Raw genomic sequence first — 144179 nt, forward strand, 5'->3', positions numbered from 1 at the left:
TAGACAGCTGGTTGTTTAGAATTAGGCTGAGACTGTAGGTTCTACTTTACATCCCTAATTACTTCTCTCCCCTGAGATTGGCAAACTCATTTAGTCTAAAATGTCGCCTTGGCAGTGAATGAGGTGGGAGGGTTTGAAAAGCTCCGTGGTCACAGCCAAAATGCTGGCTCCAAGAGTTTGTACTTTTTCAATCACTCGGGAGTTTTACACTGTGCATTTAAGGGCAGGACATTTTAAAAACAAAACCAGGTTGTTTTATTTTCTCAGGATTACATGAGGGGTATTATAAATACTTAACCGTGGTAACTGTGGGTTCTCAACCAATGTGCCAAGGATTCATCTTAGGCTGAAATGATTTTGTGAAGTATATCACAGGACAATGATGAACATTAACCACCTTTACTTAAAATAAAGAATGCCATGAAATTAACTGTGATATTTAAGCTTCAGTTCTTTAAAAACTTCTCTAGACATTCACTGGAACTCATCAGAATTAATCAAATAAATTCAACAAGATTGGTGTGATGGTTAATTTCTGGGTCAACTTGACCAGCCATGGGGCACACAGATATTTGGTTAAACATTATTTCTGGGTCTGTTTGTGAGTGTGTTTCTAGATGAGATTAGCATTTGAGTCGGTGAGTACAGCAGACTGCTCTCCCTAATGCTGGTGGGAATGAATAGAACAAAAAGACCGAGAAAGACACAATTTGTTTTCACTACCTGACTGTTTGAGCTGGGACATCAGTCTTTTCCTGCCCTTGGACTGGGTTTATACCATCAGCACTCCTGGTTCCCAGGTCTTCACATTTGGACACGGTTTACACCATCAGCACTCCTGGTTCCTGGGCCTTCGGATTTGGACACGGTTTACACCATCAGCACTCCTGGTTCCTAGGCCTTCGGATTTGGACACAGTTTACACCATCAGCACTCCTGGTTCCCGGGCCTTCGGATTTGGACACGGTTTACACCATCAGCACTCCTGGTTCCCAGGCCTTCAGATTTGGACAGCGTTTATACCCTCGGCACTCCTGGTTCCCAGGCCTTCAGATTTGGACAGAGCTTATACCATCAGCACTCCTGGTTCTCAGACCTTTGGATTTGCAGAGGGTTTACACCATCAGCACTCCTGGTTCCCAGGTTTTCCTGGGTCCACATCTTGCAGACAGCAGATTTTGGGACTTTTCAGTCTCCATAGTTATGTGAGCCAGTTTCTTATAATAAGGGCTACTTACTGTCTTATTGTTCTAACTTTTAACTTCATAGTTAACTAATAAGTAGTTGATTTTCATTTTAATTAATGCATTCATTTTTCCTAATACAAAAAAAGTACTTTTTTTTCTTAGCACAAAAAGCAGAAAATAAAAACCCACAATCCCAGTGTCTGGAGGTGACATTTATTAACATGTTGTTTTTATATTAACACCGATACATATACATCTTTAATGGAAACAGAATCTTACATAGATGCTGGTTTTAGAGGTTTATCAATGCCTTTTTTGTGAACTTTTTATTGAATATTGACATACATACAAAAAAAGTGTACAATTTTCGAAGTAAACATACCCACGTATATTTCAAGAAACAGAACACTGCCAGTATCCATGAAGCCCTGGCAGGCCTACTCTCCATTACTACCCTCCCCCAAGAGTAGTCCTCAACCAAATATGTAACATCATGAATTTCCGTTGTGTGTTTCAGACTTTTGTGCACTTGGAATCATGCACTGTGTATTCTTACATACCTCACTTTTTTTTTTTGCTCGATATTTTGTTTGTGAGTTTATCTAGCTGCTGTGTGAGGTTGCAGTTGATTTCTTTCTATTATGGTATAGAATTCCATTGTTGTACCTACTATTTTTAACTGATGGTTTATCTAATGACAGTATTTCTATGGAAATACATATTCAACAAACATTTTTCAGGTACCTATTACATTCCTCATTCTGTACTACATACTCTAAATGGATATTACTCATTCACTCTAAATATCTAGTACACAATATTATCTTAAATCTCTGTAATATTTTTTCACTACAAGAATGAACCATTCACTTTGTTTTTAATGATCCTTAAATGTGGTAAAGAAAAAAATAATGTTCTGCTTCCATATTTAGAATTGTAGAAAGGAATTTGTGATTCAGTGAAAAACTACATTGTCTAGACCCTAAAGGATACGCGATAGGGCTATCTGATCGAGATTCCATGGACATGATTTTACAACTCTATAAATTGTAAGAAACCTAGAGCAAAAAAAAAAAAAAAAATCTAATCGATAGACATGCAAATTCTGTCGTACTGGAGATAAATGACTTCCCTCTCCATCTCTCTCTCTCTCTATATAAATATATATTACTTATATATTTATATATATTTATACATATAATTATATATATTTATATATATATAAGTGTATATATATACATAAAAATATATAAATATATAAGTATTTCTAAATATATAAGTATACATAAATAAGTATATATAAGTATATATATAAATATATATAAAGTTTCTCTGTTGAGTTAATTATAATATTTGCCTCAATTAATTGACATGTTTATTTTTGTATCTGTATGACAGTCATGATTTTCTTTTTCTGAAAATCCTCTTTTCACAGAATTGTACAGTTTCCTTCAGTAGCAAATTGCCTAAGCAATGCTACAAAATGTACCAAGATTTTTCTTAATTCTAAAAATAAAGTACCTGCCTGAAGGTAGGGCACAGGGGATCTGTTTAACCTTGTTGGCTTAAATATTTTTTCCTATTTCATGGTCTATCATGGTTGGTTGAAATCAATTAGAATATCTTCCACCTATTACCTACAGAATTCAAACAAGTCACACATTGAATTTTTTATTTGAGACACTTCACCCATTCTTTCTTACTTGATGCACATTCCACTTCACATCATTGTATATTGATTACTCCCTGTGTCAGGAATTCAATCTCAGATTCTATCAGCCATCCCCATTACTATGAATGGAATTTCCTTGTTCTCCTTGGTTTCTCCCTGATGAGACTCATTCCAGTCATTGTTGGTTTATTATATGCTTCACTTGCTAAATTCTCCAGATCTGTCCCAGCACAGAGCTTGGCACACAGGAACCATTTAACACTATTTTAGGACTGAATGAATAAAAGTTAATATTGTGCTAGAGTCTGAATGTGTCCCTTCCAGAATTCATGTTGAAATTTAATCCCCATTGTGGTAGTAGAAAGAGGTGGGCCCTTTGAGGAAGGGATTGAGTCATAAGGGTTCCACCCTCATGAATGGATTACTGCCTTAAAAGGGCTAGTTTAGGGCCTCTCTTGCCCTTCCATGTTCCACCATGTGAGGACACAGCCTTTCTCTCCTCTAGAAAATGCAGCAATGAAGCGCCAACTTGTTGGATGAAGCAGAGAGACAGGGCCCTCACCAGACACTGAAACTGCTAGCACCTTGATCCTGGGCTTCCCTGCCTTCAAATCCATGAGAATATTAATTTCTGTTGTTTATAAATTGCCCAGCTTAGCATATTTTGTTACAGAAGCACCAATGAAGTAAGACACATTACTACCAATTTGTTTTTATGCCAACACCAGTTATTAGATATGGAAGATTGTATAATGATTTCTAGAATATGGCAAGTGAGTTCGTGAAAAGTTTCCAAAATTTGTGAATGTTCAGTTAATGTAGCAAATACATATAAAAATAAATCAAAATATTATTAACAGTGAAAGAAAAGCCTAGCCATAATCACTTTTAATTCAATATTTAAAAACTATCAAATCCACCAAATACTTTATATTCTGAAACTTTAATATGAACATAGGGTTGCTTATTTCTTCTGATAAGTTTATTGGTGAAAATGCAGCAAATATATTAAAAATGTTACTTAATATATCAGAGTAATGTGCAGGGGGAGGATGGTCTATATATCACAAGCTCAGAGGAAGGAACCTTCCATAGGTATACTCTTTGACCAACAACTGGTGGCCTCCTGAAGAGGATCAAAGCAGTTCTGCCTTCAGTTTCAACTCCAACTTCAAGAGTTTGGATCCTTTCTGTCCCCGCTTTGTCACTGACCAGCAAAAACTGTCTTAACTTTTTCTGAACCTTCACAAAGCAAAGCCAAGAGTGTCTTTAGAGGCCTGACTTGAAAACTAAATCAAAATAGAGTCAAAAGAATGAGAGAGACCCATGACAGTTCTCAGTTTCAAAGGCGTGAGACCTTTATTTTCTTCATTCTCATCTGTATGTCTGGGTAAACAGACATCTACTTAAGGACCCTGCCTCTACCTTCCATTCCCATTGGGCAAGTCTTTAACACATGATCATGCCATCTCCGTTAATCACTTCCTAATGTGTTGAGAACTTTTGTTCTGGATAAAATTGGCAAGAATTTTTTCTTAATTGCATTTAAATATTCATCCAGAAGGGTGAGAAACCTTGATAGGCTACAACAGGGATCAAAAAACTTTTTCTGCAAAGGGCCAGACAATAAGTATATTTTTATCTTTGCAGGCCATACAGTTCTGTCTGTAGCATGAAAGCAGCCACAGACAATATGTCAGTAAAGAGACATGACTTTGTTCCAATAAAATTTCATTTACAAAATTAGTGTTCCAGATTTGGCCTATGGGTCATGGTTTGCCAACTCCTGAGCAAGAAGACTTTAGAAACCAAAAACCTTGGTTCAACAGATAGGTAGGTAGACATATAATTATGTAAATATACAAGATGTATTTATTACACCTTGTGACCTGAGCCACCCTGATGGATGTGAGTAGCTGCATATGGTTATTGGGTGGGGGGCATGCGGTGACGTTTACCCCACTGCTCTCAATTAAGACTATAACAAAAGCAAATCTCTTACTAAATTCTGGCACAGTTAGATTTATTAGCTAGTAGGCACATGCAACCTTGATAAAATCCAACGTCTATGTCATTTTGGCACTCAATAAAAAGAGAAATATTCTGAAGACTTCACCTGAAGGAAATGTGATAATTTTACAGCTGCAGGATACAAATGATCATCTATTAGAGTTAGGAGACCAAAAACCCTCCAAATCACTGGTGGGACACAGGATTATTTGAAAATCAAGGTGACCAATTGATTTGCATGACAAAATTATGCCTGGGGCAAGGGTGGGCGTAATGAGGATAAGTGTTTCTACATTATCTTGAATACTGCTAAATTCACCAATGAGAAATCATTTCAGATACCTAGTTTGCTACTTATTAGGTTGGTGCAAAAATAATTGCAGTTTTTGCCATTAAAAGTAATGGCAAATCTTTAATTACTTTTGCCGCAACCTAGTAACAATCCACTAATTTTTATCATTGATAACCAATTTCTAACTTTCATTATGCTAATTAGCTAAGTTCCTGGTGTACATTGGTTCTGAGAAGAGTGAAAGCACTTACAACTCTTTAGTGATTTATAGACATCATAACTCCCATTTTTTAAACTGGCTTTTTCCATTTAGGACACACTATAGCTAGATGGCTTCTATTTGAGCTCACTCACTGGCAGAATGTTAAATTACCCCTAAGGGCAGGCTGGGAATGAAAAAGGACCAAACCCAGGGAGGAGAAAGTGGTGTCATAAGTGTGGCAAAACCCGCCGAGGACCAGGCCTGTTTGGGAGGATAAAAGGGGGGTTCCAATCTAGAGGAGCAAAACTAGATTGTGGTTTCAGATACACAGAGTGGAGATGGGGAGGTGCATGGTTATTCCAGGTAATCTATTCCAATAGAAAAAGAACATCCAGGGCAGGGTGTGACCAGAACAAAGTGGGCTGCTAGTGCCAGGAAATCAGGTGGCTACTGGAGAGATCCAGTGAGACAGAGCATGTAAGGAATAGAAATGAGAGAAACCGGCATCTAGAAGAGGCAGGAGGCAGCCTCTGTCAAGTGCAGAGGGGCAGAAGAACAACTGAAGAAAAAGCGCTCTGGGTATAGGGTCAACTGCCTTCTCCCTGGTCTAGGTGTGGAGCAAAGAAACTCGCTAAGCCCTTAAATTTGATTTCTATGAGCTAGACTTGGATCAGATAGGGTCTGCCAAAGCACAGGAAAAAAAAAAAAGATGACTACAGACTTTGAAGACGATTTCTTGAGTTAAGAAGATTAGAAACGAGGTCATGCCAGGTAGAATTGCGGGCTCGACAGCTTTTACAAAGACATCTTCAAAACTTCATCTCTCCCCCAGTTTCTTTATATCTGTCCATTGTGTTAACTATTCCGCTTAGGTCACATCTGAGGTAACTCAATGTTTGCAGTACTCCAAGACTGCTCTCAAAGTGTGTTGACAGCTTTAAGGGTTTGCCACTCTCAGAAAGGACCCAGTTGGTCATTTATGGATGGCAATTCTAGAAAGTAGTTTTCCTTGCATAAGCCATAATCAAAACTTGGCAAATCCCAGTACTACACAAATACTACAGTTATAAAAAGAATCCCAAAAGCACTCACTTCAAACAATATTTCATGCAGTAAAACTCAAGTGCAATGAAAAATTTTGGACATTTTGTTGAAAGTATTTGTAACTCTATTTGAACTGGGTATAATACATACCACCAAACAAACAGGAAGTGAACAGATCATCAAATAATGCATTCTTTAGGTGACTTTTTAAAATAAACATCTATTAAAAATTTCAAAAATACACATATAGAAATAATAATACAACAAACCTCCATGGTCCCAGCACCCAGATCCAACAATTATTCAAGATTTTGCTGCACTTATTGTATCTATCCTTTTTTCTTTTTGTAGAAGTTGGTGACATGTTTTTGAGACTAAAAGTAGAGTCAATATGTGTCAATATTTAGAATTAGTTGTTTTTCTGAATGTGTCTTTTAAGAAAGCACTTTAGTGTTTTTTATTTGTTCACCTACTTTGAACCACTTGCAACAAACGTTGAATGCCTCCTTTGTGAAAAGCTCGATGTGCTTGAAATTCTTCTGCCTTCGGTTCTTAAAAGTGTCAAACTCGTTCTGGGAATGTCAAACATCTTTCTGGATTCCTTTATCTCCTTGTACATGGCTTACTTGTGGCAGGAAAACAAAGTAATCTAGCCATGTTGTGTAGATAATATGCCAGCATATTGGGACTTAATTTCTGTTTAAGAGCATTTGCCTTCTACCACTTTCTTCCAAAGCAGTATTGTGTTGTTTTAATAATGTTAAATTAGGGCAATAAAAGATATTGCCAATTATTTTGTATTTTGTTTGTATGTAACTGTGCCTTGTGCCTACAGAAAAGGAGCTAATAGTTAGAAGCCACAAATGTAACCACAGTTTGGAATAAAATAATCCCCAGCTCTTCCTAACTCCTTAGGACCTGGTCCAGGACCCATGTTGCCGCCTCCTGTGGTTTGCTCCACTTTGAGAGTTGCGCCTGCTGGTACTGCTGGAGTTGAGAGCCTGTCAGCATCCCCAGTCTGACCTCTTTATTCATGGGTTTATAACTCAGCTGCTTAAATTTGCCCTGAGCGAGAATCTGACACAGAGTTTTAACCTGAGAAACAGCATGACTTTACATGTCTGTGACCATCATACTTATATATTTTTTCCTCTTTACAATAAGTTCACCAACAATATATATGTGCATGACAACTTCATTGTTTCAGAGCAATGTCAAAAAATTTTGGAGAATCTGCTGTGAAGTTGTTTGACATTTAAAACTACATTAATAATATAATTTAAGAAAGCCTTTCCTTTAAAGAGGAAACTAACTCATAAGACCAGGAAATTGGAGACTTTAAAAAATAAATTTTAAAAATAGAAAATGAAGTAGTGACTTCTGAGAATCGGAAAATGAGCTCTTATTCATCTGGTATTTCACTATGCCTGTTTATCATAAAAGCTCTTTGAAATTGGGTATAATGACATTAAATAACCAAAATCGAGACAAACATTCTATAAGGGATTGTTATGGGTTCCCTCTAATGTGGTAATAGATGTCATTTTAAAAATGCAACTGTACCGTCTAGATGAAAGACGGTGACTCCTAACACATTGGTTACAGACAATTGAATATTACAGCTGTCTTTCCTCCTGACTTGCTCCTATCATTTTATGGAATGCAACCAGTGTTCGATTGGCATGGAATTCTTCCAGGATCAAGGAAAGCTCTCATTCAGAAAACTGTTGCGTTCACTCTGAAATAGGTAATAAATCTACACGATTAAAGATATACTTGCCCCTACTGTGAGAAAAAAAGTAAAAAGAACCCTTATAAACACTTCTGAAATCTGGTGGGTCTCTCTGAGTTTAAAAGTGTACTCAACTTCTTTTTTTCTTTTGTTTTTGAGACAGGGTCTGCCTCTGTTGCCCAGGCTGGAGTGCAGTGGTACAATAACAACTGCAACCTCCGCCTCCTGGGTTCAAGCGGTTATTGTGCCTCAGCCTCCTGAGTAGCTGGAATTACAGGCATGCACCACCAAGCCCGGCTAATTTTTGTATTTTTAGTAGAGATGGAGTATCACCATGTTGGCCAGGCTGGTCTCAAACTCCTGACCTCAAGTGATATGCCCGCCTTGGCCTCCCGAAGTGCTGGAATTACAGGTGTGAGCCACACATACCCAACCGGCTGTACTCAACTTCTCTAGACCACAGTCTCCTTTTCTGCCAAATGGGGATTCTAATATCTCACAGAGTTCTTATTAAAGGCATATGTGCTAATATGAAGAAAGGGCCTAACCAGGACCCAGTATACAGAAAGTGCCCAGTAAATGTCAGTCACTGCTGTTTTGAATGGATGACACATTAACTTTAGGATTCCATTTCACTGTAACAAGTGGTCTCTTTTCTGTTTAATGGCTTTACTCCTTCCTAGATTATTATCATTGTCTCCTGAATAAATGGAAGTTTTCTAATGTCTTCCCTGCTGGAAGCTCATGCCTTGTAGTACTCAGAAGATCAAATTTGAATGTTAAATTGCCTACAAGTTTTTCATCTTCTGCAACAAAAGTAAAGAATCTTACTTTCCATATGTACTGTCAGATGGAGAGAAAATAATACCCTCCTGAAGAAAAAATTATTTAACCCATATAATATACTTGCCACATCAAAGTCTGATTTATCCAGAAAATTTTGAATGTTTTTTTCAGTCCTCTCAATATTAGCCGACATTTGAAAGAGATTAATCTATTGGCTATGAGTGCTTCTTAACACATATTTTATGCCAGCCTTTATTTTCAATAGATTTTTAAAACCATTTGATGATCAATTCTGTTTTTGCTTTGGTTATATTTGAAGAGAGTTTTTCATATTTAAAGCTAATGATTGTCCACCTACAAATGATGTATAACACTGCTCTTTCCAATGATAGTTTAATAATCAGCAGCTATGTATTTAATATTTACACTCATCCATGTGCCCACATCCAGATTGGTGTCTTGCCATAGTTAATTCAAATCGCTTTTCTCCCTCCCCATTTGTAAACACTATCCTGAAGCTGGTTATACCATCATCATGCATGCTTTAATAGCTTTAATATTTCTTATATACTACATGATGCTTTTACAAATACCATGATAATAAGTAATACAAGACAGGGCACCCAATTTTTAGAGGTATCAAAAGTATGGTACTCACAGTACCACTTAGTTCAGTACCATTGTACTAAGAAGCTCCAAAGTGTTATAGGCTTAGTAGTTCAAGGAATATGTGTTGTGCTGGGCCTTTAGTGGAAGCGAGTTTGAGATGGCCAAGGTGGATGGTGGATGACATTCCAAATGGAGGAAAAATGGGAGCAGAGGCACAAGTGTAGAAATATAGACTATGCATTAACTTCATTGTCTATTTCCTGCCTCATGAAAATATAATTAATTTGTGTTGAATTAAGTTATTATACTGCATCCTGCACTGTTCTGGGTGCTATAGAAATAACAAAAGGTTTCTACTGCAATCTCTTGAATATAATGCATTAAACCTATACATTAATGTGAGATAAACTAACGAATCTGAATCATTTAGCAACTCTGCTTCCCCTAATCCTGAACTACTGTTTGGCTTTCTATCTATTCAGTTATTTCTATCTATTCAGTATTACTTAGAATCGTTTCTTTTTTTAATGACTTTCTGGATAGAAGTTTCACATATTTCTTAGAAATGCAATTCCCAGATTTGTGGTTTTCATTTTATTATCAATGAAATTTCTTTTTTCTCACTATATTTTCTAACTGCATAATATTTGTGTAATAGAATTCTCTAGGTATTTAGATATTTACCTTGTATTTAGGCACTTAGCTGAGCCTTACAAATCACAAAGGTGTTTCAGTTAATTATTTTTGACATTTCTAGGTAATAATCCTCTTTTGTATTAGTTACACTTTTTATCTTTGTTTCATGTCTTATTGTGTAGGTCAAAACTTCTAGAATTGTAACAAGGAATACTGACAAAAATGAACAGCCTTATTTTACTCCAGTTTGAGGAAATGCCTCAAGTGTTTAATATTTAGATATCATAATGACTATTGGTTAGAAATAGATTCTCATGTAAAAGAAAAATTCTACCATTCTATCACCTACATTTGTGCTTGGACATCACCACCATGTAAAACAAGGTATCCTTGAACCTCACAATGCAGGCCCCTGATACGTGCTGCCCCGGAAGAAAAGTGGTTCTTCCTACCTCTCCAGAAAAGGCCCTCCCATTTCCTGACCAAGGTAAGAATTTTCAGTTTTCAGAGGGAAAACTCATCCCTACTTATATCAAAAGGATGAGATAGGTCTCCACAGTACCACATTCCCAAGCTCTAGAATCGTCCATGCTGAATTTCACCAGGCCTGGTGCCCCATCCAGACAGGACTCTCTATCAAGTCCACCTTGGATCCTTCTCACAATCTTGTCTATAAATGAAATAATACAGGTTACATTTCCTGCTGGAGTGCTGAGGCCTCACACACATCTCCCCAAAACAAATAAGTTTAAGGTGAGTCCAGTCTAAATACATATTTTAAAAGAAAATGGTCTCTAAATTTAAAGAAACATCCACTTTGCAATACTACAAATAACATTTCGAGGTAACTAGCTGCTTTCGGGTGGTGATGACTTTAAAGATTTTGTTCAACAGAAAGAGGGGACAACAGACACTGGGGTCTACTTGAGGGTAGAGGTTGGGAGGAGGGAGAGAAGCAGAAAATATAACTATTGGGTACTGGGCTTAATACCTGGGTGATGAAATAATCTGTACAACAAATCCCCAAGAAACAAGTTTACCTATAACAAACCTTCTCATGTACCCCCAAACCTAAAATAAGAATACATATTTTGTTCAAGAACAGTGTGGGCATATATGCTATGTATTCACATCTACCGTACACCCTGGCCCCTCCCTTACCTGAACATCCTTCCCTGGGCACATATCACTGTCTAAGACATCACATAACTTATTTATTACAGCATTGTCTCTCTCCCCCATCTAAATGTGACCTCCACAAGGGCAGAGATCTTGTCTGTTTCGTTCACTAATAAATCCCAAGGATCTAAAACAATGCTCAAGAGAGTAGTTGCTCAATAAATATTTTTTTTTTAATCAATGAATGAAAAAAAATCAGATTCTGGAATACTTTTGCTAAAAAAAAAAAGACAACCTATTATAAAAGGAAGTACATGTTTTCATCTTTAGAAGCAGAGAACTAGTAGCAATTTTCAAATGATTTCTCTCCAACTTTTAAAGGTAAAATTTCATCTCTTCAGGTATATTATATTAATATGTTTAATATTATAGATTGTTGACCAGGAATACACAATGAAGAAAGTAGTTTTTTTTTAAAGCCATATATGGTGATGAGATAGTGAGGCCCAGAGGTGGAAACCATTCCTTATATTCCCAGAATGATGCCAGAAATGTAATGAATGCTTCATAAATATTTACTGAATAAATGAGTGGGCAAATGAATAAACAAACGAATACACAAGTGAATAGCATTCTAATGATGTAAAAAAGTCATGTATGAGAATATTCATAAAATTCCTGAAGAGCTAATGCCTTTCCCCAAAGAAATAAAGCTTTCAAAGGCAGTTTAGGATTGGAGGTCAGGAGAGGACACTGGTTAACAAAATCATTCTAGGAAATTCAAATTACTCTGGAGATGTACTAATCATACACTGAGCCTGCATCCCAATGATGAAAGAAGCAAAACCGAATCCAGAGTTTCACACTCATCAAACATCCTGGTCATTCCTATATTGCCAATTTTCCTTCCCCATCTTCCATCTCAGCAATCTTGGATTTAAATTTGAGTATGGGGGTGTGTGAGTACAGGAAAAGAAAATCTGCAGCACTTACCCATTTACTTGCAAGAGCCTCAATTCCTGCAGGCAGAGAATCTCATCTCTTTCCCTCAGTGACCATCACTGCCCCCATACATTAGGGTGCCAAATGCAAGCTACCTTGTGATTGTGATTCAGAATTTCTGGCATTTACTACCTAGCTAATTGGAGCTTTCAATTAGTCTCTCCTGATAAGGAGTCGCGGGGCTTCTTCACTCATGTGATCTCCTGCTATACACAAATGGGTGTTCGGAAACAGATTATCTCTTTGTGCAGAGGCAGCATTTTATTAAACTGAATCTGAAATCAGAAGGGAGTTTTCAGCCCTGGGTTTTTTCAGTAATGCTTCAACCTTAATTTTGCAACTTACCACACATCAGTGCTTATAGGGAAGAAGTATGAATCTTCAACGTTGTGCCTTCTCCGTTAATTTCACTGGCACTACCCAGCAAACGGCTTTGATATTTCACAGCACTATGCATTTGATCAGGTGGAGTCATTGTGTTCTACATATACATATATTCAACCAGAAATTTACAACTCTTTTAAAAGCCAATTTCAAGGGCATTTTGGAGGCGTCTTTGTTTAAAAAACATGAGCTTCACAAGAGGTTTCCTATTGTGGTCTGACACCAATACAGTGGTTCCCAAAGCATGATTCCCAGGTGAGCGGCATAAACATCACTTGGGAACTTGTTAAAAATGCAAATTCTCAGACCTCCTGAATCAGAAGGTTGAAAAGTAAGCCCAGCAATCAGTGCTTTAACAAACCCTCCCAGTGATTCTGATACGAGGTCGAGTATAAAAATCAAAGGTTCGAAGACATCATTGAGGGGATGCTGCCATAGACGATTCTCAAACTTCAATGCATCAGAATCACCTGGAGGACTTATTAAGCTGCCGATTGCTGGGCCCCATCTTCCCATTTCTAAGTCAGGAGATCTGGGATATGACCCAAGAATTTGCATCACTAAGCTCCCAAGTGATACTGCTGCTGCTGGTCTCAGCACCACACCTTGAGAAACACTGCAGGCAAGTTTCACCATTTACTTCCTTGCCATCTGTCGTAGCACTACCCTAGGTCACCTGTTAGGTTTTGTTGGGTTTGAAAAATTTCACGGTCTCAGAAATTTTTAAAAATTACTGAACTCAGCAGAAAACATAAAAAATGTCAAGGGGGTAAGAAAGGAGACTTGCTTCTGATGCTCTAACTTTGAAAGAGATCCTGGGCAAAACTGTGTAATCTGGAAATACACAGTAAGCTTATGTTTGACAGAACATGGATGCCCGCTTCAACTTTTTGCCAGGCTGTTCATATTGGAGAAATACGCTTCTCCCCAAAGAAGAGGAACCACAGCAGTATATGATTACGGAGAACGGAATACCGGACCGTTATTGACAAGTTGACCCTCGTTGCTGTGCTACCACTAAGTTACTTGATGAACAAGTTTTTACCTCCTAAGGAATCAGTTTCTCCTTTTTTAGATATGCATTGCCTCACTCATGTGTAAAACACTAAACTTCATGTGGTTAAAGAGACAAAGATGAATTAGACATCATTCTTAAAGAAAGTCATGCATGTAAACAGCTATAGTACAGTGATGGGGAATGCCACTGAGAAAAGCACCATAAATACTATGAAATGATTGCTCTTATCACTACATTGTAATGACTCCTCCACTTCCTGGAGCCTGGGCTTGACAATTTAGAGTCATTTTCTCTTGTCTCCTCTATTTCCCCCTAGCTCTTTAAATGCCTCCTGATGCTCCCTTTGAAATTTCTCTCAACAGTATCATTTCTTCTCTTTCCCCACAGCCTCATGCCCCTCTCAGTTTGTCACTTTATTGCACACTTTCTGCAGTATCCTCCACACCACTCTAGTGAGCTGCTGTCTTCCTTCCTTCTAAGACATCCTGCAACTTGTTACCAGATTCAGCTTCCTAATATATGTGAAATCTACTGTCACAATTTTGCCTCTCTTTACTGGTTCCTGCCTGCACTGCTCCATCTGCCACTCAGGCACCTCATGAACTGCTCCCTTCTCTCATCCACCATGACCTGCCTTTCCTCCCCAGCACAACATATCCAGGCTACTAGACTAGCTCTCTTCTGCTTCACCAACACACTCCATCCATCAAAGCCATGAGTCTTTGCAAACATTCCACCAACTTCTTGGAGGACCCTGCCCTCTCCTCCATCCATTTACATTTGGTCATCAACCAAGACCCCTGCTTGAAGCACTTTCTCTTAGTTCTCCAATCATAGTGTTTCCTCCTGCTCTGGATTTTGACCACCTATATCAATAAGTTCATCACAGAGTCCTTTTTGCTGATTGTTTTTAGAGTCTATAGATGTCTCTCCATTGAGGAGAGAAATGAGGTCTTTTACTTTTGGATCTCTCCCATCCTGCTGTGCCTGTTCCCCCCTCCCAGTCACACACAACCTCTCTTGCTCATCCACAGTCAGCACAGGGAATGCAGCAGAGACTCAGGAAATGTTTGGGGGATGCGTGAAGTAAGACTGGGGACATCTGTTGTTTTCTTTTTGCCAGGCTGGCATGCATCCGCCTTCTGATTCCCATGCTCTCTCTCCTTATGGTTCTGGTGCTGCTGGGAAATGTGGCCCAGGCCTGGCTAACTGGAATTCTGGCTGCCCTGGTCATCCATGATCACTCAGCACTCATGGATGATTAAGTGGTATAAACCGGTCCAAGTAGTACTAATGAGACTCACATTTGAAGCCCTTACCAGAACTATAAGAAAAAATAAACTCTCTACCTACTGTTCTTGAAGATCATTGGATATTTACCTGGAAGCACTGGCAGACATCTTAGCAGAGAAAGCCTGCCTCAGAAACATGTCAGCCCAGAGGAAAGAAGGGTAGAGACATGGAAAAAGACAGACTGCCATTATTGACTACCTGAATTTGGCTGTGCCTGAAGCCAGTGCCCACAACTTTTCATAAGCCAATAAAAGCCTTGTAATCCTTAAGCGAGTTTGATTTCATGTCATTTACTGTCAATAGAGACCAACTGACTTAAATAAAAATAGTAAAAACTGACACAAATAGAGAATGTACTAAGTACAAGGCGCTATGCTAAGTACTTAAGGAAATATGCATTTAATCTTTTGATAAAAGACCACCCTCTAAGTAATTGTGATGAGTCAGTAATAGTGGATGAATTTTTCTGGTTGAAATAAGATACTGATGGCAAATTTTATATACCAGACAGTATTACTGATCTCTCTTGACAGATTGCCTAATATTTAAATGTGGAAAAGTATTGGAGAAAATGTAATAAACTACATTTGTAGCAACTGAACTATACATGTATTATAGCACTTATATATATAGCATTTACTGAGCTATACACATATTAGACTATATATGTATCTGTCAATCACAATATGTTTACTCCATAAATATGACCATTTAATTCTGTAAAAGAGTTATGAATATGTCTTATGAAATATATGAATATCTTCACCGCTAATTTTTTCTGGATATAATTACTTCATTAAGCAAATGCAGGTAAATATATTTTTATTTTTTTAATAGCATAGAAATATTTTACAAAAATGTATAGAAGTTGATATATAATTATTTTTTCAGAATATAATAGGAAGTCAAATAAGGTTTAGTTGTGAATATAATTTGAGATCTTCAGGTACAAAAGCCAGAAGCAAACAACTGTATAAGAGATTGCCAGCAGGAACTGGTACACATACAGAAACACAAATTTGAGATTATAAGAATTATTTTGGTGAACAGGGAGTCTTGAATTCCTGCTATGTTTATTGCTGTAATTACTTTTAGACCTGAGTTCTATTTGTAATCTTTTAAAATGTGGTGACTCTACACACATGGACATGTAGCATAAGTGGGCATTCATCTAAAAATGGAAACAAGGTATATGACTTGGATTTTAATTACACAAAACAAGGTATTTTTCCCAGGAAAAAGAAAAAGTTTGGATACAACGTCTTTAACCCATGTTTGGTGAATTACCAGAGTTTGGGGGTTTAGTTCTTTTTAATAAAACAGTTTGCTAACTAAAAAAGCCCCTATTTGTCTTATGAAAACCACATTGTGTGTCTAAAAAAAGTTTGTTGTCACATACCATTTTAACTTTGAAACTCAGGATCAATCCACCTGTCCTAATTCAAGGAAAATTATATCTTCTTGTGAGGATGCCATTTCTAATTCTTGTGGAGACCTCAACCTGGGTGACCGCAACTCAGTCTCGTGAGAGGAGCCCTCTTTCATCAGAGGAAGATGTCCATACCCAGATTTGTGAAAAGAAAAAAAAATCAAAAGAAAAATAAACTTTGAGGAAAGGAGGGAAGAAAAGGGGGAGAAAAGACAGATAAAGGACAGAGAGTACCTTGTTGTGAGAAGACAGGGAAAGAGCCCATGTCTCCTGAACATTTCTTCATGGGCTAATAATTCCCTCCTATCCCCTTGCCCATCTGCACTTCTCCCAGTTTCCACTGGTGTCCAGTGGTGCAAGAATTTCATGCAGAACAATCACAAAGACCTCTGAAAGATCATGCTGTATCTACTTTATGTTAACAAGCCTAGGGCCAGCATAAATTCTTTCACCTTCAGAAGAGAAAAGGAACCTGATGACTATGGGAAATCTAAAAAACATTTCATTGCCAAAGGCATTCAAAAAGGCCAGATTTCTTCAACGAAGCCAGGCTGGGAAGAGACAATGGAAACTTTTCTGAATCATGATCATCCACTGGCTGTGAAATGTAATTTTAGAGCAAGCCACAAAGAAATAATTAGAGACATGTTTGCAGAAGAGATCAGTGACTTTGAAATTTCCCAAAGACTCCAAATGCAAAATGACATTAGCCTGCACGCAGTTCCGGACACGGCATATCAGGCAGCGGTGTTGAAGCAGCAGAATTTGGACACGGTGGTTGAGCATGTGGAGGATCCAAAAGAGTGGTTGTCATTTTGTCAGAGCCAGGAAAATGATGACAGAAGAGAAGCACAGCCACAGATCAGAAAATAGCGGCTGAGGGAAACAGGCACATGGAAGCCAGTCTGCATCTGCCATGAACAAGGTTCACCTCTGGAACACGAACGCATGAAACCAGTCATATATTTGAACTGCAAAGTTCCACCATGAGGAATCTTTTGTTTAATGATACTCTGACTGAAGAGTCAGCTGCAAAACCTGGTCCTGATCATAAGAATGCAAACAAAGTGATTGCCCTTGAACTTGACTCAGGAGAAAATACTTCTCAATCTTTGAACTCACGTAGAACTTACAAATATTTATTCATATTGGGTCATGTCTCTTGAATTGTCATTGTACTAGAATAAATGGTAGAGCACTGGGCATCACCAGCCCATAAAATGTGCACAGAGAGTTTATATTAGCAGCAAATATGCAAGACCTGTCTAAAGCAATGATAATGATTTTTTATATACTTATTTTTCAGATAAAAAAGATCAGAATCAAAAATCTCAAAGGATATAATGGCAGTAATAGAACTCACTAAATAAATTCCTTCAAATTTTTCTGTGTTTTTCACATGCTGGAAACTTTAGAGCTTGATTTTTCTGGGGATACAAGATATACATAGAAAGTTAACCATTAATGGTCGGGCATGGTGGCTCATGCCTGTAATCCCAGCACTTTGGGAGACCAGGCAGACGAATCACCTGAGGTCAGGAGTTCAAGATCAGCCTGGTCAACATGGTGAAACCCCCGTCTCTACTAAAAATACAAAAATTAGCCAGGTGTGGTAGCAGGTGCCTGTAATCCAAGCTACTCAGGAGGCTGAGGCAGGAGAATCACTTGAACCCAGGAGGTGGGGGTTGCAGTGAGCCGAGATTACACCATTCCAGCCCTGGTGACAGAGTGAGACTCCCACAATCTCCAAAAACAAAAAAAACAACAACAACAGTTAAGCAATCATTCAAAACCACAACTCAAGTAATGGCACAAAGATGAATTGATGCCAAATTGCAGTAAGTCAGGTCAACCAGTGTCCTGAGTTTTACAAACAAGAAGTACAATATATAGAATCTGTAAAGTTTGCTAGCTTTTTAACCTTAGAATCTTTATAATCCAGTAAGTAGTTAATAATTAAATTTGAAGGCTGAATAAAGAAATATAATTCTTGATAAAACAAAACAGATAACATAGAAATTGTTTTGAATATAAAAATATATCATGAAAAAAAGAAAATTTTATTGTTTACCATGGTATCTGCTGCTAGAGCCCTCAGATTTTTAAACTGTACAAATGATGAGTGTCAATGGCAACTTATGTAGGTCTCAAACAATACTCTGTCATTCAAGAACAAAAATGGAAGCACTGTTATTCAATAGTTTTAATTCTGTTAAGCAAATCTTTTGGCTTTTATTTCAGGACTGGCTCTATGGCATTTTAAATGTAGCTAGTTCCTTCAATTCATTACATTGACTCCACTGAAATAATGTCTTTCTTTCTTGCACTGATTCCTTCCTTTTTTTCCACTGTAATTAACTAATAGATTTGATAAAGTTGAAGTGTCTATTTTCTTTTTTCTTACTCCCACTTTAAATAATAGTAATAAGATTGTATGCATAATGCTACATGAGGAGATACTCATATTTTTTGTATTGCACTATTTCTCTTGAATAGTCATTGTGCTAGACTACAGTATGTGATAGAATGCTGTGCATACCTGGTCAATGAAATATGTACAAAGAGTTTTTTAATCAGTACCACATAAAAGAGCAAACTGAGGTACAGAAACTTAAGGACACTTAACAAAGTGACTCAGTGTATCTTATTTAGGAACATGCTAAAACTTTGGGATGACATAGCAAACCACCAGAATCTAGTACCATGCTTTAACTTTCTAAACACCAACAACTTGGCAAGTAATTTACAGAACAGGCACATGACTTTAAGACGTAACTCTCACTTCATACCAATCATTTATCTTTGTGTGTAATTTGTCTTTTATTATGGAACATTTTTAACTGGAGTACTTCCATTGATCAAGCTAATTGCTAAGTGTATTTGCTATTTCTGAAATACACACTGGCTTTGGATGTGATATTGAAGAATTAGAATGTACACATAACTAAACTAATTGAGCACAGCTTTCACTTTAAAAGTTCAAGGCAAAAAATAATTACATAAATATATAAATAGTTCATAGCTAGGTAAAAAGAAATATATCAAGCTTATTAAATTTAACCATAAGTGTCTTTTTTAAAGTCTTTGGGTTATGTCATTACATTTTACAAAGCCTGCCATATCTTTCTATCTATGCATCTTTGGGTTTTATATGCCTCTAAGCATCTCTGGAGTAATTTTAAGTTGGACAATGTGAACTATGTCATGGAGAATTTATGGGTAATATTTATTGGAGTCACTGAACTGTCTCCATGAGCTTTCCCACAACTCTAAGATCACAAATGATCTATAAGATTTGGAGCAGACAAGAATCTCAATTGCTAGAATCCTGAAAGGTTTCTGAGATACAGTGAAAGTCAAATATTCAGATTCAATACTATGAGATGCATATTTGGCTACAGAGATACAATGAATAATTTTATGTGCCAACTTGACTGAGCCACAGGATGCCCAGATATCTGGTTAAACATTACTTTTGGATGTGTCTCTGAGGATGTTTCCAGAAGAGGTTAGCATTTGAATTGTTAAACTAAGTAAACGAGGTCACACTCCCCAGTGTGGCTGGACATCCTTCAATCTGTGAAGGACCTAAAGGCAGAGGAAGGTTGAATTTACTCTCTGCCTGACTGCTTGAACTGAGATATCGTTATTCTGCTCTTGACACTCTTGGTTCTCAGGCCTTCAGATTCAGAGTGAAATCTATATCATTGACTCTTTAGCTCTCAGGCCTTTGAAGTACACCACAAGCTTCCCTGAATCTTCAGCTTGCAGATGGCATATCATGGGACTTAGCCTCTATAACCACGTGAGCCAATTCCTTAGGATACACACACACACACACACACACACACACCTTCTATTGATTCTGTTTCTCTTAAGAACCCTGACTCATACAAGAGGAATCTGCTTAATCTAAAGCTATGTCATGGAGCTTCCTAATTCGCCTAGAAGATAAAACAGTTAGGTCTCACATGGTGAAACAACATTCTGCCTCCCCAGCATATATGTAGTTTGTGTATTCAGTAAGCTTACTGTTGAGAATCTACCAGAAATCATGCTAGCCACTAAGGATAATAAGAAAAAGGACATAGTGGCTGCCTTCAATGAACCCACTGTCAGAGTTCTAAGATGACCCATGCTCTGCTTTAATTGAAGGTAATAGAGGAGGTATTCATTCATTCTGTCATTCAACAGAATGTATTAGCTACCTAATAAATTAAAGGCACTTTTGCTATGTGCTGTATATAGAGTACTAAACAAGGCAGATTTGGCCTTTGCTCTCATAGAGTTTACTTACCTTAAGGGATAAAGCAAGAATTTCATCACATTGTTAGATGTGTTAAAGGGGAAGAATAGGTTCTATAGGAGGATATATGGAAAGATAGCTCATTGATTGGGAAGAGGCAGCTGAGCTAGCTAAAGGGTAAGCTCAAAGTGACATGGGAGAAGAGATGGATTTGGAAGAGACCATTTAAACCAGCCTGGAAAGCATTTCCAAAGGCCATGAGGCAAGAAAAGAGCACGGCTTGTCTGAGTGACTCCAAGGTCAAGATGGCTGAACCAAAGAGAGGAAGAGAAAGTCCTATGAAATTAGAATGGAAAGAGAAATGAGGCCAGCCTATGCAGAGCCTCCCAGGCAGTGTGAATAAGGATTTTTGTCTTGATCCTAACTGTCTCTGAAGGATTTCAAGCAGAAACTGATGAGATAAGATTTGCATTACTAACAGAATTTTATGCCCGCTTTGAGGAAAATGGATTAGAAGTCAGAGGTACAGAGTTATCATAGAAATCCAGATAATGGTGGTATGGTAAAGATGGCAAAAAGCAGACAGATTCAAGAGATATTCTGGAGAGAAAATGGACAGAAATGGGTAAAGGATTGAGCATAAAAGGAAAGGAAGAATCTGATAAATTCTAGGTTCCTGGCTTGTGCACAGAATGGTTGCGGAACCCTACACTGAAATGGGGGGAAACAGGAAAGGATCGTGGCAAAATGAGCCACAACAAGTCAAGGAAAGGGTGACACTGAGCATGACTCAAAATTGTCTGATCTGGACAACTGTCGTACTTAGCTGGCAGAAAAGACTCTATGAATATGTGCCTATGCCTGTTGGGGGAGGGTAGATTTTCAGCCATTGTGAAATATGACAATATTGTTTTTAAAATGGTGTGCATTCATTACTCTACCATATGTCAAGGATTTAGGAGAAATATAATCTAATTAGTAGTATGGCAATATTCACCACTCAACTAGAGTATAACTTTGTTCATCTATTCTCCCTTCCCGTGGCCTACCTCTCTCCTCTCTCAGATTTGCTTCTCCACAATTTATGTCATCATTTTATCTGGATCATGAGAGAGAGAGAGATGGTGAATGGGGTCAGACTCTGCTGCACAAATCCAGGTGCTACCACCTTGTTGCATGACTGACAAGTTGGCCAAATTCTCGTCATGCTTTTTCATCCATTATATTATTCACCCAACAAAATATCTACTTGAGGAATTTTGTGAAATGAGAAATCTATGTAACAGGCCTGGAACAGTACCTAGTTTATGGTAGATGTTTTTTAAAAAATGGCTAATTCCCTATAGTTTCAGAGGCTTTTTTTAACCACTATCCTGACATCTTTTCACTGAGCAAACCAGGATACTACATGTGACTCCTTTGCCCCACCCTTTGGGGAGAATTGAAGGGGGATCCCATCCTAATCTGAGCCCACTATGTGTATCCCATTCAAAGGAGGCCTCTCTACCTCCCTCCCCTACTGCTTGGCCTGTCCCCACTACAAAATACATCAGCCCCTGACCCCGCCTCCCCACACACAAGTGCCACACCAAGACAACTGCTGAGGCCAAGAATTGCACTCTTATATTTCCTCTTATTTTCCTTCAAAGTGAAAGGAGAGGAGCTCTCTTTTCGTATACGTGGGATATACTGCAAATAGGAGAGGCACATAAGAGTTTTCCTCAGGCTCCAATTTTGTGGCACTGGAGATAAGCCCCTGACTGTGATGCTTTCACTTTCAGACGTGTGCAGACCCAAAAATAATGTCCTGGCCTTTGGTGTTCCAAAATGCTTAAGACTAAAACACTTGAGTAGTTGCTTATGTGAGCGTAGTGTTAGTTTCAGCTGCCAATTTTCGAATTAAATGGCTTACATTACTACCAACTTTTAGCAGAACATGTTTTCCAAAATAAATGTCTTTAAATCTACACTTCCACCAACTGATTAGAGACTTGAACTCAGAAAATATGGCAAAAACAGCAGAGCAGCAAAAGGAAGAAAAACACATGCTCACTTCATATGGTAAAAATGGTTCTTCCTTCCTCTTCCAAACGCACATACACTTGGCATATGCGCAAAGTGAATTTTATTTCCCCTGAACAGAGAGATCCTAAAAGGTGTCTACTTGTCTGTAGTTCAAGTTGCATTAAACATTATCAAATCTACATTTTCATGATTTAAGTTTGCATGTTTAAATTAAGAGTGAGTGTCTCTTTATTTTTTTATTAATAACTTTAAAGATAAACCTGATCTGAAATTCTAAACAAAACAGTGTTGGCAAGGCAGTGTGGCAGTATACCCGAGGAAAATTGCACTTGAAAATAATTGAAGTATTGTCTTCTGGAGCTGAAGGTCCTACCTATCTTTACAGTTCTGAGAGTTAATGAGCCATGAAGTGATCATTTAAGGGCTTGTGTCACAGCAGTGGCCATATGAGTTTGTCATTGTGATGGCATTTCTTAGAAAATCATCTCAATTTGTACCTTTTACTTTAAGGAGAGGGGGAAAATAACCTTTATGCCTCATTCCTACCCATTACCTCCATCTAGGATAGAAGCAGTGTCTGATTAAACATATGGCACATAAACAGTAATTTAATTAAATGTGAACAAAGCCTTTCATGTACCATATTTAAATTTTGAAATGTAGCCCAGTTTTCCTTCTACTTAGAATACATGGAACAACATGCAAAAAAAGTCACATATTGAAGGACAGCTATGCTGATGCCATGTAAAGCGCTCTTGCTGTGTGACATGGCCTGGCCCCATCAATAGGCAGGCTATTCTAAGTACACTCCAACTTGGCACTCAATAGAGTTGAGTATTTTTGTCCTGACCAACCTACCATTTTAATAAAATTACAAGCATAGCTTTGTTGTGATTTCTTCCAATTCTAGTGTCTGAAATGGTTTGATTTAAATCATTTTAGGGTTTTTAAAAGCCAAACCACAAACTTAGCAGAGACGACAGTTTACTTAAACTTGTATATTCTTTTGGAAGTTCCTGGGCAAATCAGGGAACAAATACAAGTTTGAAGAAGGATGTTTTAGAAACTGCCTATAGAAAACATTTGAGATTTATTTAGCTAATTACAAGTATTTCTACAACAAACAGGATAATTTGACTAAGTACTCCAAAATGCCAATGGAATAATTGTCAAATGTCCCCCCCCCATCGAGTTGGCCAAAAAGAAAAAAATTAAAAAGACTTAGAGAATCCTGACTTTTTTGTTTGTTTGTTTTTCTTGATAGAAATAATCAATATGCTACAAAGATCCTAGTTACACTTTGCAAGGTAAAATGTCTGAGACAGATAAAATGTTATATATGAAAGATCACCGGGTGGGTTGTTTTATTTTATTTTTTTGAAAGCTTTAAAAATTTAAAGCAGTTCACTATCTCTTTTATTCTAATTGCCCAATTACATACCTTTAGTCAAGCATCACACTCCCTACAGTAAAAGATTCCTCACAGCCCAGCCCCTGATTTCCACACAATTAATTCAGATAAATACCTGTTAGGATATTTCTTTCAGTAATGTAATGAGGTCAAACACTAAAAATATAATGCTTTCAGAATGGAAGCTCTCAGACTGGATGTTCTTACCGCTCAGTCTAAGTGTCATGTGTTATATAAACATGTAAAACTCACAATTGCCGTTGATTCCGTTGTCTTCGTCATTCCTCAGCTTCCATCTTCCAGAGATTATAAGAGAAAAAAGGCAAATAAAATTCAAAACATGTTGTGCCAAGAACATTTTTCCATTAATTTTTAAACCCACGCATATGGCAAGGGAAATAAAATCCGTGTGTTTCCTGACTCATTTACACTTAATTCACCAAAATGTTCTTTTTAAAAGAGAACTGACATTCTGCAAGTCTTCTGAACCTATTTTCTTTGACATACTGTCCCATCTTGTCAACTCACAGCTCCCAAGGTTCAAGGTTGGTTTACAGCTTTGAACCCATATGCTGAAAATAAGCTTGAACTTCACAAAACAAACATGCTTCGCTGTGACCCCTCTGAAAATAATTCCAGTTGATCTTTGAGCATGATATTTTGTCACTTCTACTCTTCAATCTTGAGTTAGAGTGGGAGTGAATGAGGCAATGAAAGCCAAAAAAAAAAAAAAAGGGAAGAGAAAAGAAAATAGAAGGAGGAGGGGTAGGAACAGAAAGAAAAGCAAAAGGAAATGATTAGCTAGCTTGGGATGTGGTAAAGTAAAAAGAATGGTGGACCAGAAATAAGGAGAGACCCTCTGGCTGCTCATCCTAGCTCAGACACTAGCTAGGGTATAGCTAGGTAAAAATGTTACCCATCGCCGGGCGCGGTGGCTCAAGCCTGTAATCCCAGCACTTTGGGAGGCCGAGACGGGCGGATCACGAGATCGGGAGATCGAGACCATTCTGGCTAACACGGTGAAACCTCATCTCTACTAAAAAATACAAAAAACTAGCCGGGCGAGGTGGCGGACGCCTGTAGTCCCAGCTACTCGGGAGGCTGAGGCAAGAGAATGGCGTGAACCCGGGAGGCGGAGCTTGCAGTGAGCCTAGATCACGCCACTGCACTCCAGCCTGGGCGGCAGAGCGAGACTCCGTCTCAGAAAAAAAAAGAAAAAAAAAATTTACCCAACCAGGTGGGTACACAAACATTCATATTCATAAAAATGAGAAGGATCAGAATTTACAAACATGGTTGAGATTTGAGATGACTACTATGTTTCCTTCTGTCCCTGATAATTCTGTTACTTTCTGGGTTTATCCCTGGACTTAAAGCAAATCAAACTATTCAAGGAGTTTTGCAATTGTGAGAATTACCCCGAAGTGGCCTTTCTTCTACCTCTAGTTAGGTCTCTGGCCCTCTCTACTCCCCACAGGACCACAGACCATTTTCCTAACTCTTGCTTGCTCCAATTCCTCCAGCTTCATGTTCCCATTGATCCACTTCTATTTCATGTGCCTGTTGACTCATTTCTATTCAGTGTTTTTATTGATCCATTTATCTGAATCTTGAATCCTCTGCTTTGCTCTACACTCCATTCTTGGACATGAATTGGTTCCTTTGGTCCTAGCATGGGATTTGACCCCAGAACACCTTATGTAGTTTGCAGTTTCTGAACTCCTTCCTGTCTTCAATAAGGAAACACCTGGTTCCTGGATCAAACGGCTATAAAAGTCTGTGCTTATGTATCATGAGAATTGGTTCAGATTTAATTCATGCTTTAAGCTCTAAGCTAGGTGTAAAACTAGACAATCAAACATTAATCCATGATAGATTTTATTCAAATATTCTGGTCTAAAAACATATCCAATCCAGGGGAAAAGAAACGTTACCTCCAGCCTATGTATATAAACATGTAGGAGCTTTTTAAGGGATATGTGTGTTTAGTATGTTTTATCTAAAAGGAAAGAAGGTCATGAGGTCATCAAAACTTCTGCAGAATATCATTTGCCCTTTTTCATGGAAACATTAGCCTACTGGTTTCTGCACAATATTTAATACAGGTTGGCTGTTGTGGGGCTGTTTGTGCTGACCTTGGCGTTCTTTCCTTTAAGGCACATAGACTTAATATGATATGTATTTCAATCTCCTGAGTAATGTCTTTGCTTTCTAGAGACTCTGTTTATGCTTGTGGTGATTTTGATGTCTTTTGGTCATTTCTCGTGTTTATCACTTTAATGATTTTGTAACCATGTGTGTAAAAAGTAGTTTGCCAAGTTTCAAACCCCTTGGAATTTCCTTAGTTTTTCATTTGGAATCAGACTTAAGCTCTTCCAGGTTCTGTTTACTGCTAGCTAATGATGACTGCCTTATCCAAAAGAGGGAAAGACTTTTGAACATATATTAAAATGTGTGTATGATTTCTGAGACATCAAATAGCTGGAATAACAAGTCAACATTTTGATGAGTTAAGTGTAAATTAATTAAAGACATATGAACTAAATTCTCCTTGAAGCACAGATGGTTTGAGAAACCAAAAAGTGCCTGGAAAAAAATATGGCTCTTATTTTCATGAACTCCCAAAGTTTCAAAAAGTAGTTGAAGATTAATTTCCATCTCTTATCAATTATTGCTTTCAATTTTTAATAGATGATATCCTTTTATGTTTAGTTTTTAACCTGAATCATCTAAGCAATAGAAGTCCTATCTTTCTTTTCCTCTTTCTTGCTCGAGCATGGGTGGGCATCAAGGGCAAGAAACTCATCTTCCAAAAGGTGAGAGTACTGATCTGATAAAATAAATATCGAGACACTGTTCAGCCATGCTTTCCAGTGGATGAAACACTAGAAGTATAAATAAACCTATATGGTGCCCTCCTCTAGTCCTGTTTCCTTTATTCTGGCAAAGACACATTTTTGTACTATTACAGTGCTAAGTCTTGATGCTCTCCTATAGACTTAGAAATGTCATAATAGGTGGCTCATGCCTGTAATCCCAACACTTTGGAAGGTCGAGATGGGAGCACTGCTTCAGCCCAGGCATTCAAGGTCAGCCTGGGCAACATAGTGAGACCCCATCTCTTACAAAAAAAAGTATTAATTAGCTGAGCATGGTGGTGTATGACTGTAATCCCAGCTCCTCAGGAGGCTAAGGCAGGAGAATCCCTTAAGCCCAGGAATTCAAGGTTACAATGAGCTATGATTGCCACTGCACTGCAGCCTGGGTGACAAAATGAGATCCTATCTCTCAAAAAGAAATTAAAAAGAAAAAAATGAAAAGTTATAATGGCCTGTGTTAAGGCTGCTTTGGCTCTGCTCTCTAGACTTCCATCGGATCAGGCAAAAGGAAGGCTCTGGGTGGTAAGGTGAACTCAGGTGCTATTTTCCTTAGCCTTCTTTGAAGTCCTCTCTCTTTCAGGGATTTTATGGAAAGAAGTGATAAACCAATGTGCTGCACCGATTAACTCATCATTTACATTAGGTATATCTCCTAATGGTTGCAGCACACCAACATGGCACATGTATACATATGTAACAAACCTACACGTTGTGCACATGTAACCTAGAACTTAAAGTATAATAATAAAAAAATAAACAAAATAGAAATAAAAAATAATTTAAAAAAAGAAACCAATGTAAGATTCCAGATCCCTAAACAAACAAAAAGCAATATATTAGTGAGCATTATATAGTACCCCATTATTATTTCTGATACTCAGAATATGATTACCAACATTCAAAATTTCTCCTTTTAAAAATTATTAAACTTTTTTTTTTTATTTTTAGTTTTTGTGAGACAGAGTCTTGCTCTGTCGCCCAGGCTGGAGTGCAGTGGCCGGATCTCAGTGCCCAGCCAAAAATTATTAAACTTTAAATGACAATAGAGAGAAAGGTATTTTCTATAAAACTTGGTTATCCCAATCATATATTTTTCCATACTAAGTGTTCTTTGTTCACTTTTTTTTTTTTTTTTTGAGATGGAGTCTCGATCTGTTGCCCAGGCTGGAGTGCAGTGGCGTGATCTCAGCTCACTGCAACCTCTGCCTCCCAGGTTCAAGCAATTCTCTGCCTCAGCCTCCCGAGTAGCTAGGATTACAGGCAGCCACCACCACGCCCAGCTAATTTTTGTATTTTTAGTACAGACAGGGTTTCACCATCTTGGCCAGGCTGGTCTTGAACTGCTGATCTTGTGATCCACCCGCCTCAGCCTCCCAAAGTGCTGGCATTACAGACTTTGTTCACTTTTAAAAATAACAACAGTAATACATAATTGTTTATCATGGTATGCAAATTATTGTAAAGGAAAATGTAATCACATCACCAAATCATATCACTAATAATAGTCATATCACTATTGATATAGGCAATTTTACTAGGCTAATACATCATTTGTGCATGTGTGTGTGTGTGTATGTTTCTTGATTTTTTCACAGGAAATGAAAAATAATTTCATACCATACTACATTTTTTGTTACTATTCTCAAAAGTCCACCCTAAAAATCTACCTAGTTCAATAGTTATAGCACAAACCTATCTTTTCAAATCTCAGTTTACTATTTTGTATCGTTGTTGACTGTGATATATTCAATCATTACATAATGGATGGACCCTCAGATCATTTCCAGTTTTTTTCTACACTGAAGAGTTTTGCTATACAAAGCCTTGCAACATATGCCCTTGAATTCTGGGGCTTTAATCTATGTAGTACTAATGCTCAAAAATGGGATGGCTCAGCCAAATAACAGGGAGCTCTCTATTTTATAAAAGGTATAACTATATTACTACCCAAAAAGAAATGCAGAAATGTATTCGTATGTCCATTTCTCCATATTTTTGCACATTTGATGAATGAAAATAAAATTTTCAGAGTTATTTTCTATTTCATTAACTGTAGCTTTGTTTTGCTGAATTAGTGATAAGAATTTATTTCTATAATTTAGAATTATAATACTGATAATGAATTTTATAAAGAGAAAATTGTTAATGCAAAATTTAACACAAATGAAAAAGCCATGTGTTGACATGGGAAGAAATCCACCACAAACTAAGTAATATAATCAAGATGCGAAACAAAACGAATGAAACAAAAAATAAAAAATCTCTCATAGATGAATTCTGAAACAGTGGTCAAGAAAATGTGCTCACGGTGCTCTTTCTGGGTGCCCTCTCTGGAAGGGAGGACTTCACATTTCACTTCAAACACAGAGTTGTACTGTGCACATTTGTAGGTGTATACTATTTTGTACCTAAATGTGATATAAAAACTTTGATTGATTTCAAAAAAGAGCTGATTATAGTATGGTATACAGTGGTAATACTGTTTTCTCCAGAAAGCGAAATCTCTCTGTTTTACCTTGGTATTACTAATATGTTTCACTGAATTTGACCTTGTTTCTAAATCTGTCAGCCTCAGGCTAATATTCTCCAGAGAGGATTAATGTCTGTGCTAAATTCTTCTGGCTACTTAGTCTCTGACTCGATCTAATTAAGAGTCACTAGTGTAAGTCACATTACTCAGGTAAGAAAATCAACATCAGGAGTACACTTCCAAGAGGAAAGATTGTACCTGTTAAAACAGCATTTCAGTTGCCAAGTTGCTGTTCTCTTAAATGCCACAGTAGACACTGATATTTGTCAGACCTCTCTGACAACTTCTGACATGAGCTATGTGCTCACTGTGTAGCAATGATATGTACGTATGAGACTAATTTCTAAGTTGGTTCTGTGTTATAATTTTCTTCTTTGAGAATATTATTGTCATTTGTAATTTCTTTCCAGGTGAAGTATGACTTCCTCTAGTTACTTGTTTTAATCACTTAAGTTCAGAACGCAATATCATAAACCAAAAAAAAAAAAAAAAAAACAAGTTTATACTTTCTTCAACAAATTACACGAATATTTAAAGTTATGTCATACTGGTAAACGACTATAGAGACTGATCGAAAAATGACTAGAAAATCAAAAATAAACACTATATATTATTATACCATATAATACATGACATGTTACTATGTTATATCATAGTATATATACTATAATAAAATTTATATTTCAAATAAGGTAAATGGATTGGATGGATTATTCAATGAATGGTGTGATACAACTCGGTAACCATCTAGAAAAAAATTCAATCCCTATCTTGCCCCTTCCACCAAAGTAAATCCCAGATGAATTAAATATTTAAACATAAAAAATGATACTATAGAAGTGTGAATAGCTTGGGAGAATTATTTTTATAGTCTCAGAGTTGTACAGTCTTTTCTAATATGCCACAAAACTAAGAAAGAATAGATAACTGATTAATCAGACTACATAACAAAAATTTTCTGCATATAAAAATACATTATAAACAAGCTAAAAGACAAATGACAAACTAATTTTTAAAAGTAAAATGGCATACCCAAAATTAAGAGCCAATATTATTAATTCATAAAGAGTTCCTAAAAAATTACTAAATCATCCGGACACAGTGGCTCAGGCCTGTAATCCCAGCACTTTGGGAGGCCGAGGTGGGCAGATCACTTGAGGTCAGGAGTTCGAGATCATCCTGCCCAACCTTGACTCTATCAAAAATACAAAAATTAGCAGGGCATGGTGGTGGGTGCCTGTAGTTCCAGTTACTCTGGAGGCTGAGGCATGAGAATTGCTTGAACCTGGGAGGTGGAGGTTGCAGTGAGCCGAGATCTTGCTACTGCATTCTAACCTGAGCGATAGAGCAAGACACTGTCTCGAGAAAAAAAGAAAATATTACTAAATCAACAGATAAAAAGAGAATAAGAACAAATGAAAATTCAAAAGGCTCTTAAAAACTTATACAACATTCAACTTCACTCATAACAAGATAGATGCAAATGAAAGCTGTGAGACACCATTTTTTACCTCTCACTCTCAAAAATAAAGTTACAATCTCTTAGTAAAGGCAAAGGGAAACAGACATTCCTGTTTATGTTGATAAGACTGTAAGTCAGAACAATTCTGTTGCAAAGAATTTGGCCATATCTATCAAAATAAAAAATATATTTGACCCAGCAATTTTACTTCTAAAAATTTATTCTACAGATTAACCTGAACATATTCAAAATAATATATATTGAAGGATATTCATTACAGCATTGTTTGTAAGAAAAAAAAAAAAAAACTAGAAAAAACCAGTTGGGGTCTGGTTAGGTAAATCATCTTACTTCATTATATTTGAATACTATGCAGCCATTACAAAGGATGAGACTGCTCTATGGATAGTGATTCATATTGATAAATAAATATTAAGTAAAAAAATGGAAGATACAGAAGAGTGTGCACAGTATGTTACAAACTGTCTTAAAAATAAAAAGTACATATATGAACATGTAAAGGCATAGAGCACCTCTGGGAAGTGAAGATACAAGACACAAGAAGGAATTATTTCTGTCAAGAGTAGCTGACTGCCTGAGAGACACGGGTAGATAAAGGCTTGTCTTTTACTACATACCTTTGTCATATTTTGAAGTGTATCCTTTCCCTAGGGAAGTATTCCTAGAAGGGATTTTGCTCCTATTCAAGGGTACTCCCTCCCACTCCTACTCCTCCAGTTATTGACTGGATGCAGAGAAGTAAGAGACAGAAAGCTTTTCTAAATACTAAAATATTGGTCTACATAGTAAATGCCAAACTGGGGAAACTCGGACCATAAAGTTTTACTACCATCCATAGCCTAGAGACAATGGGAGAATGTGACCAAGGGGAAATTCCTATAAAACAGGAAGTCAAAGGAGAAGGACACTATCTGGGAAGAGCCTGGGACTGGGAAGAGCCAAGGGAAGAAAGAAAATAAAGAGAAGAGTGAGATTTTAGAGGTGAGTTTCCTCTCTGGCTCTGGGAGGTCAAAACTCAAAGGAAATTCCAGGGCAGATGTTCTCGCTTGGTTCGTTTCTTTGGGCGTAGCCTGAGAACATTTACATCTCTAAGAGAATTCCCACGTTCATCATAGTGCCACAACAACAGGAATCTGTCTCAGCAGTGGACTTAAGATAGCACCATATCTTCCAGCCTGTTTATTGTATGCTGGGGATCCAGATATTCCTACACGTTCCAATAGGAGGACAGAAAAGTACAGAGAAAACTTGTGGACCTGGAAAAGACTGAGGTAGTGCTAAGGAGGCTATAAAGTACAGGGATCTTATGACCAGAGTCAAGACGGGAACCTTGAACTTCAGAAGTATATGCCAGTGCTATGCCCAAAGGGACCCAGCAGGACTAGTCACCTGCAGGGAGCACGAGCCCAGAACACCCAGCATGAGACCATTTCAGCCACCCTGCCATGGAGACCAATGAGGAGCCAGAAGGCAGAATTTCATAGACTTCCCCCTGCTTTCACAAGAATGCATGCAAAGGCCAGCTTTCAGAACTATCGTTTTGCCGTGGCCTGAAAAATACAGCTTGAAACTCCATGCTAAGCAATGACATCTATGTTGTAGGTGGAATTTGTCCTCAATTTAAAGCAATGAATGGCTTCATACAATGGATGGGCAGTTATAAGACATAATTCACGGAAACTGTAAAATATGTTATTTTTAGTATATTATTCCTTTTATATCAGTGTGTCATTTGTCTGTTGTAAATCACCTAAAATTCTATTAGTTATCAATAAAGTTACGTGTATACTCTTATTATAATAGTGTAAAAATCAATGTATTTAGTCAATGAATAGAAAGTATTACATATTTGCAAATGAGAATGGTATTTCCCCCTAAATATTTATTTGACAAGAGGAAACTGCATAGGAAACATCAATACTTGTATTTGTTGGTATCCGCTCTTCTCTAACCTTGAACGTCCAGCCAAGACTTCAAATAAATCTCCATTTTTAGCTTCACCAGCTCTGAAAGCATCAACATATCATTTATCCAAAGCAAGGGTATAGAGAGAGAGAGTGTGTGTGTGTGTGTGTGTGTGTGCGTGCGCACACAATGTGTAAAAGTTATTTCTCTAATAGCCACAAAAAAAATCTTCAGGTAAAGCAGCAATCAACTATTTATAGTGCTTTCAAGTATATTTCCAAATATAATATGAATATTCTTGCAAGCTCCCAAAGTATTTCTTGCCTGTATATTCATCAAAGTGCTGGAAAATTACACAAGAGCAATCAGATAAAGCAGTTAATATGGCTGGCACCAATCCGACTGCTTTACTCCTCCCTCTATGATTAATTACAACTAAATTGATGTTACCAGCAATGATTAATTTACAACTTAGGTGCAAAGTAAATGAACTAAGCAAATTGGAACTGGCACTAACAATTTCTGAAGCCTCAGCAAAGCACCAACATCATGATAAGCTATTATGCACAGAAAACTTTCTCAATAAAAATGGTTAAAATGCATAGATGTAGTGATTGGTTTGTTTTTAAATATAGGTATATTTTCTTATATCTTCTGAAGCAAAGTTTAAATATTAAAAATAACCTTAGATTTTTATACCTGGATATACAGCAAATATATGCCTGGGGAGAAAAATGTCTTGAGTCTCATTTACCTAAAATAAGTGCAAAATGTTTTATTCTACCCTCATCTTTTAGTATTGGTTTTAAGACTTTAGATCAGGTTGTATAATACAAGCCCACATGTGGCCCAATAGTGTATATTCTGAGCCAGTTTTCTCTTACCAAAAATGAAAAGAATTCTAATATTCCACAAAGCTGTTAGAGAAAATGTAGCTGAGAAGCCCTGGCACACAGAGAGCTTCCTGTGAGATCACCCAGTCGAGTTTCCAATGGGTTCTCCTGAGCAGAGCAACAGCCGTCTAATAAGGGGTTCCTCCTCCTGACTGCTGCACCATTTTATTTCTTATAGATCCAAGCACACAGGAGAACAAAAGCCTGAGGGATGGCATTGTTTCCCTCAAATAAGCTAAGCTAGGTATTGATGATGACCGTGCACTCAAATGGTGTTAAGATGGAGCATGCAAATACATAATCTCTTTGCAGAGGGAGGGTAAAGTTGCAGTCCATCAGATATTTTGAAGAAACATAAACGTAATTATGAGAGCCATTGAAATTCACCTACTGTTAACACATGATTTTTACTATAAGAAGCCTGGGGGCAATTGATTGACGCAGAAAGGGGCGGGGGTAGGGGCCAGAACTAGGTTGTAGTTTGGAAAAGGCTCTTTTCATTTAAAATCAACAATATGTGTTCTCACCCTGCAGCACTTACAAAATTCCCAAATAACATCATTTAACCCAGTCAAATGCCTTTTTCTATTTCAAACAAGATTTTTTCAGAAGACATGTAACTCAGCTGAATTGAAGGGGATAAGCAGTTAAGCTTCCCAAAGCTTTTTGCTTTCATTTCTCAAAGTAAAGACCATATTTTATTTATTTATTTCAAGCACATAGAATGGTGACATGTGGCATTAGGAGTTGCTTGGATCATTCTTAGTGGAATAACTATATGTTTTATTCTTTAGGACTCAGAATTGCTGGACAAGGAATGGTTAAGAATGATGAATTTTTAAAAAGAGAATATGACAGCTATCTTTATCATTTCTAATTAACCTTTGGCCAGAATTTTTCACTACAAAGTCACATGTACATCTTAATTAGGACATAAAATATTATTAACGTCTAATATTTCTTTTGGACAGTTAAAATTTTTTCAAGTGCCTTTCAGGTGACATTTCTTACACATTTGAAAAGATCTATTTTGATACTGTTAAAGAAAATGGCTTCGTTAGCTGTAAACCTTAGGTTTGACCCTAAAAATACTAGAAATGAGCTGACAAAAACTGAAGTTAAGTGACTAAAAAATTTTTAAAGAAATTTATGGCAATAGGTGGGATTACTCAGAGGGAAGGTGAGTAAGAGAGTAGAAAATAGAATCAGCCACAAAATGTGAAACTATCCAATAAATTAAATATCTCATTGTTTCACTAAAACAGATCCAGTTTTGAGCAAGGATGGAAGGATATTAAGCCTGACTTTAATATTTCACTGTGCAGGGTAGCACTCTCATCTCCTCCCCCCCTTCCACATTTGTCCGTTCCAAGGGCTCTAATACTGCCCACCTCCTTACATGCATTATTTGAGAGCCTGAAGCACTCTTTGACAGCTTTTAGTGGAAAGCTTGTCTAAGTTCAAAGCAAAAACTGGGAACTTTACTTCAAAAGCCTGCTATACCTTTATTTCAATATCTTCAGATTAAGAAAAAAAACTTTCTGAACAAGAAGGGTCTTGTTCCTTTTATCATGTACCATGGATATTTGCTCTTAATTTAATTCCCTTTATGACCACATTTGTGTGGCTGTGTTTTCAAGAAATTCAAAAGTGAACAAAAGACAGAGACTATTATTAGGAAATTTAAAGTCTGGGGAGAAAAAAAAAAAAAAAAACCTTGGCATATACAAGTATACCTCAGAGATACTGCAGGTTTGGTTCCAGACAATGACAATAAAATGAATATAGCGATAAAGTGAGTCACCCAAATTGTTTTGGGTTCCCAATGTATATGAAAGTTATGTTTATACAAGTGCACTGTGCATTATGTCTTAAAATATATATGCATACCTTAATTTAAAAATAATATATTGCTAAAAAAAAAAAAACAATGATCATCTGAGTCTTCTGCAAGACAAACTTTTTGCTGGTAGAGGGTCTTGCCTCCATGTTGATGGCTGCTACCTGATCAAGGTGGTGGTTGCTGAAAGGTGGATTAGCTGTGGCAATTTCTTAAAATAAGATGGCAATGAAGTTGGCCACATCAATTGACTCTTTCCCAAAAGATTTCTCTGTAGCATGCAATGTTGTTTCTAGCATTTTACCCATAGAACTTCTTTCAAGATGGTAGTCATAAGTTTCAAATCCTGCAGCTGTTTTATCAATTAAGTTTATACGATATTCTAAATCCTTTGTTGTCATATTAATGATGTTCATAGCATCTTCACCCGGAGTAGACTCCAACTCAGAACACCACTTTCTTTACCCATTCATTAGGAGCAAATTTTTCATCTTTCAGGTTTGATTATGAGATTTCAGTAATTCAGTCACATCTTCAGGTTCCACTTCTTTCTGACCTCTTGCTATTTCCACCACATCTGCAGTTACTTCCTCTACTGAAGCCTTGAATCCCTCAAAGTCATACATGTGAATTGGAATCAACATCTTCCAAACCCCCATTAATGCTGATATTTTCACCTCCCCTCATGAATCACAAATGTTCTTAATGACATTTAGAATAGTGAATACTTTCCAGAAGTTTCGCATTTACTTTGCCCAGATCCATCAGAGGAATCACTGTCTACAGCAGCTATAGCCTTTAAAAAATGTATTTCTTAAATAAGTCTTGAAAGTTGAAAGCACTCCTTGATCCAAGCACTCCTTGTTGTGTTAGTAGGCATGAAAACAACATTAATTGTTAATCTCCTTATACAACTCCATCAGGACTCTTGGGAAATGAGGTATGTTGTCAACGAGCAGCAATATTTTGAAAGAAATATTTTTGTCTAAGTAGTAGGTCTCAACAGTGAGCTTGAAATATTCAGTAAACCATGTATAAACAGATATGATGTCATCTAGGCTCTCTGGCTTCATTTATAGAGCACAGGCAGAGTAGATTTAGCGTAATTCCTAAGGGCCTTAGGATTTTCAGAATGGTAAATGAGTATCGGCTTCAACTTAAAGTCAGCAGCTGTGTAACCCCTGAGAAGAGAGTCACCTGTCCTTTGAGGCTTTGAAGGCAGGCATATGTCTTTTCTCTAGCTGTGAAAGTCCCAGACGGCATCTTCTTCCAATAGTAGGCTGTTTCATCTACATTGAAAATCTGACTAGTGTATCCACCTTCATCAATGATCTTAGCCTATCTCAGCTTTTGACATGCCTTGGTCACTAAGCTTTATTATTTTTAACTTTTGATTTAAAGTGGGAGACATGCAACTCTTCCTTTCACTTGGACACTTAGAGGTCATTTTCAGGTTATTCACTGACCTAATTTCAATATTATTGTGTCTCAGGGAATAGGGAGGCCAAAGTAGGAGAGAGATGAGGACCAGCTGGTGAGTGGAGCAGTCAGAACATCCACATTTATTAAGTTTGCCATCTCATATGGGTGTGGTTTGTGGCCCCCATAACAATTACAATAGTAATATCAAAGATTATTGATTATGAATCATCATAACAGATATAATAATGATGAAAAAGTTTGAAATACTGCAACAATTATCAATATGTAACATAAAATGAAAAAATGTTGTTGGAATGTTGGAATGCAGGGTTGCTACAAACCTTCAATTTGTAAAAATCTGAGAAGTGCAATAAAGCACAATGAAACAAAGTATGTATGTATACAAATTAGAAAATATGCAATTTCTATAAAGAGGCACAAACAACACTGCACAAACAATGTTCTTTGTGTCATTCAGGTGGCAAAGCAAATAGCAGTCATAGATCCAAACTTTTACAATCTGGCTCCTCCTAATCTGGTATTTATTTTTTAAATGGAATCACACATCTTTTTTCATTTATACAGCATGATAATTAATGCATTTTTAAGGATAAAAGAAAGAAAGAGAGAAAATATTACACAAGTATATAGTACATCTTTGGCTATTTAAGCCATATGATTGGAGGGAGAGTGAGTTTGATGTTTAAAATCTATTTTATAGTACATGTGGCTGTATTTATGCAAAGCCCATGTACTACATTCTTAGGATGCTTACTTTGTTCTAAATCACTAATATAATTTTGGGAAATAGATGAAACTGCAAAATAAGTAAGTCAACTGATAAACGTTGTTTCCTTTCGAATGGATACTACTGTAATCACGTTATCCACCGGTTACAATATTTTTTGACTAATACAGATTCATTCATTGACTTTCAGAAATATTTTGTAATTCAGTTGTAGATGGTTTTTGTCAATTAAGAGTCACAGATCTTAGTCTAGTTAAGACATTAAGATTGGTACTACTCTTCCTTTAAAATGTACCATAACTTGTGCTTCTTCAAAATCATTGCCAAGCTTAGGTGAACATTTTCTCAGGTGTACATGAGCTTTCTGCTATGGTAAACCTCCCGGCCTAGTGTTTAGAGATCTTTTTTCTCATTTTTCAGCTACTTCTGGTTTTCAATCGTTGTCTCCCTCTTTTCTGTGCTAAACTGCAAACTCTGGAAGAGCAAGCAGGTATTATTTCACTTCCACAGTGCATTGAGTACCATGAACACTGAGGGCACTTAATCTCAAATAGGCATAATGTGGATTCACAAATGTCATACGAAATCATCCTCTTCTAACATTATTATGACAATTCCCTCTAGCTCTAGGTACAATGGAGGGAGAAATAATAATTTATAAAAATAAGTAGAAGAAACAATGTTCCACCATTCCTGAGGCATTAATAATGTCTTCTGGCATGTAAATGCGTGTCCACGACTCAATATGTGTCACTTCCTGCTAATTCATTGAGCGGGTCCAGCATTTCAAGTATAAAACAAAAGACACAATTGAACCTTCCAGAGCCTTTGACAGAGTGCCCTACTCCTTTTCTCAGAAGTACCTCAGTACTCCCAAGGCTTCTCGCCATAGCCATGTCTCAAGCAATTGTCTTAAGCTGTTTAATTAATAAAGTCACTTAAAGGAATCATTGTGCTCATGGATACTACTTATTAAACTTAAAATAAGCAACTAGATTAATCCCTGAGTTCAAGGAGAGGTTAACATGCAGCCCTTTAGTCTTCTTAGATAAAATAAAGACCAAGATGGCAACAGATAGCTAAATCAGGTTTCCCGCTTCCGGACATCGAAATGCTAATGGAAGAAAAAAAAAAAAATCATATCATTTAAAAACAACTTACTTCCATATGAACATAACTCCATACTTCCAAAATGAGAGTTTTATAAATGAATAACAGGTCTAAACAACAATAGAACAAAAGCCTGATCTGCAAACTAGAGTGTATCGTTCAATTTATTATTTTTTTCATTCACATACACATAAAAGATGCCAGGCTATTAATAAAATAGACATTAATTTTAAGAGTCTGAAGATTTTAGAAAACATTACTATGTTTCCCTATTAAGTATTGCCTGAACAATTGGTATGTTTGCCTCCCTTGAGCTTTTTTTTTTTTCCTCAACTTTTACTTTAAATTACAGGGTACATGTACATGATATGGAGGTTGGTTACATAGGTAAATGTGTGTCATGGTAGTTTGCTACACAGATCAACCCATCACCCACGAATTAAGCCCAGCATCCATTCGCTCTCCCTCCCCCACCCCCCACTGACAGGCCCCAGTGTGTTTTGTTTCCCCCGGTGTGTCTAGGTGTTCTCATCATTCAGCTCCCACTTAGAAGTGGGGACATATTGGGTTTGGTTTTCTGTTCCTGGGTTAGTTTGCTAAGGAAAACAGCTTCCAGCTCCATCCACATCCCTGCAAAGGACATGATCTCATTCCTTTTTGTGGCAGCATAGTATTCCATGGTATATATGTACCACATTTCTTTATTCAGTCTATCTTGATGAACAATTGGGTTAGTTGATTCCAAGTGTTTGTTATTAAACTAAAGAGCTTCTGCTCAGCAAAAGAAACTATCATCAGAGTGAACAGACATCCTACAGAACAGGAGAAAATTTCTGCAATCTATCCATCTGACAAAGATCTAATATTCAGAGTCTACGAGAAACTTAAACAAATTTACACACACATAAAAACAACCCCATTAAAAAGTAGGCAAAGGATATGAACAGACGTTTCTCAAAAGAAGATATTCATGTGGCCAAAAAACACATGAAAAAAAGCTCAACATCACTGATCATTAGAGAAATGCAAATAAAAACCATAATTAGGTACCATCTCACTCCAGGCAGAACGGTAATCATTAAAAAGTCAGAAAACAACAGATTCTGGTGAGGATAAGGAGAAAAAGGAATGCTTTATACTGTTGGTGGGAGTGTAAATTAGTTTAACCCTTGTGGAAGACAGTGTGGTATTCCCCAAAGACCTAGAGGCAGAAATACCATTTGACCTAGCAATTCCATTACCGGGTACATACCCAAAGGATTATAAATCATTCTATTATAAAGATATATGCATGCATATGTTCACTGCAGCTCTTTATTTTCTTAACGATCTGTGATAAACTTTCTTACATTCTATTCTTAAGTGTTTTTGGCTTTAGATTCCTAAGGTAAGTATTTTATCTTCTGTTACATAAGGTGTTCTAGAGTTCATACTCAAGTATGAACTTTCAGAGTAAATTTCTGTACGTTTACTAAAATATTTCCTGCAATCAGAATATAAAACTGTACACATTGTTTTATTTATTCATTGTATTTAACAATTTACCAGTCATCTATAAAATTCCAACCTACTACATTATTTGAAAATATGTACTACTCATTTCTCATAGTTCTAGCATATGCTCTTTGCTCATTTGCAATTCATTTTTATGGAATCAAAGTATTTACTATGACCATGGAGACAGATTAACATTTTAATATAACTGAGAGCCAGGTTTTTAGAAATAAGGAGAAAAGAAGCAGTCTATTCTTCCCTTTCTTTTCTTACCAACCTATAAGAGTATTTAGGGTCCTGGAACAGTAGCTTGGTTTTAACTACATAAAGATCTAATGCTGAGGTTGCTATTGCCCCGACTGCTCCATTTAGCCTTTCACACATAACAGTAAATTGGCCCCACATCTATGCATTCATGATCTACAAGTGAATTGACTCTTTTTTTTTTTTTTTTTTAAGTATCTCATCAGTAGATGATTATATTTTTCTTTTGGTGAAGAAGAACCAACCCCATCTTTCAATGCAGTCCAGAAGCTTTTTTTGCTCTCCCATCCAAACAGGCTTTCTTGGACAGGAGTTTTATCTTGAATACCAAACTGCTTCTGTCCCAGAAACCAGAAATAGCCATAACAACGTTCTGGGTACTAGACTTTCAAAGTATAGTGACTAATAAATTCACTAACTTTCCCATCTTTCTTCTCAGCTCCCACTCACAATGCTCCTGGAGAATTGGTAACAGCAACTTCCAATGCCCTGATGCTAGACAAAACCTGACTGACTCTTCCAGCGTCCTTCTTGGAATCAAAAGTGAGATAAATCCAGTCTGGGGGAAGCCATTTTTGAAGCAGGCAAAGCTAGCCTTCAAAGGGGGAAAGAAGACTCAGCTCAGAGAGAGATGGTGCTATGGATTAAATGGTTTGTTCACTCAAAAATTCATGTTGAAACTTAATCCCTCCAAAATTCTGGTGTTGCCAATGTGGTAGCATCAAGAAATCTGGCCTTTAAGAAGTAATCTGGCCATGAGGGCTGCTCCTTCATTAATGGAATTAAGTTTCTTTTAAAAGAGGCTTCATGCAGCACAGTGTTCACCTACTTTGCTCTTCCCCATTTCTGCCATGTGAGGATACAGCATTCCTCTCCTCCAGAGGATGCAGCTTTCACCAGACACCAAACGGTAGTGCCTTGGTCTTGGATTTTCAGGCCCCAGAACTGTGAGAAATAAATGTCTGCTCTTTATAAATTACCCACTCAATAGTACAGTAGTTCCTTCCTTATCCACTGGAGATACATTCCAAGACCCCCAGTGGATGCTTGAAACAACAAATAGTACTGAACTTTATATACTATGTTTTTTCCTCTCATTACATACGTATGTTAAAGTTTAATTCATAAATTAGGCACAGTAAGAGATTAACAACAATAAAAAAGTAGAAAAATTATAGGAATATAATTTCACCAGTAGAAGATTCAGTCTTACCGTAGACCTTAGCAAGCTCAGCATATTAAGAACTTTCATCTTTTCACTTAAAGGAAGCTTTAAATGGCTTCTCTTTAGACAAATTTCCAGCATTACTACTTTTGCACTTTGGGGCCATTATTAAGTAAAATAAGTATTACTTAAACACAAGCACTGGGATACTGTGACAGGTGATCTGATAAGAAGATGGCTACTAAGTAACTGACAGGCAGGCAGCATAGACAGCGTGGATGTGCTGCAGAAAGGGATGCTTCACTTTCAGAGTGGGATGAAACAAAATGGCGTGAGATTTCATCACGCTACTCAGAATGGCATGCAACTTAAAGTTTATGAATTGTTTATTTCTGGAATTGTCAATTTAATATTTCCAGACTGTGGTTTATCATGGATAACTGAAACCATGAATAAGGAGGTGCTACCGGATTCTGTTGTAGCAGCATAAAATGAACTAAGAGAGATGGTATTGCCATTTTCCTTGGCTCCTGACAGATGTTATGCTTTCCAATCTTAGTCCCCCATGAGGCTCAACTTTGTTTACTTCCACTGGATTCAATGAGACACCTTGTAGTACCCTTCTTCTGTAAAGACCAGCCCTAGAAGCAACATACAGCCATTTTCTTCCAAGCTCTGTCACGTTCTTGGAAGACAACACAGCAGCCATAATTATGTGCTCAGGGAATTTCAAGTGTGGTCATTTCTTAGTCTCCAGAAAAAAATATTTTTTCCCTTTCTCATTTCTTCTGTCGTCACTGTCTCCTCAATAATACCAACTTCTCTCTTCCCATGCTAGGTCACCCTACCATGAAACTCTCAAGTGCTTAAGCTTTCTAAACTGAAAAAAAAAAAAAAAAAAAAAAAAGGAAGAGAATTGACCTCAGGCTGTTTCTGCTTTGACCCTGCAACTCAACCGCACTAAGGCAGGGAAGGCAAAATGCAACTATTTTCAGGATTGGCAAGGGAAAAACAGAACGAAAGCAATGTGAATTACTATCAACAAACTATATAACTTTGATAGTTTAAGTATATATCTGTTACTTGCAAATGAAAAATTATTGACTAAGGGAAAAGATTGTTGAAAATAACTAATGGCAGTTTTCACCGCGTCATTAACAGAGTCAAGTCTGATGAGTAAAGTGGTGTTCAAGATGGGTAATTCTGTTTGCGGTCCAAAATGAGCTGTAACTCTAAAGTAATTAAATTGACATTAATAATGGCTTGCAAGCTGCCTCTTAAATCAATTTCGAACCATGGAATTAATTATATAGCTACCTAAAACTACTACAATCAATAGCTTTTATTTGCATATAAAATTGCAGGTGATATGCTTGTGTTCCTTTTCTTTTCAATAGTTGCATAAGGTCACATTTTATTCATTATTCAACAAATGTTTGTTGAATTCCTATGTGCCAGAAACTATTCCAGGCACTAGGGAGACTTTGATGAATAAAACAAGCAAACAAACCAAAAAAAAATGCTTGCCCTCATGGAGCTTACATTTTCATGAATGACAACAACAAAAAACAAAATAATCAAATCATGTATCATGTTGCATGTTGACAAGTGTTATGGAGAAAAACGATTCAGAGCAAGGAGCAAGGTTGGAGGAGTGCAGACAGGTGACGAAGGTCTAAATAGAGGATGTCTCATCACAGTGACATCTGAACAAAGAGATAAAAGAGATGAGGAATAAAAACCATGAAGAGTGTTTTAGAAAGAGATCAGTAAGAGTGGACATGTGTTACATTTTGGGCAGCAAGAAGGCCAAGTGGCTGGAAAGGATCAATAATCCATTTACAGATGAGAAAGAGTCCACGTCAAGCATATCTGGGGCAAGAAGATTGGGCTTTAAATTCTGGATACATTAAGTTTTCATGCTTCGTAGACAATCAAGTAGTACTAGTCTAAAAATCAGGACTGAGCTACAAGCTAAAAATTTTGGGAGCCATGGTTCTATAAAATATTAAGATTTTGATTTTATGTCTCAGACTTAATGAAGTTATCAACTAACTTACAGAATTTAGTCTAGTAGTGATATAAACAATTTCTGTTCAATAGAAAACCATGGTCTATTAGCCTGCAAAATATTAACCTGTTTTGTTTCTAACCCTGAAACTTATTCTGCAATGCAAATCTGATGCTAAATCTGGAGCTAGTGTAGACTTCACAGGTTGAGGGCACAGTCCTCCATTAGACTCTTTTTACTTCAGACACTTGCTGCATTCTCCAAGGTTGCCAGGCCACCCTCACTTATGACCAGCTGGCTACAAGTGTGGAGGTTCCCACTATCTCATCAGATTTGATCATTGCCACAATGACTCACAAAACTCAGAAAAGCACTAGATTTACAATTACAGTTCACTATAATGGATACAGGTCAGGACCATCTAAATAAAGAGACACATAGGCAAACACCAACACAAAACTTCTTTGTCCTCAGGATACATCACCCTCCTGGCACATAACCATGTATCATCAATCCGGGAAGCCCACCCAAGTTTTGCTGTTCAGAGTTTTTATTGGGATTTCATTACACAGGCATGGTTGATTGAATCATTAACCATGAACTCAGTCTCTAGCTTCCTTCCACTCTTCAGAGGTCAGGTTGATTCATCTGGCTCAAAGCCCCAACCTTCTAATTTTGTGGTGTGTCTGTATAGAATGACCAGTCCCTGTCCCAAAAATGTCTAGGGGTCCACCAGGAGTCACTTCATTTGCATAAATTCAGGTGTGGTCCTAGAGGCTCACTGTGAATAACAAAGACTCTCTTGTTATTCAGGAGATTCCAGGGATTATAAGCTCTCTCGGGAACCGGGGAAAATTTCAGATGAATTCTTTATTATGCAACACATTCCTGTACGAAATTGCTAAAATATATAGCTCTTCAAATGTTTATTGAACTAGCTTTAACATCTTACTGGTTCCCTCATTAATAAAAGTGATAAATATTGAAGATGTATTCATTATACATTTGCATAAACTCATGACTTTTTGAAAATTAAACATTAACAGTAGTATTAAATGAGATAACCAACAGAGTAAATCAAGAAGAGAGATGGTCCAAGGAATGACCCTTCAGCACCCCAAATTAAGATTTAAGAGATAAGAAGCAATCAGCAAAGAAGTCATAGGAATGCCTAATGACCCAGGAAGAAAACCAAGAGAATGTGCATAGCTGGAACCCAAGCAAAGAATGTAGTTCATAGAAATGAATGATCAGCTATGTTGAATGCTGCTGATAAATCTAGTTAAATGAAGAGAGAAACATCCTCACTGGATTTGGCAACTTAATGGTCACTGGTGATCATGACAAGAACACTTTTGAAAATGTGGAGGTAAGGAACATTTGGGCTGGGCGCAGTGGCTCACACCTGTAATCCCAGCACTTTGGGAAGCCGAGGCAGGCAGATCACTTGAAGTCAGGAGTTCGAGACCAGCCTGGCCAATGTGGTGAAACCACATCTCTACTAAAAAACACCACAAAATTAGCCTGGCATGGTGGCACACACCTGTAGTCCCAGCTACTTGGGAGGCTGAGGCAGGAGAATTGCTTGAACCCAAGAGGCGGAGGTTGCAGTAAGCCAAGATCATGCCACTGCACTCCAGCCTGGGCAACAGAGTGAGACTCTGTCTAAAAAAAAAAAAAAAAAATTGGAATAGGTTTAAGAGAATGATTAAACAATTCATTATTATTTAGCCATTAAAAAAGAAATGAAATATTAATGCATGCTATAACACAGCTGAAAATTGAAAATATTATGCTAAGTGAAAGATATCAGACACAAAAAGGTCACATACTATACGGCTCCATTTATATGAAATATACAGAATTGGTAAATAAATAAAGAGAGAATACAGATTGGTGGTTTCCAGGGTCTAGGAAAAAGAGGGAAATGGGGAGCCACTTCATTAAGGACTTAGAATTTTCTTTGGGGCTGATAAAAATGTTTTTGGAACTAGATCGAGGTGGTGGTTGCATAATATTCTGAATGCAGTAAATGCTACAAAATTGTTCACTTTAAAATAGTTAATTTGGCCGGGCGCGGTGGCTCAAGCCTGTAATCCCAGCACTTTGGGAGGCCGAGACGGGCGGATCACGAGGTCAGGAGTTCGAGACCATCCTGGCTAACACGGTGAAACCCCGTCTCTACTAAAAAATACGAAAAACTAGCCGGGCGAGGTGGCGGGCGCCTGTAGTCCCGGCTACTCGGGAGGCTGAGGCAGGAGAATGGCGTAAAAACCCGGGAGGCGGAGCTTGCAGTGAGCTGAGATCCGGCCACTGCACTCCAGCCTGGGCGACACAGCGAGACTCCGTCTCAAAAATAAATAAATAAATAAATAAATAAATAAATAAATAAATAAATAAATAAAATAAAATAGTTAATTTATATTAAGTGAATTTCACTTCAATAAAAATAAGAAAGAGAATGAATGGAGAGAAGCAGGAAAGAGTGAGTACAGACAGGCTCCTTATAAGAGATTTAGTGTAAGGGAAAACAAAAAGTAAGCTAGAGGGATGTGGGGTCAAGTGAGGGGGTTTTATTTTACTTTTTAATGGAGGAAATAAGAGTGTTTGTAAGTTGATGGAAATGTCCCCATACAAGGGGAAAAAATGGATAATGCAGAAAAATGAAGAGAGATAAAGAATTACTCTATTTGCCATACATTTTGTTTTCATTAAAATGCCAAAAAAGCAGCATGCCTTTCAAAATCCTCTTATGTAATATTAAACCAAATATTGCTGGTGTCTAATCCTAGCTCTGCCACTATCTTGTTCTGTGTCTTCATAAAGTCTCCCAAATCCTCAAAAATATAAAATGAAAGAACTGAACTAAATTATCCTTAAGTATCCGCTCAGTCCCAAAGTTCTGTATTCTCTAATATTCACTGATTTATTATGAGATCTAAGAATAGCTTTATAAAGCCTGCTTTCTCCATGTTCACATCATTGGAGCTCCACAAACTGCCTATAAAAAAATTCAAAGCTATACTGATTTATAGCAGATTAAATGAAGAGAACCACACAAGATGAGCAAAGAACTCAAGACAAACTAGATGCAATCAGAGACATCTGGGTGGATTTACCACCACAGCTTAAAAACATCTGGGCAATGTTAGTCCTCCAGTTCTGGAAATCATACATTCCTAAGTCTGACATTATTTTGGATGAGTAACTTGTATCCTTAAGCTACAGATGCCTCATTTTGGCAAGAAAACCTAATAAGCACAGGAAAAAACACAAGAGGAAATAAAAAATCAGAATATCTCTAGCATGCAATGGTGGAATATCTTAATGCAAAAAGTTAGATCTAAATACTAATTATGTGGTTTTGATCTATAGTCTACAGATATTTGATGACCTACTGACACATCAAACTCAATTTGCCTGAACTCAAAACATTATCTTTCCCACAATCCTGTTCCATGTGATTTGCCAGTCTTCATTGCTGCTCTCACCAGTAGCCAGGTTCAAAACTTAGGAATCATTTTTGACTCTTTCTTCCTTTTTAAGCCCCTTTCCTACATCTAGTCATTTGTTGAAGCCTGTTAATTTCTATCCCTATATTGTTTCTGGCTCCCTTTTCACAGTATTGACTCTTTCTTCCTTTTTAAGCCCCTTTCCTACATCTAGTCATTTGTTGAAGCCTGTTAATTTCTATCCCTATATTGTTTCTGGCTCCCTTTTCACAGAGTATTACCACTCTCCTTGCTGACTGCATGCTGACTGCACGCTGCCTGTATCCCAGACCGCCGCAAGCTTTTCCTAACCACTCTATCTGCTCCCCACGTTCCAATTCATACCGCTTTGCCAATAAATCCTCCTGGTTGGCAAAACTAATCTTCGTAAAACTGTGCTCAAGAAGACTCAATGTCTGTCCGCCATGAAATTCAGATCACAGATGGAACTGAGCACCAATGCCTAAAGCTGAAAAACAAATCTTGAAATGTGGCCTGATCCTTATTTCTCATATGTCTGGATAAGCACCTTAACCACTTCCAAAATGAAAGTACTCATATTCAAATCTTGGCATGATGATAATGGCTCTTTTTTTTTTTTTTTTTTTTTTTTAATTCAAGGTCTCACTCTCATATTCTTTCTTGTTGCCAGGCTGGAGTGCACTGGTGTGATCTCAGCTCACTGCAGCCTTGACTTCCCAATCTCAGGTGATCCTCCCACCTCAGCCTAGCTGGAACTCAGAGTAGCTGGAACTACAGGAGTATGCCACAATACCCAGCTAATTTTTTTAATTTTTAGTAGGGACGGTTTTGCTATGTTGCCCAGGCTGGTATCAAACTCCTGGGCTCAAGCAATCCACATGCCTCGGCCTCCCAAAGTGCTAGGATTACAGGCATGAACCACTATATCCGACTTGATAATAGTTCTTAAAATATATTCTTGTCTCTTCTTTTTTCTATCTAGTGTAATTACTTATTGAAAAGAAGCATTTATAACCAGGGAGAGGATTCAGATAACTATGGCAGAACTGTAAAGAGAAAGAGTCACTGCTCAGTTTTGATGTCAAAGCTGGGTCAGAAAGACACAGAGGGGGAAGGCCTTAAAATTAGAAGCTCTGGAATGTCCTTGGCACACAAGAACTAGCATGACCTCACTTTCCCCACTACTCAGGTGCTAAATAAACCTAAAAGAAGGACCCTTTTCAGAGAAAGCACCGTATGATTTTGGAAGGAAGAATATAAGGCCCCTGAAAAGGCAGGTAAGACCAACAAAGGTCACCTCTAGAAACAGAAGATAGCCAAAATTATCCATTAAGGAGGCTGGTTTTGTTACCTGCAGGGCACATGATTTTACTTCATTGGATCTACCCTACAGAATCTCCAATAAATTACACGCAGGTAACCAATGTTTTTTGGAGCCTTTTGGCTTTCTTAATGACATTCAAAGAGGTGCTGAAGACAGTATCAGTGTTGTCACACAATGAAATCAGTGATATTTTCTTCTGACAACCATATGCTTAGATTGGTGGAATTTATCCTTGAAAGAAAGGGAATGACAAAATTCTAGGAGGTCACATTATAGTATTGTGTACGAACAATGCTAATATTGGTATATAACCTGGGGTTTCATTAGTATTGCTCTGTAAGTTAGCTGGAAAAATTACCTCTTCTGGATGTAGTGCTGAGATATAATAAACACCAATTATTAGAGACAAAAAGAATTGTTAATGTCACCTTGTCACACTGATTAAAAAGTTCTTAGTTGTTCAAATGTAGATAAAATACACTATGGAGAAAGGCTGTGAGACAACCATTTATGAAACTGAAAAAAAAAAAAATTAGCATTCATAAAATACTATAAATTTAAGCATTTTAGCACTTAGTCAAATTGGTATAAAAATTATTAAAATAGAAAAAGAAAACATATCAAACTACAAAGGTCAATTATTATAAACCAGTTGACTAATCCGATTGACCTGTTACTCATAATTAAAGGCAATTGAGCTAATCCAAGCTTTTTAAAAAATATATAGAAAATTTAAAAACACTATAAAGCCTAAATTGTGGTTCTGACTCCGAACACTGACACAGCACTTATTGAGATTTTTAAAATATATTTTATCCTTAAAGAAACTCCAAAAACTACCTAAGAAAGATGTTATCTGCCCCGTTTGATAAAGGACTGAATTGAGAGCAGGAAGGAGGAGCTGTGAGTCCCTCTGGAGTGGCAAAGGCATGAATGGTAGGGCTGGGGGGGGGTGAATGCAGCCCTCTTGATTCATTCCTAGACTTGAATTACTGGGTTTGCTTATCTAGAAGGATCAAATTAACCAAATAGTTTCTTTCCTTTCACTATCATTAGACAGCCAAAAAGACAAAATTTTAAAGAGATGTTTTTCAAGAATTTTAATTTTCCATATAGTCTGGTAAATGATAAAATATTGCTGAGAATTACTGACTGTCAAGGTTGCTGACAGTTAACAGGCAACTTCAAGATCATATGGACATAACAGGCAGCTTCATTCAGAATCAATTGGTGGTGGGTTTTATTTTTTTCTTTCTTTCTTTCTTAGTTTGGAATTGTGGTGATAAGATGGATAAGGTCATTTAAAGATGGTGACATGTGGTATCTGTTAACAAATGTTGGGTTGTATTGAAAACATGCTGCGAGCAGCACAGAAGCAGGAACAAAATGTTCTTAGCTTCTCAAGCCTAATACCTCTTCTACTGTATAGCTTTCCATCAACTGGTTCTATTAGGTAAATTAAATATGACCTTTATAACCCAGTAAAGGAAAACAAAATTTAAGAGTTTGTGAGCATGGGACTAGGGAAAAAGAAAAACATCCACTGTGCAAAACAGGATTTCTGAAATAATGACACAGAAAACTTCAAATAATGCCCAGATGTATGCACTTCTGGTCAATTCCTTTGGTTGACCTAAGAGAATAAGAGTTTTGTTCTTTATTAGTTTGCTTGGTTTTTTCCTCTTTAAACTAAACCTCAGAGCTGGAAACTAATTCCTTTCTTTTGGTCCAAGTCCTCCCTAGAGAATTATCAATTTTCCCAATCAATACACACTGATAGCAGCATGTAGGACAGCAAAAGCTCAGAAAGACAAGTATTCTCATATGCTGCCATACAGATGTCAGTTCTAGCTTTCAGGAGGAAAGTTTCCTCTGTTTTTTCAAGGGTCTTGAAAAGACTCATAAATTTTGCCCCGGTGTTTCCACCTTTAAGAATTTACCTACAAAAAAACAAGGGATGTGCTAATGATTTCTCTAAGGACTTGTTGTGATAACAATTGAAAACAATGTCCCATAACAGAAGGACAGGTAAATGATAATATGCCTTTATAATGGAATAAAATGCAACAATTACAATCAGGTTTTCCAGGATGCCCCCATCTTTTAAACAAGTTAGTCATGCATCATGGGGATATGTTCTGAGAAAAGCATCATTAGCAATTTTGTTTTTGTACAATCATACACCTAGATGGTATACCCCACTACACACGTAAAATATATGGTATAGCCAATTGCTGTATGGAACAATTCTTAAAACATATTCTTGTCCCTTATGTCAAGATTGTCAATTATTTTGACAATCAAGATACCAATTATTTTGTTATAATTGCTATGCAATAAAGCTATACTTGCTATGCAATTATAACAAAATGGTATTTGTATGTTTAAATATATATAAACATAGAAAAGTTACAGTAAAAATATGGTACTATAATTTTATGGGATCACTATCCCTTGTTCACTGAAATGCCATTATGAAGTACATGACTATATATATGTATGTATATATATGTATGCATATATGTATGTGTGTATATATATGTGTGTGTATATATGTATATGTGTGTGTATATATGTGTGTGTATGTATATATGGACTAAGACTATGAGGCCAGTCACAGTGGCTCAGGACTATAAACATAGCACTTTGGGAGGCCAAGGCAGGCAGATCACTTGAGCCCAGAAGGTTGAGACCAGGCTGAGCAACATAACAAAACCCCATCTCTACCAAAAAAAAAAAAAAAAAAAAAGAAAGAAAAAAAATTACAAAAATTAACCAGGTGTGGTGGTCCGTGCCCACAGTCCCAGATACATTTCTTGCTAACTAGTGATGTTGAGCATTTTTTCTATATGCCTGTTGGCCATTTGTATGTTTTTTTAAAAATGTCTACTCAGACCCTTTGCCCGTTTTTAATATCTTATTTCTTTTATTGTGTGCCTATTTTGGATACTAATCTGTTATGAGATGCATAGTTTGAAAATATTTCCTCCCATTCAGTAGGTTGTCCCTTCACTCTGTTAACTGTTTCCTTTGCTGCATTAAGGTTTTCTATTTTAAGGCAATCCCATTTCTCTATTTTTGCTTTTATTTTCTGTGCTTTTAGAGGCCAAAAAATCATTGCTCAGATCAATACCAAGTAGCTTTTTTTCCTGTTTTCTTCTGGTAGTCTTACAGACTCAGTTTCAGAGGGTTAGGTCTTATGTTTAACTCTTTAATCCATTTTGAGTTTATTTTTTTATAAGGTGCGAGATAAGAGTTCAATTTCATTCATTTCAACATGGATATTCAGTTTTTCCCATACACTTAACTGAAGGCTCTGTTCTTTCTCCATTTTGTGTCCTTGCCATCTTTGTTGAAGGTCAATGAACTGTAAATGTATGGATTTATTTTGGGGCTCTCTATCCTGTTCCAATGGTCTATGTGTCTGTTTTCATGCCAGTACCATGTTGTTTTGATTTGTATAGGTTTGTAGTATATTTTGAAATCGGATAGTGTGATGCCTCCAACTTTGTCCCTTTTTCTCAAAATTGGTTTGGCTACTCGGGATTTTCTTTGGTTCTATATGTATTTCAGGATTTCTATGTTTGTGAAAAATGTCACTGGAATTTTGATAGGGATTGCATTCAGTCTGTGGATTATTTTGGATAGTATGGGCATTTTAATAATATTAATTGTTTCCATCCGTGAACACAGAATATCTTCTCATTTATTTGTCTTTCATTTCTTTCATCAATATTTTATCATTTTCAGAGTATATATATTTCACTTTTTGGTTAAATTTATTTCTAAGTTTTTTTTAATGCTGCTGTAAATGGGATTGTTTTCTTCGTTTCTTGAATAGCTCCTTGCTGGTATGTATAAACTCATGTCATTTGTAAACAAAGGCAATTTTACTTCTTCCTTTCTGATGTGAATATCTTTCATTTCTTTTTCTTGCTTACTTGACCTGGCTAGGACTCCAGTACTATACTGAATAGAAGTAGAGTGGGCATTTTTGCCTTGTTCCTGGTTTTAAAGGAAAAGCTTTCTGCTGTTCAACACTGAGTATAATGTTTGCTGTGGACTTGTCATATATGGTATTTATTATGTTGTGATAAATTTCTTCTACCCTTAATTTGTTGAGATTATTTATCATGAAAATATGTTGAATTTTGTCAGTTGCTTTTTCTGCATCTATTGAGATGATCATGTGGCTTTTTTCTTCATTCTGTTAACATGATGTATCATATTTATTGATTTGCATCTGTCACACCACTCTTGCACCCAAGGATAAAGCCTATTTCTCAGAGTGTGTGATCCTTGTATGTGCTATTTAATTTGGCTTGCTAGTATTTTGCTGAGGACTTTTGCATCTATAATCATCAAGGATACTGGACTGTAATTTTCTTTTTTACAGTGCCCTTGTTTGGCTTTGGTATCAGAGTAACATTTGCCTTATAAAATGAACCTGATAGTGCTTCCTCTTCTTCAATTTTTAGGTAGAGTTTGAAAAGGATTAGCATTAATTTTTCTTTAAATGTTTATTAGATGTTACCAGTGAAGCCATGAGGTCTTGGGGTCTTCTTTGACAGGAGTTTGTGAACACTCTTTTAATATCCTTACTTGTTATTAGTCTGTTCACATTTTCTTTTATTCATGATTCCATCACGGTGGTTGTATGTTTCTAGGAATTCATTCATTACTTCTAGATTGTCAGTGTATAATTGTTCATAGTCTTTTATGATCCTTTGGATTTCTGGAGCATCAGTTGTAATGTCTCTTATTTGTCTTCTCTCTTTTTTCCTTAATTAATCTAGCCAAATATTGATAAATTTGTTCTTTTTGAAAAACCAATTTAGTTTCGTTATTCTTTTCTATTGTTTTTCTAGTCTATTTCATTTATTTCCGCTCTGATTTTATTATCTCCTTCCTTCTGCTGACATTGCCCTTAATTTGTTCTTTATTTTCTAGTTCCTTGGGGTATAAAGTCAGGTTTCTACTTGAGTTTTTTTTTTTTTTTTTTTAAACAACATAATGGGTTTATATTTAATATAGTACTTCTCATTAGGAAGATGTTACTCAGTTAATATAAAGTTTCTTAACATTAAATCTCTTTTCCATGACAATGTCTATAGTTTCTTTTTAACATAATTTTCTGCATTTCAGTATCAGATACATTGAATACATTTTTCTAAACGTTTTTTCCCCAGAGATAAAAGTTTCCCTTTTTGGCTGATTCTCTGATATCTAAATACAATATTAACTTGGGAGACAACAAAATAAAAACCTAATAAAAAGATGGAGAAAAGACTCCTCAACGATTCAGGAGGCAGTGATTATAACTGAACATTGGTGATTTCCTAAGATTCTGGGCAAGTACTTCCTTCTTATTTCACATGCTTTGAGAATTCTAAAACTATGAAATATTACTTAGGTAAATTTCAGCCATCTTACTTCTTTGACCTGCTTTCTAACTAGCAAATACAAATTACAGGTTGTATTTTTCTGTGCATTATTTGTTGTAAAGAAAACTTTTTTTTCAATTTATTTATACATGTTTGTTACCATTTCATGGAAACAATGAAAAATGTAAAACTCCCTTATTTACTGATTCTTGGAAACTTTCAGACACCAAAGCTCAGGTTTAGCCTCTATAGCACAAAGGATTTCAGGGTGAGGTTTGATTCAGTTGGCCTTTCAAAGTCACATCTGTCCATTTCCTTCTTCGTGCGTATACCCCCAAGCAGGCTACAAATGCCTGTAATGCTGAGAACCACACCTAACAAGAGGACAATTGCATCACTGCTTCTGCTTTGACAACAGGCAGCGCCAAAAGCAGTGATATGAGGACTAAGGACAACCGTGTTGAAACTGAGGTAATGATGTTGGAATCTTGAGGGCTGAAGGTTCCAAAGAAATGGCATATATAGAATTCTATCTGACTTGAAATTTTCCGTTCCTGGAGCTCCAGATGCTGAGATTAAGAGGTTCCACATGACACTACCTTCCAGGAAGAAGCCATTACAGGCATCTCTTCTTTCTTAATGTAGGCATTTATTCCTATAAAGTTCTCTCAGGACAGCTTTTGCTATATCCCAGAAGTTTTGGTGTGTTTTGTTTCCATTGTAACTTGCTTCAAAATGTTTTAAGTTTTCTTTTGATTTCCTCTTTGACCCGCTGGTTATTCAGGAATATGTTATTTAACTTCCATATGTTTTTGAATTTTCAAACACTTCCTCTTGTTATTGATTTCTAGTTTCATACTGTTGTTTTCAGGAAAAAAAAAAAAAAAAAAAAAAAAAAAAACTTGGTGTGATTTCAATTTTCTTGAATTTGTCAAGACTTTTTGTGACCTAAAAGATAATTGATTTATAATAATTTTTGTTACAACGTTTATAACGTATGACATAACAATATTTGTAACAGTATCAATTTGTAACAATTGACAACCCTTTTATCATTATATAATGACCTTCTTTGTCTCTTATGGAAGTTTTTGACTTAAAATCATTTTGTCTGATGTTAAGTATAACCACCCCACTCTCTTTTACATGGACTCTTCCATCTCTTTACTTTCAGCCTAGGTTTGTCCTTAAAGCTAAAATGAGTCTCTTGTAGGTAGCACATTATTAGATTTCTTTTAATACACTCACCCAGTCTATGTCTTTTGATTAGAGAATTTAATCCACTTATATATAAATTATTGATAGGAAAGTAATTACTGTGTTTTTTGCTGATCATTTTCTGACTGCCTGTAGTCTCTTTCTTTCATTCTTCTCGTGTTGTCTTTCTTCACGATTTGATGATTTTTGTCACTGGATGCTTTGATTCCTTTCTCTTTATTTCTTGTGGTTTTAACCCGGGATTTTTCTTTGTGGTTACCATGAGGCTTACATAAAATGTCATATAACAGTCTATTTTAGGCTGATAACTTAACTTTAGCTGCATACAAAAACTCTACATTTTCACTTCTCTTCCCACATTTTATGTTATTGATGTCACAATTTTCATCTTTTATGGATCATATATTCATTAACAAATTATTGTAGCTGGTTATTTTTAATAGTTTAGTCATTTAACTTTTATAAAGTTAGAAGTGACTTAAAATCTACCATTACTGTATTAGAATACTGTGAATTTGAATATATTCTTATTCTTACAGTGAGTTTTGTAGTTTTATTCTGTTTTCACTCTGTTAGTGTTCCTTTATTTCAACTTGGAGAACTTCCTTTAGCATTTCCTATAAGACAAGCCTAGTGGTGATGAGCTTCCATTGCTTTTGTTTGTCTTTGAAAGTCCTTATCCCTCTTTTATTTCTGGAGCACAGTCTTGTCAGATATTCTTGGTTGACAGGGGTTCGTTCTAGCACTTTGTATATAATTATCTGTCTTTCAGCCTGGAAGGTTTCTGCTGAAAAACCTACTGACAGTCTTATAAGGAATCTCTTGTATGTGATGAGTTTCTTTTCTCTTTCTTTTACAATTCTGTCTTGAGTTTTGAGAAACTGAGTATAATGTGTCTTGGCAAAGATCTCTTTACATGTAATCTATTTGGGGTTCTTTGGACTTCATGTATCTGGGTGTTCATTTCCCTCTCCAGAGTTGGAAAACTTTCTATCATTATTTCCTTAAATAAGCTTTTGGCCTCTTTCTCTTTATATGTTTTTTCTGAGATTTCTATAATGTATATATTGGCTTAATGATAGTGTCCTATAAGTTTTAGAGACTTTTTTCACTTTTTTCATTATTTTTTGTTGTTATTCCTCTAACTTGAATTAACTCAAATGCCCTGTCTTTGAGCTCATTAATTCTTTCTTCTGCTTGATAAAGTCTTCTGTGGTAGCTGTGGATTTACCTTTTTAGTTCAGTTATTGTGCATTTTAGCTTTAGAATTTCCTTTTTGGTTCTTTTATATGGTTTCTATTTCTGTGCTAAACATCTCCTTTGATTTGTGTATTATTTCCCTGATTGCATTTTGTTGTCTGTGTTCTCCTATAGCTCACTGAGCTTCTTTAAAATGATTACGTTTAATCAAACTAATAGGTGCCTACAGAAAAAAATCAAATTGTACCAAAAAATCTTCTTCTTGGCATTTATATTTTTGTTTTTCAGACCTCTAATATTACTCCATAACTCTAAACAATAGAGGCATACCTCTTATGGCACCAAGATCCTAAGATGACCCCCTATGATTCCCACTTCCTGTTATTCACACCCTTGTGAAGTCTGATTTCTAGAATGAAGAGAGTTGACCTATGTGAGCAATAGAATATTAAAGAAGTGACAGTGTATGGCTTCTGGGGCTAGGTAATAACAGGATTCTTAGATTACTCACTTGGGAGAAAGCAGCTGAGGTCTTCTGTTATCAAGTTGGATGGTGAGCAATCTTGGTAGTAAATTTTATAATCCTAGTCAAGCCTTTAGAAGACTGCAATTTCTTGAGAAACTGAGCCAGAACTCCCCAACCAAGCCACAGCAAACTCCTTGTTTATTGTTGTTTTAAAATACAAAGCTTACTTTGGGAGGTCGAGGTGGGCGGATCACCTGAGGTCAGGAGTTCAAGACCAGGCTGACCAACATGGAGAAACCCTGTCTCCACCAAAAATACAAAATTAGCCAGGCGTGGTGGCTCATGCCTGTAATCCCAGCTACTCGAGAGACTGAAGCAGAAGGATTGCCTCAACCCGGGAGGCAGAGGTTGCGGTGAGCCGAGATCGCGCCATTGCACTCCAGCCTGGGCAACAAGAGTGAAACTCCATCTCAAAAATAATAAATATGATACAATAAAATACAAAGCTTTGGAGTGATTTGTTAAGTTGTAAATAAATATTTATATGTCTTATTAATCTTGAACATTATATATGCTTTGCTATGAAAAATGAGAATTCACTCACTTTCACATACCCCATTTGCAATCTGCCCCTTCTCATTTTCACAACTTGTGATTATTCCTTCATTTGAGAGAGATTCTACCTACTTACTAAAGAGTTTAAATTACATACCAAAACCTCGATATCTCTTTCCATAAACTTTTATTGCATGTCTTAATCTCAATATGTAATATGAAAGTTATGTTTACTCCATCCTACTCTCCACATTCTTACCTCATGACAACCTGCTTTCTTCTGTCAGCTACAGGTATTTTCCCCTGCCCTTTTAAGACAATATTATCTGATTACACTTATGCTCTGTTTCATAATTGTACATAATTCATTGGTGCTTTATTTATAGGCCGATTCTGATATTTGAAAGCATAAAAAACATTGTGACAAGGTCAGAAAACTATTTCCTTAGGAAAAGCCACATTGTATGGTAAGACTATATTACCACACCTATCAATCCAATATGATGAATCCTCGGGGAACTGAAGGAACATACGTTTTCTTAGAGTCCATTAATATCTCAAAATTATGCCATATCCCAGTTTCCTTCATACTTGGCCAAATCTTTCCTTACAGACATTTTTTCCCTTTGTCAGTATTTGCATGTCTTCTTCATTTTGCCAATAACATCCTCTGGCTTTTCGTAGCAATTGAGTTAATCCATTCCACTCTTTCTGATGTCATTCTTGGAGTACTTTACATTTTCTGCTAGTTTTGACTTGTTTTCCATACTACCAAGCTAGCATTCTGGTATTCCAGTCTTCATATCTTTGGGTTAATTCCATCATTTCTTTTATTTCTTGCCTTCCTATTACTTGTTTTTTGCTTTACATTACATTTCTGTAAGCCATGTTGTCAAATATTTTCTTCAGATTGGCTGTGTAAAAGGGAAACATTATGTGACCTTCCCTAAAATCTCTTCATTTATACCTTCATACTGGACTAAAATGGTTGTTAGATATATAATTCTAGCTTCAAAAAAAATTTCCCTCAGAATTTTGAAGGTATTGTGCTATATACCCATTGTTGCCATAGAGAAATCTTATATCAATCTGTTTGCTATTCAACTTTACCTAACTTTTTTTTCTCTCTGAGAGCTATCAGAGTCTTACTACCTTTGCTTTATTGATATTTTGTAAGTCAATGTCTAGACTGTTTGGTCACACTTTATCTAAAATAAAAACTTGTATTTTCTCAACAATAACAAATTTTCTTTCATCATTATATGACAATTCTCTCTTGCCCTTTTTCATATTATCTAATAACCAACTATTGAAGCTTCTGAGTTTATTTTCTAGGTCTCAACTTTTCTTTCATATTTTCTGTTTATTTTAATTTTGCCGTTTATTCTTTTCCTTCAAATTTATATTCTATTATCTCTAAGTGTACAGTTTTTAATTTTCTCAAACTTTAATGTGCTATACTGTGTCACTAGATTTAATGAGGTATAAAGATAACAAGCTAATTACATCACAGCACAAGATACAACTTCAAATTGAAAACCAACTTCAAACTGAAAATAGTCTTCGCTGGCTATTTGCCACCCCAGGAAATCTCTTACTGTCCCAGGTCAGGTGGGTCTAATAAGAAAGGACAGAGACTGCATGATGGGGTCACATGCTATAGGACAGGAACACTAAGGATAGGGAACCCCCACATTTTCTCAGGTTAGCAAGAGACTGGAGGTAAAGACAGACCTTACAGACTGTTTTTCCCATATTGCTCTTCCATGAATCCAGTCTCTTCATTCTTCTCTTACCCTCTTGAACTGCCAAAGGAAAACTAAAAAATCTCCATTGCTTAAATGTGCAGAGCAATTTATTTCAACCTCCCCATTCAGGACCATTCTTTGAGACTTGTCTTTTATAAACATAACATAAATCTCTAATTTACTCAGACACCCAACAAACCTTGACACTCAAGTGTTCAATGTGCCCAAGTGCTCCTGTTCCAGGAGCTAGAGATTCAGCAGAAAAGAACAGACAAAAGTGTTTACCCTCATAGCGCTTGCATTCCAGTGAGAGAAATAGAAGATATGTAAAATATTGGAATACTATGCAGCCATTAAAAAGAATAAAATCCTGTTCTTTGCAGCAACAGGGATGCAGCTAGAGGCCTTTATCCTAAGCAAATTAACGCAGGAACAGCAAACCAAATACCGCATGGTCCCACTTGTAAGTGGGAGATAAACATTGCATACTCATGGACATAGAAATGACATTAGACACTAGGGAGTAACAAAGAAGGAAGAGAGAAGGAAGAGCAAGGATTGAAAAACTAACTTTTTGGTACTATGCTCACTGTCTGGGTGATGGGATCAACCATACCTCAAACCTCAGCATCATAAAAGATACCCATATAACAAATCTACACACACACCCCCTGAATCTAAAATAAAAGTTGAAATTGTGAAAAAAGAGAATATGTAAGATAAATATGTAAGATGCTACAGAAAAAAAATATAGCAGGAAAGACAGTGGAAGGGGACTGCAATTTTTATTAGAGGGGTCAAGGAAGGCTTCAGTGAGAAAGAGACCACAGAGTGAAGGAGGATAGGGTATCCAATTAGATCATTCAACTTCACATTTCTGGCTTCTAAATATCTACCTTAATTATTTGGATCCAATTTAAAGATGTCTTTTCAACAAGGGTCAGGGATGTTTAATGAGCAAGGGTTCTTAAGTGGGTAATCAAAATCAGATCACAAAACTGTACAGGAGACAAAACTGTCCAAGAGACAGCTGACCCCTCTCAGGCCCTTTGGTACTTGGGGTATCAAATCAAGTGAGATTTTTGTATGAGAGAGTGGAAGCTTCAGTGTTTTGGTAACCACATGTACTTCCGTGAAGATCTTCTGTCTTTCATTACTAGTGCTTTCTCCATAGCAACTAGCCTCTTTGCCTTCTTACCAGGCACACTAACAGCTCAATTTTCAGATAAGTAAACATAAAAATACATTTTTTACACATACACAGAGACACACATGCACATATACTTTCTTTCACACAATGTCATGGAAAAAAAGCTATGTATGTGGGTATTAAAAAAAAAAAAAGCCAAAGTCATTGGATTCTTTCTAATAGACTATTTTTTAGAACAGTTTTAGGTTCACAGCAAAATTGAAGAGAAGTAACAGAAATTTCCCATATACCCGCTGCCCCCACATATGCATACCCTCCAGGTTTCTTTTTAGTGTACCTTTTCACACTTTAGTCATGAAGAGTACCCACAATTTAGGCCGATACTTCTGGAAAGTACCTTTTTATTCCACTAAAATGAAAATGCCAACAGTAGTTATGTCTGGTTAGTGATTTTTAAATACAGTGATTTTTATTTTACAATTTTTATATATTTTGCAACAAATATCTATTACTTCTATAATTAGGAAGGAAATAGTGATCTAAAACTTTTCTTTTAAATCTGGTTTGAATAGTGAATGTTAGAGAAAAAGGAGAAATTGCTTGCTCATGCTGAGCTTGTTTGTTCTTGGCACAGGAGCATTTATGTATTTTTGTTTTCCTCTTAAAGGAAATGATCTCCCAAATATGCAAATGATCTCCCAAAATATGTGATTAGAAACACTTTGAGATCTCTCTGTTTCAAACACAGCTGGGATCAGGCTTCAAACATAGAAAACAACAAGCAACATAAAATGAAGTCTGGCTTCACTGACCACATTCTGTCCATGGTGTCATGGAATGACAAAGGGAAGAAGATATTAAAGGCTTGTGACTTCTCTGTTCAGTCTTTGATCATAATACCTCCCCACCAAAATTGACTGACATTTTTATTTTTGCAAAAATAATTTTATAGAAATCTAGTGGATCAAACATGCAGTGATCTGAAACATTTGATAAAATAATCAAAAATTGATCCAGGCATGTCAGATGTTGTATTATGTGGTTGAGACAGGGTTTTTCTCTCGTATATTACCAGAAATGTGACAAAGCATATCATGTTATATACTTGTACAATAAATTATTTGACCAGAAAGCTACTATAAAAATAAAACGGTAGGAGAAAAGATCCACTCAATGCCCTGAGTTTGCTGAAATCTAATTTGGGAGAAAGGTCCTTTTTAAGACTATTGATTTGAAGAAGCCCTGCAAGTTTACCTACCTCAAGTTGAAACACCTGTTTTCCATTGTAGGCGTCTTTGATGTTGAACATGGGCAGATTCCCTGACTCCACTAGGATATGGTGTGTATATATCTTGATTATGGCACTCATCATTTTGGACAGAAATCACATGCACACTTGCCTACTTTCCCAACAAGGCTGTGAGATCCTTCTATTTTATTTTATTTATTTTGCAGATGGAGTCTTGCTCTGTCCCCCAGGCTGGAGTGCAGTGGCATGATCTCGGCTCCCTGCAACCTCTGCCTCCCGGGTTCAAGCGATTCTCCTGCCTCAGCCTCCGGAGTAGCTGGGACTACAGGTGATCACCACCACACCTGGCTAATTTTTGTATTTTTAGTAGAGACGGGTTTCACCATGTTGGCCAGGCTGGTCTTGAACTCCTGACCTCAGGAGATCCACCCGCCTTGGCATCCCAAAATGCTGGGATTACAGGCATGATCCACCATGCCCAGCCTGTAAGATCCTTTTAGACAGGAATCAGATCTTGGCCTTTGCACAACACCCCCCCTCCCAACTACTTGTTCCTTAATAAATATTGATTTCATAGTATGTTTCCCATTTGAACTCATCACAAGAACAATAACATCAGTTAGTATTTGTTCAGCACCTACTATTCTAGGCAACTGGCATCACTTCCTGTAATCCTTGTAGCAACTGGAAAAGTTAGGTCCTTTGTACATTTTACCAATAAGAAAACTGAAGTTGAGAGGAATTGTGTCATTTGGCTAACTGCATATAACCAACAAACTGAAGGGCTAGAATCCCACCCAGGGCATGTGCGACCCAAAACCATGCTGCTACTTTGCATTACACACTCTGAATCTCTTAAAGAAAAATATGTGAGAAGTGCCAAAAGGAGGAGGTAGGCCATTTGCTTCTACCTGCTGCTTTCAGAAAGACTAAGAGAACATACTTGGGACATTCTAACACACGTTAATATAGGATTCATCTACCACCGCAGTTCTCTCTCCCTTTCCAAACTTTAACGCATCACAAGCACAGGGGCCATTACCCTTTCACCCCTATTCCAGACACATTTAGAAAGAGGTGAAATTGAAGTAGAATGAGGTTAAATGGCTTCTTATAAAAGGACACACATTCTCTTCATTTTAGAGCACTTGAATGACTCTATTCTTTATTTCCCTTTTAGAAAAACTTTTTTAAAGCCTCCCAAAACAGCAAGCAAAGCACACACTGAAGTTAATAAGAAGAATGTATAAAGGAAATATTTTTCCATTTAGCAAACCCTCACACTGCTTGTATTTATGATACATCTTACCAGAGAGGATGTCCTGCAGAACATGTCAGAATTAGAGATGATGAATTTTCAGCCACTCTTGGCTGCTTCTAGCTGTGCTTTGAGTTTGACCCAGGCAAGTCTAATACAGAGTGCTGACATGTGGTTTCTTCCACTTTGTTCATGCTTTGGTGTTATCTCTCAGCTGGCAGAATGATCTTACGGTTTATTTGGCATGGTACATAAAGGGCCTGAGTTATGTAAGGCTATTAAATCAAAACTTGTCTAGGCATCTTTGAAAGACTGTTAGCCTGGTTCATTCTGGGCAAATACAATTAAAGTCTTGGCTATTATTTACAGCAAATACTAATAAAATTAACCTTAAGTTCCTTGGTTTATTAACATTGATGCTGAAGGAGAAGGGGAAGAATCAATGTAGACTGTGTTCAGTGTTGCAGCTTGCACTGATTAAAACCCTACTTGTCATATTCTATATCGTTGTACTGTAGTTATAGTAAATGTTCCTTGTAATGCATTTTCAAGTACAAAAATTGCTTCAGAAAAGAGCATTTAGAAAACTAATTCTATTGAAACCAATGAAGTGTTGACACATTGCCTGATGCAGATTTGTTTAAAGAGGCTTGTTTTCAGTTATAAAAGTCCAGTCCTAGAGGTAAAAATCAGTGACTTCTCAGTCTAGTGACTGAGAAAACAGTGGAGCAGTATGTGCAGTCAGCACCCCTTCATTAATCCTTTCCCGTAATTCTACCCTAGTCACCTTCTCCCTTGCCTGACTCTATAGAATTTCAAACCTGCTGCCAGCCCAGGAACTCACTCAGAAACCATTCATTACTCAGGCAAGGCATTTATAATGTTTGCTGATGTGTCGGTGAATAGGAACACAGTGTAAATCCAGACTGAAGAGTGCTCTTTTTTGTCATCTAAATTGCTCCTGTGTGATGTGTTCCATAAGCGTTAGAAATCACCAGGGGTTTTGACATACTCATCTTTCTGAAAGTAGCATTTCACTGTGCCAATCCCTGGGAAGCAAAAAGGACAGAGAGTGTTTGCAGCTGAAAAGAGATACAGCATTAAGTAAAAAGCTGATTATTCACCTCAAACTAGGCCATTGGCTCCCACAGAAAACCTTCAGTGCCTGCAAGCCCTGCTGAAATCAAACATAAAAGCAGGCATGTCTTGCATTCTACCCAGGCTCTCAGTGTAACCAAATTAAGCAGCTTAGTGATGAGAGAATGTTAATGAATGAAGGGAGTGGTCAGCAAAGAAGGCTGGTCCAGTTTTCGCATGATAAGCTGTGCTGGGGAGAAACATGCAGCGGCCGTTGTTAGGTGGGGACTTCATGATTCATAGCTGCTTTATCCCAGGGTGTTACTTAGGAGTATCCACAATGAATCATGTGGGAACAGGGTTTCTGGTGGGGTAGATGGAGACACTCTTTTGTTCACATGACTGGGGAATTTATCAGATTTGCTGTGGCTCACATCCATGGTCATCTGTCTGGACACATGATTGAGTATATCTTTTCCAAATTCGGTGCCTGGTATAACCAGGACATTCAATAGATTTTTTTAATTGAAGTCAAATTCATGTAACATAAAATGAATGATTTTAAAGTGAACAATTCAATGGCATTTACTATATTCAGAAATGTTGTATAACTGCCACTACTACCTAGCACGAAAATATTTTCATCACCTCAAAAACTTCCATACCCGTTAAGCAGTTACTCTTCATTCCCCCTCCCTCCAAGCTCTGGTAACCACCAGTCTGCATTCTGTCTCTATGGATTTACCTATTCTGAGTATTTCATATAAATGGAATCATATGTCTGGCTTCTTTCACTTAGCATGTTTTCAAGTTTCATCCATGTTGTAGCATGTATCACTACATCATTCCTTTTTACAGCTGAATAATATCCCATTATATGGATAGATACAAGTTGTCTATCAATTCATCCATTAATTGGTATTTGGGTTGTTTCCACCTTTTGGCTATTGTGAATAGTGCTGCTATTGATACAGGAGCTAGAAAGAAATTATTTAGGCGGATAGCAAGAGCAAGAGAGTCCTCAGCAGAATTTCTCTTCTAACAAAAAAACAGCCCTAGAAACCACTTTTTTTTTTTCGAAGAAATGACTGAAAGCCTGAAAGATCAAACTACAAATATAGATTTAAAAAGCCGGAAGCTTGCACAGGGGAATGCCAGGAGCTGCACCAATAGAAAAGGGCTACCTGGGGAGCAGGCATGTCCACCATGGAAGCCTTCCTTTTTTGTTAGCACATGTACAGTAAGAAAGAACTGGGCAACATGGAAAAGCTTGGCAGAGGATCCAGCTGCATAATAAAAGATTGGGATGAGGGCTGCCAGAGACTTGCACCCTATGCAGATGGTTCACCTGGTCCTAATCAATTTTTTGTGCCCTATGTAAATCAGACACCACCTCCCCCATAAGCTCATCGATAAAATCCCCTGCATCTCACCAGTGGATCGGCAACCCATTTTTCCAGGACCCCTCTCTGTAGTAGAGAGCTATTCTCTTTCTTTCACCTATTAAAGCTCCACTCTTAACCTCACTCTTCGTGTCCACATCCTTGATTTTCGTGGCCATGAAATAACGAACCTCAGGTGTCACCAGACAACAAGGCCGTATCACTATGAATATGCATATGCATGCACTTGTTTGAGTACCTGTTTTCAATTATTTGGGGTATATACCTAGGAGAGAAATTGCTGGGTCATATAGCAATGTTTTCCATAGCAGTTGAACCATTTTATATTCCCATTAGCAATGTACAAGAGTTTTGATTTCTCCACATCCTCACCAATACTTGTTATTTCTCATTCCTTTTTTTTTTATAGTGATCTTAGTGGGTATGAAGTGGTACCTCATTATGGATTTGATTTGCATTTCCCTAATGAGTAATGATGCTGAGCATCTTCTCATATGTTTGTTGACCATTTGCACATGTCATCTGGAGATATATATATATATATGTACTAAAGTTATTTGTCCCCATTTTAAATTAGGTTGTTTGTCTTTTGTTGTTGAGTGGTGTGTCATCAGATTTTAGGTGGCTGAGTGGCTATGGATAACCACATCTACCTGCCCTGAGGAATAAAACCAAAAAGTAATCAGAACCTGTGGTGATGAGGAATATCAAGTTTCCTGTAATAGAAGACAGCTCTGATATAAATTTGATGGCAAAATGAGGAAAGTGTAGGCTTTGGAGACAGAGCAGGGTGCTCCTTACTTTCTGGTAATGTGACATTAAATAAGTGACTTACCCTCTCAACCTCAACTTTCTTGTCTGTTAAATGGAACTAACAATGCCAATATCATAATTGTTGTGAGGATCAAATTAACATAAAACTTGAGACCCCCTAGGAGCCACTCTACAAAACAATTTTTGCTCTTTTCTACACAATAAAGATGGCCACATGGAAACTTCCATGAAAATCATTTACTTTTTAAATCTATAAGAAATTTGCTTTTTAAAAGGATTTTATGATTAATCCAATCCTGCATAGAAGTACCCTTTTGTAATTAACCTTCCGGGTTTTCTGTTAAGTAAATCTTAATTTTCATGTAGAGTTTACATCAGGCTATGTTTTTTCCAAGTTGTGTTTTTAACTCAGAATATGTTTCCATTGACATTATCTAAATGTAGCAGTTAGAGTCCCACATGGGCCCACAAAGCCTCCATAACCTGTGATAGACTGAGATATAGAACTATAGGCATCATCCTCATCCTGGATCTCAGGAACAGGGAGCATCTGAAGCCAGGAGGAAGAAGAGAGTATAAGGCTGGCCCTGGGCAGAATTTTCAAATAAAGCGCATCTTTGGCATTCCCCATATCTTTTTCCATACACCTTTCCTGACATCCAGGGCCCTTTTCTCCTTGCACCTTTATGCCTACCACACCCTGGAGCTATCACAGGCTCCCTCCTTTTCTGTTCTCCCCTCAGAACCCACCCTCCTTTTCCATTCTCCACTCAAAGCCAACTCTCCAGTCCTGCAAAGTGCTCTATCCTCTGAAGATACCATATCTCCCAGTCAAAAGTTCCAATTCCTCAGAGCCCTCAGATAAGTGAATTCCAAAGTCCTTAAGCTTAAAAGAGATATCACCATTGCAAAAATGCCAGATTTGGCAACCCAAATTAATGGCCAATTTATGGAATGTCAGTAATGTATTCTTCAGAACAAAAGGACTCTTCATGAGTAGACTAGTTTTCTCTGTGTTTCTTGGATCAGTGTCCTTAAGCCACGACACTTTCTTCCCTTCTAAGCCTGGGTCCTCTAAGAAATCCCCAGTTACTTTGTAGAGATTCTCACAACATCCCTAGTTTTGGTGGTGGGAGTTTACAGTAAGACAGGTCCAGAGGGGCCATTGCATTGAAAGGACTTTGTATCTCTCAGATGATTATCAATTTAGGATAACCTCTATTGGGTTTGGATGACCTAAGATTTATAAAAACCCTCCTCTCACAAATAAATTTTGGGGTAACATTTATGATTGCACATTTTTGGCAATTTTTATAATTTTTAAAACTTTGTTCTTTTTTTCATCTACCTCCTTTTAGAAACTCCAGAGGGTATTACAGCTCCATGTTACAACTAAAGAAACTGAGACCTAAAAGTCTTAAGGAACTTGTGCAAAGTGCTTTAGCTAGTAAGTAGCAGAGCCAAAATTCCAACCCAGATCTGTGTCCTTTCAGAGCTTGAACCCTTAATCACTACACCACACTACTCCAATCAATCAACTATTCCAGAACCCTAACGCTAGAGCAGACCACTGAGACCACGAGGCCCAACTGGTTCATTTCTCAAATGCAAAAGTGTTGTGAACACTTATGTTTTTTAGGTACCTCTCAGTATTAGGGTTCTCTAGAGAAACAGAACCAACAATATGTGCATATATGTATGTATGTATATATATATACACACACACACATATATACACACACACACACATATATATATATATGGGGAGACAGAGAGAGAGAGAGATTTAAGGAATTGGCTCACATAATTACAGAGGCTTGGTGGGTCCAAAATAGAGTAAGTGGCAGGCAGGCTGGAGACTCAGGGAAAAATTGCAGTTCAAGTCCATAAACAATCTGCTGGCAGAATTCCTTCTTGCTCAGGTCAGTCTTCATTTAAAGCCTTCAGTTGATTGGATGAGATCCACCCACATTATTTAGGGTATCTTTTTCATTCAAAGTACATAGACTAAAATTTTAATCTCATCCAAAAAAATGCCTTCACAGAAACATCTAGAATAATATTTGACCAAATATCTGAGCACCACGGTGCAGCCGGTTTGACATATAAAATTAACTATCACACTGCCCTTCTATACCATCATCCACATATCCACATTCAGAGTCACTGGAACTCTGATTTCCCTTATGTGAAATTGGTATTCTTTAGCATCACATGTGCACAAACTATGTTTCATTCACCTCTTTATTTACCCAGAAGCTACTAGTGGAGCAGCAGCTTTTGGGTGATTTTTTTGGTGGACAGTTAAATTTTACTTGTGAACTCAACTGTCTATGCTACAGGAATCCCATTCTCTCTTGTGTCCACATTGGCCTGACCAATGAAACTCTCAGATCTCCTCTGAAGCAAAGAGGCAAATGCTTTGGTTAATTGGTGTGGTCAAGTCTCAGTTTGAGAGAGACATGTTTTCTTCGCTCACAGTTTAGGATTTCATGCTGATCTGGTCGACACAGTTCAGATCAGTTTGACCCACCACTGCAGTCATTATCCTTTGATCTGGAGTCTAGTTTGTAATTTGACCCATTCAGATGGCTTCCCTATTATAGTCAAGCAAGACAAAACCAAATCACCCCATTTATCTTAATGGGCTTTTTTTTTCTCTTTCTTTCTTTTTCTTTTCTCTTTTCTTTCTTTCTTTCTCTTTTTTAACATGAAGCCTTGCCAATCCTTTGTTAAGAAGAAAAAGGAATCTGTGTATCTGATAGGCTTTGAAATACCATCTGGTGTTTAATGTTATTGTGCTCTGTTCTCACAGTGGTGTGCTGAATCATATCTTCAAAGTTCAACAACCATTCAGTCACAGTCACCATTCAATATACTGTGTCATTATCAAAGATTTGGATTTACAAAATGCTACCTGGAAACAAAGCACATTTAACAGGCTGTTCTCCCCAAGGCTGGCTCTGCCGCCTGAGACGAGTCTTCTAGTGTGAAGTCTGTTTGTCTGACATTTGTCACTGACCTTTGGATACTCAGCAGAACTTTTAACCCTGAAAATTGCTGGTTGAATTATTTAATTTTATGTGCCTTAAGAAATGTAACAGCATTCTTACTCTAAGATGTAAGTCTAGACTTTTCTTCTACAAACATCCATATACTGGCAATTAATGTGTGAACAGATAAACTTCATTTTAATCATTAAATATGTGCCAAGAAAGTTGAATATTCATAGATACTCTAAGTGTTAAATGCAGAAGGAAAATACATCAGTGAAATAAATCCTGTGATGCATTATTTTGTTTCAGAGGAAAAAACATTTTGTAAGACAATATTTATTCCAGAATGCATTGTTTGGGAGGTAAGAATATTTTTTAAGAGGAACACACAAGCATAGTTTTACAAGTCTAAGCAGCATTATTAAATACCTAGACAAAACTTGTGCTCACTGCTTTTAGGATAACAATCTGGCTTTCTCTTTTCACTTAATAATGATCAGGACTACTTGTATAGAACACATACTACAGTGCTTTACATGATAGTCATAAACAACCTCTCCTAAAATGCATTTTTGCTTTTCTACCCCAGTGAACAGCTCTGTTTGAGTAAATGATCCATCCTTGGATCGTGTATGCAGAGACAAGATCAGCGTTGGATTGTTGTTTTAATAAACTGGAAGTCTGCCAACATTATCTGGGAAGAGGACGAGGACATTAATGCTAGCATGCAATCTAGCCGTGTTTGGATTTAAGACAGAATTTAATCTTCTTGCCTCCTTTCCTTCCCCTCCTCCCCCTTTCCAGTCCTTTCTTTCCTTAATACACAGTCTCTTTCCATGGAGTTAACTCAAGCTATCTTAAAACAGCATGAACTAATAAAGGATGACATTTTTAAAAGGGAAGGTATTCACAAATGTTGGAATGTGGAACATTTAAAATTCTATGGTATGGTACTTAGTTTAAGAGAGTGGTGATTAATGAGTTTATATTATCTATCAAAATGCTTCCATCATGCTGCTGATGTGACATGGGATTTATGGTAATGAAAAACCTGCAATCCATCCCCGGTATCTAAATCTATCAGCCCCACATTCATACAAAAAGCACTAAATGATGTATTTGTAGCTATCTGAAAGCAAGATCATTTTTAAGATATGTACTGCCAAAAGAGAACATTCTTAAAATATAGGAAGGGAAACGATTTCCTTTCCAACCTATTGCTCTAGCAAGCATCATACTACGAATATCAATCTCTTCCTGGAAAAAAAAAAAAAAATACTGAGCAGATGATGATCACATGATTAGGCTAGTCATTCTCAGTGAATTTCCTGTAATTTTCTTGGAAATCCTTTGTAATACATTTGCTAAGGGCCATACAAATTTTCATTTGGATAATTTGTAATCGTTCGTTGTGCTTTGCATCTTAGAGAAAATCCACTAGTAGCTTGAATAAAACTCACTTGGTTCCATCTGCAAATCAAAAGAATTCCAAGTAGCCCAATAGAAAGCTTCATTCATTCTCAGCAACTGTTATGCACCACCCATCCCTCCGTCTTTATTAGATAGGTATTCCTATTTCTGGAAGATCTAAGACAAGATATCTCAACATAATAAAGTTAATTAGCTGTGACATGTGCTAAAGAGATTTGTGTGTGCAAATAGTGAAAATACTGAACTTTGCAACTGATTTACTTTTTTAAAACAAATTTGACCAGATCAAGTATATACTCATAAAAAGTACCAATCTCTATTATTTACACTCTGAAATGCTTTGATGAGTGGGAGAAAAGAGGGAGGAGTTATACCTAGAAGATGAAGAAATTTTTATATAAACATAGGGAATATAATCATGTGTTTTGTATGTCTTAGTGGAGGCGGTGGAAAAACCACTGTTCTTGGCATCATGAGGACCATCTCTATATTCTGACTCTGCGGGTAGTCATTTTTGTCAGGGTCATCTACATGTCAGGCATTTGGGTGCCTACATTGTAAGTTAATCCATTTCTGTATGCTTTGGAAAACAGACAAAGAGCCCTGTAGTGAAATATTTTTCTTAAGGCGGAATTTCTACTTCCAAAGAGCAGACACCAGCTTAGTGTGTTCCAGAAACAGCACAGGCTTGTATTCCTTTGCCATTTGCCCACTGATTTTGCTACTTCTGCCTTGGAGAGATGCAAGGGATAGAGAAATGCAGCCACAGAGAAAGGAATCCCAGAGGCCAGGGAAGGCGAGTGGTAACAAGCCAGTGTGTGTACTGTGTTGTACAGGTTTGAAGGGGGTGGAGGAGTCTTGTTAAAAATCACAAAAACTGCCTGTGAAGCAAATAGAATCTCCTCCCCCTCCTCCCACTACTAACACTGCAGAAAATGCCATCTATCAAAATGCTGTTAAAAGCAGTCTCTGATGATGCTGGAAGAAAAAGGCTGTAATGACAACTGTGAGGTGGGAGGAGCCTCTTTGCTCCCAGCTGTCTGTCAGACTGGGCGTTAGAGACCCTTTCGATTAATAGGGTCGCACCAAGAACGTGACTCCCAGTGAAGAGGTTCTCTTTCTCTACCCTTCCCCCAATCCAACTTCAGATGCTCTCAGGCTTGGCCCTTGGAGTCAAAGCCACAGAAGGGGAAATGTCATTTCCTGTTGATCATGACAGTCTTGTCTTTCTTCTGGTCTCAAGATTTCTGGCATCATTGGTCTTAATCTGACCCAACCCCAAACATCATCCTCAATACTCTTGGGTGATCTAAGCTCAGGAAAGAAATGGTAAACCATTTTCAAGTTTTAAAACCATTTTTACAGCTTACACTGAGGTTAGTTTCAGTTTTGAAGTAATAGTGTAATGTCAACATGATTGTCCCCAATATGTTATCTACACCACTGGCTCTCAATATTAAAATGTAATGAATTGTTCGTTTTGTTTTTTCTAGCATGGCAAGAAAATCATGAAAATGTTACTCTCTCTTCAAAGGTAGGCCTTTTTTTTTTTTTTTCTGTTACCAGAGAGAAGGAGAAAACAAAAACCAACACATATTATGTAATAGTGAGAAGAAAGAGAGAAATGCTTATAAGAAAACATCTTTAACTGCTTAATGTTCATAAGACAAAGAGAATGAACAAAGCAGATACACAATTTTAGCAAAAGAAAAAACACCATGAAAACATTTGTTTCTCAAGTAGTTACAAAGAATATTAACTAATCAAGCCATAGAAATACCTAGAAGGAAAAGGATTAGATTCACTCAAGTATCAACATTAGGAGGCTTCTCACTGCTCTTGCTGCCACCACATGCATTAAGAACTCTCTCAGTGGCCTGACAAAAGGAGAAAAAAAAAAAAAAAAAAAGAGTCCCAAGGTCAGTAATAACACTAAGACCAGCCACATCGGAGCCTGAGGCAAAAGGAAAAATCAGGAATACTGATGTGATTTTATTTAAAATTTTGACATTCTGTTCATTATGGGTTTTTTGCATTGCTTTTGGGTTTTCTTAAATCTTGCATTAAAATATGATTTACCTTGATCACTGAATTTTCGACACCCTCTAAATTTTGCACCCAAGGCAAATGCCTAACCAGCTTCTCTTCCTTCAACCTAGGCTCTGCCCTGCTGTCAAGGAAAAATAAAACAGAAAATGGAAGCACTAACATCACATGATTTTCTTAAACTTAGCAAGTTCAAATGGATATAAAAACTGAAGACTAGTTTTTAATTGTTGGAATCACCAACACTTGTTTTCTAAAACACATGCCAAAGTTCTTAAAAACTGGAATATCTTATGTCAATTAGGTGACTTACAGTCATGGGCACATAATGTTTCAGTCAACAAGGAGGACTGCATATAAGATGATGGTGCCCCTTAGGATTATAACAAAGCTGAAAAATTCCTATGGCCTAGTGATGTGGTAGCCATTTTAACACTGTAGTGCAATACATTACTCACATGTTTGTGATGATGCTGGTATAAACAAACCCATTGTGCTGCCAGTTGTATAAAAGTATAGCACATACAATTATGCACAGTGCATGGTTTACTGTCACTGCTTTATGTATTTACTACACTATACTTTGTATTGTTTTTTTCATACTATTTATAAAAAATAAAGTCAACCAGAAAACAGCCTCAGGCTAGTTCTTCAGGAGGTATTCCAAAAGAAGGCCTTGTTAGCATAGTTATTCGTGATAACACAAATAACTCCACGAGTGTTACTGCACGTGGAGACCTGTGGGACAAGATGTGGACGTGGAGCACAGTCATATTGATGATCCCGACTCTGTGTAGGCCTAGGCTGATACGTGCATTGGTGTCCCCATTTTTAACAAAAGAGTTTAAAAAATAAAAAGTAAAAAACAAAAAAATTCAAAAGTAGAAAAAGCTTACAGAAGAATATAAAGAAAATACTTTTGTACAGCTGTACAATGTGTGTTTTGAGCTAAGCATTATTACAAAAAGCTCAACAAGTTTTTAAAAATTTAAGCGTCCATAAAGTTAAAAAATCACAGTAAGCTAAGGTGAATGTATTCTTGAAAAAAATTTTTTATAAATTTAGTGTAGCCTAATTGTACTGTGTTTATAAAATCCACACTAGTGTACAGTCATGTCCTAGGCCAGCAGTTCCCAACATTTTTGGCACCAGGGACCAATTTCCAATTTTTCCACAGAATGGGGTAGAGGTTGTGGTGGAGGGGTGGTTTCAGGATGATTCAAGCGCATTACATATACTGTGTACTTTATTGCTATTATTATTACATTGCAATTTATAATGAAATAATTATATAACTCATTATAATGTAGAATCAGTGGGAGCCCTGAGCTTGTTTTCCTACAACTAGAGGGTCCCACCTGGCGGTGACGGGAGACACTGACAGATCATCAGGCATTCGATTCTCATAAGGAGCGCACAGCCTGGATCTCTTGCATGCGCAGTTCACAATAGGGTTTGCGCTTCTAGGAGAATCTAACACTGCCACTGACCTGACAGAAGGCGGGGCTCAGGCAGTAATGTAAGCAATGGGGAGCGGCTAGAAATACAGATGAAGCTTCACTCACTCACTGGCCCATCATTTCCTGCTGTACAGCCTGGTTCCTAACAAGCCATGGACCCAGGGACTGTGGACCCCTGTACTAGGCCTTCACACTCACTCATTACTCACTCACTGACTCATCCAGATCAACTTCTTGCAATATCTGTTCATAAGTACTCTATACAGCTGAACAATTTTTTATCTTTGAGACCATATTTTTACTTTACCTTGTTTATGTTTACATGTGTTTAGATACACAAATGTCATTCCATTACAACTGCCTAGAATGTTCAGCACAGAAACATGCTGTATAGGTTTGTAGGCTAGGAGCAAGAGACTATACCGTATAGCCTAAGTGTGTAGTACGGTGTACCATCTAGGTTTGTGTAAGTACGCTCTGGGTACACACCATGAAATTACCTAATGATGCATTTCTCAGAATGTATCCCCCGTCAAGCAAGTGACGTGTGACTGTATTTTGAGATGATATCTAGAGATTTCTCTTTCCTACCTCTTACGTGTTGCTGGTAGCACTCCACCTGTTTAGTCTGTGATATTCATTGCCTCACGGAGAGGGTATATGCCCAGAAGAAAGAAGTGAATTAAGTAGCTGGATATATTGTGTAAATATGTAGCAGAGAAAGTCTGAAAAGCTATAGCGTTCAATTCCAAGAGCCAAGTGATGAGAGGGGAGAGATTTCCTCAAAGTTTTTAAAATAAGATTAAGAACCAAAACCTTAAACACGTCATAGTGTTTATACCTTAACCGACACAATGGGGAGAATGTAGGATGCCATAAGGACTTAACATTTTCCCACCTGAAATTAAATAAGCATTTAACTAGTAGAGGGTAAAAAGAGGAATTTTAGGAAATGTGATTAAAGTGCAGACATCAACAAGTACATGAGAAAGGGTCTTGTGCCTGACCCCTTAATGGATCAAAGCCTTGCACAAGAGTAGATATACTAAGGTTGCACTAGAACACCAGAAGCAAAGAGATTGTTTTATAATATACCCTTTTCCTGAATTGAGAGATTTTACACCACCAAACAAACTTCTCAGTAGCAACAGCTCACAGACCTCTGTGTGCAGAAATGAAACTTCCTTTATTTCTCTGTAACTAAATTGATTCAAACTTTGGAGCCTCCATTTTTATGGTGGAAAAGTTAAACTTGTCAAGGGAAACTCAGCCACATCTAACCTAAAACATGTTTTAGTTGTTATACATTTCTGTCAATTCTGCACTCAAACTCTTTTCCTCCCATTTCCCTCAGTTGTAATGATGTATTAACAGACACTTAACATAGCACTTTTACTTCACAAGTATAAATTAACTCATTTAACCTTTACATCAATCCTCTGAGCAATACAGTATTATTGTCTCTACTCCAGAGGTGTAGAAATTGCTAGAGAGATGTCAGGTTAGCAAGCGGCAGAGCTGAGATTCAAACCATGTTTTTGGCAGGGCCCCTAAGTAATGGAAAAGCTATCACTGAGGGGTGGGGTTGGTGGAAGGGCTCAAGGGAGACCTCACAGAGCTGTCTCCCCCATGCCAGTGTGGAGTTCTGAATCGCTGGAGAGAAGCTTTTAAGTAGATGGGAGTAGGCAGTCTCACAAGAGCCAAGCAGTTGAACTGACAGAGGCTATGCTATGGGACAAGATACCACAGTGGAAGCAAGAGAGAACTAGACTAAATCTGGATTTGATGCATATAGAGGCTGGGCGCCGTGGCTCACACCTATAATCCCAGCACTTTGGGAGGCCAAAGCAGGTGGAACACGAGGTCAGGAGATCGAGACCATCCCGGCTAACACGGCGAAACCCTGTCTCTACTAAAAATACAAAAAAATTACCCAGGCGTGGTGGCAGGCGCCTGTAGTCCTAGCCACTCAGGAGGCTGAGGCAGGAGAATCGCTTGAACCCAGGAGGCGGAGGTTGCAGTGAGCAGAGATCATGCTACTGTACTCCAGCCTGGGCGACAGAGCGAGACTCCGTCTCAAAAAAAAAAAGAAAAAAAGAAAACCCAAACAAACAAACAAAAAAGATTATATAGAAGTCCCCAAGATCACAGAGACCCCAGACCCCAGAGCACTTAGAAAGCAGAGAAGTTGCAGTTAGGCAAGGAGCACCTACTCTAGAGGCTCCTCGGTTAGAATCTCAGTTCTGCTGCTTTGGTAATTTGGGGCAAAGTGACCTCTCTATGCCTCAATTTCTTTATATACAAAGTAGAGATAAAAATATAGTCTACATATAAGATTGAATAACTGATACAAAGGGTTTAGAATATTACATGGTAGTTACAAGTACTATTTTAAGTGTTTTCTACTATATTGTTACTCCTAAGAGGAATGCAAAAAAAAAAAAAAAAACAATATGAGAATCCCAAATTAATTTAAATTTACAACAAATGAAAATACATTTCAAGCTTAAGTTTACTGAATTTGCCTTGACGAGCATAACTTTTTCACCATTAAAAAATAAAAGACAGATTTCAAAGCTAAGTTCAGTTTAATTACAGAGAAACAACCTTACATTTCTATATAATGCATCAATTGGGAGACAATTCTTCTTGGCTTCTCCCTGTTTATACACATCTTGGGAGTAGAGTCACTGCCTGCCTTTTGTCCAGACTATATTTTCAAGGATGTCTATACAGTAAAAGGCCCTGGAAGATAGATAGAGATAGTGTTTCCCTCCAAAGAAAACAGGGCATGTTTGGTTTTGTCCAGTAAAATGAAGGTAACATCTCTCTTCAGGGCAAACCCCGGCAGGCTACCTATTATAATAGGTTCAGGTTCCCTGAACTCAAGGTTTCTCTCCTGTAACACAACCCACTGTGAGTTCAGGCATCAGTTGTATAGCCCTGTAGGAATCAGGGCTTAGGCAGCTGGGACAATCACTGATACTCTGGCTACTGCTATTGCTGTGACTAATAAACGGTTCTTTGTCTCTGACCCAAGAGTCTCATATTTTCTGCCAATATCCATGACACTGTGGCAGGATAACTTGTTAGCTTGCAAAGAGGGTAAAATTCTCAGAACTTTCACACCTTATTTAGTATATTACCCATAAACTAAATAAACCAAAGTATTTATTTATATATCCCATTTTATTTTATTTCAATGGTTTTGGGGCAAGAAGTGGTTTTTGGTTACATGGATAAGTTCTTTAGTGGTGATTTCTGAGATTTAGGTGCACCCATCACCCAAGCAGTGTATACTATTCCCAATATGTAGTCAAAGTATTTCATCTTATGAAATATAATTTAATATAGTCATAAGAATACTCATTTTTCTACTTTTATAAGTTTTCCAGTGTTTTGTTTTGCTCTCAGGCCATTCAATATATATACTGATTTTATTATTTACACACAATATGTCTTTTTAAAAAATAAAAACACTTATCTATATTTAAGCAATAACTAAAGGTTGATGCTAGTGACCAGAGATGTCGAAATGTGGCACATTTTGAACATATCCATGGTCCAAGGACATATCCTTACCTAAGCTAAGAACACTGCAGAACACAGATTTTCAGAGTACAAATTCCATTTCTCCGTCTGCCACATTCAGATGAGATCATGGAATCAGAATAAATTATTTCAAACCTAAGTTCAAGAACACCATAAAGAAAGTAAGAACAGTAAATGATTATTTCAAAACAGTAACATCCATTATTGTATTCTCTCTGACTGAAAACACTCAGTTGGGTCACATTTTTAAGATTATTCAAAGAAATAGAAAACAGATCGGCTGATAGTTCTTCTAAAATCATACAGTGAGATCACCAAAGCAAATATAGACATATATTCACACCACCACAAACATCAAAGAATAAAGTCAGTGTTTTTCTCTGGCTCTCCCCAATCCTGACCATTCTGGAATAACACGTTTCTGCTAATCTGTCCATTTGTGAATGACTTGTAGAAACTGACATCTAAAATAACTACATGGGGGTAATTAAACTTAACCAGTCCTGGCTACTTTCTCAAATGTCATAATAAAAGGGTGAAATTACACACCAGACATAGTTGTTTTCCAAAGTGGGAAACATAAAAATTTAGGGAGATGAATTACAATGTTATGTCAGCAGTATTTTACTGAGCAGACCCATGAATGTGGTGTTGCTGACACATTTCTCCTCACGCCCTGCTGCTGGGAGTTGTCGTTCCTCCCCACGTTATTCCTCCTCCACTTGCCTTACTCAGTCATTATCAAATACATTCATCTTGTTTAAATAACACAGTACTTAACCTCCATTTGATGCTGGGAATGTAGCGCTGCTGAAATTACAACCAGAAGAATATGACAGAGTGTGAGAGAAGCAGGCGGAGAGGAAAATAGAAAGAAATGTCATGTTTAAGTCTCATAATTACTAAAACTACATTAAATTCAAAGTATGACTGTATTTCTAGAAGGAAGCCAACTTGACAGTAGCTCTTTTCACCTGGTGAAGCTGGAGATGTAGATAGCTGTTTATAGCCTGATCATTTTTCTGGGATTTTAACAGTTATATCTTAATACAGCTCACTGTCCACCCACCAATACCTAATGTCCATCTAAGCAACTTTTCCACAATCATGGAATTTGAAAGAAAATCGAGGAAGGGGACTCTTAATCGGGATGTATTTTGTACATCACCTGTGGAGTTTTCAAACCCACTTACATCAAAATTCTCTCTTTTCAAAGGTTTACAATGACTCCATGGTACCCACTGAGAATCGTTGATCGTGGTTATATTTGTTGGTTGGTTTGTAGTTGCCCAGAGGACATATGCGAAAAATTACCTCCTTTGAGGATTATTAAAAGAATATACAGAATTGGCGTGGCGGCTTATGCCTGTAATTCCAGCAATTTGGGAGGCCAAGGCAGGTGGATCTCTTGAGCCCAGGAGTTTGAGACCAGCCTGAGCAACATGGCAAAATCCCATCTCTACAAAAAAACATAGCTGGGCATAGTGGTATGAGCCTATAGTCCCAGCTACTCAGGAGGCTGGGAGGATCATCTGAGCCTGGCAGGTTGAGCCAGCAGTGAGCCCTGATCGAGCCACTGAATCCCAGCCTGGGCAACAGAGAGAGATCTTGTGTGGGTGTGTGTGTGTGTGTGTGTGTGTGTGTGTGTGTGTGTGTGTATATATATATAATAAAATAATATAAAAGGAATTCTATCTATTGCAATCTTAGTCGTAGAGCTTTGAGGACGAGGATACACAGTGTACTTGGTGAAAAAACAGAACATAGCTCAAAATGTTTGTGGAAGGAATCTGAACTCAATTGGCCCACTTCTTTTGTTTATCTGGAATTCTTTTTTCCCAAGTGAATGTAGGGCCGTATTCTGCCATTCAGTAAGCAGCACTGCAATGAGCCAGGAATTCACACTAAGCCACTCCACAGGCCTCCCACTTCTACTCCATGTGTGACTGGCTTTGGTTTGGATCCCATTAACTAGTTTGTTTAATGCTGTTTTGATTACAAATCAAAAACAAAGTAAGTTATATCTAGTTCATACCAAAAGAGGTCTTCATTGTCTGGCATCTCCCAATCTCAGTAAAGGTGGTGGTAAAGGCCTGGAGTTAACAGGAACCGGGCTCCGATGAAACAGCTTTTTCTAGGTTTCTCTTTACTATGGTTCTCTGTATGAGAAATTCTTCCTCAAGGCCGTACCCTCTCCTACCAATATCTTACATTTTCCCAGTTCTGTCAACAGAGAAAGTATTCTCTCCCCACTGTTGTAAATAAGACAACAAAATAAACAAAAAAGCCTCAAGAAAAAATTCTTATTCATTTGGCAGGATCATGTTACCAAGAACTGAGAGTATCCAGTCCAGTGAGACTTCCATGGCTGGAGAGAGGGGCAAAAAGAATTCCTTCAAACAAGGAGTAAATGCTAGGCAGGTAAGGCAATAGTTCTCTACTGCCCTGGGGGGAAAGTTTAATTTCACTAAATACAATGAGGCAGTAGCTGTAGTATCTGTGCAAGAAAGAGCACCCCTGGGCTATGTTACTTAATATGGCAGCTGTAGATGGGGCAGCTACCTGAGACTTATGGACTCATGGTGCACCCTGTCCAGTTCTTAAGCCAAATTCCCTTCATTCTACAGATAGGGAGATAGAGCCGAGAGAAATATAAGGTAATCTACACACCTGAATCTTGCAAATAACAGTAATAAATCCAATTGCCCCCTACACACATTGTAGGGTGAACTGACGCTCCTCCCAACACATACATACAGGATTTAGGGAGGTATGATTTGAGGTGAGGTCTAACAATGCCAGTGAAGAACTTTCTCCAGAGGTTTCTTAGGTGAGCACTACTTTACAAAGTTAAGTCCTCGTGACATTTCAGTGTGTTTGAAGCAAACCATTGAAGAGAAAAGCAGCCAGAACCCTAAATGGATGCCCCTACTATTCCACCCTCCATCCTCACCCCACTTCAAAACCCGGGAACCCGCCCATTCTCTGCCTACTTCCCTGAGGGCAGAGTGACTAGTTCAAGCACCCTGGCTGACTCCCTTTCTTTCAAACATTGAAGAACTTATATATTTATCCAGAGTTCTAAATTTATAGCCCTAGATGGGCAGTCATGTTACTCCCTTTATGTCTATGTAAGTGAAATCAGTTTACTAGAATGTAACTTTGAATTGGAAAGACAGTTTTCTGTTAATGTGTGGAAATGGAAACCTTGAGCTAAGTTTTTTCAATTCTGAAAAAATGAAAATAATCTCTTCTGGGCAATAGCGGATCAAATTCAGGGCTGACCTATCCCCAGGCCCATCTTCCTTTCTCCTCTGGGCCTCTAATTTCCATTGTCTAGTTTGCATGCCATTCTGTGTCCCATCAGCTTCTGTGCAGGTGTAGGTTGCCCACTTGGACATAGATGTGAAATTCTCTCAACCTGGTATTCATTAAACTCTGTTGTTCGCATACAACCACAGGCCTCCTCCAGCCTGTTGGTCCTCTCAGCACTTTTAAGCCTCCACTGGGACTCAGCAGCTTGCACCCATCTTCTCTGCACTGCTCTGGGTTCACAGTGAGACTGTCCTTGGGACTCCCTAAGTGCCTGCCTTAGTCATTGCTACTGTCATAATACCGGCTGTTCCAGTACCAGATTGGCCTTGAGGATAGCTCAGAGCTGAGGCACCAAGTCTGCAGCTCTCAAGTTCTACCAAATGTATCTAGGTGTTTCCTTCTCTCTCTCTGTCTCTGTCTCTACTTCTCTCTCTCCATGCTCACAGCTCTCCGGGATTTGGTGTCTGCTCTCTCAAGCTACAAAGTTTGGGAATCCTAAACACTCTGTCTCAAGCACCTGCTCTTTCACATACGAAACACTTTATTTTCCTGACTATGAGCTCTAAATTATCTGATCAACATTGGAGGGTGCTAATAGTGAACCAACTCATTATTTTTAGAAGTGACAAATAAGGTATATAAAGAATCAGCATTGATCTTGCCTTCCTCTATGGTGTGAACCACAATAACCAAATGATAAGTGGATGGAGAAAACATGATAGTTATAAAAAACATTCCAGCTTATACATGAAGAAGAAACGTTAGAATTACAATTTCTATAGTGGTTTGCAACCTCCATAACAAAGGACATGAACAGCCACAAACACCAAAAAGAGAGAAAACCAGACAGTATGGTATGTGCCTATTGTTGGAAAAACCCACCACTTCCTATATTATTGTCAGAACTAACTGAAAGAGTAAATGAATGAATCCGATCAATCTCTACAGTCAATTTATGAAAATGCAAAGCATAGCGTAATACATGTACCTACTCTTCAAGGATATGATCAGAAAAACCTGGATGGGAAAACTACAGGACAAACGAACTTGTTTCTTCAACAAATAAATTGCAAAGAAAAAAGAGAAATGGAAGGGACATCTATAGAATAAAAGATATTTAAAAGATATACCTGCTAATCTTATTGTTCAGGTCATGTTTGGATCCAGGATTTGGAAAAAAAAAAAAAAAAAAAAAAAAAAAAAGGTGTAAAAAGGACATGACATTTACAAGAAAATATTTGATCTGATGTTGATGTTTTTGTTGTTGCTATACTGGGGGTGTGATGATGATTACTTTGTATTTGCGTTAAAGAGAAAGAGTCCTTGTCTTTTAGAGATGTATACTAAAATACAGTGGTCCCTGGAGAATTCGTTCCAAGACACCCACAGATACCAAAATCTACAAATGCTCAAATTCCTGATATAAAATAGTGTAGTATTTGCATATAACTTACTCACATCCTCCTGCATACATTGAGTCATCTCTCGATTATTTATATCTAATACAATGTAAATGCTCTGTAAATAGTTGTATTGTTTAGGGAATGACAAAAAAATCTGCACACGTTCAGTATAAATGCAACCATCTTTAACAAAAAACATGAATCTGTGTTTGGTTGAATCCACAGATGTGGAACTGATGGATACGGAGGGCCGACCATATTTAAAAGGTAAAACTACTTGATATCTGGGATATGCTTCAAAATAATAAGGGTCTAAATGCAATGTAATATCTTGGACTGAATTCTAGAAAAGAGAAAGAATTTTAGGGGTAAAACTGGTGCAATAGGAATAAAGTCTAGATTTAATTAATAGTTTCATATCAATACCAATGTATTCATTCTGACAAACGACCACGGTATTGTAAGACAGGGAGACACAGGTAAAGAGTATGTGAAAATTGTCCTATCTTTGCAACTTTTCCATAAATCTAAAACTATTCCAAAACATAAAATTTATTTTAAAAGCAATGAGAAAGGAGAAGTGGATGCAGGTATAGATGGAACAGGATTAACCAAGGACCAATGGTTGTTGAAACTGGATGGCCACTATACAGGATTTCTATACAACTCCACCTACTCTCAAGTGAGTTGTAAATTCTCCATAATAAAGTCACATAAGTCAAAAACATTATAATCTTTTCTATAGACTATTAAGAGCCTATACACAAACCTTTGGAAGTCAGTAATTTGACACCTTGCTCTCTGTATCATTCCTGCCATCAGGGCAGTGGTGCTTAAACAGTGGGGCAAAGGGCAGGAGCAGAAAGAAATGGAAAACAGCAGCGTTAAATATCATCCAGCGACATCACTTGCTTCTTTTGTTATTAGACCTCAAATTATTTCTTCCTTTATATTTTAAAATCTTTTTCACCTCTATTTTTATCGCATTTTAGATCTCTTCTAGCACCACGTGCCCATCTATGCATCACTTGGTGTAAGTTCCCCACTGCAATATAACAAACAACCATAGTGCATTAAGCAAGTGAGAAGCATTTTTCCCAACACACAGAATAAGTCTGGAGGTCAGCAGGCCAGGACTGTCACAGCAGCTTCATGGAGTTTTGGATGACTCAAGCTCCTACCTGTCCTCTACTCTTAGATTCCTAAGAATGGCAACCTGGTCACCACACTTACAAGATAGCTTCTAGAGCACGAGCTACCACACCCATATTCCAGGCAGCAAGAAGGGAGGTCAGTCCCCTTCTCCTTAAGGAAATCTCCTAAAAGTCCTGTATATTTCTGCTAACCTTTTACTGACTAAAACATACCCACACAGTCACTCATGGCTGCAAAGTGGATACATAGAAAATGATCTTTTAATTATACTCTGGCTGTCCTCTACAAAAACAGAGTCCTATTACTGAAAAAGGAGAACAAAGTGGATGTTGGGTAGGGAATTAGCAGCCTCTGCCACAATCAGTCGTGGGAAAAATCTGAACATGCAGTGGCAGAGGAGTCCAACCATGACTTATGCCCAAATTAATTATCCGGCTAGTGCAATCAGCAAAGATCTGGAAGTATCTGTCATCCCACATACGCTGCTGGCTGGTTTATGTTGATTGGTTTGACTGAAAGTTAAAACTAGAAAACTGCCTGTTCATTCACCCTTCACAGCAAGATATCATCTATCTACATCAGAAGCCAATATATGTGCATTTGTGTCAGCATCATGTATAGTACCAGATATGCCTGCTGTGACTATAATGTCCTTTAAACCTAAAATGGAATCATTATAGATTCCTCCTGGCAGCCCTCTTGAGTCTCTGGGAGACCTTCTGGCCTCCTGGCCAGTCTCCAGAGAGATTCCTGTCTGTCTGCCCGGGAGGAGACACATTCTGGGCTGCCTGCCCACATTCTAACCTGCTGCTCACACGGGTTAGAGAGCTGTGTCTATTTGGGTCAGTCCTTCCGAGTGATTATTCTGTTGCCTTTAGGTAAGTTCACTTGAATGTCCCACACATACCAACTGTGCACACCACATGTCTGAATGCCAGTTGCCCAGTAAAATCAATGAAGTATGTTGGAAAAAGCATCTGAAATCTGAGACTGAGAATCAAGCCGGAGCTCTTTTTGGCCCTGGCAGCGAACGCTTAGAAAATTCTCTTAGGCTGTCTAAGTCTCAGTTTCCTCATAGGCCAAACAGAGATATTGCTACCACCTCTACTTTCCTTGCAAGTGTATTGTGAAGCTCAGTTACAAGGAGATATTACATGTCACAGTGTTATGCTTTACACCAAAAAAGGTTAGTATTATTGTTAATCTAGTGAAAATGTGAGTCATCGGAAAAAGAAGAGAAAAACAAGAAACAATAAGGTAGCTCAAGCTCATCTGACCAGGCTCAATACAAGGAAATAGTAACTAGTGCCAAATCTGCAGGATATAAAGAATGAGACAAAAGGGTCAGTGAAATTATGTCTGCCTCAGAAATGATAGATTTTAAATGACTTGTGTCAGGAAGTAAACTTACAACATTCTTCGAGCCACCATTTCCATTTACTATCAGCCATTCTTCCCATGGAACACCAGTTCAAAGAGGAAACCTATTGTTAAACACTCTGTTCTCTTCCAACTGAAAGGGTGAACTATGTTTTCTTTCTTTTAACTAAGTCACCTTTAAAATTCAGCAAGATTCCTATCTCAGCAGCAAAGACCCAAACTCTCACATAAAATTTTCCTGCTCAATACCATCAGCTAGGGTCCATTTCCAGTCATGAATACAAGCCTTTGGGCACAAGTATGTAAGTAGTTACACAAACATAAATTCATTTGGGGAGATAGGTGACTTCTGTAGGTGTGAATGTACATGTATATATAATTCTATATATTGGAGCCTCTAGAAGGTTTATAGTTTTATAGCGACATTAACAAGAAGAAATTTTAAATCCTTTAGTTTTTGTCAAAAGAAGGAGCTTTAGTTTATGTAACATAAAATTAGAATTGCTTTTACTTGCTACCAGTTTAACATCAACATTTTTACCCAGAGTTAGACCCAAAGCTAAACTGCTGGGATTTGACATAACAAAACTGCTGTCCATATGTGAACCAAAAATCACCTGGGATCTATCAGCCAGTTAAGACTTTTTGCTCAGATCCAACTTTAGAGGGTGACTTCTGTCAAGAGCTAAGGAAGAACACAATTCATTATGACTGCAGAACTCAGAGAAGTCAAGAAGCAGATTCACTGGCCATTTGTAAACTTTTCCTGTGACCCACAGCTAGAGCAAAGTACCTCTTAATTGTGAATAAAGTTTCCTGATAAAAGTTTCTCACTCCTTTCTTAAATCTGGAACGCCCCTTGCTTGGAAAACACCCACATACACATAACAAAAGGAATTCATTCCAGATGTCCAAGAGGCCTTGCATGCCAGGGTCTGGTTTTCAAGGTAGCAAATGGAAACTTTGGCAGGTGGTCACAGTGGTATTTTGTCCCTCTCAAACTTGCTGCCATCAAACCACACTGTAAAACTCACCTGGTTTACATTTGTATAATTTTTGCCTAACAAAGGGAGGAAAAGAAGACGAGAGAATTCGCTGAATACTCACCAGATCACAAGGCTTAAACACAGGTATAGGTAAATTCATCAGTAAGAGTTTTATCAGTGCTGACTGTGTTCCCAGAACTGTTCTGTTCCAAGCTGTGTGGAGGAAACAAAAGTAGGAAACACTGTCCTAAGTCTTGAGAATTTAAAATGACTTCCTAGTGACAAGGTTAATGAGAACGAAAGTGCCACGGTGCTCCCGTAGTACCCTGCATAAAGCATCACTGCACGTACTACTCGCTATAATGAACAGTTTGTGTGACTGATGTCATCCACCATGTCCAGCCCCCAACAAGAAGCATGGCATATCTGTCATAGTAAACACAGACCCCAAAGCATATTCGATAAATGCTAACTCAGTGAATGTAGGAAACAATAGTAGAAAAAATTAAAGAGATGTGAGAGCCGTGGGGATTCAAAATGCAGTCAAACATGAGCCCATTATGTTTCTGGGAATTATCAAGTGTTAATACTTTTTATTCTGCTAATAAGGCATCCCTTCATATTCCTAAAAATCAATTTGAATTGTTCTGCCCTCAATCATACTATACACTGAGAAACAAGAGCTACTATGCTAGAAAATATAACCTTTAGTCTGGAAGTCCATTGTTAAAAAGCAGGTATTATCTCACTGCAGAAGAAAGGAAGAAGAGGTATTAAGAGTGATGATGTTGATTTCATTGCTGTGTTTTGGTGACAGCATATTCCCAAGGGGAAAGGCACGCTTGCTGGCCAGGAGGGAGGGGAAAAAGCGCTCAAACTTAGGTGAAGGCAGGAGATTCATTTTTTTTTTATGTAAATTAAGTCTTATTCTTACAAAGCAGTTCAGATAAAACATCTGCTTACTAGATTGTAAACAGGGTTGAGGGTCCTAGACCTTCACTGTGACCAAATTATTCAGCATTCTCAGTGTAAAACACCGTTTATAAGAGAACTTCAATAAATATCATATGAAGGGTAGTTGTATGGTGAAATAAGTTTAGGAAACACTAATTACCATATTTCCCTCTTTAGATTTGCAATGTACCTTTATATTGTAAAGAAAATTGTGTTAGTTTACCCACTCGGGGTTTTCCCAAAATTATTTGCCTATGAGCTCATTATTCACAAAGTAGATTAGAAAACACCATTCTGGGAGACTTGTGTTGACTGCTGTCTAACTTTTCTTTCAGAGCTAAATTCTATATCATGTTGGGCCAACATTCTATCACTTTTTAGAAGTCATAGCTAAAACTTGGGAACATATTACTGCTCCTAAAGAACACGAGAAGAACTGAGATCTGAAGACTGAAGCTCAGCAAGAGCCCATCCTGAAGACCAAGGATGAGAAACAGCCCTTGGTATCACAGCCTAAAATTAAAATATTCTTGGGGAAAAAACTGAATTTGAATCTGATCAAGCCTTGCTAGATCTTACCAGCATTTACAGGGATGACACCGTGGAATGCAATCAACAAAATCTCAACTTGAGAAACTCTAGAGAATGCATAACCTGCTGCCTTCAAAAAATGAATTAAAAAAACAAAACAAAGCATAAAGGGAGGTGTTATCTGTAGATTAAGATACTGAAGAGGCACATCAACCTGGTGGTGTTTGAGGTTTTTTTGTTTTTTGTTTTTTGTTTTTGTTTTTTGTTTTTTTTTTGAGACAGTCTCACTCTGTCACCCAAGCTGGAGTGCAGTGGCGCAATCTCGGCTCACCGTAACCACCGCCTCCCAGGCTCAAGTGGTTCTCCTGCCTCAGTATCCCAAATAGCTGGGATTACAGGTGCATGCCACCATTCCCTGCTAATTTTTATTTTTATTTTTTTTTGTATTTTTAGTAGAGACAAGGTTTCACCATGTTGGCCAGCCTGGTCTCAAATTCCTGACCTCAGCTGATCCACCTGCCTTGGCCTCCCAAAGTGCTGGGATTAGAGGCGTGAGCCACCGCACCTGGCCAGTGTTTGAGTTTTGTTTGGATTCTAATTTGAGCAAATTAACTATGAAAAAATATTTATGAGACAATCAGGAATCTTTGAACACTTTCAGGATATTTGATGATATTAAAGAATTACTGTTAATTTTTTTAGATGTGATAGTATTCTGGTTGTAATTTTATAAAATACATAAGAAATACTTTCTGAAATATTTTTGTATGAATAATATGTTATCTAGGATTTGTTTCAAAATAATCCTGGGGAGGGGGATATCAATAAAAATAGACTTGTCATAGTATGATGAGGTGGATACACTGAGAGCTTAGTACACTATTCTCTCCAATTTTGTATTTTTTCAAATTAAAAGTTTTCCAAAAGCAGTTGGAAGAAAAAAAGAGGGCAAATAAATTACAAACCAGATGAATACACTGTTTGAAAAGCCACAAGAGCAAGGAATTGTGAGACATGACACAGGGACAGAAAACACCATGGATACAACAGAGAAGTTAAGGAGTGTGAAAACCAAGAAAAGAAAAGAAATTTCAGTGGAGTTTTAAGAGTAAAACAGATTATGAAGCGTTCAAAGCATGATGTCTGGTGAAGAAATGTACATAGCTATACCCTCTCATTTGAGGAAGACGGTTATGAAAAAAGATGGTGGTTGGAGGTCAAGTGAAGGTTTGGCAAGATGTGTAATGCTATGGACTGCATTGCGTTCCCTCTAAATTAATGTGTTGAAGCCCTAAACCTCCTCCATGTGATTGCATTGGAGAAAGCGACTTTAAGGAGGTGATTAAAGTGAAATGAGGTATAAGAATGGAGCCCTAATCCAACAGACCTGTGGCCTTATAAGAAAAGAGAAACTAGAGATTTCTCTCTGTCACGTACACAGAGGAAAGGCCATGTGAGGACATAGCAAGAAGGTGGCCATCTACAAGCCAGGAAGAGGGTTCCCACTAGAATGGGATCATCCTGACACTTTGATCTTGGACTTCCAGCCTCAGCCTCCAGAACTGTGAAAAAAAAAAAAAGCTACCCAGTCTATGGTATTTTGCTATGGCAGCCCAAGTTGACTAATGCAGGTAAAACATGCACATTTACCTCATTAGCCTTTCTCGCTACTTTGCTAAGCATTTATCAGGTACTTTTTTTATTATGTTGAAATTTGACATGGGAAAATACATGTCACTGAGTGGTATTGTTGTTCTGTGTTCCTTTAGGCCAAGGTCGGTCAGGTGCAGCCACAAGAGAAGACACAGGAGAAGCTCCAGGAAACAAGATGTGTGATACTTGCAGGTCCTGGAGAGCCAGTTACTGCATGCTGAGAGGGGGCTATGTGGGAGGAGTGCCAAAGAAGTGGGCTCAGCCAAGCACTGGGGAGAGCCGAGAGAGAGTGAGGACCTGTGGTCAGGTGCCTTCACTGGCGGTCGGGGTGGAGTACACAAGAAAAGGGATTTCACTGGTGCATTTGAATGTTACTAAGTCATGGTCGAGGGAGGGCAGTGACGGGAAACTTGTGAGAGGGACCAGCCTTATCACATCAGTGTGCCTGGACACCTGGAGAAGGTGCTCACAGCTAAACAAGAGGCAGCAGGAAACCAAATAGGAAGTTTAAAAATTTTTTAATTTCACAATACAGCTATAAAGATTCAGGAATTGTTCCTCTTAAAGTTTGTTTTCATAACATGCTCTTTTCACTGTGTTCACGTTTTACATCTTTAAAGGAGAAAACACCAGCTTTCAGCTTTAATCATAAGCAGAAAGCTTAGATAAACCATGTAAATCCAGGTCGGGCATGGTGGTTCATGCCCATAATCCCAGCACTTTGGAAGGCCGAGGCAGGTGGATCACCTGAGGTCAGGAGATCGACATCAGCCTGGCTAACTTGTGAAACCCCATCTCTACTAAAAATACAAAAATTAGCCAGGCATGGTGGCAGGAGCCTGTAATCCCGGCTGAGGCAGGAGAATTGCTTGAACCTGGGAGGCAGAGATTGTAGTGAGCTGAGATGGCGCCATTGCACTCCAGCCTGGGTGACGGAGCGAGACTCCGTCAAAAAAAAAAAAAAAAAAAAAAAAAAAAAAGAAAGCCAAATTTTTCTCCCTTATTACTTTCCAAAGCACATAGGCTCACTTAATTCAGCTATTAAAAATTTATGCATTCAAGATCTCCCAGTTTTTCTGACCAAATTGATGCTCTTAAATTTTCCTTATTCTGATTGTCAAGGGTTCCCAAAACCACTCTCGTGTTCAGTGATTCACTAGGGTTCACGGGACTCAGCATATAGTCACAGCTACAATTTATTACAGCAAAACGAGGCAAGGCAAAATTAACAAGGGAAAAAGGAGCATTGGGTGAGGCCCAGAGGAAACCAGGCACAACCTTCTAAGGGTCCGCTCTCAATGGATTCTCACAGAACACACTAAATTCCTTCAGCAATGAGTTGCAACAACACATGTGAAATGTTGTCTACGAGGGAAGCTTATTAGAGACTCAGTGTCCAAGGCTTTTGCTGGAGGCTGGTCACTTAGGCACTCTCTGCCTAGCACTTGCCAAAATGCCGTACTCCAAGAAGAAAAGCAGGTGTTTGGCATAAGCCAGTCGCACAGTTCAGGCACAGTGAGCCACTCCTCACTTAGGCGACTGTGGAAACCTTCCTGAAATTTAAGATTTCAGATGCCAGCTTGGTGCCAATCTTACAAGCAGGCCTTTCTAAGAGAGCTGTCTCAGGCCTGCCATGTTAACTTATCTCTGCACACTCGTGAAAATCTGCTGTCATTCAGGACTATTCAGGGTCTTCACCCACTGTGACCTCTTCGTAGCCTTTAATGCTGTGACCACATCCTTTCCGAATTTTATACCTTTCGTGATTTTTATACCATGCTATACCATGAAACTATTTCTTCCCTTTTGTGTCAGAAAAGGGGATTATGAGAGCAGTCCCATGGTTAGGGACTGAGGGAGGTGGGTGACCCCAAACTGTAACTCTTTCCCCTTTCCCTCAGTGAATCTGAAATCAAATACAACCACACATCCCCAAAATGGAAACCCTTCAGAAGACCAATCCTTCTGGTCTCTATTTGGAATCTGTATCCTCTCATCCCCACATCTCTGTTCCTGCCCCTTGTAGCCTATCTCCAACCCAGGCTAAAGTGGCATTTGCCCCAACTCACCCTGGCTTCTTTAGAAGGCTGTACCGCACTTCTAATCTTCATGTTTGTCACTTGGCTAGAGGAACGTTATGGAGAGAAGCTTTGCCACACTACGTTCTGTCCGTTCTATTGCCCCGGGATTTCACATTCACGTACTTTCAATTCTCAAAGCAATCATGGCCTAATTGGCCTCTCTCCCTTCATCACTTCCATCCTACTAATACCCAACATAGAAATATCCCTAACCACAGCTGTGACTTTTGACGACTCCACAACTTAAAACTGTCAGTGTTGCCTGTTGCCTATTTCCTAATGAACTGAATTACCTAACGAATAAAACTCTTGGCCTGGTATTAAGATCGTCCATGACTTAGCCACACTCTCTTTTTCTAGTCCCATCTTCCTCTACTGCTATTCCCATATTCATTTCTAGGTGAATAAGGAAGCTATTTAATAATGGTTCTCTAGATAATTTAGTGAAAATAGATCAATGGGCTGGTTTTTTTTTTCTGGTTTTTTTTTTGTTGTTGTTGTTGTTTTTTAATGTACCTTTTCTCTCCAGGCTACATTAATTAAGAATAAGATCAAGAACTCATTTGTAATGATCAGCTGGAGCCAGGCTGTCTCTCACCTTGCCAGCACACTGGAATCACCTGGGGACCATTACAAAATGCCAGTGCCTAGATCCCGCTCCTTGGTTTTCTGATTCAGTCGATCTAGGATGTGGCCTGGGCATTAGGGTTTTTAGAAGCTCCCTAGTGTTTCTATAATGCACAACCAGGGCTGAGAAACACTGACACAGAAAAATCTGTCTTTGCCTGTGTTGTGTCCAAAACGGACTATGGGACTATTACAACAGAGTCCGTCCATGTTCTTTTCATATCTCTGTTCCTCATTTAAAGCCACTGTGCTCCCCTCAGTCTCCACTTCTCCTCTTTGACACCCAACCCCCAATGCCTCTTTCTTGAGAAGACTTCCCCGATCTCCAGTGAACAGCATTCTCACCACCTCTGAAATGTAGGACCATCTTGCTCATGCCCCTCCCCTTCTGATGCTGCTCATCTGTCTTGTTTCTCACGTTATTCTGGTATTCTTGTATTGCTGCGGCCCTTCTTTCCTCGGTGCCTTTCCAAGTACCTTTCTCATGGTTTGATTTAGAATAAAATTTTGTGTTAGGATGTTAAATGAAAATTTGAAAAATCAAAACGTGATTTTTAATTGTTACAATGGTTGTGTAATGCTTTTAACAAGAGATTCACCCAGCAAGTCAGGTAGATATATTCTGATCTTCCCAAGTCATGAATTGTGCCGAGAGCAAACACCCCTAATCATTTTTAGATCTGAATCAACTCTGGGCACCTTTACTTTACTTCTCACTGACAACTACTCACTTTTCAGGCTTAGGCTACCAAATCCAAAGTTGCATATTCAGGATTCCAAAACAAAAGAAAACCAAAATAGCCCCCTTTTGCCATGCTGTGTCCTGCTATAAACTAGGCTGGGTTTGCATCCAAATGTGAGGAAAAAACAAGGAGATGAGAATTGACATGCATCATTAGTTGGTAGTAGTTTGGTTTTCTTTTCTTGATTGCTTCAGGACTGACAGCTCACCTGCATTTTAAAACAGGCACCTGCTAATTCAACTTTCCAACCTTTAATCTCACCCTTTCACCCACAGCATTTTAATTACCCCACAATTAATATACTCCTGGTTTAACCCACATGGAAGAGTGGGATGGGAGGAGGCTGAGGAGAGAGACTGGCTTAATGGTAATTTATAGTCCAGATAGCCCTCTTTTTTTGTCCCTGGGTGGAAGTCTCTAATCTTGATTCATTCTAATAAGAGGCCTGAAAACACTGTCACCACCATCCCCAACACAAACACACACACGCACACACAAATGCTAATAAATGAGACATCATCGCCTTGAACAGAATCATCATTTCTCACTTCCATTCAAAATCTGTGCCTCTGACCCATTCTCCCTCAACCTCACTGCCTGATAGGAAGTGAGATAGGAAGCCCATCTCCAAGTGGGAGGAGAAAGGAAGGTCAATTGGCAATCTGACAAAGTGACAAAGAGGGCAAAAGTTCTGAAGAAGTTGGGAGAAGGAGGAAAGGGGGGAAAAACAAATAAACAGACTTTTCTTTGCCCTATGGATGCCCACCTCAATCCCTGGAGTAATTTTAAATTCTCCATAGAGGAAGACTCAAGGCCCCAGCTTGCCCCAGCTTTATTGGTATTTCCCACTAAAGGAAGGTCAGTATGCCAAATGGAAACTCCCTGCAAATGAAAATTAAGCTCCAGGTCATGGGAGGAGCGGGAGAATGGAGCAGTGCTTTCTATCCACCCGCCCTGTTTCCCTAGAAGCTGGCCTTTGGCTGTGGCTGGCGCCTGCTGCTGTTTATTGGCAGTCCTCTGGGTGAGTATTCACCTGGGCAGACACAGTGCCATCTGGACTGTGGCCATCCAGCTCAGGCTGCCTGCTGGGGCCGTGGCCGTCCCTCAACCCTGCACACGTGAGGACACGGGCTTCGAAGAGACACTTCATCTGTCTTGGCAAAACTTTTTTTTGTCCATCCCGAGCACTACTGATCTTCTTGAGTAGCCATTTTAGCATTCTACAGGGCATCGTTTGTTCCTTCCACTCTGCTAATACAGTCTTATCCTAATGCTGGCTTTGAATTGCAAAGAATTAAAATGCCAATCTTCTGTCCCTATGCCTTATTAACGCATTGACCACCAACCACTTGCCATGAAGCTTACCTCTTGTTTCAATGAACTCTTACAGCACATATCTGGTATTGGTCTCTTTTCTTCATTTTACAGCAGACGACACTGAGGCACAATGTCTCACCCAACTTAAGGCACGAGTTCTCTGAATTTTCTACGATGCCACACTTGGCGCTCAGTCTACTCAGTGCTTGAAGTGGCAGGTTGGAGGTGTTCTTTCCATTGAGAAAATAAGGAGGTAGGTGATTTATCCAGAGGAGCCACCCCTCTTTGTGACAAACTGGCAAAATGAGAACAAACAAGCTATGTTTATTGCTTCCTGGAAGTTAAAGGGACAACATCTTTCCAAAGCACAATTCTTCTCCAGGAGTGATTAGGGTACACCCTGAGCTCTAGTGGTTTGTGGCTAAAACTAGCCGTCTACACCAAGACTTCACTACCACTGCAGAGACCATGAATGTGGCCTTGAGCTTCCTTCTTAATTCAACCCAGGCTGCCTAATAACATAACATACACATTTTTAATTGATCTACTTAGGTACCCCTTATATTTCATACTTTAAGTTTTATAGAGCTTTTTCTTTTGAAAAGCATCTTCACATGTCTCCTGAATATCATTTTCCTGATTCTTAGTCCCATTTTACAGATGAAGCCACAAATTCTGCCTCCGGATACAAGCTCCTTCCCTTTTACATGTTATTTCTGTTCTTCAAAAACAAGGATAAAGAAAATTCTCATGAAGTAGTGTTTGGGGTTGAATTTTGTCCTCCAGGAAGGTATGTTGAAGTCCTAACACCTAGTACTAGTGAATGTGACCTGATTTGGAAGTAGAGTCTTTGCAGATCTAATTCAACGTAAGTTAAAATGAGGTCATTGTGGAGTAGGGTGAGCCCTTAACCCAAGGTGACTGGTGTCTTTATAAGAGGAGAGAAGACACAGAGACAGACACACATAGAGGAGAACAGCACGTGACGATGGAGGCAGAGATTAGAGCGCTGCATCTAGATGGCAAGGAACACTAAGGATTGACTGCCAGTAACCACCAAAGCTAGGAGAAAGGGATGGAAGAGATCCTCCCCTCCATACCTGAGAGATCATGGCCCTGCTGACACCCTGACTTTAGGCTGCTGTCCCCCAGAACCATAAGATAGCAAATTTATATTGTTTTAAGTCCTACAGTTCGTGGGACTTTGTTACAGCAGCACTTGGAAACTAACACAGGGAGCATCTGAAAACAGGTGTTTCAGAGCTGGGCCAACGGAAGGGATTGGGGCTGCCGTATTTCCCATGTTCAGTCTGTTCTGATTTTTTTTTTTTTTTTTTTTTTTTTTTTTTTGGTGTGGGACAGTCCGTTGCTCTGTCGCCCGGGCTAGAGTGCAGTGACGCGATCTCGGCTCACTGCAAGCTCCGCCTCCCAGGCTCACGCCTTTCTCCTGCCTCAGCCTCCCGAGTACCTGGGACTACAGGCGCCCACCACCACGCCCAGCTAATTTTTTTGTATTTTTAGTAGAGATGGGGTTTCACCGTGTTAGCCAGGATGGTCTCGATCTCCTGACCTCGTGATCTGCCTGCCTCGGCCTCCCAAAGTGCTGGGATTACAGGCATGAGCCACTGTGCCTGGCCTCTGTTCTGATTTTTTAAAACCACATATCACAAGTTGCTGAACTCTGCAAATAAACTTTCTTAAACTTCTTTTGAGTTCCTCAGTGTGATGGGAAAATTTCTATCCTAATTGTTCTTTTCCCAAAAGAGTGAAACACACGGCAAGCCTTTGTAATCCCCATTCCCCAGCCCTATACTGCCTGCTGGAGCCTCATTGCATCTGACAATATTTCCAGATATTGCCCTCAACCATGCTTTTCAAACCTTATTGAGTATTAGCAACCCTAATACTGGAGAGCTTTGAAAATCCCCGTGCCCAGGTCATACCGGCAGACCAATTCCATGAGAATCTCTGGGCCTGAGCGGGTGACCCATATGTGCCTATTTTAGAATGTTTTCCAAGTGATTCCAGTGATTTTCCAGTTAAGTCAAATGTCCTACAAATTCCTCTTGGGGTTTTATTTCATCAGAGAATAAGCTTAAGTAAATCCCTTCCTGATTATAAGCTTCTAGAGCAGGGGTCAGCATCCAGCTCACAGCCTGTCTGGTAAATAAGTTTCTACTGGAACATAGCCACGATCATTGATGTACGTGTTGCTTTCTGGTTACAATGATAGAGTTGAGTATTACAAAAGAGATCATATAGCCCACAAAGCCAAACATATTTACTATCTGTCCCTTTAAGAAGTTGATGAAAGATTGAAATTTCTCCTTTCCTCCCACAGTGAAGATCCAGCAAAGAGCTTTGCACTTAGTAGGAGCTCAAATGAATTAAATCGACGTCAAGTGAACTGAAATGAACTGAATTAAATTAAATCTTCTTCCACACATTACCAGAAAAGAATCCAAGGTGTTATGCTTCCCAGGAGTATTTGCATTTTAATAAGTAACTCAGAACAGCCCCAAAGCCTTTATTTGAAGACAGAAAGGAATACCTAATTGTTGAAATTGCAAGCACCTGTAATTATAAATGTGCAAGTCTATTAGATTGAGAAATATCTTCCAGAACCCCTCAGATTGCAGCACGGAGGCTGCCACCCAGCTTACTTGAACACAAAACCTACCCTACTGAAATGCACTCACTGGAGGACTTAATAGTTCTTACTATTTTTAAAAAATTTCCAATTTTTACTTGTTTTGCTTGTACTTATTTTTGTCAGTCCAACGAGCTCTCCCTGTGGAAAAAACTCATATTGGTTTTCTTAAAAGATGTCACTACTTCCTATCTCAAATTGCTAGAATTTTGTTCCCATGGGGATTTTTGGCTTTTTATTTTTTTAATCATGAACAGGTATGTCAGCATAACTATGCTGGCAAATGTATGTATTTAATTTTGCTGTAGTCTATGAGTGATAGGAAACTGCTCTGAATTAAATTCCCTCAATGCCAAATCAACTTAACTGGAGAATTTGTCAGCCGGCTACAGTGATGCAAAGGGTTTTAAGATCCTCATAACCTGAGAAGTTCTTAAATTTTAAGTAATTGGTGTAGATGCGTGTAAAGAACAAGTGGCACTCTTGCACCTTCCTAGGGGAAGGGCTTTGGGAGGATGCCTTCCAAAAGAGTCAGGAGACAGAGAACTCTAGCCAGAGTCAGACAGATCAAGATTGGAATTCAGACTCTTACTGTTCATTATCCACAAAACTTGAACGACTTACTGAACTTCTTTCAACATGAGTTTCCTCAAGTGTAAATAGGAGATAATAAAGGGATTTGAAAGAACAATGACATGTTAAGAACTTAGCACAGTGACCAGCACATAAGAAATATTAAATATGATGTTACTGTTACAGGAGTTTACATCTTTGGAATAGATGACTCTAGAGACTTCTAACTCATAATTTCATAAAATGAAGAATCGTCATACACCATTCTATAATTGCTGCATCAGAATTGTGTATGTGTTTACTTTATAAACACAATAGCCTTACAACATCTACCAGGCAAAATATTATAGTATTTCATGACTTCAACACAAAATCTCCCTGTCTTCACATCCTTCCTCCCTAAATAATCATTCTATCCACTGATTTATCATATCTTTCTCCTGCTCAGAAGGTTTGAATGTCTCCTTCTTCCCACAAAACACACATAAATGCTTCTGCTTGTGTTCAAGAACCATGATAATCCAACTCCCCAGGAACTGAGCCTACTAAGTCCCACACAGGTAATGTTTCTTTTATTCTGACTTCTCTAGTTCACAAACATGTCATGCTAACCTTCTCCTCTGTAGTCTCAATTATGAACCTCTGGCTTTACTCACTTTTCCCTCTGTCTTCTCAATCTTTTAAAAAAAGATTATCTCCTCTATCTTTTAAGATTCAGCTTTAGTACAGCATCCTTCCTGATAAGTGTAAGGTCCTCTGAGCTGGCCGCACGGTGGTCGAACCATCGTGACATTCCCCTGCCCTTGAGATAATGTACTTTGTGATATTCCCCATCCTTGTGAATGTACTTTGTAACATTCCTCCCCGCCCTTGTGACAATACACCCCTTCCCGCCTTTGTGAATGTACTTTGTTACATTCTTTCCGCCCTTGAGAATGTGCTTTGTACTTTGTAACATCCATGCCCTGCCTGCAAAAAATGCTCCTGACTCCACCCCCTATCCCAAACCTATAAGAACCAATGATAATCCCACCACTCTTTGCCGACTACTTTCTCGGACTCAGCCCACCTGCACCCAAGTGAATAAACAGCCTGTTGCTCACACTAAGCCTCCTCAGGTGGTCTCTTATACATATGCTTATATGCGTTAACAATAAGCATTCCTTCAGCCTTGTGACTTTCTCTCGTATTTCTAAATTTGATAGCAACTGTAGTCTGTGTCATGCAATTTAACATTTAGTTAAATACCTTCTTTCATTCTTTCTTGAGTTTTATGTGTCCTAGTTGTAGCTGCTTACCCTAACAATATAATTTTTGAAGCTGGAAATCTCTCTTAAGATTTTTCTTTAGATCATGTTTTTAAACCATGTACACCCTGTGCTATGAGGGACATCAAATTTGGTATTAGACACACCTAAGTTCAAACCCCACGCTCTGGGACCTTGGGTAGGTTTGTTAATCTCTCTAGTCCAAAGTTTCTTCAATTATAAATGTAAATATTGTTATGAAGATTTAATGATATAATATCTACCATCTGGCACATAGAAACCATTCAGTAAATGCTAGTTTTTATTTGATATTCGATTGAATGAATGGTACCTATGAAATCCAGTGCTTTTTTGCCTGTGTCTCACAAAATGTGCCTAAGCTTGGTGCTCCCCAGAAAGCAGAGCTTGAGGTAAATCTTGGGCCCTACCACTTTACTGGAGAGTGCAATGCAGGGAAGAAGAAGTGAAATAAAAGGGAAAGGGCGCAGAGGAGGGAAGAGCCCAAGTGCCTTAGGAGAGCTGGCTGTCTCCTTGTGTGGAATGGTACCAACTGCTCATTCTTGCAGTAGAGTCTTCAGAGAGACATACGAGCTACTGCATTTCAGGACAGTGAGGCCAGGAGAGGAAAGAAGGAGACTACATCCATTGACCCTGTCTTCAAAGGTTCTTCCCACAGGGCACTAACTCCCCTGTACTGCTAATTTGTGCTTCTGGTGGGTGCAGAGTAGATCCCCAGTATCTGAAGTCTCAACTTGCATGGGAGACAAGAGTAGATACTGGCCTAAGAAGAGGCCCTACTGGGTTGTGACCCTGAGCCCAGGAAGAGTTGGTCATGAAGGCCAGCAGGGGCAAAACCAGGGGCCAAGGTTTCACGAAACATTAAGGCCAAGAAGCCAGATGAATTATCAGACAACTGAACTACTTTATCATTCATTTCTCTCCCATATATTTGTTCTGGGTTTTTTTCCAAAGGTTTTGTAGAAATCTTACGGTCTTATTATTTTGTATATTCCCTTCTCCATGAATGCTGATGAGAATGTATATCTTTTTTTTCATAAATAACTTTGTTTTTATTATAATAGCAATAAACATTCAGTGTAGAGAAATTAGAAAATAGGGATAAACAGATAAGACAACAAAAATACTTCAGAGCTGGGTATGGTGGCACACACCTGTAGTCCCAGATACTCAGGAGGCTGAGGTGGGAGGGCTGCCTGCATCTAGGAATTCAAGTCCAGCCTGGGCAATTCTGGGTATTCCTTTAAAAAAAAGAAAAAGATACTTCAGGCGGGGCTCATGCCTATCATCCTAGCACTTTGGGAGGCTACGATGGGTGGATCACTTGAGGCCAAGAGTTCAAGACAAGCCTGGCCAATATGGCGAAACCCTGTCTCTACTAAAAATACAAAAATTAGCAGGGCGTGTTGGCACACACCTGTAATCCCAGCTATTCGAGAGGCTGAGGCATGAGAATTGCTTGAACCTGGGAGGCAGATGTTGCAGTGAGCCAAAATCGACCCACTGCAATCCGGCCTGGGAGACAGAGTGAGACCCTCTCTCACAAATAAAAATTAAAATTTAAATTTAAAATACACTTCAAATTCTTCAAAATCTCTTCATCATGATATATTTTTTTCTTATCTGGATGTTTTTTAAACAATGTACTTTGGGTATCTCTTCTTGTTAATAACTGTCTAGAATCTCATCTCTAATGGCTTTACAGTATTTCACTTTATGCTGGAACCATAATTTATTTCATCAATCCTTCATTATTGGACATTTATATTGTTAAAAATTTTTACAATTTTTAACAATTGTCCACACTCTGTCTCTAAGTCCTGATTTCTTCACCTCTCTTCAACCCACCACTAGTAAGCTCCTGTTTTTCACTTGTTTAAAAGTAAACAAGTAAATATCCCTAATGATAATGAATTCCTAAGAGAGAAGTTGCTGACTTAAATGTTTGTACCCTTTTAATGCTGTAGGTACATTGTTATCAACTTCTCCAAAAAAGCTGTACCTATTTAAACTTCGCTAGCCGTACTCAAGATTAAGATAGCATTTCCAGATTTGCAGACTCTACTTAATGGCTCTGACCTCAGCTGAGGTCATGCTGAACATGTTGAGATTGACCACGCCTGGTTCCAGTCAATTAGCACTCCATCTTATCACTGAATAGGGTTGTGAGGGTTTTTCAATAGCATTAGCTTCTCAGAGTCCTGGAACTACCCTTCCTTTTGCTTTCATCTGTACCTGAGAAACTCATCAACCTTATCATCACACTCAATATCATACAATAAATTCATCTTGGCTTGAATACTTTGGAAGTCAACACTAGTTATAACAGATGGCTTTATTCCAGGCCTTGTTGGGACCTTTGTGCTCTGGTAAGAGCAATTCCCACATATGCAATCGTGAGTAACCTGTCTGCCAACCTTAAAGCACTAAACCACAATTTTCTATGTTGCATAATCCTTTCATCTCTGGGAAACATATTCGCCTGCCTAGCTAGGCTCTTGGTGTGCATAAAACAATAATAAGCATTTATACTGGGTGTTTAATCTTCAAAGTATTTGTGAACATTAACTAATTAATTTTCACAACACTTTTGTAAGATTAGTAAGTGCTACTCCTCCCCTGAAATAAAAACAGCATAAACCATTGCAACATTTGACACATCACAAAAAGCCCAGAACCTAATAGTCTGGGAAGAGAAAATTGTTGATTACCAGCTCAGTCATGAGAGGGGAAGGGAGTTGAGCAAGCCAGCAATTTCTCTAGTGTCACAAAAGAAATCAGTGGCAAGACAGCATTCAGATTCTACTTTATTCATGCTTACTGCTATGCTTAGACCAAAAAGCAGTTCGACCACAGTAATTCAGTCAACATTCTGCACAAGAGTTAAGGATCCCTGACAAATTCAAGGTCACCTACATGCAACCAAATAATGTGAAGGAAAGGTATAAAGAAAGAGTCATAAATATTCAAATTAATGGTATCAAGGAAGAAAATGTATCTCAGAAAACAGGCGCAGAGGGCATTGAATTTAAAGGTTAGTCATTAATGAGCAAATTCAAAATATAAATGCAAATGACAAGTGACTATGCAATGAATTATAAGAGGACTATCCCATGAATTCTTATTTTGGTGTATATCTATACCAGTTATAGCAAATAATGTTGACAATTAAAAACTATAAAATTCTAGAAAGTAGATAAAAACACAGCTTTTATGACTCTTAGAAAAAAAATTAACTTGCTTTATACATCTGGAACCCAGAGATTACTTTTGAACTTTGTGCCTTGAAAAGATAATAAAAATAGAGAATTCTAAGTTTTAAAAATTTCTATCATCAGCTAAATCATTAACTTCATTGTGCTCCAGATTCTAGTCTAAGAAGAGACATGTCATTTGCTGCCATTTTTCTACTTTATATGGACAGCAATTATAATGGTCACTGTAGGAAAATTGTGCACGACTTCTGGAAATCAGAATAGTAACAACAATAATAATATAATGGCCCATTGTGTCTACAAATATTATTTATGATAATATCGACCATTTGTGCTAGATACTGTATGCAGAGCCTACTATATAGTAGGAAAGAGTGTGGAATTCAGCAACAAAGCCTTGACTTTGAATTGCAAAACTTACTGCCACATGTTACCAGTCTATCATTGAGCAGGTTATATTCTCTGATACCCAAGTCCCTCATCTGTATAAAGAAGGTAACGATGCAGTATTGCTCAGGACTCTTGATGGCAAGTGACCTTTCCTTGACTCCGTATTCCCTTCTAATGACTGCCCTGTTTTCTCTGCGCCTTTGAAAGAATTGTCCACACCCTATCTCTAAGTTCTGATTTCTCCACCTCTCTTCAGCCCACCACTAGTAAGCTCCTGTTTTTACCACCACTCCATTGTAACTGCTCTTTTAAAGTCAGCTTAGAAAACCAGTATTTAATTCAGTCCTCATCTTGCTAGACTCTCAGTAGCTAGTCCTCCGTGGACATGGCTGAGCACATTATTTCCTTGTGAAATACTTTATTTTCTTAACTCCCTTAATATCACAATTGCCTAGATTTTATATCACCTGAATAATGATGACTTCTATCCTTCCTGTGATTCCTCTTTTCATGCCTGATTCTAAATGTTGGCATATTGAAGGGCTCTGTCCTTATCCCCATTCTATATCTATCCCTGCCCCTTGGGAGATTCCATCATATTTCATGGCTTCAAATAGAATATACATTCACATCTCCAGTCCAGATCACTTTTCCAAGCTCTGTATTAGCAAGCCCAATGTCTACTCAAAATCTGCTCTTTTATAAATAAGAGACAGTTCAAACTTAGCATATCCAATATGAAAATTGAGACATCTGTCCACTCATCCCTTCGTCCATACTGCCAACCTTTTCTTTGACAGATCTTCTCCATCTCTTTTAGTGGCACTACTATTCATCCAGTTGTTTATACTCACTCTTCATCTCTCCCACCCTCCACTCAAATTTCCAATCCATCAGGGGGTCCTGCTTGCTCTGCCTGAGACTATATCCTGCTTCCAACCACTTCCCCTATCTTCATCATAACCACTTTAGTCCAAGCAGGAGCATCTCACGTGGATTAATACACTTTTACCTGGTTTCCCTAGTACTTCTCCTCTTATCCCACAGCAGTCCATTCTTGCTATAACAGTCAATATAAAAGTATTGCTTTGGAATATAACTCAAATAACTTTTATATTTGTGCTATAAAGCCACCAATGGTTTCCTAATACCATTATAATAAAATTGAAACTCCTTAGCAAGTTCTAAGAGATCCTACATGAATGGACCATGCTAAGCCCACCAATTTTGTTCACTGTGACCTTCTTCACAGACTTGAACACAAGCTCATTTGGATTTCAGAGAATTTGTAAATGTATTTTCTCCTACTGGGAAACTCATGCCCCAGATTTTCACATGGCTGGCTCCCTGACAACCCAGATCTCATCTCAATGTCAATTCCTTAGAGACTTTCTTTGACATTCTAAATAAAGTTGTCTCTACACACTTACACATGCACACATACATATTTCTTCTCCAATAACCTTTCTAAATTTTTTCAAAGCATATATTACTATCTGAAATTACATTAATCATGCATTTATTATCTGCCTTCCCCATTAGAAGATTATATAAACTGAGACCGTAGGTCTTCTCTTCTACATCTCTCATGCCTAGCAGAGTTTCTACTTTACTCACAAGCATTTATTAAATTTTATTATACTGTAAGTGAAAGTCCTACTCAAGCTGGATTAAGGAGAAATAGAAAAAAATAAATGTAACCTGTGGACACTTCCTTTCAAGGATCTGGTCCTCCCTTTAATATTTAGTGAGGAAGCGCAGCAGATCAGATCTTTGAAAGGAGGTATCTTCCTGTCACTATTGCTTGGCCTTATGACTCCTTTTGAAACTTAACATTCTGCCAGTGGACAAAGGATAAATGTTCACAGGATCCAGCTCCGGTATTTAAAGCAGGACAAAGAAATAAGGATTCAAAGAAACAATAAATTGATAGCTGGAGCAACACTTTTTTTTTATCTGTTTTCTGTTTCTAGCACACCAGAATACAAGCTCTATGAGAACAGGCGCTTTACCTTGTTCACCTCAGTGTTGCAGTATCTAACACACTTCCCGGGATATAACAGATATTCAATAAATACCAATCAAAAGAAAATGTAAATAGATAGCCTGGATCTTTTTAAAAGCGATTTGTTCTTTTTGTTACCTGGCATCCATTTCTTCTCTTTTGGCAATCATGTCCCAGTTTCCATTAATAAAATCACTCTTTTCTGACTCTCAGGCCATGCACATGCGTCACATGCTTCACGGTTGAGCATGAGTCTTAAGGCAATTAATCATCGTGTTCTATTCTTTAGTCAATGAGAGTCAGATCCAGATGTTGTTTTGAAATTGTTCATGAAAAGGAGCCCTGAATCTTGAATTTTTCACGGCTGAGGAAGCAAACCTGGAAGAAACCTCGGTCATCATGGGAGGGCTTGTCTGAGGTTTAGAGCTGACATAGATAAAAGCCAAGTAGGGAGATGAAGCGATACTAGATCCAGGTGATATTATTTGAATCCCCAAATCCAGCCAGCCATAGACTTTTTGGTTAAATTAGTTAATAGATATTTTGCCTAGCCAATTTCACTTAGTTTTCTGTCACATACAGCTGAGCAAGTTCTGCTTTACATTCTAATACAATTTCAGGCTCCTTGGGGAGAGTGTCCTTGCCTTATACCACCTCATCAAGCACCTGACTGCTCCAAGGAAGATACTCAATATATGCATAAATTATCTTACAGGGAAATCTGACAAATTTCCAGAAACTGACCTTCATTTGGCCTCTTATTCTTCATTCCAGAATAATTTATTTGAGATATACTTATCTATATAGAGAGAAAAGAAAATATTCAAATTTATTTTTGCTTTCTTCATACATGGACAAAGAGAGACGAAGAAAAAACATTGAAACTGACAGCTAACCTTAACATAGCCAAAAATAACCATTGGTTGCATAAATTCCTATTGCAATATTAAAATCCAACAAGAATGGGAGTTCTAAAGTGGGACTACATCAGGACAAAGAGTAAGAATGACAATAAAATTAATGAACGACTGCTTTCTATCTGGCAGTGTAGTGGATACTGTGGTGTCCCACCTAGAGCACCTTTCAGAGACAACCATAAATCCCTCAGCTGCTGGGAATATCATTTGCTGATGGACCACAGCTGAGACCCTTACTGGAAATTGTGTCTCACCCCAGGGAGCTGCTTTACTCAAGATTACACCTCCCCTCAAGGAACATTGACTGGCTGATGTGCCCAATAAAGGGCCAAGCTTCTTGCCTCAATCTGGGTGATACTGAAAGGATATCTCAATTCCAGGGGTCCCCAAAGAAACGTCTGAGACCTCAATTGCAACTACTTTCTCTATGTTTGCTTACTCACTTCATTATAGGTGTATTTCATAAAAGAACCCAATAAACTTTCTGCAGGCAATTCTCCACTCACAGTCTACTTCCAGGAAGCTTATCTAAGACAGGTAAAAGTGAAAAGACATTAAGAGATGAATAACATGTACCTTTTTGTATAAAAAGAAATAGAAGTTGAAGGTGCAACTGAGAGAGATTATCACAGATTAATGTAAAGCCACAAAGTTCTCATTTAGAACATAATTTTCAGAATACCCTGTAAACTATTGAATCTTATAATAAGTGGAAGAGGGAATTGAAATCTTAATGTTTAAAAACTTAGTATTTTAAAGCTGGATTCCTACCTTCTCCACTCCCAAGACCAAAATGAACTGTGAATGAGTTTAAGATTTAAACCAAAAAAACTAAAACATCAGATAGATAAATAGATCAATAGATTGATGATCAATAGATAATAGAGATTCATATATAGTATATAACATTCATCAAAGTGATTCTGCTTTTCTGACTGAGCCATGAATGATATATTATTGAATTGATTTCAACTACATTGAATTGCCAAGCATGAGGGCTTAAGACTTGAAAACTTTGAAAAAGTAATGATTAAATAATGAGTAAGGAAATATTATAGGTAGAGTCTGTATTTGTCTAAATATCCCAAAATGAGAAAAGTGGAAACAGCAAGTCTTCCTGGAAATTTTACAGAAGATATTAGAAGGAAGAAAAAAGCACAGCAAGTTTCGCAATCACCTAAGATTCTACTGTCGCTTTAGTTCACTCTTGGCTGGTTCTACCTTCATTTTTGTGCTCCAGACATTGAGTGAGGAAGGAAACAACTTAAATGGAATAAAATGGCTTATGTGGAAAGTACCCAGAATGCTAGATTTTTTTTAAGACTTAGTTTTTTCTAGAAGTTTTACATTCACAGCAAAATTGAGAAGGTAGAGAGATTTCCCATATGCCCCTCCCTCTACACATGCACAGCCTCCCCCATTATCAATATCCTCCACCAGAGGGTACATTTGTTAATTTATGAATCTATATTGACACATCACTAGCACCCAAAATTTATAGTTTGCCCTACAGTCTATGCGTTTGGACAAATATAGAATGACATGTATCTATCATTGTGTTATCATTCAGAGTATTTTTCACTGCCCTAAAAATCCTTTGTGCCCCACCTATTCATTCCCTCCCGCCCCTAACCTCTAGCAACCACTAATCCTTTTACTGTCTCCATAGTTTTGCGTTTTCCAGAATGTTATATAGTTGGAATCATACAACACCTATCCTTTTCAGATTGGCTTCTTTCACTTAGTATTACCCTCCATGTATTTTCATAGCTTGATAGCTCATTTCTTCTGAGTGCCAAATAATATTCAATAGTCTGGAAGTAACACAGTTTATCCCTTCACCTACTGCAGGACATCTTAATTACCTCAATGGTTTTACAAATAAAGCAGCTGTATAGATCTATGTGCAGGTTTTTGTATAAGCATAAAGTTTCCAACTCCTCTGGGTAAATACCAAGGAGTGAGATTGTCAAATCATATGGTTTTACATACACATATTTATTTTTGTAAGAAACTACCAAACTATTTTCCAAAGTGGCTCTACTATTTTGCATTTCCACCATCAGTGAATGAGAGCTCCTGATGTTCCTCATCCTTGCCGTCATTTGGCTTTGCCAGTGTTCTGCATTTTGGCCATTCTAACAGTCATGTGGTAGCATTTTATTGTTGTTTTAATTTGCATTTCCCTGATGACATATGATGTAGAGCATCTTTCATATTTTTATTTGCTATCTGCATATCTTTCTTCAGAAGGTGTCTGTTAAGGTCATTAGCTCATTTTCAATTGGGTTATTGCTAAATTGTTGTTTAGTTTTAAGAGATCTTTGTGTATTTTGGATAACAGCCCTTTATCAGATATGTCTTTGGCAAATATTTTCTTGCCAAAGACAAGCTTGGCTTTTCATTCTCTTGACATTTTTTCTTTTATAGAACAGAAGTTTCCATTTTAATGAAGTCCAGCTTATCAATCCTTTATTTAATATATCACACTAATGGTGTTATATCTAAAAAGTCATTGCCGTACCCAAAGCTATTTAGGTTTTTTCCTGTTTTCTACTCCAGGATTTTTATAATTTTGCATTTTACATTCAGGTCTATAATCCATTTTGAGTTAATTTTTGTGAATGGTATAAGGTCTATTTCTACATTCTTTTTTGCATTCAAATATCCAATTGTTCCAATATCATTTTTATGAAAAGACTTTCTTTGCCTCATTGTATTGCCTTTTTTTCTCTGTCAAAGATCAGTTGACTACAGTTATGTAGATGGATGCCAGATTTTCATCTCAAAATTTTATTTTCCTGTTTTCAGATTATTTATTGTTTTAAAATATATATATTTCATTTGTATTTCCCAGAGGAGTTGAGGTTACAGCTAAAAAGAAAAAGAATTTGCATCTTTACGCAGTATATAACATAATAAAAATATTTCCATCAAAATTACTTCTGATTCCATTTCTTCATAACATCTGTTTCCATTGAACAAAAATAATATGCTGTCATGTATCTGGGACATACTCACACTTTCTATTTTCATGTTAGCAACACAAAAATTGTCATTATTAACTTGATGTAACTGCTGCCAACGCCACCTTCAGCACACGGACATGCACACTGCATACTCACAAATTGATATTACTCTATACTTGGAATGTTGTGCAAAAATCAGCAACTTCCCTAGCTCATTACAACCAGTTTTGAATCTTATAATATGAATAAAAAGTGACATTTTTACTCAAGCAGACACAATAAAATGTCTCTCTAATGCAAAGTAACATCATCATTCTTGCCTATATTTTTCCAAATTTTCTACTATGAGTAGGTATTAGTCTTCTAAATGGAAAAATTTAACATTTTTAAAGATAAAACAATATAAATTCTTTATCTTTAAATTGAAGTGGAAAGTGATAGTAAAAGAGGGACTTTCAACAAAGTAGAAAACGATATTCAAAACGGATATATCTTTTACAATATCTTCCCTGATTAGGAACATCCCACTCTTAACAGTACTTTCTACTAATTCTTTCTTTTTTGTTTTGTTTTTTTGAGACTGAGCCTTGCTCTGTCATCCAGGCTGGAGTGCAGTGGTGCTATCTCGGCTCACTGCAACTTCCACCTCCTGGGTTCAAGAGATTCTTGTGCCTCAGCCTCCTGAGTAGCTGGGATTATGGGCGCCCACCACCACGCCTGGCTAATTTTTGTATTTTTGGTAGAGACAGGGTTTCACCATGTTGGCCAAGCTGGTCTCAAACTCCTGATCTCAAGTGATCCACACACCTTGGCCTCCCAAAGTGCTGTGATTACAGGCGGAGCCACCACGCCTGGCCTCTACTACTTCTTTAAACACCTACACATCCATTTGTACCTTATGACTTACAAGCACTTATATACTTCTTATATCTTCATGTTGTTTTATATACATATTTGTATATACATATATAATACATATACACACATATAAATGATGTATATGTATTATATATATAAATATAACAAATGTGCATTATACATTTATTTTTTTATATGTATACACATGTATACATGCATGTGTATATATGTATACATGCATAATGTGTATGTATATATGTATGTAATACTATACATTTATATGCCTGCATATATGTGTGATTTTCCTAACTATACCTTTGTGACTGGGGAGAAAAAACATCCATTCACTCTCCCTTCTGACCATCTCCTCCAGGATTCTCCACAAGCACTTCAAACTCCAATCCTAAATGTCTCTTATCCTCTTCTACTCCACCTGTATTCCCCATCTCTCAGTTAACTTCAACACTAGGCACCCAAATGAGAAACCTACAAGTCATCCTACTCTCTCACTTTCCATATCCACTCTGTTGCCAAATCTTGCAAATCTTAACCCCTAAGTTTCTTTTGAGCCCAGTCCCTTTTCTCCATCCCCTTTGAGACACTTTAATTCTGGTCCTATCGATTCTGAGTTGACTGATTCCATGGACTTCCATAATCTGATTATTGGAGAGTTCAATTTACTGGAGTTTAAACCTAAAAGGTTTTGGTTTCTTTTAATAACCGTCCCCGCATTGAAAACCCATTTTTATATAAGACTTCCATGACTTTCTTCATTATTCATTACAAAAATAATGTTATTTTCTATGTAAGGTTCACTTTTGTTCATTTTTAAAATCTCCAACTCCAGGCAGGGCTCATCACCTGTTCACCATCATTGACGCATGGAATAGGTAGTTCCAGAAGGTTGGAGAAGGGGTGGGAGATACGGAGGCATCTACTTCTCACTCTCATTCTTCCCTTTAACGACGAGCTTTTTAAGTGTGCTAGGGTCAGGAGGAGAACAAGGGAAAACACAAACATCTCTTTATTAAGCTGGGCAAGAGTACAGTCCTCTCCTTAGTTGGTGGCAAGTGCTGGTATCTATGGGTTCAATAAGAATGGATGGAGAGCCCAACACTAAACAGTAATGATCTTTTGTGAGATTCAGCCAGCCTCTCCACTGGACTCCAAGCAGGTGCTGTACTTACTACATTTCTCCAATGTGTCTACATCTTTGCTCCCTGCATGCCAGTGAGCCCATCAGCATGATAGCCTCTGATCTCATCTTCACAACACAGCCAACTCTAGGACCTGCTGGCATGTGCAAGTGCTATCATTCTTACTTTGGGAACAGGGAACCTGCTAAGCCCATTCCAATGTCTGTCCTTCACACTGTCTCTCTTTAATTCTTTTTCCTTCAGCCAAATGGCACAGGATTGAGTCAGCAAGGTCAAAGGCCAAAAAGACCTAAAAGACTTTCAAAGGGGAAGTAAATGCCAGTCTTCCTTTCTAGTGTATAGCGTCAATATTTAAGAGTGATTATCTTGTAGTCCCCTCCCCTTGGCTTTGGGAAGGGAGCAGCCTTTCTCCAAGAACCCTGAACTCCAAACAGCACCCAGACTGCGTCCTATTACTCTTGGCATATGGGAGGGTAAGAAAGGAGTTTTTGGTAGGACTAGTTTTGATTTTGTTATGCTCTCTAATAAGCTCAATAGCTTGTAGTTCTTTGTAAGTTGTGGAAATTAAGGCTTTTGTCCTCAACTTCAGTCAATATACAACACTTATACCCCAGAAAAAATATATACTTGATGTCTTATTGTACCCCTCATTGATATTCCCATATACCATCTTATTTTTGTTCCATTTATCTTTTCCGGGGAATTGTGGAAGAAACTAATTCCTTGAAAATCAATTTTCTAAAAGCCAACTGACTAAATGACCAACTTGTCAAATTTTTCAAATTCACTCATTCACCAAAAGCTTATTTTTCAGAAACCAGTTCACCAAAAATCAATTCATCCAAGGCCTTTTTGCTGAAAGTCTATTAACTAAAAGAAAAAACTAGCCAAATTACAGATTTCTCAAATACTTGTTATCTACTTAAAGCTTATAGCAAAGTTGTTTGGCAAATTTCAACAGTCTTTAAGGCTTTGTTTTGAATTTTCAGTTTATTTTAGCTTGTCCTTAGTTTTAGATTTAATATAAGTTTTTTCTTTCACTTGTAGCCATTTTATCCAGTTAATTAAACAATAAATTTGTTAGTCTCTCAAAGTCGGATGTCAACTTTGTGCATGGTTCACATTTCAGACATTAAGCACTTCTCAAATTTTTGAAATACATGAAAACCATCCCTTGAACTGAGCCAGACCAAAAAAAAAATCTGTGAATTCTAAGTGGTAAAAAGGCAACAGAATATTGTATACGTTTTAACAAAATCCACTCAATTGTGTATAAAATCCTTGACATTAAGATATGCATGATACTTATAATTCAAAACACACTACAAATAGGCATTTCCAAGAGCCTGAGACAGAAAGTACAGAAAAATCCAGACATTAATAAACTTTGCCTGACCGCAGTAAAATGTTTGCCACCAAAATCAAATTAAACTACACTAAAACTTCTTAATAACCAAATATAATTTCACAGAAATCTTCAAAAATTGTTAAAACCATTTTTTCCCATAATAATTGCCTAAACTTTTGTAAATAGATATAAAAGTAACTTTTAGTAAATTAGTGAGTTTGGCAAATTTGCCAAATTGGGCGTTTGATGACATTTAACTGAGTATAACGATGAAGTACACAACTCACATCAGGCCTGATGTTGATTCAGAGGACTGAATTATAACCAAACTGCTTGGGAGGGATGCTTTATGCTCAGCCCGCATGAGAATATGAGCTCAATATGTGCCTGAGAAACCTTTCCATACCCAGGAACACACATTTTCAGCATATGCAAATGACAAAAATCTATACAAAGGAGGTTATATGCAGAGAATTACACAGGGAAGAATGGGTGGTCCACTGTGGCAGGCACAGGTCCAGTAGGGGCAGAATCTTGTATGTGTGTGTGTGGAGGGAACAGAACACTGGCAGTATCTTGCTAAGTTAGCCAGATCCAAATTTTCCTTGGAAGACATGTCAGGGCCAGCTTCCCTAGGCAAGCTTAAATCAAGTAGGAGAAAAAAAAAAAAAAAAAAAAAAGCCTGGCTAGAAAAAAAGTAATAATAATTAAAATACTAGCTACTTTTCACCAAAAGGCTCCTAAGTATCTAGTGTAGGCTAGGAAAAATATCAACTTAGGCTTACCCTAAACAATATATTCTTAAAACCTCGAAACTTTAAAATCTGTGGTGCTTAGCCTCACAAGACAATCCCAGGTGAGTACATGTTCCTCTCCTGTGACTTTCAACAGTCCCCTACTTATATTACTTGGGAGGATGGCAGTACATTTTTAACTCCCTGATAGGCATTTGCTGCCTACCAAATATGGAAAAAATAGGCAATACAACATGAAATGAATGACAACACATTCCAACTAACACACCTCCTGTCTGAGGAGAAAGGAATAGGAGCTCAAGCAAACAAAAACTCACAGCAAGTGAGCTCAAAGTGTATATTTTGATGCAGCTTTTCCCCCACTGGAAACAGAGTCTCACTCTGTCCCCCAGGCTAGAGTGCAGTAGTGTGATCTCAGCTCACTGCAACCTCCGCATCCAAGGTTCAAGGGATTCTCATGCCTCAGCCTCCCAAGTAGTTGAGATTACAAGCATGCACCACCACACCCTGCTAATTTTTTGTATTTTCGCCATATTGCCCAGGCTGGTCTCAAACTTCTGGCCTCAAGTCATCCTCCCACCTTAGCCTTCCAAAGTGCTGGGATTATAGCCATGAGCCACTGTGCCCAGCCTTTGATGCAGCTTTTTAAAATTAAACTTATTCCCAGTCTTGCTGATTTCTGCAACAATATAATAAAATAAACAAGGGATTTTCCTAAAGTGAGAAATGCCTTGTAATTTATTTTCCTGGACGCTGGCTGCATGGCCCTTCTGGAGTACATGGGGGTATGGCCACAAAGCACTGGGGAGGTGTGGGGGTGCTGGCTGCAGGTGCACTAGGTCACCTGGTGTGGCATCATCACAATAGCCCAAGGAGGTAAACATGACTCAAGTTGTACAGAGAGGAAAGCTGGAGTTTAGAGCACTTGTTACTTGCCCAAAGACACATTGCTAGGAAGTGACCATTGATATTCGATTGGACTTCGACCACTGGCATTTGATGGTACTTTGTTAGTTTACTGTATGTACTGAATTTTATTTGGCACAGAACTTAAAATAATAAAAATGCATAGGATTTATTCCCCCCTCTCATCCCATATTTATGTGGGTTTTGTTTATTCAATTTCCCTGGGTCTTTACATTTCTAGGTAGGATGCTCTAACTTGTAGCTTACATAAAGGGCATTATCAAAATATTTTCCTCTTTTTTTTGTTATTTGGTATTTCTCAGTTTTTCAAATAATCCTGCATACTCTAAGTATGAACTATTAGATGTTGTAGAGTCTACTATTTTACTTTATATGTTCTTTTATTTTTTTTTAAAAAAAGAGTTTTTCTAAATAACAGTAGGTCTACTAAGAGCTAAGAAACCTAGGATCAGTGCAGCATTGCATTGAACTTGTCAACTGGCTAATGATAAATGCTAGAGAGGCGTGGATTTCCTTCTCTATAGACTGAAACACTAGCTCAGCACTCTCTCTTCTAGCTCTGTCTTTTTCTCCATGCACCCTGGATGGACAGGTAGCCTAATTCACTTCTTTACTTACAGGGAAAAATGCAACTGAGTGTCAAGCCTCTCTGTAAAAGCTGGTCTCTGGAGGTCACCCCATGCTGGTGCTTAAAAAAGAATTTTAAAATGTCTTATTAAGTAAGCAATGTTTCTTAACCCCTCATCTGGAAAACTGTTCCTTGCCCCAAATCTTTTTTCCTCAGCTTAACACTATTTCTTCTGATTCTGTTGTCAGAATACAATAGGAACACCACTGCTAGCACGTTTGACATATGCTAGGTATTAGCCCTCATCTCCTGATAGCAAAGCTCTTTCTTCGTCCAATATGTCACAGCTGCATAAGTAAACCATTGTTATCACTCCCTTATAAAAGCATATATTGTAAGATAAATTTTTATATTGAAAATATTGACCTATACCACTCTGAAAATCTAGGATATAACTGTCAAATTTTTATAGGCAGTTAATTTCTTACTGATACATATAGTTGAAGAAGTGACATAAAAAATAGTTAAATAGGATTAGTACAAAATATTCAAAGTATCCATTGTTTGAAAGTTTTGCTCAAATTTGTGGGGCTGAAGTTCATATGCATTTTATTTGGTTTTGTTCTGCTTTATAGCAATGGATTCATCTATTTTTAAAAGAGTCAGACAGAGATGCGAGGAGAAAACGAAGCACTTGCTATGTTTTTAAAAATATTTAGGTGTGTATGTACTCATAAAGTTGCAAAATAATCAACATGAAATTTGGTTTTTTAAAAATGAGCATCTTAACTGCAAGTATTTTTAAAAAGTAAATAACTTAATATCAAATATTTTCCCTCAATTTACAACTACTTGAATATCAATATAACTAATTAGAAGCACTTTTTGTTATTAGAAATATAATTCTTTATCATAAAATTGATGTCATTACCCATTTTAGACAAATCTCTTCCAACTTGATCTTGTGCTAAAAAGTAAATAAATTCCAGTTTTCTGTTTTCTCTGTCTTTATTTTTCGATGTGTTTTTTCTTTCAAGAAATACAGAGCTTCTGTTTATGAGAGATGCCTCATTGTTTCTTCAATTTAATTGCTATGCTCACTTTTTAAATTTCATTTACACATCCAATGTTATGCACATATTTTAGATGTTAAAAACGTTCAGGCACTTATCCTTCATCACGTCCATTTCATCAGCTTAAGTGAAAGGTACAGAAAACGGACCCAAGAACAGAGCTCTGGGGCTGTTTCCACGCCCAGAAGCCATAACTTCCCATCTACAATTCAAATCTCTCAGGAAAGCTTTATGGTACTAGCTTCAGCTCCTGGCTTCATTTCTCCTCCATCAGACACAGGCTTCTGAGGTGCAGCAAATCTCAAAACAGCTCTTTCCAACCATCTCTCTGGTAATAGTCATGGCCACTGTTTTTAAAAGGCTGAAAGAAAGTAGATGGCTGCCACAAAATGTGCCCTATCTGGTACTCCCCAATCCATGTCATGAAAAGGCCACATGGTAGACCCAGCAGCTATAGAAAGAGTTGTGAGTTTGTATTTGGATGAAGAAAAGAAGGAAAGAGAAAAGAACACGAAGGTGTATTTCAGACGGGCAAGGATGAGAAAGGACAGCTGGAAACAGCACTTGGTTTTGACATTTGGGTACTACTCTTCAAAGATTAGGAGGCGCATCCTTGCCTTGGGCACTGTTAATGACCTTATAGGCTGTAAGTTAATATTTGACAAAAGGATTTGAGCCAATATTAGCTGGTTGTCCTGAATGGGAACTCTTCAGCCGCTTCCTGAATACTTACGGCTAGTTGGGATCAGTCAGGGTTTGCACAAGTTTGGACTGATCAAGTCTTAATCAAACCAGAAAGAATGAGAGCAGACTGGTCAAAACAAAAAGAATACCAGAAAAAGAAATCTTTTCCAGTGTAAATAGAAATTTTACTTCTACAAATTGATCAAGAATATTCACAGATGATATTCTTTGGTGTTTCATAGTATTTCATAAGTTATAACCAGATGACTGGTTTTATTTTTTTAAATACTTGCCATCGTTTGTTGTGAGGCATACATTATTTGCATTGAATTTTGATTTTTTATGGTCCTAATTCAACTTCTATCTCTTCTTATAGCCAGTAATTTCTTAATTAAGGGTTGCCTAAAAATGAAGAATGAAATTTGATATGGGCATACCTGGTCCTGAAACTTTTGTTTTGCACCAATCAGCTGATTAACTTGCTATTAAAAAAAAAAAAAAAAATTCTAGTATGCTTCTAAGACGCTACAAATAATCATGACAATATCTAATAAAAATAGATGTCATATCAGAAAACCACAGAGGAGTTTAAACTTAGTTTAGCAAAATCAACAACTTCCTCACAAGACTGATGAACTGCAGTTACGTGTTTTTAACAAAAGCATTTCTAGCAACCAGATAAGCAAGTGTCTTCTTGACATAGATGGATGATAGCGCATGTGCCAGAAGCCAGTGGAAAATAGGAGCTGTCATCTAGAAAATGACAGAGCCATTTCGAGTCCCCCTAGATTAGCACTCCATCTTCAGCTGAGCAGATATACTATTAGCTGAAGGTCTATTGCCAGCAAATCAGAAGCAAGAGGGCAGAGCCCTATCTTTCTGAAATGACTGGAATCATCAGAGGCTCAAAGGCAGAGAATGCACATGATGACATCCCAGCTTTTTGTAAGAGTAATGCCATAAGAAGCCAATCAAATACATGTTTTATCATATAGGTCATTAAAAAGTATTAATATTTTCACTGTAGAGACTAATCAATATTCAAAAATAGCGTAAACTAGAGTAAACATTTTTCATACCCTGTGTCATTCAAAACTGTCCTGTAGATAGGTACCTGATTATAACATCACAGGCTTTGCTACTTAGCTTTATGTAAATAACTGAGCATGAGGATATTCATCTTCTCAGCCTCGTGTCACTAAATAAACCTTGTCGGACTGACCAGCATCTAGAGAGGTAACTCTGAAGTTAAAAGGAAGGTCCAAAGTGCTCTCAATTTAGCAAGACAGGTTTTCAAATGCAGCTGGTTCTGTCTGCAGCAAAGGCTTTTCCAACTTGTCCTGGAGCCCACTGGGGCCCGCCTCTTTGTCTCTGTACTTAATGGCTAAGGATAATATGCTTCTCTCCAAGTGGTCCTCTAGCAAAGATGGAGCATTGCTATTCTGTTCGTGGCTGGACACTGTGTGGCACAATACTTATAACGCTGGTCTAGTGCTTCCTAGGCAGACTGCTGCCTTGTGGTCAGCTATTAGGATGTAGCTGATTTCCAAGGATCAACTCAGGCACCATCAAGGAGGTCAACTCAGAACCGTGTGGTCATGAAGATGGCCTCCACATCTGAGAGTGAAAGTTTCCACTGGACATAATGGGCATACCAACAGTTGTGCTGCAAAACAAAACAAAACAAAAAACTATCTTATACACATTTTTTCTTAATGGCTGGGGTTAGTAAAAGCGAGATATGTTTAAGTGTTCAGAAGCTAAAAATAACAAAGAAGCCACTCTCCCAGGGAAGAAATGACTGCCTTCCACTCCTGTGTAGTTAACAAAAGCATTTTAATTCTAACTTGGAGTTACATGAGGTGACAGTCTGTGTATAATTTAGGACTCTCTGGAGCTACATGAGATGCCAGTTGTGTATAATTTAGAACTCTCTGGAATCTCCTTACTCCTATCAGGCCAAGAAATGCTGCACAGATATTTCTAATTAATATTATAAGCCAAGTAAAATCCAATTACATTGATAAAGCAACTTTAGAAAGAAGTATTCTTCTGACTACGTATTTTGCCTATAATGACATTATTTATCTACAATGTAATGGATAAACAAGAACATCGCCATTTTTGCAGCATTATCATTTGATTTCAGGTCTGTCGGGTCATATCACACAAAAGGCTCCTTTCCCCCTCTCTCTCCCACTCTTTTCTTTTTGTCAATGACATTCCCTGAGATGAGCATTCCAAAAGAATAGCGCTTGCTTCTCTCGTCAGCTTGGTTTTGTCAGTTCTGAACACAGGGTCTTGCTTTGCCATTTTCAAGGTCTCTTTCAAACCCTAGATCACAGCTGGTGCTTCAATCAGGAGTTCACACCGTGAAGAAGCTGGCAGTTGATCCCCAACCAACTCTGCGGAAGATATATAATCTCTTTCACGGCACACAGTGGAATACGCCTTTCATTTCATCCCTGAGAAAGACTGCATCCTTCACAAGTCTTTCTTGACAAAAATATTAATAATGTCCCAGCCTCCTAAGGGACAGGAACATTTTGGGGTTTGAACTGAAGTGACCTTAGCTTGTCAAGATGATTTGACTTTAAGAAACGCAACAGTGAATCCTGTTTTCTATTGTGATTTTAAAATCTGGCATAGTAATACATTTAAGGACATTTTAATTATGGTTATCATGACTAAATGTGCCGATATGAATGAGTGGAGGTTTTATAAAAGAAATATGCTCATATAATGGAATTGATATCCTTCCCCAATGTACAATGTGGAATTTGTTTTAAATCATTTTCAGGGAATCTGTTTAAGATAATATTCTCAATGCTTAAAAAGTGTTTTATTTATACATGGGGGATGAGAATGAAAGAAAAATATTTAGTGACCAGGTAGGAAGAAAAGCCTAGCAATGCCAAAAACGTGTGATTTCAGGATTTATATTATTATCTGAAATCAGCGTTGAAAGTTAGTAGGCAAGTCAGAAAACTGAATTGAAATACAATCACATATAATAAGAATTAAGGATTTGAAGTAAAAATATCCTTCCTTTGCTGTTAACGGTTTTTTTTCACATTTTGTGGCTTTACTATAGTATTTGTTTAGCAATTAATGTTCTAAGTTGTAACATATTCAAAGAAATTAAGCCTCTCTCAAATACTGGTACGGGCTGACTCTAAATACGCCAAATGAGGCAGAGAAGTAGTAGATTAGACGCCAAAAAATTGCTTTGACCTCAATTATCCAGGTAGTATTTCAAGAATCACTTTGCATGGCTAAAGAGCATGTAATCTAGTTGTCTTCAACATAATCACCATCTTCTAGGAAAACCATCTTTACACATTATACCATCTTCCATTCACAACCAAATCAGAGTCCAAGGTTGAAAACATAATCTCTCGGTGTCTTCAGGGTGAGAATGAGTTTTAAAGTCCCATACTTCTTGGGTAATTACTCTTATTATTAACGTTATGTGTAGCAGAAAATGAGCATTTTAAATACCGCATTTGTGAACACAGGTGTTTTTCAATGAAAAAAATAGCTATTTTGTGAAGTTACTCTAATAATTACCAGATATATGTTCTTACAGACCACATCTGAAACTTGACCAAAATCAATAATTAAAAATATCACCAGAGGTGCTGGGGGAGGGAAAAATGGGAAGTAGTTGTATAATGGGGATAGCATTTCAGCTTTGCAAGATAAAAAAGTTCTGGAGATCTGTTGTATAACAGAACTACTGAACTGTATTTTTTAAATGGTTAAGATGTTAAGTTTCATGTTATACGTTTTTTACCACAATTAAAATTTTTTCAATATTTAAAAAATACTATCAAGGGGCAAACTCCTCTGGAACTAGGAAAATGGGCTAGGTGGGGTGAATTATCTACTTGCAAAAGCCAGTTTTAAGTTACATGGGGCACTTATAGAAAATGCTGGTAACATTGCCAGAGGGGTCAAGGAACACAAGAAGCAACAAGAAGATGATCAATGCCTTTGGATCCTTGAATAATTTTGATTTGTGCAGAATGTCAGAAATCACCTCTCAGAAAAACCTTTTATGAAAAATATGGCTGGAGAATCTATGAAAAACACTGCTCTCTAACAAGGCTTATTGATTCTCAACACCATCATTGCTTAAACATTGACAAGGCCAAGTTTCTAAATGTCAGATATGCAACAAGGACTGCTCGGATGAAAGCAGAAGAAAGGGAAAGATGACTTGTTGAGCTTGCACTGAGTGCTTTACACGTGATATTTAATTTACTCTTGTGAGGTAGGTACTATTAATTCCCATATTTCCAAAAGGGGAAATTGGATCTGGGAGGTTAAGAAACTTGTCCTATTTCACCAAGAGAAAACTGACATCATTAGAAATGGAACACCAATTTAAAGAGTCTGATTCAGTTCAATCTTAATTTTCAGTCTAATCTTAATTTGTTACACCATTCTGGAAAGTCAAAAGTGAAATTGAAGGAGAGAAGTATAACTAGTTTCTCCTGCCAGCTCTCATACTCTGTGATGGTTCTCATACTCTATGATGACTCTCTATGAACCCCGGTCCCCAGGACTCTAAGCCAGCCTTCTTGAGTGACCCATCACTGAACTGCATTAGTCATTATCTTATAGTCCATCCTTTCAGTAACCGATCATCAATATCCTAATTCTTAGGCACAGAAAAGAATCTAACAGTCTAGTGAGAAAGCTGCCTGTATACAAAGGTACCCGTCACAATGGGAGTATACCCAAGGTTCCATGTGGGAAAAATTAAAACACCAAAATGGAGGAAGGAGTTAAAGGAGAAGGAATAGATGGGACATAGTAGCTACAACCAGGGGCCATGAGAATTACAAGTGTGTTCTCCATCTTCTGAGTCCAAGGCCTTATCCGAGGTCCACCTCTCACTTTTGTGAGCAAGATTCCTAAAATTTTAGGGAAATTAAGCAGTACTTAGCATTTTAATTTTTGCCTTATTAGTATCTGAAACTGACCAAATGACAGACCAAGAATATTTCTTATTCTATTACTGAGGACTAAATAGGGTTCTTACTTAGAAATCAGGGTGGGGAGGTGGTGGCTGGTAAGAGGGAGATGGGAGCATAAGACTCTATTATATGTGAAAATCCAAATTTCTTAAGTAACCTTTATTGGATATAAACTGACAGTGTGACCTTTCCCCTATGCATACTGTAAATGTATAACATGATAGACAACTGAAGTTTCATTCTTTTGTCTTCTTTCATTATTCTTTCATGAATTGGAAATAATCTTGCAATTTTATATCTTGTTTCATATATAAAACATGACGAATGTTGTAATAGATAACCTACATAATATATAACCTTATAATATATAACCTATATTTTATAGATTATAATATAAAATATATATCACATAATTTTCCTACCAACTTAATTAGGCCTCCCAAAAGGATTACCTTAAACACACCAAAATGTGATTTGTTGATCATACTTGGGAAAACAGTTTTAAAACTCCCCATACTGCCTTGGGCTTTCTTTGGATTTCTTGGGTCTGATTTTCACAATAAGTTACAATAGATAAGCTAACGGGGGCCCGTGGAACAGGGAGCATCCCTGGACAGATCCAGGCTAAGGAAAGCTCGCATTGCAGTGTGTGATGCCGAACAACTCTCAGGGGGAAAAAGAAGGAGAAGGCTGGACAGGTTCACCAACTATAATTAGCACCATTAAATCCCTTTAGCTGAATTTCTAACATGTTGTTTAAAGAATGGAAACATTTATGGGAAAATGTAGCACACCCCTTTTTGGTCACTGTTATTGGATATTAAAAGCAAACTACATTTACAGGTGCCATGGCTATCAAATTTATTTTCTGAAAACCAAGTTTTCTTAGCATTGTTTGTTATCCAGGATATTTCACAGCTTTAAGGGACCCAGACTTCAAAGTGAAGGAAGTGAATTTGGGGCATGGAAGCCTGGGGGCACCAAGCGAAATTACCCATCAACATTAAACAATTACTAGATTTTTTTTCTGGTCATTTGTTCACTGCAGAGTCAGAAGAGCTACATATAATTTCGAAAGCATGCATGTATCTTTTTAAAGACACATAGATATATTCATTCGCTTTATCATTTCATAAAAAATCTGGCCGATCAGATGAACACTGTCCATCAGTTGTTGATGGAAGGAACCTTCCTTTGCTAAACATTGTGCAGGAACAGCAGCGTGAGCCTTGGGTCATGGGATAGCACTTGTGCACTCATGCTCACAGGGGCCTTTTTTTGTAAGTGGCACCTGCTGTGAGGCTCTCCTTATAAATACTGACTGCCTGCAGCAAATCACAGATGTTTTAGGCACTAGAAAAACCGACAGGAAATAATCACTAAACGAAAGAAAGAAACAGTAAGGGGTATGTGGGGCGTGGGGGAGAAAAAAAAGTCTCCAGTAACTGTTTCGGGGATGTTTGGAGGAATGAATTTAAAGTATAGAGTATAAGTAGCCTTGCTGTGCTGCTTAGTTTGGCCCAGACCACAGCTCAGCTTAGCTGAGAAGGCACAGGGCATCTAAGGAGGATGGGACGTCGTTACCTAATATGAGTGAGGGCATCGGGCTGGAGAATCCCTTTCATTATTTTTGGTAGTTTGAAGTCCTTAACAATTTTAGTTGTTCTTGTTATTTTGTGGCATTTGGGTTTTTCCACTGAACACCTTCCCCATGATTTTTTTTTTTTTAAAGTGTGAAAATAAATGCTTTTATTGTGGTGCAAACCTTTCTTATTAGCCAAAGACCACTTCCCTTTACACTTCCAGGGGACTGCCCCCACCACCTGGTGTACTGAACGTTGGATGTTAAAAAAAAAATCATGTTTGAGTTTCTCTTGTTTTTACACCAGTTTATTTTCAGTGTATTTCAAAGCCATATAATAACATTATTTTATAGACTTCCAACTAAGTGCTAACAAAGAAAATATTTGTCTACTCTCCATTCCCTCAACAATTTCTGGACCTCATTTCAAAGAGATGGATGTTACCTGAATGTTAATTGCTTTTTTTTTTCTAGAGAAACCAAAGCATGTTGTTTGTTTTCATAGGAGTATTTATGTTTAACATGTTTACATTGTAAGTCACATTTGCTCTATTCCTTAAATGACTTCCTAATAACTATTTTTTAGCTTATAATTACATTAACAATCTGCCCCTAAAGAATTCTTCAGAGTTTTATTTTTTGTAATTTTTATTTTAATATTTGACAGTTTCTTTGTAAAAAGGAAAGAGCATTTGAAATAATATTGGGTATTTTGCCAAGTCTGTCAAAGGAGTAACACTTCCACTTTCTCAGCTCCGTCTCATTAAAATTGTATTCTAATTCTGTCTTAACTTGGTCTCGGTGCTTCATAAGTCATTGCCTGCTCATTACTTGTAGTGTGGGAGATGAAATTTATTCAAACCTAATAGCTGAGATAAAGAATGGAAAGGCAGGCAGCTGAGAGAAATGAAATTAGCCTATTTTAGTACTTTTCTGGCGGATTTTTGCACAGCCACCGGTTATGCCATGTGTCAGTTTGCATTTGTGACACTATCTATGTTTGGTTTATAGATTTCCGTTAGTATGATATTCTTAAAATGAAAATACAGGAGATTCTCCCCTTCCCTTTTTTTTTTTTTTTTTTTTTTTTTTTGTCTTTGGCATTGAAATGTCACTGAGTATCTGAGTTGATAAAAGGGAAAACATGATTTTCTATAGTTTTCTATAATTATAGAATCATTAAAATTGCCCAACAAAGATTAATTGTTTCACTGTGTTACAATTCATATTGGTATGTCTTACAGAAAAGAACATTAATGACAGAGAGTAAATGTTATACCCTCAGCATGGTTTGAGGGGAAATGGATTTAGAATGTAATGTGACTTACAAGCAATTTCAGGTAGAATACAGGAGGGAGCCACGCTTCTAACCTAAACACTCCATCTCAAGCTTTAAATGTCAAAAGAATACACTGTGGAATTCCTAATTCTGAATATAGAGGAGTATTTGAAGAACATTGACTAAAAGCATTGTACTTTTCCATTATAAATTGAGTTGTTAAGGAATTATATGGTCTAATTACTAAACTTGGTATTTTTGACTACTTTGATTATGAACAGATATTGTCATTAGTTAGATAATTAAATTGACTGCAATAACAAGTCATAATTTAGAAATGTGTTTGAAATTACTTTCTATATGAAAGCAAAGCCCTTGTTGATCTATGTATGTGATTAATGTCAAGTGTCATGAGTTAGCTGAGAGATTTCAGTGTAAAAATATGTGCATTTATATAAAAGAAAGAAGTTCATTTATACTCTAATTCTTAAAGTAAACAATGGAGCTTGATATGCGCCTAAATATAAGTACCGATGGGTTTTTTTTCTGCTCACTCAAAGAAAATATAGAAAGAAAAATACATTTCTTAGAAAGTGATGGTTACATTTAGGTTAGGTTTAACCATTTATGCATACAGTGCAATGTGTACACTCAACCTAGAAACTTTACAAATAATATATTTAGATTTAAATTTAAATAGACAGAACCAGGCAAAGTATTATGTAAGATATGTGGACATTTCTATCAAACCCACTGTAGTACGAAATTACAAAATATTTTATGTGCCCAATAAATTGTACAGATAAGAAGCAGCAGACCATAGTCATAAACAAACTTGTCTTTGATGTAGGTATTCTCTGGTAACAGTAGCTGGATTAGAAAGGTGACCTTCTTGAGAGCATTTAGCATGGTGGATTTTTATTTGCTTTTTATGTCTTTAGCATTGTGAAATTTTGTTCCCAGTTTTTGTAAACCATCTAGCAGAAGAGTAGGTCAAGTTATAATCTAGGACTAAACTAGAAATCAATAGACCATACAAGGCTAAGCCCTGGTGTGATTTAATAAAGTCTGTCCAATGAATTATGTAATAAATAAACTATGCAGTGTGTGTTTGTGTGTGTGTGTATGTGCATGTGTGTGTGTAATGTAAGTAAATGCCAAATACAAACTGATGTGAATGTACACAATTATATATAGGGTTTGTTCCTGAATATGTATTTCTAGATTTCCAGATATACAGCAATTATATGCTATAAACTAATATACCCAGATCCATTCGAACTCCATCTGTATCCCTTCCCTTCCCCATCTTCTCCACTCCAGGCACTTCAAATGCACACATATCCCAGTCCTATTGCTTATATGGCCTCTATCAAGCAAATAAAACATAACAGTAATGTGAAAACTGATTTGTTACTCAACTAGAATATTTTTGATGCCAAGCTTGGGTCTGTATCAATTTCAAATTTGCAATTTGGGCTTCAGAAATTGACAGACTAATGGGCTCTGTCAAGAAACATACTAAGGAAATGTAGCATATGTTCCTACAAAAGACTTTGATCTACACCCTCATTAACAAAACATTTTTCCTTTTTTTAGGCTATGACAATCTGGTTGCCAATTACAGTTAAATTATTATGTTTGGCCCCTTGATTCTTTTATCAACTGGATGTCTTCATAGAAATAACAGCTGCATGAGCAGCACTTTTTCAAAGCAACACGGAAAGAATCTATTCCCACCCCAGAGTCTCATATTAGCCAATTCCTTCTTACCAGAGAGGAACAAAAAATATCTACAGAGGCAATGAATAAGAGAGCAAAGCGCTATTATGGATCTATTGTGAGTATAATTCCCTGCTGTGGCCACTGGTCCTTAAGGTTGTGTTCTTTGCTAGGAACTACTTGTTGTATCTGTCCTTTATGGCTGGTGGTAGTGGTTCAAATCTATTTAGCACCAATGGCTGCGGCAGTCAGTGTCAAGAAATTTGGTTGATGACTCAGATTTTCTACTTACCCTCTTCTCTCTTGACATTCTGAGTTCTTCGTATTTCCTCAATAGTTGCATACCTTCTCATGAATGCCAGCCACATTAAGGCATTTGTGGTATCAGATCTCAGATCTCAGATCTGTGGTATCAGAGAAAGCAGAAGTTTCATTGGACTATTTCTACATTATTCTTATGAATAGGCATACCCACACTCCCTCCCATTAGCTTTAATGCATACAGCATAAACATTATGTATCTGCTTCTCATCACTCTCTGGATCTTCGAAAATTGTTTGCCCTTCTAAATATTTTTTCTTGTCCACTTTTTATATTTTATTTTTCTTGCCCACTTTATATTTCATTTTCTTTAGATATGATTTTTATCTTTCTTTAATTCCAATGTTTAAATCAGCTCTTACAATCATAAAAAGTGCCCTAAATCTAAAGATTTTCATGCTCTGAGAGTCTTGATTCAGCATCAGACCTAACTGGCCTCTGCTTGTGAAACCTGAAAGGATCTTAAAGAAGTAACTGATTTCTAATCAACAAATACATACCTCTTCAAAGGCAACATCTCCTCCCAGTTTTTTCGAGTTTAACATCCAGTATCCTCCCACATTTTTACTCATCCTGGCCTTCTAATCTATTTCTTCTACGTCTCCTTTACCAACATGCCTTTATACTTGCCAGGTATTAGTTCACTCAGTCATCACAGATGAGCAAACCAACTCAAAAACATCAAGTACCTAGCTTTAAAATGACTTCACCAAAGATACACTTTGATAAAATAGGTCACATTCAAGCATAAGGTATATTTACAAATTTGTTAAAGAGTAAATTTCCAAAAAGATAAAATCATAACTCTCATACAAATATAAAATAAAAACATGTCAAAGATTGTATTTAGCTCATTAATTGAGAGAACTGATAAGCGAATGCTAGTTCAAAGGAAAATCCACAGAACAGACACATATATAGATGAAGAATAGTGAAATAAATTCACAAATGTATAAAAAAACTGGTTTCTTCGACAATGGGGAAGACAAGTTGAAGCTTCACAAGATAGAATTGATTTGCTTGTTGAAGAAAAACATCATTTGCATTACTACCAGTTTTCTACAAATTACTTTCTACTTTACACAGCTGTAAAATGACACATTTCCTATACAGGACCAAGTAATCCTGAAGGTTCCAGCATTTGTTGGAGACAGAAACAAGATTTGTTTGATTCTCTTTGATTCAACAAATGAATGAATAAACACCCTTGATTATTGTATTTAGGATTAATTATTCATTCATTCAACACATATTGTTTCTTACCTACTATACCAGTCCATGTTCTGGGTAGGGGAGATAGTACAGTTAATAAAACAGAAATATTTTTGTTTTATATTCTAATGGGGAAAAATAGAACATGAGTAAATAAATAACTTATAAATATATATTAAATGGTCTTATTGCTATGGAGGAAAATAAAGCAAAACTAGGTAGATAAAGCAAAACAAGTGAATAAGATAGGGAAAGGTACTGTTTTAAAGAAGATGTTTAGGAAAATTACACTGGTGTGGAGCTATTTGAGCAGAGACATGAAGGAAGTGAGGGTCAAAGTTGTACAAACTGCTGGAATTCGAGCTTTCTAGGCAGAGAGAAGAGCAAGTGCCAAGCCTGAGACAGTAGCAGACTCCAGTATGTAGGGCCAGCAAGGAGGCCGGCATGATGGGGCAGAGTGAGACTGTGGTCAGAAGGGACAGGGCAAGAGTAGCAGGCAGAGATAGAATGATGGAAGTCCTTGCAGGCCATGATAAAGACTCAGTGTTTCTAAGTGTTATGGGAGGCAAATGGAAGGTTTGGGTCCTGAGAGTGGGGATAGCGGAGAGGAGGGGAGGGCAGGAGAGGGGAGGAGAAGGGATGATGCTTTTTACTGGCTGCTGTGGGAAATGGGGCCAAGATTTATTGAAGATCAGTTAGGAAGGCTCTCACAATCTTCTGAGAGATTACAGTGGCTTGGAGTAGAATGTAGCTGTGGAAATATGAGAAGTGCTCTCTTTTTAGCTATTTTGTGTGTGTGTGTGTTTGTGTGTGTTTAGGTTTGTTTGTTTGAGTTAAAGTACTGCTCTGTTGCCCAGGCTGGAGTGCAGTGGTGTGATCACAGCTCACTGCAGCCTCAACCTTCTGGGTTCAAGTGAGCCTCCTACCTCAGCCTCCCCATAGCTGGGACTACAGGTGCATGCCTGGCTAATTTTTTTGTTTTGTTTTGTTTGTTGTTGTTTTTTGTCTTCTGTTTTTGTAGAGACAGGGTTTCACCATGTTGGCCAGACTGGTCCCAAGTCTTGGGCTCAGGTGATCTGTCTCCTTCAGCCTCCCCAAGTGCTGGGATTACAGGCATGAGTCACTGGGCCCAGACGTTTAGCTGAATATTTTAAAGGTGAGGCCAGCAGAGAAATTTCTGCTCCAACCAGCAAGAATAGGAAATAACTTTGCAACACACACACACACATACACACACACACACACACACACACACACACACAGAGCCCATTTTTCACTCTTCAAAATTATTTCCTACTTCAAAGAAACAAAATTTTTGAAATGGCAAAATATTCCCAGACGATTTTTTTTTTTTTTCTTGAGACGGAGCCTCGCTCTTGTTGCCCAGGCTGGAGTGCAATGGCTCGATCGTGGCTCACTGCAACCTCTGCCTCCTGGGTTCAAGAGATTCTCCTGCCTCAGCCTCCCAAGTAGCTGGGATTACAGGCGCCCACCACCATGCCAGGCTAATTTTTGTATTTTTAGTAGAGATGGGGTATGCCATGTTAGCCAGGCTGGTCTAGAATTGCTGACCCCAGGTGATCCGCCCACCTCAGCCTGCCAAAGTGCTAGGATTATAGGCATGAGCCACTGCACCCAGCCCCAGAAGATTATTTTTATCATCTCTCATGAAGCGTGTAGAAAATTAACCTGTCTGTGCCTTTTTTGTTTTGTTTTGTTTTGTTTTTACTAAGTCCGTAACACAGGTGCTCATTTGCAAACCAGAGAGCCTTATTTTGTGTTACACATAAAAAAGCAGGGTGATTGAAAGAATATCATTCAGTTATGGAATCTAGGGAAAATGGGATCAAGCTTTTTAAATTGGTAGGAAAATACGTTTCCTAGATTTTTCCATGGGAGAGGTAGAAGAAGAAAATATTTTTTCCTCTGCCCTTCTTGGGTCTCTCCCTGGAGCCCTACAAATTGTACTGACAAATGACAAACTAATAATCGAAAACAGAATTGTATTGACAAGTTCACCTCTCATATGTGTCAAAGAGTTAGTTAGAATTTGAGGTCTATACACCTAACTTACTTAAAAGGGAAGAGAGAAAGAGCACTTACAGAAAAGCAAATGACATTTTGAAAAGCCAAAGAAGCCACAGGTGACTAGATGGGAGATATCATCATGGTCTTGTGACAATGTCCCGTTTGGGTGTAGTGCTGACTTCTCCTCTCCAGGAAGAAAAGATTAGAGATGCTCCCACTAAGGGGATTTCTGACAATTTCATTCTTTTGAGTTCCTTTTGGGACGCTCTGCATTTAGATAGATGAGATATTTATTTCAGAAACTCAAATGCCTTTGGCTCAAAAACAATGCTTATACCAATGTAGCATATTTTGGGGTGGCAAACCCTGATAACTTTCAGAGATGAATATGAAAATAAGTGTTTTATATAAAAGAATAAAAATCTTAAAATGAAAATCAATTTAATTAATTAAATGAATTAAATGAATGAATATAAGATACAAAAATAAAATGTATGCTTGTGAGCTGGGTGCGGTGGCTCAGGCCTCCAATCCTAGCACTTTAGGAGGCCAAGGTGGGAGCATGACTTGAGCCCAAGAGTTCAAGACCAGCCTGAGCAACATAGCCAGGAGAACTCATTTCTATGAAAAACAAAAACAGGCTAGGTGCAGTGGCTCATGCTTGTAACCCCAGCACTTTGGGAGGCCAAGGCGGGTGGATCACCTGAGGTCAGGAGTTTGAGAACAGCCTGACCAACAAGGTGAAATCCCACCTCTACTAAAAACACAAAAATTAGCCAGGCTTGGTGGCAGGCACGTGTAATCCCAGCTACTCGGGAGGCTGAGGCAGGAGAATTGCTTGAACCAGAGAGGCACTGGTTGCAGTGAGCCAAGATCAGACCATTGCACTCCAGCCTGGGTGACAAGAGCAACACTCCATCTCAAAAAATAAAAATAAAAACAAAATTAGCCGGGTGTAGTGGCATGCACCTGTAGTCCCAGCTACTTGGGAAGCTGAGGTGGGAAGATCACTTGAGCCCAGGAAGTCGAGGCTGCAGTAAGATATGACTGTGCCACTGCCATCCAGCCTGGGTGGTGACAGAGCAAGATCCAATCTCAAAAAAAAAAAAAAAAAAAAAAAAAAAAAAAAAAAAAAAGTTTGCTTAAGCAGTTGTGTACCAAGTAAGAATTATGCTTATCACAGAAGTCACACAATTTTATCAAGTAACTGAGATCAGTATTCAGTATGCAGTTATATAAAATGGAAGCTCTGGGGGTTCTGTCTCTTGGCTTTGGTGCCATCTCCCTCTGTCTCTGTACACAAGAGCTTCTTCTATCTTTCTTCCCCCTTCCTTCTTGCCTATTAAACTCCCTGCTCCTTAAAACTACAAAAAAAAAAAAAAAGAAAGAAAGAAAGAAAGAAAAGAAAAGAAAATGGAAGCTCTGTGTCACCAACTTAGAGTTTAGTGTTTGCCAAAAGAACATTTCCTTGTTGCAATGACAATAAAACCCCAAACCAAAGGAATCTAGCTGGATGGAGCATAGTTTTGGAAATTCATCATAATTCTCTGGAGGATTTTTGCTAAAATTTTTGTTGAAAACATAAATTTCCAGACCCCACTGCAAGATGTTTTCATTCAACACATTTGGGTTGATATCTGGACATCTGTACTTTACAATTTTGTAAGGATTTTGATGATCATCCACTACGGGGACCTGTAAGTTAAGCCACAATCTGCACCTGAAAAATTTTCAGAATTCACCTACTCAAAGACAGAATCTGAAAATGAAGTTTTGTTTGCTTATTTGGAATACACAGTGCTACTCATTTTATTGAATGATAGAATGTTAGTGCTCAAAGATTATCTGGTCAAAAAGAAAATAAACAGATGAAACCACCAAGGCCCAGAAAGTGCCCATTATCCCCAGAAAGCCCAATTATCCTACACTTTCCTCACCATACTGCCTGTATTCCATCTGGACATTACTTGAAGAATGTGTTTAAATATTTTCCACATGTAATGTGTTTTCCTTACTATGTTGATGTGTATTTCTGTTTATCCAATTTCTACCTATTTTCAAAATGTAATCAAAACAGCATCTACAGATACATATACAACAAATACATATACATATACAGCAAATACACATGAAAGAAAGAAAGAGAAAAAAGAAAGAGAAAGAAAGAAAGGAAAAGAAAGAGAGAAAGAAAGGGAAAGAAAGAGAGAAAGAAAGAAAGAAAGAAAGAAAGAAAGAAAGAAAGAAAGAAAGAAAAAGAAAGAAAGAAAGAAAAAAGAAAGAAAGAAAGAAAGAGAGAGAGAGAGAGAGGAGGGAGGGAGGGAGGGAGGGAGGGAGGGAGGGAGGGAGGGAGGAAGGAAGAAAGAAAGAAAGAAAGAAAGAAAGAAAGAAAGAAAGAAAGAAAGAAAGAAAGAAAGAAAGAAAGAAAGAAAGAAAGAAAGAAAGAAAGAAAGAAAGAAAGAAAGAAAGGCCAAAGAAAAGGGAAGGTAAATATGGCAATGAGAATTCATCAACTTTGCAGCGACGAAGTTGAAAATGGTGTTAAGCCCTCGACAGAGCAAAAAGAGACAACCAGACTATAAGCTTCAGTGAAAGTATGTGGCATGATTTCTTTCTCATTATTTTCCTTCTTGTAGTAAGCCATGTACTACTCAGTCAATAATTAATAGCTATGACCTGTAATCCTGGAGCCAAACCACATTAAACTTTTATTCCATATTACTCAGGACCTGCAAATTTCAGGAGGAAATGTAGACGGTAACTAGGATTATGGAGAAAACAAAATGACCTATGGCTGTGAGTATGTACTATCACATTGGTAAGGCATTCCATTACAGTTGAACAAAGATGATTACAGTTGTCCTAAAGGGAATTATGCTTACCCTTGTTCTAGTTTTTAGATCTAATAGCCAAGCCTGAATATACTGAGCTTCAATGTCTCTGAACCACTATTAATCAGGTTTCTTTTCAACTTTCTCCTAAGACACTACTTAGAATTCTTCAGTACCTTCGGTTGCTCAGGCTTCATCGTTCCCATTTTTTTAGGTATTTTCCCCAAAACAACAGTGGGAAATAAAAAGAAAAGAAAAACCATTCAATCCTCCTCTCCTAAAAAGTACAGCTTCCCCAGTTTGTTGTGGTTGTCGTTGCTGCTGTTGTTATGACTGTCCTGTCTTTTGTGTAACTTGAATAGTTCTTGCTTTTAAAAATGTTTATCCAGGGCTCTACATACTTCCCATGGCTCCCTGCTGATAAAGCTTCAGCGTAATTAAAGTATTTATATGAACACTGCGGAATTCAACTTGCATTATGTAGACACACAAAGGAAAATTCTTGGCATTTCCAAGTCACAATTGTGTAATCAGATGACATAGTGTCAGCTGGTTTAATACCTTTACATTCAAGAAAAAAAAAAAGCATGTAAAATTGGTATGTTTTCTCTTTCAATTATATGGCGTTTGTTGGTGAAATTTACTTTACTGGTTTATACTTCAACTTGTAATGTTTTAAACTACGTAGTCTAAAATAGTCATGCTGGACTATATTTGTTTGTTTAATTAACCCTGGAAAATGAATGCCAATGGACAAGGGGAAGCAAACTTATCACCATTCAATTAGGCCTAAAGGCAAGCTTTTTTTTTTTTTTTTTTTTTTTTTTTTGCTTTGCCTTTAAATGTCTTGCCCCTTGACACATCCTTATTATGGAAATAAATGTAACATTGAATAAGCTAATGCCATGCTTTTGGAATTACGACACGAAGGGGAAGAATTACAGCACACTGGGAATTTTGGTAGGAACTGATTTACAAAAGAAGTTGCCACATTTGTTTTTATTGTGGTTAAAGCTCTAGTTTGGGAAAAGACAAAAGGGCAAGGAACTGGGGAGTTTCTGGATGAATGTGGATCTAATGAAGAGAGACCATTGGTTCCACAGGCCAGGGTAAGATTCCCACAGTTCTGAACAAACAGTTCTCAGCCAATAATTTCTAAGCCTTTGTTTCCCCACTTTGGAATTCTGACTACAGGCATGTTACCAAGCCAACTGGGTTCACTACAAAGACCCAGAGAACGCTTTTTATCACAAAGATCAAGACAACAATTGTGTGCCTACAAGAAAAGAACAACTAAAACCATCCAACAAGCATTAAAAGAACAATTCTAGAGATAGTTGCCTTTGAACTCAAATAATGGGCAACATTCAGTACCGAGATTTGAATTCCAAGTTGAAAGAATTCATTACCAATTGCCTTTTCTTATAATTGTAAGAGCTGCTGGCAGCAACTATTTTCAGCAGCATTATTTTTGTCCAATGTAATATTTTACAGTGATGTCAAATCTCATACAATAACCATATTGTAAATCGACTTTATAGACTTCATTTTGTTTATTATAGAGTTCATCTGTGAAATAGAAGAAATTTAAATTTTGCCTAGGCTTCACCCCAAACTACAAAAACTAAAGTACTGTTTTACAAAAGCTTATTCTGAAATATCACTTCCTGAATGTAGAAGTATGCTATTTGCACAGATACATTCCATAGACATACACAATGTCCAGCTGAGAAAATAAAGGATAGTCCGTCTGGATGCTTCTTTCTTTCTCCTAACTGTGACCTGTGAATAATTTCAGTTCAATGTGGAAAAAAATAAATTAAACTTCCATTGTTGTGTAAACATGGCATTTTCTAATGATGTGGGAACAATTTAAACTGAATCTGAGCCGACACAATAATTAAGAATACATATTCTACTTGACAAATTTGACCACTATTATTTGCGGGGGTTCTACATACTCAAAACCTTACAAATAGCTTCTGGGATTCAGTCTTTCCTTCTCATAAAATCCATGGCAAGCATTTTTTTGGTTTTGTTTTTGTTTTGAGACAGGGTCTCGCTCTGTCACCCAGGCTGAAATGCATTGTCCCAGTTGTAACTCACAGCAATCTGGAACTTTTAGGCTTAAGGGATCCTCCTGCCTCAGCCTCCCCAGTAGCTGGGACTACAGGCGCATGCCACTGAGCACAGCTAATTGTTTTTGGTAGAGACAGGGTCTTGTTTTGTTGCCCAGTCTGGTCTCAAACTCCAGGACTCAAGTGATCCTCCCACCTCGGCCTTCAAAATATTGGGTGTGAGCCACCACACCCAGCCAAGTATTTATTTTTGTTTTGAGTGTTCATTCTATTTTTTTTTTGTCTGCATAAGAAAGGCAAAAGAATCACCTTTTAAACCAACTATCCTGGTGGTTCATTTTGTGGAAGGATTAAATAAGTCTTGCATTTGATAAAAATTCAAAATTACTACCCCAGACCACAGCACCTTGTTTTATCTAATGAGAGTAACTTACTGCTTTTAGAAAGCTTCTCAGAAACACTTTTCTTGCCAAAAAAAAAAAAAAAGAAGAAGAAAGTTCTTTAATAGAATGAGTGCACAAGATTTTTGTTTTTAACTTAGATTTTAATGATCAATTTTTTCCTATATTCATGCATGCATTCCAATGCTGTGCCAGCAACTTTTATGCCAGAATCAATACGGAAAACCGTTTTGGCATATATATAAATTTCATACATAGTAAATTTGGCAAGTAACTTCACCTTATTTGTAAATAATTAGCTTTAGTACATTGCCTACCAGATTTCAGATTATCGTGAAAAGAATATTTAGATGTTTTTAGGTCTACATCTGAAGACTAATTGTTGGTGGATAACACAAATCCCTTGATTATCAGCCAACAAAACAATTCTTAACTAAAGGCAGATTGGTATATTATGTCCATAAGGAAAAAAATCTAAAATCAAATCTGATTTTCCCATAGAGATAATGTAATGTTATATTCCCATCAAGACCTTGATGACAGGAGATGCCACCAGGATGGTAAAGGAGGAGATACCAGCCTTCATCCTCCCACAAAAACACAAATGCAGATAGCCATCCACAAGCCTAAATAGCACTGAGAGGGCTCAAGGGCCTACTAAAGAATCTGCAGCAACACAGTAGAGTGAAAAAAAAAGAGAATATTCACATAGAAATGATTGCCAGTAGGCCAGGCGCGGTTGCTCACGCCTGTTATCCCAGCACTTTGGGAGGCCGAGGCGGGCGCACCACAAGGTCAGGAGATCAAGACCATCTTGGTTAACACGGTGAAACCCCGTCTCTACTAAAAATACAAAAAATTAGCCAGGCATGGTGGCAGGCGCCTGTAGTCCCAGCTACTTGGGAGTCTGAGGCGGGAAAATGGCCTGAACCCAGGAGGTGGAGCTTGCAGTGAGCGGAGATCACGCCACTGCACTCCAGCCTGGGTGACAGTGCGAGAATCCGTCTCAAAAAAAAAAAAAAAAAAAAAAGAAATGATTGCTGGTGATATTACCATACTTGAGACACCAGGAGTCAGCTAGGAACAAAGAGGTGGAGGCTATCGATTCCAGTATGGAACAGGAACTGCTCTGGTCCCCAGCAGCCCGCTCCAGAGAGGACACCAGCATCTTTTGCCACTGAGGTATCAACCAACCATTCCTGCTGGGGAACCTCAGGGAGGGAGAACCGGATGCATATTCTTCTCTCTCCCAAGAAGCAGCCACTGCTGAGCCACTTCAGGAACAGAGCTGTCGCCTCTCTCAACCCCACAAATGCCCTGACCCTGAAGCCACAGCCATCCTTCAAGTGTCCATGCTCTACACCCAGGCTCTGTGCCTGTACTGTGCCCACCCATGTCTCAAGCACCAAAGCCATTGCCATAGCAAGCTGGTTCACACTGAAGGCCCCAGAGCCACACTTTTTTTTATTACTAAAGTTCTAAGATGCATGTGCACAACGTGCAGGTTTGTTACATATGTATACATGTGCCATGTTGGTGTGCTGCACCCATTAACTCATCATTTACATTAGGTATAGCTCTTAATGCTATCCCTCCCCCCTCCCTCCACCACACAACAGGCCTGGGTGTGTGATATTCCCTACCCTGTGTCTAAGTGTTCTCATTGTTCAATTCCCACCTATGAGAACATGCAGTGTTTGGTTTTCTGTCCTTGTGACAGTTTGCTCAGAATGATGGTTTCCAGCTTCATCCATGTTCCTAAAAAGGACACGAACTCATTCTTTTTTATGGCTGCATAGTATTCCATGGTGTATATGTGCAACATTTTCTTAATCCAGTCTATCATTGACGGACATTTGAGTTGGTTCCAGGTCTTTGCTATTGTGAATAGTGCCACAATGAACATACGTGTGCATGTGTCTTTATAGCAGCATGATTTATAATCCTTTGGGCATATACCCAGTAATGGGATGGCTGGGTCAAATGGTATTTCTAGTTCTAGATCCTTGAGGAATCACCACACTGTCTTCCACAATGGTTGAACTAGTTTACAGTCCCACCAACAGTGTAAAAGTGTTCCTATGTCTACACATCTTCTCCAGCACCTGTTGTTTCCTGACTTTTTAATGATCACCATTCTAACTGGTGTGAGATGGTATCTCATTGTGGTTTTGATTTGCATTTCTCTGATGGCCAGTGATGATGAGCATTTTTTCATGTGTCTGTTGGCTGCATAAATGTCTTCTTTTCAGAAGTGTCTGTTCATGTCCATTGCCCAGTTTTTGATGTGGTTGTTTGATTTTTTCTTGTAAAATTGTTTAAGTTCTTTGTACATGCCCCAGAGCCACACTCTTAACTGCACATGCCTCAACTCCAGCAGCAGCTCAGACACCATAAAGAGCTAGGCTCCATTCCAATTCCAGAGCCACTTTAACTCTGCTTACACCTGTGACCCTGTTCTTTGCTTCACCAGCAAGTATGTCCTGCATACTGTAGCAAGCAATGTACCAGTGGGGGTGCCTATGGCCTGGTCACCAATGCTATTACCACCCTAGGCTCTAGAGCCACAGTACCTCCATGTGTGCCCAAGCTTCAGGCCTCAGCTCTGTGGCAGCTTCACAGGCACCACTCATCAAATATTGGTGCCATCATGACTGCAAGTAGGCCCACAATGCCAAGAGGGATTCCCTCAGCCACAACTTCTCTAGTGGAAGGAAAAGAGCTTGAAAAAACCTTTGCAGTCATTGCTGCCAAAGACGCAACAACTCTTGTCACCACTGTGGACATCCACAGCATTAGCCTCTGGGGATCGCTGCAATCTTTGTTAACACCAACTCAGCTGACAAAGCTGCAGGGACTCTACACAGCTGTACCCTCACCGGTGCCAGAACCACTGCACCCTACCCAGAAAGCCCCTTTGTAGCTGTCCACTTATAGGGGAAAGTTTTTCCACAGCAAAACTAGCCCATAAAATCTGGAAGAGATAAGTAATCCACAAATACACACACATCAACGTAAGGCACAAGAAACATGAAAAACCGAGGATTCATAAAACCACTTAAAAGAACATAATCTTAGGCCGGGTGCGGTGGCTCAAGCCTGTAATCCCAGCACTTTGGGAGGCCGAGACAGGCGGATCACGAGGTCAGGAGATCGAGACCATCCTGGCTAACACGGTGAAACCCCGTCTCTACTAAAAATACAAAAAACTAGCCGGGCGAGGTGGCGGGCGCCTGTAGTCCCAGCTACTCCGGAGGCTGAGGCAGGAGAATGGCCTAAACCCGGGAGGCAGAGCTTGCAGTGAGCTGAGATCCGGCCACTGCACTCCAGCCCGGGCTACAGAGCAAGACTCCGTCTCAAAAAAAAAAAAAAAAAAAAAAAAAAAGAACATAATCTTTGCCCAATAGCTGACCCCTCAAAATGCAGGTATGGAAACTACCTGATAAAGATTCAAAATAATTGTTTTAAGGAAGCTCAGTGAACTTTAAGAAACTTTAGAGAAACAATCAATGAAATTTTAGAAACTTTAGAGATCCAGTCAATGAAATTAGGGAAACAATGAATGACCAAAATGAAAAATTTAACAGAGAGATTACAATTATAAAGAATATGACAGAAATTCTGGAGCTGAAAAATATGCTAAATGAAATGGAAAATGCCATAGAAAGCATCAGCAGTAGAACTGATAAAGAATCTGTAAACTCAAAGACAGGTTATCTGAAAATATAACATGAATGAAAGAAATTGAAGACACAAGTAAGTGGAAAGATATCCCATATTCATGGATTGGAAGAATTAATAATGTTAAAATGTCCATACCACCCAAAGCAATCTACACATTCAGTGCAATGTCTGAAAATTCCAATGACATTTTTCACAAAAATAAAAAATAAAACCCTCTAAATTCATACGGAACCATGAAAGATGCCAAATAGGTAAAGCAATCTTGAACAAAGAGAACAAACTAAAGGCATCTAATTTAAAAATCTACTATAAAATCATAATAATCAAAACAGCATGGTTCTGGCATAAAAGCAAACATACAGATCAATGAAACAGAGTACAGAGCCCAAAAACAAATTAACATGTTTATGGTCAATTGCTTTTCAATAAAGATGTCAGGCACACACAATGGAGAAAAGACAGCTCCTTCAACAAATGGTGCTGGGAAAAGTGGATATCCACTGCAAAAAATAAAATAAAATTAGACAATTATCTCACATCATATACAAAAATCAACTCAAAACAGATTAAAGGCAACCTATGGGATAGGAGAAAATATTTGCAAGTCATACAAATGATAAGGGGTTACTGTCCAATATATGAGGACTCAATAGCAAGAAAACAAGCCAATTAAAAAATGGGCAAAGCTGGGTGCAGTGACTCACGCCTGTAATCCCAGCACTTTGGGAGGCTGAGGCAGGTGGATCACCTGAGGTCAGCACTTCAAGACCAGCCTGGCCAACATAGTGAAACGCTGTCTCTACTAAAAATACAAAAATTAGCCAGGCATGGTAGTGCCCGCCTGTAATCTCAGCTACTCAGGAGGCTTGGGCGGGAGAATCACTTGAACCTGGGAGGCAGAGGTTGCAGTGAGCCAAGATTGCGCCATTGTACTCTAGTCTGGGTGACAGAGCAAGACTCCATCTCAGGAAAAAACAAAGCAGGGCGGGGGGGGGCAAGGCCAGGCACAGTGGGTCAACCCTGTAATCCCAGCACTTTGGGAGGCCAAGGCAGGCAGATCACCTGAGTCAGGAGTTCGAGACCAGCCTGGCCATGATGGCAAAACTCCCTTTCTACTAAAAATACAAAAATTAGCCAGGCATGGTGGCGTATGCCTATACTCCCAGCTACTTGGGAGGCTGAGGAGGGAGGATTGCTTGAACCTGGGAGGGGTGGAGGTTGCAGTGAGCCGAGATTATGCCACTGCACTCCAGCCTGGGCAACAGTGTAAGACTCTGTCTCAAAAAAAAAAAAAAAAAAAAAAGGGCAAAGGGTCAGGTGCCATGGCACGCATCTGTAGTCCTAGCTACTTGGGAGGTTGAGACAGGAGAATCACTTGAGTACAGAAGTTCTGGACTTTAGTGCAATATGTCAGTGGGGTGTTCACATGAAGTTCTGCATTAATATGTTGACCTTGTGGGAGGAAGGGACCACCAGGTTGCCTAAGGAGGGATGAATAGGCTCAAGTTGGAAACAGAGCAGATTAAAACTTCCATACTAATCAGTAGTGGCATCTTACCTGTGAACAGCCACTGCACTTCAAACTGTGCAACACAGGGAGACCTCTATTCTTTAAAAAATATATATTTTTTAAATGGGCAAAGAACCTGAATAGACACTTCTCAAAAGAGGACAAAGAAATGACCAACAGGGATATGAAAAAAATGCTCGATATCACTAATCATTCAGCAAATGCAAACTAAAACAACAATAAATTTGACCTCATACCTGTTAAAATGACTATCACCAAAAAGGAAAAAAGATAGCAAGTGTTGGTGAGGATGTGGAGAAAAGGGAACCCTTATACACTTGCTGAGAATGTAAATTAGCACAGCTATTATGAAAAAGAATATGAAGGTTGCTCAAAATATTAAAAACAAAACTACCACATGATCCAGCAATCCCACTGCTGGGTATATATCCAGAAAGTATGAAATCAGTGTTTTGAAGAAGTATCTACACTCTCATGTTTATCTCAGCACTAGTTACAATAGCCAATATAGGGAATCAACCTAAGTGTCCAACAATGGATGAATGAGTAAAGCAAATGTGTTATACATACATAATGGAATACTATTCAGCCTTAAAAGAAAAAGAAGATAGGCCGGGCGCGGTGGCTCACGCCTGTAATCCCAGCACTTTGGGAGGCCGAGGCGGGCGCATCACAAGGTCAGGAGATCGAGACCATCCTGGCTAACATGGTGAAACCCCGTCTCTACTAAATATACAAAAAATTAGCTGGGCGAGGTGGCGGGCGCCTGTAGTCCCAGCTACTCGCGACGCTGACGCAGGAGAATGGCGTGAACCCGGGAGGCGGAGCTTGCAGTGAGCCGAGATAGCACCACTGCACTCCAGCCTGGGCAACAGAGCGAGACTCCGTCTCAAAAAAAAAAAAAAAAAAAAAAAAAAGAGGATAATCCTGTCTTTCGCAACAACACACGGATGAACCTGGAGAAAACATTATGTTAAGGGAAATAAGCCAGCCTCAGAAAGACAAATACCATATGATCTCACTTACATATTGAATCTAAGAAAAAAATTGAACTTGTAGAAACAGAGTAAAATGGATCACCAGAGGCTAGGGGGTGGGGGCAATGGGGAGCTGTCAGTCAAAGAACACAAAATTTCAGTTAGACCAAAAGAGTAAGTTCAAGAGATCTACTGTACCTCATGGTGAATATAGTTAGTAGCAATATATTATATACTTGAAAATTGCTAAGACAGTAGATTTTAAGTGTTCTCACCACACACACAAAAAAAATGATAAAATGAAAAGTGTGTGAGGTAATGCGTAGGTTAAATAGCTTCATTTAGCCATTCCACAATGGGTATCAAATCATGTTGTACATCATAAATATACACAATTTTTACTTGTCAATTTAAAAAATAAATGTTTTAAAAAGATATCAATGACAAATTGTTTAGAAAAACAAAGGATCAAAAGTTTTATGTTTAAATAATGATAAACAATTTGTTTATATTCTGTATCATATAATCAGGTTCATAGACTAGCCAATCTTAATATTTTATTTAAAAGAGATATTAGAACAGGAATTATATCTGAATCTATCAGTCAAAATTCCAGCAAGATTTAGGCCAGGAAGCTAGAGAAGAAGGAGAAGAGGGAGGAAGAGTATTATAATGCCCCACACAAGAGGGAAACCAACTGAGAAATGTAATTTGTGACCTTCCTGCTTTCAGTTCCATAATTACACGGGTGTCTTAGTCCATTTTGTGTTGCTATAACAGAATATCTGAAACTGGGTAATTTATAAAGAAAATAGGTTAATAGCCTTCTGAAGGCTAAGACCAGAAAGCACAGCACTGGCATCTGCATAGCTTCTGGTGAGGGCCTCATGCTGCATCACAACATAGCAGAGAAGCAGAAGAGGGTAAGGTGTGTGCAAAGAGAGGGCAAAGCACAAAAGGCAAACTCACTTCATAACAACCCATTCTGGTGGGAACCAATACATTCCCATAAGAATTAACCCAATACTGCAAGAAATGCATTAATCCCTTCATGTGGGCAGATCCGCCATGACCCAAACACCTCTTAAAGGCCCCACCACCCCTAAATAGCATTACACTGACAATTACATTTCAACATGAGTTTTGGCAGAGATGAATCACATCCAAATCCTAGCAATGGGATGCTCTAGGCAAAGAGCTTTGGGTGTGAATAGCTGCAAGTCAAAATCTATTGCTATTATTCATATTGGTTTTCAAATGTAAAGAAAATAAACTAAAAATGATACATAAAAAATGTATTTCAAAACACTCACTCTACTTTTAGATGTTAGTAAATTTATAAATGTTTCCTGGCATTTTGGGCACCAATAATACAAAAGAGAAATTATTGAATTAGTATGTATATTGTTAGATCCATACATGTATCTATTTGGTGTGCATCTATGTATGTATATCTATATGTACATATCACACAAAAACATACACAGGCAAACCTAATGTTTCTCATTTGTCTCTGAAGAATACGAAAGAAATATGACTACAATCAAAGTATATGGTATGTGCTAATCTTTTTGTAAACATTATCTAATGTATATAGGTTGAAATATGTATGAGCCTTTGGTTTGGCCATGCAATTCTGAGGAGCTGCCATTGAGAATATAATCTTTATGGATTAATGCATAATTTATATGTCTTTAAGTGTAGTATTAGCACTTCAGATTGACATTTTTTTCCCAAAACAATTGTATATATAAACTCTTCCTAAGCATATGTCAATTACCCATCTGCCTTTTGGAGTCTTTCAAAAATTAAAAGAAATTTAGTTTAATGCTTTGCTTTCTCTTATAGAGAAACATTTCTAATATCCAAAGTAGAAATTTCATAAGGGAAAAAGTCTTACTGTGGATTTCCAACTCTAGTGTAAAACTATTGTATGTCCCTAGGTAAATCATAAAGTTAACCTACAGTTCTACTACAAGTGGACCATCTTCCCTTTTCAGTTTTCACCCGTGAGCAGGGCAGGGTGTGGCACCATAAATGGGAGATAAGTCCATTGCTCTCTTCTCACAAGAACCACCACGGTCAATTCTGCCTTGACAATTTATGCAACCCCTGCCCTCATGGTCACAGCCCCCTGAATGGTGATCCGGGCCTGAACCAAGGCAGACATCTTCACATGCCCAGCAGTCTTGGGATCAGACCAGCACACGCACTCAAGCTAGTAGATAAGAAAGTAGGAAGAAGCAGAGATGGAAGACCTAAGTGTTGATCACTGAGTTTCATACTTTAAATATATTATTTTCACTTCTCACAAGACCCCATCATGTTTTATGATTGAAACACTGACAAGCAGAAGGAGTTAGATAATCTTCCCAATATCATCTACCTAAGGAGTGGCTGAGCAGGGATTCACTGTCTGACTCCACAGCTGCCCAGCTAATTATTTTGTCCATGCTGCCAAAGATTATTAACTGTAAGTAGACTACTACCTGTAAGTGGGAAAACTGCAGCACCTCTCTGGTCAATTGACAAAATGAAAAATTCCTGAAATTCCCCAAAATTGAGGATTTGTTTTGTTTTGTTTTGTTTTGTTTTTGAGATGGAGGTCTTGCTCTATTGCCCTAGCTGGTCTGGAACTCCTAGGCTCAAGCAATCCTTCCTCTTTGACCTCCCAAAAGGCTGGGATTACAGGCGTGAGCCACCATTATTGGACAGAAATTGAGGACTGGGTCTTAGATATCTCTGCATCCCTTATGGAAACTTGCTAAATGTTAATACTATAAGTGTTCAAGAAATAATGGTTAAATGGGTCATCCATAAATGGGAATATATTTTTTCAGCTTGCTTTAGTTAGAAATGGCATTAAAACAGTACATATGTGTAAATATAAGATATACATTTAAAATTTTTGAATATGCTAGTGATTATAATAATGATGTAACACAGAAATCATTAGCTACCTGTTTCACAAATTTACAGTCCCATGCCCCCACCATCTATTACTTTATTAAGAGACAAATAAATCCATGGGCCAATTGCACCCTTTAAATGGCTTTGATTTTGTTGTAGCTCTGAAATACAATTTAGAAGCAAATTTTTAAGACTGTAGACAACATCTGGGGGGAAGAAGACTTTATCATATGTCTGATCATTTAAAATCCAAACATCAGCATAAGGAATCTGTTCATGAGATGTCAAAGCCTGTATATCTGCTTATGAGTATCTCACATGTTTGCCAAAATAAAACAAAATCTAATAATAGAAAAACTTCATGTAATGCATTACTGTTTAAAAAGCATTTTCCTAAGTTTCTCAAACTAAGGTACTTGTTCTTCATAGCAGAAATCAAAACATAAACATGGTTAAGTGTCAAGTTGTGTGAAATATTTTTATATGAAAACAAATGGATCTTTGATGGATAAAAAAGGCAAAATATGTATTCTCCTTTTTTTGGCTGCTATAGATTCATTTTTAAGACACAAAAGAGAAGACCTCAATAAAATTGTTCTCTAATGTGTTCTTTGGGTTTCTCCCAATTCTTCGCCTACCTATCATGAAATATCATGGTGAAAATATCTGAGAAAAACTACTATATATTATCTCCTTTTGTCTTCTGGAGAGCTCTGTGATGTAATTGTGTTCAGGCCAATTTACAGGTAAGTAAAGAAGCACTGAGAAGTTAACTTCCATCATTGTGGAGAGAAAAAATTTTAAAGAATATTCTCATTTCCCAGAAGATCATTTTACCCCCTGCAAACTCAACTATTTATAACACATTACCAATATCCTATGTGATATTTAAGAGTGTTCTGGAAAAAATGTATGTGAACAAAGATTGCTGTATATTAAGTGTATAAAATAGGGATAGAGTTATATTCATTCTCAACCTACTTTCTCCTAACTCTCTTATTAATCAACATTCTCTCTTCTCCCTATAAAATGCTACATATTTGCTTTCTGTAAAGTATAATGAAAATCTACCATGGTGGTTTTCAAAGAGTGATCCCTGGGCCAGCAGTATCAGCATCACCTGAAAACTTGTGAGAAATGCAAATTCTCAGGTCCCATTCCAGATCTATTGAACCTAAAACTCCGGGAATAAAGCTAAGAAATCCAGATGCCAACATTTGAGAATCACTTATCTGGAAATATTCTACTTGCACATTGTCTATACACTCTCACCTCACTTGAAAGAAACAAAAACTGCAAACTATAGACCATTAATTTATAAGTATGTGCAAGAAAAACTATGCTGTATTTCTCAATAGGTAGAATAGCTCTTATCCCTTCATAAAAAGACTGATGGATGGATGTGTAATGTATATATATCATTTTTCACGTTTTACTACCTTGGCAGTATTTTTGACTAACCACTGCCAGGGTTCTCCCTATATAAAAGTAGACAATAGAGAGATGATAGATGGTA

General features: G+C 37.8%; 1 long non-coding RNA gene across 1 annotated transcript; it reads right to left on the reverse strand.

The window, feature by feature from the left end:
- Window positions 1-24196: 24196 nt before the first annotated feature.
- LOC126957109 (uncharacterized) lies at window positions 24197-94063 on the reverse strand. The gene is made up of 3 exons (XR_007726646.1): window positions 93799-94063; window positions 85966-86057; window positions 24197-24393 (listed from the first exon to the last, which is right to left on the reverse strand). It is a non-coding gene; the product is annotated as an uncharacterized LOC126957109 (long non-coding RNA).
- Between the last annotated feature and the right edge of the window lie 50116 nt (window positions 94064-144179).

This window comes from Macaca thibetana, chromosome 6 (assembly GCF_024542745.1).
Source record: "Macaca thibetana thibetana isolate TM-01 chromosome 6, ASM2454274v1, whole genome shotgun sequence".
Classification (NCBI taxonomy): Eukaryota; Metazoa; Chordata; class Mammalia; order Primates; family Cercopithecidae; genus Macaca; species Macaca thibetana.